The following is a 133,337-nucleotide window of genomic DNA, read 5'->3' as shown; positions in this document are numbered from 1 at the left end:
ACGTCATAAGCCATATGTAAGACGCCTCGAGCACAACTGCGGTTATGGACAACTTTCAGGCCTCCACCACTCCTACCTGACCTCGATGTCCACCCATACGAACTCTTCATAGTCGACCTTATTATTCCTCAAACGCATCATTGTTTACCATATCCACGCCGAACTCAATAACCACCACCTATGGAGGACAAGTACATTGGCGTGATACTCGCCCTGGCAGGCGCAGTAGCAAACGGTTTCGGGTTCATCATCATTAAAATGGTACGCCAAAACTATGCCTTTTCTTTTCGGTTCTCACTAACCTATTCTGGTACGTCTGTATACAGGGATTGACGAACGCGTCCGAGAGAGATGGGACGTACGCTGCTTCATCTGACGATTACGCGTACCTCAAGAACCCGACATGGTGGGTTGGCACCATCACCCGTGCGTTCGTTTCTGCTTGCTTATTCTGGGGAAGAAAAGTTAAGACGGTCTGGGATGGTTGTGGGTACTGCGTGTCGTTGAATCAGTGGTGTTGGCGGAATGTGAGTTGTTATTTTAGCACGTATGGTTGGGTTAGGTTGACCGTCTCTTGCCCGCCCTCTAGTCGTGAACTTTGCTGCATACGCTTTTGCGCCTCCCATTCTCGTAACGCCGTTAGGATCCCTCAGCGTTATCATCGGGTGAGTGCTAGACGGCGTATGCGCTGGGACGGTGTGACCCAACATCATGTCTTCCCCCCACTCTAAACGAGCGCTTACATCCACGCCGCTCCTCCCAACAGCGCCATCCTCGCTTCATACCTACTCAAAGAAGAGCTCGGTCATCTAGGACGTGTCGGATGTGCACTCTGCCTCCTAGGTGCGCTCACCATCGTCCTACATGCACCCGAAGACAAAGAAATCAACACTGTCGACGAGGTTCTGCGATATGCACTCCAACCAGGTCAGAGACGGTGTTCACCTCTTGGTTCCGCGCTATCGAGGACCCCTATTGACATCGTGTCTGACTGTTCACCCAGGCTTCATGACGTACTGCTTCTCTGTCCTCGTTTTCTCCCTCGTCATGGTCTACGGCGTGGCCCCACGCTACGGTCGGTCCAACCCGCTCATCTATATCTCCATATGTTCCCTCGTTGGCTCTGTATCGATCATGGCCATCAAAGGCTTCGGTATCGCTGTCAAACTCACCTTCGCGGGCAGCAACCAGTTCATATACCCCAGCACGTATGTTTTTGGAGTGACGGTGATAGGGTGTATCGCAGTTCAGATGAACTATTTTAATAAGGCGCTGGATACGTTCTCTGCTAACGTGTAGGTCCTCTTGATCAATTTCCATCTCCGTACTCTCACCGGAGTGACTATTATTGCAGAGTGAACCCGATGTACTCTGTCTGCTTCACGACGGCGACCGTCATCGCCTCCCTTCTTCTTTACCGAGGCTTCAACACCGACGACGTAACCAATATCGCCTCGCTCCTCACAGGCTTCGCAGTAACATTTATTGGGATACACGTTCTCGGACTGTCGCAAAAGCCAGGCAAGGGCACGAAACCGTCGCATGAAGAATATGCGCTCGTAGACCAGGATGCCCGGCATAGTGAGGGAAGTGGTGTGGATGACTTGGAGGCGCGTCGAGATAGCGGAGTATACACTGGGCATGGGGGAACGAGTGTGGATGAGGAGGGTATGGAGGTGACGAATATGGTGGCGCCGGTGAGAAGCTCGAGGGGGTAGCAAGTGCCAGGGTTGACTCAGGAATATCGTTTGTGAAGGGGTTGTTCGTGGCATACCTTGTATGACGAGAGATGATTTCAATCGTGCTCTCAAGCTTTACCTGTGAGTTTCGAATCACGACCTTTGTCAAGATCTTGGACTGACTGAAATCGTATGTGGGCCACAGAACATCATGACACCAATAGTGTAGTTCGTCTCAAATTTAACAGAACCATCGCGGTCGGGCAGCATGGCGTCTTGTACGAATATCATGAGCTGTTACACAAATATCGTGGTTCCGTATGTCCTCATTCCTCCGCTCACCTTTGTAGACGCTTGGAGCATCAAAATGCCACACTGACCCTGGTTCCAAAATCTCCTGAGCGACTATGGTGATATATCTTTCCGTTACGCTCGAAGGGACTACTCTCGCGCATGGATTTAACGAAGCATCTTAGTGCGAAGCTGTTGCGACCTTCGCCGATCTGAACAGTGTCGCAACCTTCCCTCCTACGGGGACGTTCTCCTTCGAGGCCGCACGGGTCAAACTAGAAACGATAGTCTATAACGGCTCGCATTTAAGGATGATATACGAGACGTACCTTTCCTGTGGTTTTGCACTCTTAACCGTCGTTTAACCGCTCCCCTTCTTGTCCGTCTTTCCCTTCCCACCCACCATGCCGCTACTTTTCTTCTTACTCCTCCTCCGAGGCGCTTGACCTTTGAGATGAGCAGGCCAGGGCCATGCCACAGGCTTCAGCCCAGCCGCTGCTTCCCTCTCCATCCTTTCTATCTGCTGAGCAACCGTCTCCAAGTATCCTTCGTTAGCGGGGGTCACTTTGTGGTCGTGAACATCGATGGACCTGTATACGTGTCCTTGACGCATCGGTGGGAACGGAAGAGGGAGGGGTGGAGGAGTTGGAAGGGCTGGGACGAGGGGTAGTGAGCGACGCTGCTTTTGTGGTGTGAGATTTGCCGACGACGTGGGAGGCTTGGGAGTTGATATGCATGGAACGGTGGCAGACGTCGCAGGTCCAAGCGCCTTGTTTCATGATGCGCAAAACGTAGGAGGGGTTAGATGAGCTCGTTGGAGTGTATATTGCTCAGGGGTATGAGCCAGTAGCGACTGGTTTATATACCGGCGGGTTGATGTGGCGAGGCCGGAGGACTACTCCCACGGACGGCGCAACGATGTCACACGTACTGTATTAGATTTAGTGAACTTCTGTAGCTACTAGCGTAGTATTAATAGAGTACATTAGTGCACGCGTAATGGTAAGGTAGGCAGGAGGGTCCAACCACGCCACAGTCATACACTGAACTCAGAGCTTCGCTTTCAACCTGTCCCCGGAGCCGTCATCTCCAGCACGACGAAGGAATCCCATCTTCTGCCAGTAGTCAACCCACCGCCTCACGTCCTCTCCATCCGTAGGTCTCTCCTTTGCCCGCCTCAGGCTCTCCGACCCTTTCTCCGCTTCTACAGACCGCACGATTGGGAGGTTGAAAGCACCTTGGTACGATTTCGTCATGCACATAAGGAAGAAAGAAGGCATTCGGACGGCAGGGTTGGCCTTCTTCATTTCTTTTGTAAGATCTTTCGACGTGCTGGATTCGAGTCGGCGGAACCACTCGGTTCGGGAGACGAGTTCGACATTGAGGAGTCTGGAAAGAGGGTGGAGGATGGAGGTGAATGGGATAGGGTGGCTGTGGACGATGTGGCAGACAGGGACGTTGGAGCCTATGAGGTCGATAATTGTGGATGCAGCAAGAGGCGCGGAGATCCATGCTGTCCACTGCCAAAGTTGTCTTTCGTGAGCAAAATACGCCAATACTTGAAATAGAAAGATGCACGTACTCGATCCTCCATTGGTAGACAACCAAGGTATTGGCTCGACTTTACCATGATAGGGAACCACTCATCCGTCTTCCAGTATCCGTTTATGCTACCGCTGATCTGTCCTATACGGGCTACGGTAGCGCGCAGAGCTGCCTTCTTCATGGCGTCTTTGATGATGCTTTCTACAACCCACTTCGAGCGGCGGTAGCCTTCACCAGAGACCCAAACAGGTGGTGCATCTTCAAGAAAGGTTTCAGGGATTGGTGAAGGGATGTCGAGGTCTGGAGTGCATAGAAGTACAGTGATGAGCGTCGAATTAAACCAAGAGGAGTTAAATTGCGCTCACCTTGGAGTAAAGCGAGCGACGAGCAGAAAAGGAAGTACGGTGGCTGAGATTGTGGCGACCTCAGAGCAATGTTGATGAGGTTCCGAATCCCATCGATCAAGTCCTCGAACTCCGAGAGAGGAGAGCGGAATTCAACACGCCAACCATTCACTATGATTGCAGTGACGGACTTAGAGATCTGTTTGGTATGATGAGCCCCTCAATCAGACCGTGGACGTTGAAATACCGAAAAAGTCAAAGTAAGCACACCTCATCAAACATGTCTCTGGTCAACCCCAAAGTAGCGTGTGAGGTCTTCCCTTCTAGTAAGACCAGCTTCTCACTCTCCGCCAACGAGGGATCCAGGCCCTGCAGGTGAAGCTCGTCCCTCTGCCTCTCCTGGCTAGTCCTCCCGTCGTCGTGATTACGATTCAGAGCGTAGACTTTGCGGACACAATGTCGTCTGAGAAGCTGAGAGAGTAGATTGGCTCCTATGCCGCCGCGGCTACCAACTAGAAGGACGGTGTCGAGTACCGCTGGTGATGGCTGTTGTGGCAAAAGTGGCTGATGGACTGGGAAGTCGGTAGTGTACTTCTCCGCTAGTGCGTTTGCGAAATCCTTGCTGCCGTTAACGCTTGAGGAAGGGGTCGGGGACGACATGCAGTAGAGACTGGCAAGTGATCTTCGGGATACGTAGCGAGCAGAAATGCAATCACATAGGTTGTAAGAGATGCACCTTTATATACTGCATAACCCGAGAACGTGAGTCACAACATTGCCCGAGTAGACTCGACACGGAGGACACAGCTTCCGACTATACATCGCCCTATACATCCTAACTCACTTAACCGTAAGCGTGCGGACCACCTTCGCCCCCGAGGCGCGCCCTATGGTCCTTGTACCGGCGCTAAGGCTGGTTAGACTTCAATGAGCGTTGGATTGGAACGTTGGAACGTCGGAAAGCCGACTGTCCTCGATAGGCAGACATACATACCAACACCATAGTCGGAGTATCACCTGTCATGTGGCATCGGTCTCAGACCCGTCCCGTTCCCAATCAGTCTGAGCATAGGTAGGTCCCACTTTGGAGGCGGAGAGGACCATTGAAACGAATGAAACAGCAGACACAGATCCTCGCCGAGTCGGATGCCTGGAGCGCCAGGAAATACGCTGGCATTGGATTGATACAAAACCTGGCCGCTAGGGGGTTCGTGTTCTTGAAGACATATGTAGAGTTCGCTTATAGTTGGTGGTGTCTAGTAGACACTGTAGAAGCGATATACGGCAGTGCCTGCAAGCTGTGCGGCTGTATCGTCTCGAGGGTCCAAACAGCATCTTGTATAGCATACTTTGAGCTGTGAGTAGCTCTGACTCCCTCTTCCCCTGGTCCGATGCACGACAGAAAAGGGGGATGACGGAGGATAACGGACGGGAAATAATGAGGTCAACGAAGAGCACGAGTAAGTAAGTTAGCAACGACACGTGGTCCTCTTGAGGTGGCACCTGTGTGGCGTTGGAACACGCCTTTGTCTCCCGCCGAAGTAGAAGTACGCAATTTCACAGGTGGGCTTGAAGCTGTCTCGGGCAGTTCATGCGGCTTGAGGAGAAATTTCGATCTAAATACATGTACATATGCCAAACAGACCACAAAGACAAGCCGAGTACCAAAAAGAACAACATATCTGCGGTTTGTTTTGGGTCATCCCGACTCTCCATGAATCTTTCTTTCCTCCTTCCTTCCTTCCTTCCTTCCTTCCAGTTAATAATAGGGCCTATGTACCTTCTTCTTCTTGCCCTTACTCTTGCAATTCCCCGTCTTCGGCTCATCGTCCTTTACATCTTCAAGTTTCCCAGCGTCGATATCCTCGATCGGCGATACTTTCACGATTCCTTCTTCAACATGCCCTTCTTCAACGTCAGTATCAGCTTCTGGACCGTCGGCGTGGCCATGGTGGAATCGCGGGGTGACGTACTGGAGAGTCGAACGAGGGATGAGGGACCTGACCTTCTTAGTTATCGCGGCCGTGTCCGGCAGCGAAGGCGAAGACGAAGAACGAGGTTTGATAACGGGTAGGGGTATACTCTGGCAATTTCCGTAATAGTTGGTCTGACAGGGAAGGGAGGTTTGCGTGTTATTGAAAGAGTAGTTGTGTGTGGTATTGCACGATTGGCAGCGAATGCTTTGAGTCATTTCAATAGGTTCAGCGGCGGAAGCGTTCGATCGAAGTTCCTCTCTAACACGGGCGATCGCAATGATGTCCTGTTTTTCGAGTCTGTCGCCCTCCTCGGGGGTGAGTGGCTCCTTCCGTTCGCACAGACCCGTGTAGCCAGGAAGGAGCCACTCTTCGAAGCGGTAGCGATGACCAAGGACAATCTTGTCGACATCGGAAGCGGACGGGGTGAAGTTCTTGATGGCGAGGTTTCGAATAGATGGAAAGTCCCACTCGGTGGCGAGATGAAGGACAGATGCCCAGGCCGCGGCGCTTTGGGCTGGATCGGAGGTGAACGAACTGGGAGTTGGCAAGTCGCATCAAGGAGCCATGAGAGTTCGTAAGATACAGTTAGGCTGGGTAGCGTTGACGTACGTGCGATACAGGACGTTCAAGAAGGCATCAAACTGGTCCTTCTCGACATCCTTTAAGATGATGGGATCCTTGGGGTCCGTGTGTCCGGCGAGAAATTTCTGAGCGAAGGTCGTGGAGTGAAGCTTGAACAGGAAGCGATGAAGGAAGTATGCGGTTCCTTCGACCTAGCCAAAGCGATGGTGATCAGAGACGGTAGCTGTGTAAAGGAAACCTGGATCCAGTGATAGAGGGCGTACCACGAATGTTACACTACCATCATCAAACCAAAATCGCTCATGCGGCGGGTACTCGGGCGCAGAGATTCCAGCATCATCTTCGCCAGAGCCGGGAGTGGTGAAGCCATCACGAGTAGGAAACTTAGACATGTCTATATCGACGGAGATGACTGAAGAGATAGCGGAGGCGATGTCTTCGAAGTCTGACTCGCTTGAGCCTGAGGGCTAAAGTGTGCAGCGTGTGCTGTCAGAACGGTAGACAAAATCCCGAGATAGGGACAGCTAGAGATGCTTACCATTCGACGAGGAGGACTCAGGCGGAGAGAAATCAGACGAGTCAGGGGAGGATGCCCTGTCGAAGTCGGCAGGCTTTATGTACCAGAGCAGAATTACAGTGGCGGCGTACATGCGTCCTAGGCGTGTCGAGTGTGAGAAACTCACAACCTGGGTACGGCATAGAAAAATATCAGAAGGTCCAATGTCACAGAACTTCGTCTCGATCGCACATTTTGAAGGAGACGCCCAAACCCTGGACCAATGTGAAGCAGCCCTCCTCGCCATTTTGAAAGTAGCACTTTCAGCTCGGAAGTCGCCTTGGGATCGAACACGTCCTCTTCTGCTCGTCCGAGCAAAGGGTCGGACGAAGGGGATTATCCATTGCAAGGCGTACGAGGAAGGTGCTCACCGTGTTCCAAAAGAGAAGCTCAAGAAAGCAGAGAGAAGAGAACAAGAAGGACAGCCGGTTGTCTAACGACATACCTAGCCAGATAGCACTCTGCCTCCCTGGTGGTAGGATGCGGCAATCTCGAGGTACTCATAACAGCGAACGAGCTCTGGGAGCGTTACGCATCAGTTTTCGCTCGCTGAAAAATGTAGGTACGCCAACAATATGCGGCTGTACCAGGCAAACACAATCGTTATGAGCCAACACCAAGCGCTGTTGCATCGGCAAAAAACATCAACAGCAAATGATACAAAATGAAACCAAAGAAAAGTTGACAACAGATACGAAACCGATGGGTGCGAAAGCGAGGAAGAACACGGGGTAAAAATGGCTCGAAGAGATCTTTCATATGAGCCGATAGGGGAAATAGATGTACAACAGACAGATGAATGAATGGCAGACGAGAGTAACCGAGAAGGCTATCATGCGAAAGACATTCACTGCGGGAGAGAAGAAGAACACAGATAGAAATACATGCATCCAGCGCGATGCGATCAAAGGCTTTGGTTAGTTGGAGTTTGCGGGCTTCAAACACGGCGGCTTATGCCAGCCTCACGAGAACTTGATGTGGTGCGAGCGGTGGCGGGTAGAGGCCCGAGAGGTGGCTGGTCCGGCTCGCGCTGTATACGTGGATCAAGAGAAAGTAGAGAGTAGACATGGAACCAAAGGAGTCGTATTGATGCATCATATGGTCAGAAGGAGTCAAGATTAAGAAATTCGGACAAAAGCATTCACCTCGAACTTGAACCGACAGATTGCATGACCACTCTTTCCTTTACCCAAATAAGCCTACAAAGAGAAGGACACCAACGACGTCAACCAGAAGAAACGGCCAACAACAGCGCGCCGCGATGATATATGTCGGACAGCAAGCAATGGGTCGACATCGAGGAAGACATACCTCTGTGACACGATACATCCCATCGTATCGGTATCCTTTGTTGATCGCGCGGACAAGACGAATGGATCGACCCGTTTCATAGGTGATCTACATGTCTCGTTAGCCAATGAAATTCTCAGAGAAGAGAGGATGAGGCGCAAGCTGTGGGACATGGTGCACAGGTACGGGTGACGGGAAATGACAGCAAGAGGGGCCTTGCAACAAAAGAGAACGAAGAACAATGTTGGGGACATACCCTGAGCTTGAGATTGTGTGGATGTTCGAAGGATTGGTCTTTGACCTGAGGACCGTCCATCTGCATGCAGAGTGAATAAATCGAGCCGAGAGGGCCGGGAGAGGCTATGGAATACGCACGTTCCATCCCTTCTTTCCGTCATCCTGCCTTCCGCCTGATAAGATCCCACCATGTCAACCTCGTATTGAAGACTTGATTATAACTACGTCAAAGACATACCAGCACCGGTGTACCACCTGCACCATAGAGCGACCGCCGATAACCCGTCAGCATCATACTATATTACACACCGACAACAAAACAGCAAAGAGGGAGGTGCAGATTGCATGAGGAGAGCGAGACACTCACACGACATCGCCCTGATCCACATCGTCCTCGTACTTCCCAGACAGAACTACCGACGTCGCACCTTTCATACTTCCTGCGATGCCGGCTGGATTGGCACGGTGGACACCGCTCTGTGCAAGTTCCTTCCTGGAGAATAACAACCCCAGCAAGGTGATCAGCTTGTGTCAGATTGCTACTCATCCCATCTCGACGTTCCCTCCCAGTTACGGAACCCGAATGCATGTCGGATATCGAGACAAAACGACGCACCTAGAGCGGAACATCGTCCCAACTGGAACTCTGGGTATGGGTCCAAGGCGATTATCGTCGTTCGGATCTTTCTCTAGGCTCTGGGGGCTATACAGTCTGGTGTTTCCTGCGAGCCGTTTTCTCCTACGAGAGCGACCCAATCGCAGAATCATGGTGAGCTCAGTTAGCTAAAGAGATCAAGCTTGAACGTACAATTCTTCCATTCCAGGCATGGTCAGTGGAGTGCAAGTTGGCTTTGGTGTTCACAAAATAGAGCAAGATGAGTGTCCAGGGTGAAGATGCGCATGGGCCAAGACGCGACTTTATACGCGTCGTGACTTATTGTTCTGTCACACAGAAGCGTGACAAAACGAGATGCATGGCAAGCTGAGTCCCAGAGGCATTATTTGAAGTCGCGACGGACGACGACGAGTGGGGGACAGACGACGGTCAACGGGAGGTTGATGGATGGCGGAGACGACGTTGAGGAGGCGCGCACTGCCGGCGGAGCGTTCTCTATGGCTGAGTCGAGCGATTGCCTTTTTGAGAGGGGTCTGGGACCTGGACCCCATCACTTCACGTGGCTGGCTAAGACTCACATCCTACAACGACTCACAGCGATTTCTCGTCTCTTCTCGTTTCCTTTGCTATCACTGCTCAGCTTCGGCATCCTGTCTCTTTGCTAGCGTGCCTTTCCATGTTGATCCCTAATAGTAAGATTTAGGCTATAACTTGCGACTCTCCCAGTTCCTCATTCAGTCTCTGGTATCTTCTGCTTCCATGGGTCCCGCGTCGATCTGCCACTCTGCTTGTCTGAACACAATATCGCGAGAAGAGTCTTCTTGAACTTTCTTAGTCTGAGCATTGTGACTCAGTAGTCAATGAAGCCCGGTTCTGCCACTTTCTGACTGCCCTGCTCATCTATCCGGTTCGCTTTCCCAACGCTTTCCTTGCATATCGTACTCAACTTCATACTCCAACCCTGAGGCTCAGACATAGAACCCTGACATATTCGTTCAGTTGAATGAAGTCCTTTAACCAGGCTGTTCTGAAAGCTTGACTCTGAAAACCCTGGGAAAGAGCAACGTTGGAGCAACGGCGAGCAGGGGTCCAGGAGCTGGAGGGTCTACGGACTGGACCGGCCCGAGTACACATGAAAAGGTGTGGCGTAGTGGCGTCACAATCGTTGGTGTCTATGTTCATCATCACGTACAGCAGCGATACCTCACATCTGGTTCTCGGTTCTCTCGTGTTCACTGTTGGTTCCCCGCGGTCCACTCTCGAGCGATAGGAGAGCTTGGTCTGACAGAAATCTAGCTTTCGGGCACTTCCCGTCATATGGAGTGGTCGACTCAACTGTCAGGGCGTGTCCGAAGAGCAATACATCGCGTTCAGCTCTCTGTGCGCTGGGACTGGTACTATTTCCTCATATAATTCCGAACGAGACGGTAGACTCTTTAATTACGACAGAACTGCCACACAACGAAACTCCCGCAACAGAGGCGGAATGGGCTGTCAGCCAACAATAAAATGTTTGCTGCCTCGCCAGTGATTGTACGAATCACCATCTCACTTCGACTTTTGAGCTACGGTCAACCGATGTCCTTACTCAATGCTTTATTTCATTTTACAGTCTGTTCACCCCGTCGCTTCGGCTTAACGATGTGAGCTAGGGACTTTCCTCTCCGCGGAGGTTGGTCCATATTTACTCGGATTCATCTACATAGCAGTTTGACCTTCGAAGTTTCTTATGGAGTTGTTGGAGAGAGACAAACAAGGCATAAACTCCACTCATTTCCTGCGACAAGAATGTTGTTGCTGCCACGACAAGGCCACTTCCTCTTCCAAGCTGAGCTCGGCGGTCCACCGTGCGCATTTGTAGGCAATTGCCCTATTGCACTGTGACTGTATACGTAGGTGCAAAACCTGTACATCAGTCATATCATCGTTTCGATGATGCGGCACGATGGATGAGCACGCCACATTTCAATCATGTAACGAACATCTTGATAGCAGCGCTCAGTATTTTCATCCTCAATGTTGTTCTTTCAGTAGCACATTCGTTGCAAGCTTTGCAATCAGTCTCACAGTGTCTTCCTGCTATGCGGAGTGTTTCCGAGCCTGTACTGCCTGGAAAGCTCAGACAATCAAATCTGTTTCTATACTTATGCTGATGGGCTTCGGCCACCGTCTGAAGAATATCAGCTACGGTCCTCTATGTGGCTACGTTGCTGATGTTACCTTCCACCTTTCATCTCTGGAACATGTAGAATATCAAGGTAACTTCAAAAGTCGTGGATGGACGCCCGTCATCGCAAAGATGTGATCAATGACCCTCTTTCATCCATCGTGGACGCACAGACTATGAATTGAACAAGAGCTGAGGCAGATTGGCTTTCGACCACCCCGCACCCACTTCCTGTATCCTCCTCCGTCCTCCAAGTCGCATCCGTTGCTTAAGGTGCTGGTCATGCCTAGTCCCATTCCTCTCGATAATACTTTAGGTGCTGTGTTCATTGGAATCATATTTTCCTCGATGTGTGTTGGCCTCTTGATTGATCAAGCGATTAGCCGCTAACCAAGTTACCCGTGCAGTGTGTTCGGGATTACATGTCTTCAGGCATATATCTATTATACACAACACTGTGATGACGACCGTTTCTTTCTGCAGTTACTAGTGAGTAGTCCTCTTGGATCTATGAACCCACTACCTGTATTAACACTGTGGTGAAATGTAGGTTGCAGTGTTGATGTAAGAATAGCCATGCTACAAAATAAAAGGTACTAATGAACATCGTTTGCAGGATACTAGATGCGATTCATCTCGCGTTACTTGTTGTCTTCTTTTATCACGTCACCGTTTCGAATTTCGGCGACCTCTCGGTTCTACAGCATACTACCTGGTGAGTGGCTTTTTCTACCTTCATTTCCAGATAATCCACCTGATTCTGTGCTGTGCAGGAGTATAACAGTACGTACGCACCTGCGTATTCACATCCGTGTCATCTGTTCCTCATTCTCCGATACAGTTTCAAATTCTGTTCGTCGTGAGTGGTTTATAGTACTCATATGTGGCGACTTCACATATTACATACTCATGCCTATCTACAGCATATAATTAGCACAATCATTCAATTGTGAGGTTTCCACGAGGGCATATATGTAGTGATCTACATCCAACCCTCCGCTGCGTAAGGTGTAAGCCCTACTGAGGGCAAGTTCAACTTTTGAAATTACTACATATATGCCCTACCCACGTCCATCACGATCTCCTCACATGCTTACCTGAAACCGTAGGTTCTTCGCCTGGAGGATATATCACAGTACGTTGCCCATCCATTTCAGTGTTATCATCCACTAAAAAACCGATTGGGATGCCATTTATAGTCAGCGAGAAGAAAAAGCCCATTCCTCTTGTCACCGTAAGGGACTACCATTCAGTGGTTTTTGTGTTCCTGGCTGAAATCTTGTCGAGCAGGCGGTCATAGCTATATCTCAAATTGGTATGTATCTCCGTCGTTTCCTTTAGAGGCTTATTGTACTTTAACATCTGTGTAGCATGTGCCATAGGTAAGTGTCTATCCTAAACATATCACGAGTTGAAATATGGCGACTTATATGTTCGGAATTGCAGTGTTCGTAGTCGCGATGTACGAAGTTGATCATAGCTTGAAGAGCACAGTAAACTAATCGCCTCACAATAGGTTGGATGAAGACACACTGGGCATGCCTGGCTCGAAGGCTGAAGAGGTTCGAGTCATTCGCTTACACAAGCTCCTGATCGCTTTATTTGGCTGAATTCAGATCTGGTCCCCCCTGGCTTTGGGGTTGAATACCATATGCGATATATTCATTGTATCGGCGATGGTATCCCACTTCCGAAAGACCAAAGACATGTTCTCCAGGTATAATCCTTGATTTTGATATCTTGAAGCTTGTGCTCATCATTCTGACTCGCATTGAAACACAGAACCCAAAAGGTCATAACTAGAATCATCACGTATGCCTTGAATACTTGTATGTGTATTTAAATATGTGGTGAACTTTGGATCGATTAATGACATATCGACAGGTCTTCTCAACACGTTAGCACCAAATTCTATCTCATTTCACGGCGTGGGCTCTGATATCCCCTCTTACACTCTAGATTCTTCGCCCTTACTGGTTTGATTGTGGTCAGTTGTGAAGCTGCCGTAGCTCGCGGAGACGAGCGTCCTTCACTGAAATGGCTCTTCATAGTATCTAAGTGCACGATCAACACTACTCTATACACCATTTTTCTTCATGTTATCACGAGGTATGCCCATGAAAGGTCATTCGAGTCCGTCCCCTATTGTATTCTGACGTTTTGCGGATTTACATAGTATATACTTGCTCATTCATTTCAACGTGCGTACCCGATTCAAACCGAGAACTTCAACGCTTTCTCTTCGCCCTTCTCACTACACACCGGCATACAGTCTCAATACCCGACAATCAATGCGCCAAGATCTGCAAGCTATAGAGTTATGGAACCCTTCCTCGACAATCGTTACAAAAGACACCCGTTCTCGTGCACGAAACCTTTCTGACCAACTTGAGGAAGGGAGAAGTCGTGTATAGCGTAAGCTTCGAGGGTTTTTGCTGGTAGAAGCCTTTGACCAAGTGGGCAATCCTATCTGTCTTAACGTATCCTCAACGCTGTTCTGACAGCGGTGCGTGGATTAGGTCCGTAGAACAAGACTCTTGCAGCAGAGGTCGCTTGGGCTTGACGATGTCAGTCAGGAGATTTCCTCACCGCGGGTTCGTCCATATTTACGCTGGTCCACAATACGCTTGCCTAGTGGTTTGCTCTTGAAAGTTTCTCGTGCGAGTGTTGGAGTCTACTGAGAACGTCATTGCTGCTACGGCAAGACCATCGTCTCTTACAAGTTGAGCTCGGCGGCCGTGTGCCGCTATATATCGCGCACAGTGTGCGTTCGTGGGCAAGTTGTTGTACTTTGGGAATATGGCCGGGCGCTCAACCTGCACATCAAACATGGCTTCTCCCAGATGATGCGGCGCGATGGATGCGTACGCTCCCATCCAATAAGATGTTTTCCTTGGTAGCAGTCCAGTCGGGATTTTCATTCTCTGTGCTGACGAATTCGTCTTCTAGGTGGCACATTCGTTGCAGGTTTTGCCACCAGTCTCAATGTCTTGCTGTTACTATGCAGAGTATTTCTGAGCATGTGTACTGCCTCGAAATCTCGGACAATCAAATCTATTTTTACACTTGTGATGATGGCGTTCGGCCGCCGTTTCTCATCCCCGGGACTATCAGCCACAGTCCATGCGGCTACGTTGCTGATCGTACGTCTCTTCTTGAATGCTTTTGGTCCATGTAGAGTAGCGAGGTCGCCTCAAAAGTCGTGAGTGAACGCCCGCCATCGCAAAGATGCGATCGATGACCCTCTTGTGTGTCATTAATCGTGGACCCACAGACTATGAATTGAATGAGAACTGAGGCAGACCGATCTTCGACCGCCCCGCACCCGCTTTCTCGATCTTTCACCGCCCTACGAGTCCCATTCATTGCTGAAGCTGCTGGCCATGCCCAGTCCCATTCCGCTCGATAATACTTTAGGTGCTGTGTTCATTGGAATTATACTGTCCTCGATGTATGTCGGCTTCTCCATTGACTACCCGATCAGTCGCTGCTAACCAAATCATCCTTGCAGTGTGTTTGGGATTACATGTCTTCAGACATATATGTATTATACACGACACTGTGATGACGACCGTTCTCTTCTGCGATTACTAGTGAGTACTCCTCAATCTGTCATTCCACTAGTATGAACATTGTGGTGAATTGTAGGTTGCGGTGTTGATGTAAGGACAACCATACCGCCAAATAAAAGTACTACTGAACATTGTTTGCAGGTTACTGGATGGGACTCATGTTATTCTAATCGTTGTTTTCTTTTATCACGTCACCGTCTCGAATTTTGGGGACTTTTCAGTTCTAGAGCGTAATACCTGGTGAGTGGCCTTTTTCTTTCTTCATTTCTGGGTTACTCACCTGATTCCTGTGCTGTGCAGGAGTATAACGGTACGAATACATTGCATATTTACTATCCGTGCTATCTGTTCCTTATCCTCCCATACAGGTTCAGGTTCTGTTCGTTGTGAGTGACTTATATTAGCTATATATAGCAGCTTCGCTCATCAGGTGCTCATCGCCATCTACAGCATATAACTAGTGCAATCATTCAACTGTGAGCTTCACATTCGGGATCACCACATATATGTCCTACCCTTGTCCGTCAAAATCTCTTCTTATGCTTACCTGAAACCGTAGTTTTTTCGCCTGGAGGATATATCACAGTACGTTGCCCATCCGTTTAGCGTGATTATGCAATGATAAACCGATAGGAACACCGTTTATAGTCTGGGAGAGGAGGAAACTCATTCCTCTTGTCACCGTGAGGGACTCCCATTCTGTAACTTGCGTGTTCCTGGCTGAGACTCAGTTGAGCAGGCAGTCATAGCTGTATCTCAGATTCGTGAGTAATAGCTCCGTCTGCTTATTCCTCGTTAGAGGCTTATCGAGCTACAACATCTATATAGCATGTGCCATATGTATGTTTTCATCCTCAACATAGTGTGACTCGATATGCGATGGCTTATGTCCTCAATATTGCAGTGTTCGTGGTTACAACGTACGAATTGACCATGACTTGAACGACACATTATAGAAGGGTGACCTACTTGTATCTCAACAGGTCTCGCGAGGATACACTTGCCACGTCTAACTCAAAAGCTGGAGAGGTTTGATCAATTTCTTGATCCAAATTGTCTACCTCATAATCACATTATTTGGCTAAACTCAGATATGGACCGCACTGGCTTTGGCATTGAATATCATATGCGATATCTTCATCGCATCGGCCATGGTGTTTCACTTTAAAAGGACCAAGACTACGTTCCCCAGGTATGATATTTGATTTTGCATCAATACCTCGGGGCCTGAGCTCATCCGTCTGTATCACAAACTCACCACAGGACTCAAAAGATCGTCGCTAGACTCATCACATATGCCTTGAATACATGTATGTGCATTTCCCTATGTCGTGACTTGTGGATCGATGACTAACATGGCGACAGGTCTACTCAACACGTCGGCACCCAATTTTCTCTGATCTCACGACGTGCTCTCTGACATTTATTCTTACATTCTAGATTCTTCGCCCTCACTGGCTTGGTCGTGGTCAGTTGTGAAGATGTAGCTCACAGACGAACTTTCTCCCACTGAAACCGTCTCTATATAGTACCTCAGTGCACGATCGACGCTGGCCTATGCGCCATTTTTCTTTATGCTACCACGAGGTTTGCCCGATAAAATATTCCTGTCCTATATCGTGTTCTGACGTTCTGTGGATTTACGTAGTATATACTTGCTCATTTATTTCAGCGTGCGTACCCGCTCTACACCGAAATACACAAGCCTTCAACTCGTCCTTCTCACTCTGCACCCACATAGTCTCAATTCGCGACAATCAATGCGGCAAGATCTGCAAGAGATAGAGCTTTCAAGCCCTTCCTCGCTATCGAACCCTTCCTCGACAATCGCTACAAAAGACATCCATTCTCGTGTGGAAAACCCCTCCAACCACTTGGAAGAAGGGAAAAGTTATGTGCGTATAGCGGAGGTTTCGAGAGCTACTACTGGTAGAAGCCTTTGAAGAAGTGAGAGATCATGTTTATGAACAATCTGTCGCCAACTACTTAGGCTCAACCGCTGCCAAGGGAAGTCAATGTCGTTTAAAAGACGAGAGCTGATTGGCCTCCATTCCTGAGATTACAACGAGGTATGAGATCTTTGACCCTCTGCTGAAGGTTTTCCTGGTCCATAGACAGCCATAATGTCGACTTAGCAAAGATCGTGGGTGATTTTGCCACAGGGATGCGACAACAAAAGCGGCAATCGATCGTCGTCTGCCGATGGCTCACGATGTACAGCAGACATGGAAGTGCTTGCATTCGAAGCACGGAAGATCGACTCGCCTGTCGGACGAGCTTGAAGAGCTGGTGTAAGCCGTAGAAGGAGATGAGCTCGAACTCGTGATGGTCGATTTCGATCGTAATGCCTCTCTCGCCCTCGTAATAATAATAACATGCTGTACTCCTAGTCTTTGCCCCTCCTCGAGGGTAAGGGTCTCATCCCGCTCCCAGACAGCGACGTATCCAGGAAGAAGCCATTCATTTACATAGCGCTTGTCAACGTCGGAAGAGCACTGCCACAGAGGCAGAATGGCCAGTTTGCGGATGGAAAAGAATGACCATTGAGTGGCCAGGTGAAGAACGACGGCCTAGTCGGTGGCGTTAAGGACAGGCTCGTGCGTGTAGTGGAAAACTATTCGGCAGCGACTTCAATAATTTCCTCGCACAAAAATTAGCTTAGCCTATACATATATGATCTCTCTCTAAACTAAATGAGAGGATACCGCCACACCATAGCCAGAAGTTATCTGGTACCTGAAACTGCACACACTGGCTACAAAGCTACCAGTCAACGCCGTAGCCCAGCATCGAGACTGATCACTGCTAAGGAGCAGCCCTCCAACTTGATCTAACCGGAGATCCGGTACACCAGCTTCGATCCAGTGATCTATCGGACAAGGCATAGCGTGATGGATGGATGAGCATGACATGCAAGCAAATTCAGCAAGATCATGCTCACCTTGCCAGCTTGGACGGCAGCAATACCATCCGGGACTCCGTGCAAGCCACCATCTCCAAGTACGACAGGATTGGCCTTGAATTTACCTTTCTCGAGCCAGTCACTCACGGCTTGGTAGCCCGCCTTCGCAGTCTCCATGTCCCTCGGAAGGGCCTACAAAGCAAGATTGATTCATTAAAAGTCGTAGACAAGCCGGTGAGAGCAGCAGCAGAGAAACACACCGGAATACTAGCTCCCAAGAACTCGTAGGGTTTGTTCCAGATGGTCTGGATACCAACCGAGTGATATTCCACATGAGGATCCAAACTGGACGGCGGGATGGGCAAGACCACAGCAGCCTTCTTGAAACCGCCCAGCTTGGCATTGAGGACGCTGCTGGCTATCGTGATGGTCGAGCCGAAAGACACAGCGTCGAACACGTAGTCAACACCTGCTGGTCCTGCCTCCCGTATGATTTGTTCCTGAACATCAGAGGCGTGGCGATCGACCACGGCACTCGCCCCAAGGGAGCTAACAACTTCAAAGTTCCCGCGGGATGCAGTGGCGATAACACGTAGACCAGATATCTTTGCCAACTGACAAACGTACATGCCAACCGACGCTGAGGAATCGAACAAAGAAGAGTCAGAATGGTTAAGAGAAATCTGGAGCACAGTTACTTACATGCGCCTCCGCAGACTAGGATAGTCTTCCCCAAAGGCGCTCTCTGAGGAAAGTCAAACAAGCGGGAAAGGCCAATGATAGCCGTAGTGGCGCCGACGGGGATAGCGGCGGCCTCCTCGTTGGGTATGTTAGCAGGAACTTTGATAAGTAAGTCGGAGCGCGTTATTAAATATTCTTGAAATGCAAAATGTGTCTTGTCAAAGGCGGCGTGCATCCACCCGGCGACCTGGGAAATGAAATAAAATGCGACTAGGTGAGCCCAAATTCCACCAAACAGTAAAGAGCTGAGGAAGACAGACCCGTTGACCGACTTCAACAGTATGTGTCCCAGGCCCGAGGGCGACTATCTCTCCTGCGTAGTCATTTCCCGAACCATTTCCAGGTTGTGCTCCACCGAAAACAATAATCTTCCCTGGGAAAAAAGCTGTCATGGTCGGCGTCGTTCGCACATTTGGGACAGATGTGAAGCTATGCACTCACAGTCGGTGGGGTTGACGGCCACTGCTCTGACCTTGATGAGAGCTTCGCCTGGACCTGGCTGGAGGACGGGGTGTCTCTCAACGACGAACGAGGGAGTCGAACCTTTGATGAAAACACCCAGCTGAGAAGACGGGATAGACATGTGTCAGGATATGAAAGGCCTAAGGTGAAAGTGCGTTTCCTGGTGCGGGGAAGGGAGGAGGAGAGCCTGAGGACGACTTGAACAGACGCAGACCCTGACCCAAGACTCGAAGATGTTCCTGCAATCATGAGTGGCATCGAGACTGGTCACAAGGAATGATACATGATGGCAAAAAGGGTGGTGGCATTCAACTGCGTGCGCATCAGACTTCGATGGAAATGAGTCAGTGCTTGCAAGAACCCTACGGCAGTATTGGGCCGGGACGTATAGCTATTCGCCAACTTGCGGGACAGCAAGTTCAGACCAAATATTGACAGTAATTTGACGACCGGATGGAATTGACGAGCGGGAGTGTTGAATGGGGTTGTGGACCATGGCGAAAGGATGTGTACTTTAGAGGGCTATGACTGTTCGGACGCTGCCCCAAAACGGATGAAGGTCTAAGCTTGCCCAATTGAGTTGACTTATCGCAAATTGCCGAACTTCCCAGGATGTCGCCAAAATGTCCAAGTCATCTACATCCTCCTCGGGGCTAGGATATCCAAGTCTGGTACACGAGCAAGAATTTTCGTCAACTGATGTGCCTACTGGTGAGTTTAACCCATTTGTGCTACTGTAGAGCAGGCGATGTGGGTCAGCGACAGTATCTCAGACCTCTGAAAGATACGGCGACCAACTGCTTGTCTCTGCTTGTACGGCATGACTCGTACGCGCTAACGCTATACATAACTTTGATCCATTTCGTGATACTTACAGAGGGAAAATGATGGTCCCTATTGAGCATCCGCGGATCTTTGGTTACACCGATAGTGGGTGGCACCTGGATGACGCGGCAGTACCGAGTTCCGCGTTGATAGCTGTATTTTTTCAGACACAGCTCACCTACAGACGGGCGAAGAAAAGATGTCCTGATAGGACTAATATCGAGTAACATGCGATAGGAGCCACTATCTCAGTCGAGTGCCTTAACGAGCGAAGAGAATCCCGCTCGTGCCAGTGAGGGTACACGTATGATAGCAGGTCAGAAGGCAGCTTTTGACCTTTACAGATACAGTGGACAATATAGCGCTGTACAAGAATTAGTACTCCTGGTTCTGAAAGGTACTGGGAATCAACAGTACGTCTGCGGAGAAAAACAAGGAACCTATCTGACTTCTTCCGTCTGAGGTAGGTCTCTGCAATGAAGGAGGCGTATCACGCCATACCTGTCGTGTATGTCCTGCTGTTCCTAGCGAGGCTACCTTCATGCCAATTTACACCAAATTTTCACTCGACCGCTATGATTCCTTCCTTCCGACTGTCACCGCGTTTTTTGTTACCGAAAATTTGTCGCGGCTCGAAAGAACTCACCACCACGGGTAATGCCCGCCATTTATCCGGTGTCACTGCAACACAACTGTAAATTGGACAAAACTAGACGAAAATATACAGGGGTAATTGCTGCATCGGTATAGAGGTGGGAAATCCGCATGGATTTGCCAAGTGTACACCGTTTTTGGGATTGTGAAGAGTTCAGAATCAGGCAAGGCGCTGGAAAAACGGCGACCGCGTTACCACCGTGTTGTTGGGCTCTGATTCAGCACGGCGGGTGGCTCTCCCCGATTATTTTATTCACATCTAACCGGCTTTCTGTGTTCCTCTTTCCACGCTCTAGTCTCGTATGTGGGACCATCTCAACTTCTGTATGATGCTGGACTTCAGGTATCGGTAGGCCAGATAGGAGCTCGGAGCTATCCGTTACGCTACCAAAGGCTAACCTTGGGCTAATCACATACCTCGCAAAAGACAAGGGATATCTCCTTCTGTTTCCTCTTCTCCAGACGTTGCTTTCTGATGTTCTACCCCTTTTGTCAGGCCCCTCGTAACAGCATACGGCTTGCTTACGCTATGATTGCGCTGGAAAATGTAGATCAAACGTGATGCTTCTCCCAGTATAGCAAATCTGGTCTCAGTGAGTATACAGCCCCCACCTTTAGGTTAAAAATTTCACTTTGTGCGTGGGGCCATATTGCGCCGTCCCATCCAGTAGAGTGGCCACATCCCGAGTGTTTCTCATCGAACAGCCCACTCGCAAAACGCATCTGCGACTGCTATCCGTGAACGTTTTTCTCAAAGTCCCCAAGTCCTCTCATTCTCATCCAACCTAACTTTTTAGGCTCTACTATGCTTACCCCTGAGCTGCAAGTCATTTGGACCTCGACGTCCACGAGGGCGGCTTTCGTTGTTTTTCTCGGCGTCGCCGCCTTCTCTGTGGTACGCTATGTTAACAGTCCGTGGCGCAAACTCCCTCCTGGACCTGCAGGGCTTCCGATTCTGGGCAACGTACTACAGATGGGTGGAAAGCAATGGCTTACATTCAGCAACTGGAGGGATAAATATGGTCGGTTGATAGTATCTCATAAATGCTCTGTCGTCTAAATATATTGCAGGGGACCTTATCTATCTCAACGTCGCCGGGCAGCCTCTGGTCGTCATCAGCTCGCAGAAGATTGTAGGAGACCTTCTGAACCGTCGCTCTAAGACATACTCCGACAGACCAAAGAATATTGTTCCCAACGAGCTTATGACGGGCGGAATGCTGATCACATTCACCCACTACAACGACGTGTACGGTACTTCTATCCTACTCACGACCTCTCACTCACGATGTCCACTTGTTTCAGTTGGCGCCGGCTGCGAAAAGCCGCTCATGAAGCATTAAATAAGGGTGTGGTACATAATTATCATGCGACGCAGGCGAGGGAAGCTGTCCTCTTAGCGCATGGCATCCTCTCCGACCCTAGGGAATGGGATGCACACCTTCGACGCACTGCAGTCTCTTCCATCATGTCTATGCTCTACGATACGGCGCCAATCGTCTCAGAGGAGGATCCCACTGTCAAACGCATCAACGAGTTTGTAGCTCGATTGACGAGGGCCGCTCTTCCCGGCGCGCACCTCGTAGAGTTCTTCCCGTGGATGATCCATATACCTAGCGGGTAAGATTCAATTTGGATTATATGATCTCATGCACAACTTGGCACAATTTTACCATCAGGCTCGCGAGGTGGAAGAGGCAGGCCCAGGAATGGTTCTTGCAAGACTCGCTCTTGTTCGAGGGTCTTTTCAAAGCCGTCCGCGATCGCGTAGTCAGTTTCATTGTTGGCCGAAATGTAGTTGGAGGCTCAATGACATTCTCTAGGACCAGGGAGATGAGAGGCCGAGCCTCTCTGCTAGTCTCATAAACAATGCTAGTCGACACGGACTCTCCGACAGGGAGAATGCATGGCTTGTCGGAACCATGTAGTGCGTTTTTCGTTTTTCCTTCTTATCTTCTCATCGTACGCAAACCGTATGCAAATACTCTCCCCTCATCAGCGGTGCCGCCACGGACACGAATGCGTCTGTCATGTCATGGTGGATATTTGCGATGGTTCTTCATCCTGAAGTTCAGAAGCGCGGGCAGGCGGAGATCGACGCTGTTGTGGGACGTGAAAGGTTGCCCACCTTTGCCGATCTTGATAAACTGCCGTACATTCATGGAATAGTTGAGCCCGCTCGCTTCTCTTTCCTTCGTATGCTAAATGTGCGTATGTTTAGGCTAGAGAGACTCTGCGTTGGCGGATGATTGTAAGTCGCATATCGATTAAAACTAAATAATGGCTCATCGTGCTGCTACGTTCAAATGATGGCTCATCGTGCTGCTACGTTCTAGGACCCCATCGGCATACCGCACCGCTCCACTGAGGTTCTGTTCTTACATTCAACGTCGTAGACTTTACGCTTCATATTGATGTTGTTTGTACAGGATGACTGGTATGAGGGCTACTTCATTCCTGCCGGCAGCGTGATCGTGGCGAACGTGTGGCATCTTAACCGGGATGAAAGAATCTACGGACCGGATGCCAAGGAGTTCAATCCTAGCCGCCATCTCGACGAGAACGGTGCACTTCGTTCCGGTGTCTTCGCGGAGACTGCTGATGAAGGCCACTTCACCTATGGGTTTGGCAGACGCATCTGCGTCGGGCGCCATGTTGCGAACGACTCCCTGCTGATTGAGATCGCGATGATGCTGTGGTCTATGAACATTGAACGTCCGACAGATGAGAATGGGAAGCCCGTCGATATGGATGTTGAGGGCTGCGTGGAGGATGGGTTATCTGTGTGAGTCGCATATGTTATCTTGCTCTCTGACCTGTCTCTGATGTGCGATGTTCGTCTTCAGTCGTCCGCTCCCTTTTGAATGCCGCATGACTCCCAGACACAGCCAAGTGGTGTGTTTGTTGGAACAAGCGACACAGTCCTGGTAATTAGTACTGCCACTGTTGAAGTAGGCCTGATTCTACATGACATCGGATCCAGTATCGAGCACTTAGAACCGTGGATACGGTCTTCTACAGACACTTCTGCCGCCTACTACTTACTGGACAAACAGACCATACTATAGCATTATGATGCTTGAGTGATGCTCTACAGTGTCATTGGTGAATGGATACTGCCTTGAATATGGGGTGCTTGATGATACGAGTAAACCTGGGACATAACACTGATTTTTGATAACGTTGAGAGTGCCTTGAAATGAAGTCTGCTGTTTAGCTGTAAGGTGAATCAGTACTTCAGTAGTGCTAAGGACTTGCGTAAATCCGATAGTGAGGACAAGGAAGGTACATACATCAGAACTGCAACCGGCAAGGGTGTGCGCATTCAGTGCTCGTTTGAGAGCTTTTTGCGGTTTGCAACGTCACCGATGCGGACAAAGAAGGGACTTTTATGCTTTCCAGAACACGGCCTCATGAGGCTGAAGTCTTACTGAGATTGCAAACTCTGACAATATTCTGACGGTATTTATTGAATTGTAGATGGAGAACGCAGAATCTCACAGTATTTTTCCATGAGCCCAATCTACTGACACATAATAACCGATAGTGCTCGATACTAAATAATAGCAATGCACGCATAATTTTCATCTCCTAATTCCTCTACGATCCAATTGTAACCACAACACTCGAGCTCTTGCACTGTGAAACACTTAACCAAAAAGCGCAGATGCAACGGTAGCTTGAATACTAGTTGGTAGTCTGACAAATCAAGGCAATTGCTTCCTCAGATCTCGGCTGAAAAACGCAGTCAAAGCGGGAAGGATGGCTTGAAAGATCGATCAGCACACTGCATTATCCATCCTCCACATCGGAGACACTCACTTTATTGTAGACCGGCGAATGCCAACTGAGATTGGCACTGGGTGACCAGCTTCGTCCTTCGCTGGTACAATCATATACACGGAAAGGATTGTGGCCATCGCTATCCAAACCGTGTCGAGAGCCATATTCTTTCCCGCACAAGACCTGAAATGTAGGATGAGTATCATGATGACCTAGGAGCAAGGTAAATCTTGAAGCACCTTCGTCCATACCCAAATACACCGTAATCGATTGGATCTGGTATGTCGTTTTCATTAAACCGGTCAGGGTTGAAGACCTCAGGCTGCGGATAGACGATCGGATCATGCATCAGAGCCCTAGATTAGACCGGATCTTCAGCACAAGAAGAGAAGCAATGAAATAAACTCGTCTAGCCATGTATTTCCGAGAACTGTGGCGTTGGCTGGAATTCGGAACCCGTTGTATATGTCTTCTTTCATGGCTCGATGAGGAATGGCTACATTGCACAGGAGATCCAGTTCAATATCTCCTTCATCATGACGTATTAGCAGCGGTAGTACTCACCGAAAGGGACTGTATGCGTAAAGCCTGAATGAGTGACATGATTGCGGTAGGAGAACGGAGACCTGCACTGACAGACGACGAACCACCTCAACACTTCACGCATCACGTTACTGAGGTATGGGAGATGCGTCTTGTCCTCAAAGGTAGGCAGCCGCTCGCCCTTGAGAACTGAGTCCAGCTCTATTTGCACGCGCTTCTGAACTTCTGGATGAAGTACCATGGCCAATATAAAACTTGTCAGCGTGGCAACGTTCTAACACGTATATCAGATCTTATACGTCAAGCTTGGAGCTTCGTGAAAGATCACCGTGTCACTACCTACGGCATCTTATTAGTAGGGCGTAGAGATTGGCTGGCCTTTTAATGCTCACCGGCAGCATACAGAACCGCTGCAATACTCTTGATCACATTTTTCTCGAGAGCATCTGATGAGTTGTTCATGCGGTCCTCGAGGCATGTACTGACGAAGCATGGGTTAGAAGAGCCTTTGGACTTTATCAAGATTTAGCAAAGATAGCATTTCACAACATCATGTAAGTAGACTCAACCTACGTGTTGGTCAACCACCACGTTGAAGAGTCCATTCACCACAGATTCTTGTAGGGTGCGCCAGGACCGAGCTGTTTTTTTGAAACCAGCACCAGGCACCCACTCCGGAACATACTTCACTAAATAAAATTGCATTATTATCAGAAATTGAAATTAGTGAACGAACGCTTACAGATCGGGAAGATGTCAACCAGAAATGTTCCAGGAACAGTAGCAGTCGAAGTAGTTTCAGATGCTTCTTTATTGACCAGCACGAAAGGGTCTGCCATCGCATTTTCGAAAGTGTATCCATATCTACATTATTGATTTAGTTGGTAGATTTCGAGAAGACATATTAAAAGACCTACACCCTCTGCATAATGATCCGGGCAGTGTAGCTGAAGACGATTATGAGTCAGTACACCAGCACGAAGGAAAGTCGCACTCACTGCTCCAGATGATCTAAATACTTGTACCGGTTAGTGTTTGATAGAAGTAGGCGTACAAGTTCTTGAGTAGCCGATACTTGAATCGCTTGATGCTCCGAGACATTAGTCTCGAAGTGATGATGGAACACGCGGCGGTGCTCCCTCCACCGAGAACTATATCGCATGAGCGCAAATGTCCAGTCCCAGCCCACACTGTGCATTATCATGGTGATTAGCCCACTCAAGCCCTTGAAGAAAGAGATTAAATTCGTACAGATCCACAAGCATAGGCATATCTGGTCTGTCTGAGTACGTCGCTCCACGTGAGACGAATAATTCCGTGATGGAACGCGGTGAGTTCAGTATAACAGTAGTGTGCCCGAGCGCCGTCAGGGAGATAATGTCGCTAGCTTGAGATACATGAGTGAACGGGCTCGACACTTTGAACATAATGTTATCGCACAGTATTCTTTAGCCCAATCTCGCGCTGTCACATAAAATGTATCTCCCTGGAAGTCGAGAATATTTCCGACAATAGGTAGACCTAGTGTGAAATTTAGCTCGCTGGGAGCTAGACGGAACTGAGCAGGATAGATACCTCGAGGACCAGGGGGTAAAGGAAGCGCTTTTCGCCTCTTGAGCCAGAGGATCAGAAGGAACATAGACATCAGAAGAGTTAGCAGTAGAAGAGACATGATTAGTTTGCGGATAGAGAGACGACTTCTGACGACTCCTGGTCTGTCTTAAGTTATTCATCGCTGTGATTAGAGGTTAGTCAGACCGTCAGGTACTCGACTCTATTCCCGGAAGATGCATGATGCCGTCGTAGTCAATGCGACCGGTCTACGGAGGTGATAGGTCTCAAGTCCATCACAAGGTGAGACCACAAAGACCTGCGCAGGCGAGAACAACTATGTGGGCAGATGCGTTAGCACGCACGTTCGGTATCTGACGCTCACAAGACTATGAGAGTCTGTGTGCAGGTCTACCCATATCAGAGACGTAATGATGCCGGTGCGCTAGCACCGTTCGTACGCATTGATTAACTTAGTCCCAGGTGGAGTTCAATGTGATATCGGACGAGTTGTCGGGTAGAGGACTTGGCATAAGTGCGACTCGCAGGGCAAACAGGATGCGCCAGTGAAGAGGCATATTCGTAAGACATTTACATCAGCGGAGCTTGGAACTATTTTCCGACAATTAGTATCGGTATATGGGACTGTCTCCCGCAAGTGCTTCTGTGGTATCAAGGACAGGCTGCAGTACGTCGAATATTGAGGCACGAATCCGTGTATTTGTCAAACCCGGCCTACTCGAGGCAATAAGCGACGTGCACTACTGCGAACTTCAGCATTATATCACATAGAAACAAAGCTTGAGATGCATATGATGAAAGTCAATCAAAAATTTATTCGTACGGAGAACATGAACAGGTAGTGAAAAGAAAGGCGGCATGAGAGTGAGTCATAACTAGCTAGTTAATAAGCAGAAAACGGTGCGAGAACAAGTGAAGTTGTTCGTCCATAGCGCTGACAAATTAGGGGCGAGCAATTCGGGGAGGCAGCAACGAAGCCTTTACAAGCAAAGAACCTCGAAATCACGATCAAATATTAGTTCCTTGACAATGTCTTTCGCACTTGCTACTCACAGGAAAGCGACATGTAACCATTATAATTGTCGTAAGAGTGTAGCTCTCTCCTGCTCTAAAAACGACGCAACTTCCTGAGATCTGGATGTGATCTTGACCTTGAACGGGATGGGGCGCCTGTAGAACTCACTGTCAGCTATCATTTGGAGCGAAGAGTACAAGTCTTTACTCACACAACAAGCCCGTCCTCGATGCATCCCGATAGATCGAACATAGGCTCAGTCCCGTCGATGTAGGGCTCGATTTTCAATGCCCATAGCATCATTGCCATATCAATGAAGAGCGAGTTGTTGGCAACATGGCGACCAACGCAGATTCTCCTTCCGAATCCATACGTAACATGACCTTCGTCCTTGGTGTCGACTGGCCCCACCCTTAGCTGTCCGTCATCGTCTAGGTGGCGTGCAGGATTGAAATGTGCCGCATCGGCACCATAGATATCGGGATCGCGATTGAGATGCCATACATTTGCGATGATGATAGATCCCGCGGGTATGAAATGCCCGTTGTACCAGTCATCCTGAGCAACACGATTATCAGATGCAACAAAAGGTAGAGAATATAGTAGTATCTCTGACGCACCTCCATGGAGTAATGAGGAAGTCCAACGGGGTCCTGAAGGCAACGCGTTAGGCATGTCCACACCACCAAACAGTATTGTACTTACCACAGGGCGCCATCGTAATGCCTCTTTGACCTGAGAGTGAGCACAACATCAGCTTGCAATTATATGGGATACGTTTTCTCGAACAGACCATGGCACATAGGTAAGGCAAGTTGTCAATATCGGCGAAAGCAGGTGGCCTGTCACGTCCGACGACTCTGTCCAACTCTGCCCTCGCCTTATCTTGAGTTTCCGGATAGGCAACCATGGCGAGCATCCACCAGGCCATCACCGCTGATGTCGTCTCGGCTCCAGCAGCACTAAAATCTATTAGCCACGTCGGAAGCGCAGAATGAATAAAATACGTACTACATGGTTCCAGCAAGCCATGCATTCTCCCTTTCACTGAGGTTGTTCCGGGTTGCATCTCGTACGAGAGTGTTTGCAAGACTTGGACGTTCGTCTCCCTGAGACTGTCAAAATACATGGTTAGCCGAAGGGAATGGGCTTGATCCAGAAAGACATACGATTCGCTCACGGACGCGACCGAATAGGCCTTCGAACATGGCCGAATCGGAGGTGTAATTTCTTTCGGCTTGAAGCTTCCACTTTGCGAACCTGGAGTACATGTACAGTCGCAGTGTAAACATAGCAAAAGGTAGAAAGACTCACTGGCTGGGAATGTGCTTCATCCACGGGAAAAACTCCACAAAATGCGCTCCAGGATAAGCCGCGCGTGTAAGGCGGGCAACAAAATCGTTGATTGCGACAACCGAGGAATCGTTTTCCGACGAAATAGGGGCCGCATCGTATACAACTGACATAATTCCAGAAGCGGCAGCGCGTCGGAGATGTGCATCCCAATTGTCCGGTCTGGTTATCATGTCAGCAGCGAGAATTATAGCCTCAGTTACCTGTGTGGCATGATATTTGTGTGCGACTTGTTTGTTGAGCCCTTCATGGGCGGCGCGCCTCATTCGACGCCAGCTATAATGGAAGAAATATCAGAAAATTACATCAAATATGGGGCGTATGCCTACATGTCACTGTAACGGGTGAACACCACCAGAAGGCCACCCGTCATAATTTCTGAGGCTACGATATTGCGAGGCCTGTCTGAATGGATGGTTGCCCTTCGGTCAAGAAGGTCCGCTGCAGCTTTCTGTGAGCCTACTACGATCAAAGGCTGGCCGGCCACATTGAGATATATTATGTCGCCTGGTATGCGTCGCTGTCAAGGTCAAAGGTACATCACTGTAGATGAATAGAATCTCACCGAACGTTTTCCTCATCTCGGTGAAGGCTAGCCACTGCTGGCTACGAAGTTGAAACATATTTCCAAATAGTGGAACTCCTTGTGGACCTGGTGGAAGGCATCGCCAAGGACTATGATAGTACTTTGTCATACGATAAAGAAGGGCACCCGCGATGAGCGACGCAGCGAAGACTCTCTGGGGTTGTTCAAGGGAAAGAATGAAAGATGCAATCTGGGTTAGCATCGTGAAGGGACTCAGTCGTGAGAGCAGCAAGTGAGAGTAGGACAAGCTGCAGCAGCTTGTTCTTATCAAAGGCGAAGAGACCTATCCACCCGAAGGTTCCGTAGATCGGGTTTCCCCATTAATTATTATCACTGTGATGTTTTTCGTCACTACCCGATGTGGTCAGCTTCTTTCCAGTTATTGCTCGAAAGCATGCACATAATTTGTTCCACGGGCACTTGGAGATATTTCTGAGGAAGTTCATGATACTCTATCATTCGCTATGTATTTGAAAGAGTAAAAGGAATTAACAAGCGTTCCGAACCGCTAATCAATGACATGCACGAACTAAAGTGTCCAATCGGAGGCATGAAAGCTCCAGGTCTTGCGTGTCTGCCAACAGAAAGGCCTTTCCCATGCATAACTGGTTGGTAAAGTTCTAGGTTGTTTAGTCAGGATAGTACGGTGGTGGATACAATGGTGCACATCCTTACCCCAATCAACGACAATGGAAGCCTAAGGAAAGAAGCTCATTAATATGGGGATAACGATGCCACGTAGAACACATGACAGAGCCGAGAACCCGGAAACTCCTAGCATTTGAAGCCGTAAACGGATTGAAATCGCGGACAACTCCAACGCGTTTCTGGAAAGGTACACCCAATTCTGAAGCCGACCTGCGAGGGCCATCAAGTGGTAGGATGGCCTCAGTACGACCAGATGTCATGTGCTGATAGGCACACCGTAGTTATACTACTATATACTTGAACGTCTGGCGTCATACAAAGGTTTGATCAACTGCGCCCACCGATATCTCGCTCTTGCGATCAAGGTAAGGAGATCCTGATTGCATGACATCTTACTTCTTTATACCCATGGTTGCTTCCCATCGCATTTGAGCCAAGGTCTAAACGCTAGAGTGGAGAGCGAATCATGATAGAAATACTAAGGCTAGGGAAAAGTCTTAAACCATCCCGCGGATTGCAACGACGCATCACATCGTCGCAGCGTGCTCGGATCAAGCGGGAATGCGGTAGTGCACAAAAACCGCTCGGAGTACAGAATATTTGGTCTGGGATGCGATTTTTGCCTGTATTGGGGGGTCGACACCCTTTCTCAGGGGCCTACCAATCGTTGCATTGAAGACGAGGTCGCGTCGACTTGACTTAAAGGCTTTCCATCAGCGGAGCCTTGGGAGTGTTGTTTCGGTCGAATTTTTTTTGTTTATGTAAGATCTTAAACGGCCACGGGAAGTCATCCAATGATGCCACGGAATATCTCTCCAGTTGAGGTGATGGCCCACTACTTCCCGATGGAAATCGGGCCTCTCTGACTACTTATTAATGATGGTATTTCTTTCCAAAACCCTCAAACCGATAGATGGGACGGTTTTATACTCTATTTGGTACCTTTCCGACATTGTTGACGAATAGTTCAAATGAAGTAATTTGCATTCAAATATCACAGGAGTAATTTCCGATCCAACCTCATTTTCGGCGAGGAATAGGTAGTGAGGTATGTTTGCCCACCTTATAGCTCCATTGGGATGGTCCATGCACTTGTTATCTGGCCTTTGATAGCGCAGAAGGTATCTCTTTTTGGGGGTGGGCTTTTTATTATGATTTTGCTTCAAGAAAGGGTATCATAATGGGAGAGGTGCCGTCAGGCATAAAGGTGCGACTTCGAGCCCCCATACTCCCCGCAAGCTACCAGCCATGGTTCGCTCTCCCGTTTCCGATAAGTTCTGCATACCGGACACGCTAGCCAGCTGGCCTTACCCTCGTATACTCAACCCCCACTATGCCGAGGAGAAAGCGGCGTCCGCTGCCTGGACGAAGGGCTTTGGCGCTTTTGGCCCGAAAGCGCAGGATGCGTTCGATCGTTGCGACTTTAGTATTTATTCATTTTTATTATCCTTCTCTGGTTAAGGTGTCGATTGCGCTGCTAACAGCGACTCAATCCCACTAGATTTGCTCGCCTGTTTGGCCTACCCGATCGCGACTCCAGGTACTTGAGGTTTGTATTGTGATTCTAAAAGGTCGACTCACCACAATGATTTTGACAGAGAGATGCCGCAGCGGCTGCGATCTGATGAACCTGTTCTTTGTGATCGACGAGCATTCAGACACACATGGCGAGGAGACAGTACGCAAGATGAAGGACGTAGTCATGGACGCCATCAGAAATCCCCACAAGCCCCGTCCAAATGACGAGTGGATTGGAGGCGAAATTGCACGACAGTTCGTCGAGACTTTATCTATGCTCAACAATGACTGACTGATTCCTTATTTTATCTATTTCTTTTACTTAGATTCTGGGAACGTGCAATGTGTTATGCTAGTGAGATCTCCCAGCGACGCTTCATCGACACCTTCGATGAATACTTGGAATCCGTCGTAGACCAGGCCGCAGACAGGGACAGTGCAAGGATCCGTGATATCGAGAGCTACATTAACATTCGTCGCAACACTATCGGAGCGAAGCCCTCGTTCGTCATCATGGAGCAAGGCATGGACATCCCGGACAACGTCTTCGAGAACGAGGTGTTTCAGAGACTTCGCATGGCCACGATAGACATGCTTTGCCTTGGAAATGTCAGTATCTATCCCTTAAATTTCATGTGACCCAGCTCTTGACTTTGCTATTTCCTCTAATACTCTTTGTCTTACTAGGACATCGTATCATACAACATTGAACAAGCTCGAGGTGATGACTCCCATAACATCGTGAGAATTGTCATGAACGAGCTCGATACCGATGTCCCTCGCGCTATGGATTGGGTAGCTCAGAGACATACGCAACTCGAGCGCGAGTTCTTCACCGCGCTGAGCGAGCTGCCCACTTGGGGAGAGCCGATCGATGGATGGGTGAAGGAGTATGTCTATGGTCTGGGGAACTGGGTGCGCGCTAACGACCAGTGGAGTTTCGAGAGCCAAAGGTATTTTGGAACCAAGGGCATGGAGATCATGAAGTCAAGGTGGCTTTCGGTTTTGCCCAAGGTCCGCCCTGCTGAGGTCGGTCCACAACTTGTTGACCAATCTCTCTTATGATGATACGTGATACTGTTCAGTGGTAAACATGTCCTTTCCTGACTATGCAATTTTGTCGAGCTGCTGTAATGTGGTCCATTTCCATTGTTGTTAGTCTGTCGCTGAGTTCTCATAACACACATGTTATTTCAAGTCACCGTATCATAGACTGCCTATATACAAAACCGCCAGGAATGCGATCGGATTTTTTTGGCGCAAAATCGATGCGCCCATTTCACAGTGGCTGAAGAGCCCATTGCCCGAACGATCTGCATCACCTGGTCTCATCAATGGCTTCAAACTTCTACACTGTCGGTTGTACAGTTTTCTATTGCTACTCCCGAATCATGACCTTGGGAAAACGTTCGAGGCATGAAGGTCTGTGCCATTAATGGATGGGATAAGACCGGCTTTTCTGATGGCGTGCTACTAAACGACAAGGATGGGCGAGTGGAGACCTGAGCACTCGTGAGAATACGAAGCTCGTTTACGCAGCGATGTCTAGTGTTTTGCACGACTAGGCGCAAACCCGTAGTTTGCGGGTTGAGATCTGACGGGTGTGAATACCCGTCGTATGACTCGCAAAGGGGAGGAATCAACGACATCTGCCAGTGCGGGCATGATAGGGGTGCAGCATTGATTAAGAATAGTCAACCACCGCTCTCCTACGCTGACTACACTAGGACATGAATAGCAATCATATCCCAAGATTTACCACAGAGGGCGGATTCAGGCCACAGATACGTTTTCTGAGAAAGGTTCAGCGTTTAGTAAGGCGCTGTATCGTCCGTAAAGATTACAAATGGCCTTCTGGTCTTTTTGTTGAAGGTGTATCAGACGCACGAGCGGGATTCTTTCCGCCCATCAACTCCAGATACTATCGTTGCTCTGAGACTCCTCTGGCGCGAGCAAAGTTTAATGGAGTAAGATGCTAGTTCTGCCGTCAAGCACGCCACTCAATGCGGAGAGTATTTTGGGACCAATAGCTGCATGAATAAGAGCCTTCCCAGTTTGTTATCTGAGCTCTAGCTTCGAAGCATGATGGAGTATATGCTCTGATTTGCTCCCCAAGACGCAGATTAGTTAGGGAATACACGGCCAGATTCCTTGAACACATTTTACAAGTTTCCGTGCTGTTCGGAAGGAGACATAAGCAACTTATTCATGGACCGAGCGACCACAAACCATCGCATAAAGCTCCACTGAGCTGTTAACTCCCCACCAGCCCGGCAAACCACAAGTAGATCAGAGTACCGGTAGCAGTTCGGGAAAGCTGAATGAGCTCTGAGCGAGGCTCAAACTCGGCCGATGGCTGCTACGTGCTCAAGCCCTTGCAATATGCGGACGAGTTTATCAGCAGGAGAGTGTGTCTATACCACTAGCAGCTGCAGGACACAAGTGAACTATGATTTTGGTAGCATCTGTCACGCAACTGAGGTAGTTCCTGAAGTGAGCTGACCCTCTCCTATCGCATCGTGGCTGGAGGATTCAGGGCTATCTTTCTTTAGCTTCGCAGTCAGCTGTGTCTGGGAGTGTTCAGCTGAGACCAAGCGAGTCGGTGATACATAGACATGCCAGTGGATTGCATAATTGGATACTATCCACTATCGGCGTGAGCAGAGATCCGAGAATATTTGATACCGGTCTTGACACTATTTTGTTTTTCATTACAAATGGGATCAAACTGATGTATAGCGTGAGCGCACACGAGTTGCGGCGCACAAGCAGTTATTCGCCGTATCTTTTAGTCTGACGTGATGTCACTGACCCACATCGCCATACGCTAGAACCGTAGTGTTACTACGACCTTAAGTTCGTTCCCATGCTCGCGTAACGTCCTTCCTAATCAAATTTAAACCTGTCCCCGTTCGAGGTTCGTCGACCTTGGAGGACAGAGGACGGTTACCCTCATTGGGTGGTTTTTTTGTCAAGAAACTTTCAGAGGGAGATATATATTCTGGGGTGGACGGTGGACAGTCCCCCAGGCAAGGTTCGGTTCGTCGACCCTGGTGAACCGAGGACGAGCTCAAGGGCGTAGAACTTCTACAGTAAAAGTAGTAACGTGGATGGTTTGAACTCACCAGCAAGCATATCAGTTGACAGAACCTGTGACCTGGACATCCCAGCTCCGAGGAGGATGTAAATGGAGGGCTACTCGGTGAGGTCCCTTGGACTTGAACTATCTTTGACGCCATCCTGAGATGTCCGGCAATTTGCGATAAGTCAACTCAATCGGGCAAACGTGGACCTTCATCCTCTTTGGGACGTCGTCCAAGCAGCCATAGCCCTGTAGAGTCTACACCCCCTTGCTGTGGTCCACACCCCGTATTCACAACAATGCCTCATGAATCTCGATCCCCATCAGCATTCTATCAATGATTGGTCTGATTGGGAACATTGGAATCCACAGTTTACTGTTCCCCAAGTTGGCCAACAGCTAGTACCGGTACGCACAATACTGCCGTACAGTACTTGCAAGCAATTACTCCTTTTTGTTGAAGTCTGATGCGTACAGGTCGGATACTGCTACTCTTTCGGTCATTACTCATACTTGATGAACCTAGTATCCGAATACCCTAAAATGATTAAGCACATCATGCGGTTGCGTCTATGCATCATTTCTTTCTGGAGTCTACTCAACGCCGCTGAGTATCTTTTATTGCCCCAGAATCCCACTTGTCCTAGTAGCGGCTTGAAGTCTTCCACCTTCGCTATCATGCAATATCTGGACTCTGTGCGCTGGATTCTCGCAACATTTCTACCGCTATTTAGACCCTACTCCATAACAAACCCATCCACATCTGTATCTTTTGCGGCAACTGAGTTCGACGTCATAATTGTAGGCGGAGGGACGGCAGGGCTCGTTGTAGCGAATAGGCTCTCAGCACCGAGATCGCTCGATACGACTCCATTACGCGTTGGAGTCATCGACGCCGGCTGGTCTGCATCGGAAGGCGACCCTCTCATCGACATTCCTTACGGCGCCAACATATTCTTAGGCAATTCATCGGCTTCGACAGTGGGAAACCCGAAGTACGATTGGATGTATCAGACTGTCCCACAGCCTGCATTGGACGGACGCATCATCGGTTACCCACGGTACGCACCTTTAATTGTTTCTTTCATCGACGTGCCATATATATCGCTTTGCTATCCCATAGTGGTAAAGTACTCGGTGGGTCCTCTGCACTGCATGCCATGGCCTGGCAACGCGGTTCCCGGACAGACTATGATGCGTGGGGAGCTTCGTTTGGGAACGGGGACGACTGGACTTTCGACGCTCTACTACCATTTTTCAAACGGTCCGAAAACTGGACGGCTTTGACGTCCGCCACAACTTCCGACACCTTATTAACAAAGCCAGCTGAATATGGGCAGCATGGCCCACTTTCCATCAGTTATAACAGCTACGTCTCCGGGGTTGATGACGCCCTCATGAAGTCCAGCGCCACTATGGGGTATCCGTTCAACGATGCGCCAGATTCTGGCATTATGAACTACCTCCCTCGGGCCGGTATACCCCGTACGCTAGACACTCAATCTGGGAAACGAGCTTATGCGGCAAGTGCCTACCTCAACGAAGAGGTGAAGATGCGGCCGAACCTGGTGATTCTGACAAACGCCACAGCTAGCGCCATTGTATTCGACGATACAGTCGACAGGGCCGGACTCATGGCTCGTGGTGTCCAGTACATCGTAGATGGAAAGACGTATACTGCCACTGCCACTCGTGAAATTATTTTATCTGCAGGTGCGTAGCATATCATGCTTTCTCACAATTGATGGACGACTGACCTCTGTGGACCAGGCTCGCTCAAAACACCTCAGCTGCTTGAGCTCTCTGGCATTGGGAACGCATCGCTTCTGAGAAGTCTTGACATCCCGGTCAAGCTGGATCTACCTGGGATCGGAGAGAACCTCATGGATCATCCCGTCAGTATCTCTGACTTCAAGGTAAAAGATCATGTTGAAACGTTGGGTAAGCTCTACAAATCATGGTATTGCGCGCTTTTTCTGACGCATGTCTTATAGACGGGCTTACCTTCAACGAAACCTACTTGGCGAAGCACAAACAGCTTTAGTAAGCTCCAAACATCCCTTTTTCAATTACTTCTGCTTACTTCTACTTCAGTTATGCCTCTCATACCGGTGCTTTCACGTACACTCCGTCAATCACTGGTGGGTGGCCTTGCAAGGACATCCTAACTAGCGAGAAGTATGCGAGAATGCGCTCGCAGTTAAATAGCGCTCTGTATCGAACGCCATTGACACCGCTTCAACGTGCTCAATACGATGTCATGAAGAAGGTGCTCCTTAGAGATGATGTTCCATGCTTTATGCCCGCTGTGGTGCCGCACGGGGCGATGGCGAGTCTACCACAGCCAAACACCAGCTATATTACCATCATTGGCTTCCAGTTAGTACGTCTGTCATTGCTTCACGATTCGGTAACCAGTCTACTTGCCAACATCTCCTATTATCTAGCACCAGTTCTCAAGAGGTACCGTGGTAAGCCGTTACTTTTTGCGTCTATTTCAATGCGTTTCTGATTCTCTGTTGCGTGTGCGTCCGATTAGCATATTAACAACTCGGACCCAATGTCGCCTCCCTTGATTAATAATGCGTTCCTGTCAATTCCTTGGGGTACGTCGCACGTCCTCTCGAACATAGTAACTATCTGACCACTACTTGAACCGTCGGAGTACAGACCTGGATCTCCAAGTCGAAGGCATGCGCTTCATCCGGAAGTGGGTGAGCGCTGAGCCTGTCGCGAGTCTCATCGACGAACTCGTTACTCCACCTGCAGAATTGGAGGATCCTGACGAGTGGGCTTCCTGGATCAAATCGACTGTCTGGGTAAGTCTTCGTTATTTCGTACTCAAATCTTGATACATACTGACAACCAAATCGACTCATTTAATCGTGATACAAGTCAATGGCACACCCGATGGGTATATTTCTCAGCGATTACATTACATCATAACAAACTCACCTGAAGATTGGCTTCGTCCTTCAGGTACCACTGCAATGGCATCCCGGGAGCTAGGAGGTAAGTCTTTATATTCTATCGACACGAGCATACGATGATTTGATTCCCTTACTACAGGCGTCGTCGACCCCAGGCTCAAGGTATATGGCACGCAGAATGTACGGATCATCGATGCGGGTGTCATCCCGATGACCGTCGGTGCTCCTATCCAGGCGGCGGTCTACGCCCTCGCAGAGAAGGTATGTTGTAAGATTGTGCAACATGCGAATTCTTGCTAATCTCCAATGCTCAGGGTTCGGAGATTATTCGACAGGATTTATTGGGGTTCGAAAAATCTCAAGGGGTAGAACAGATATCAAAGAGAACCGACGAGCTTTAAAGCAATCCAATGTTGATCTGCTTTCTCAGGCCTGACTCCAACCATGGGTGTTCAATGATCATGTCCATGAGTATGCGTGGGTAAATGAAATCGTCTTTAGTGCCCCACAATGCTGTTCAGGATGTCTTGTATTCTACCATCGCGACTCACCTCTCATATATTCAATTCAGACCTCCCTTTCGTTTTTGATGATGTGTGAGCTTATTCCTTTCAGTCAAAGAGAGCGAATAATGCATTATATCTATGCTATGCATATAACCTTGAAGCGTGTTTATGCGTGTCGTGCACCGGTATCAACTGACACTGTAATGTGCCACTTCACTATCTCGACTCGCATCTAGTAATACAGATAGCCTGTGTCTAAAAGTGCCAGCCACCAGTCAAGTCCATCGCGCGATGCGGATCATACTGTGCTCTAACGGCTCGTAGTACCTCCAAATTCTTTCCGTACATCTCCTCTATTGGTGTGCCGATGATAGGGAGGTTGGGGTACAAAGACGCGTCCGCCAGTACCTGTCCCTCGGCCTCTGCATCTGACTTTATCTTCGCAACCGTCTCCTGAAGTGCAAAATGGACCGCCGCATCCTCCTTTTCGTCGAACCACGCAAACGCAATATTGAGCGGGAAGTGCACCACGGAGCGGTCGGCGGGCCAGGCGGAGGGCTTTCCGTGGCTGTAGTAGTCAGGTAAAAAGATCTCGACGACGTAGTCAAAGAAATGCCCGGAGTGGTACTGCTCGAGGTAGCTACCCCAGAACTATATGAGAGATAGCAGTTCGGTTACGATAGGGAGAATGTCAGATAAATCGACCCGAGAGTCAAACAGGAGACCGATACCATGGTCTCGTTGCCGATCGCACTGAGGATGGAGGGCGTCCATCGCTGTATTGGCGCTACGTGTTGTATCCTATCCAGCAACCATATAGTCGCAATATGAGTGATTATAAAGCTGAGATATGATAGTGACACTAGATGCCCTTACCGCCGAGGTGTACGCCGAGGTTGACCAGCTCCGAGAAGAGCAGAGAAATGCATGGAAGAAACATGAACAACCGCGCCCGGAATGGCGAGCATCTCATCAAACAGGTATTGTGGCTGTTGAGGTCCGTTGTAAAACAATATGACGATAGTGGACATCTTGAATCTTCGTGAGCACAGGCTGTGTTCACGTGATCAGCAGAAAAAATCGGGACGTACCTGGCCTTCAGCATACTCGAAGATGATATTCACGGTTGCTTTTGGATCACTGACGGTAGCGGCATACTTTGCGATGACTGTAGTAGCCTGCTGGATGCTTGTTTCTGGGACAATGACTTCGCCGCCCTGAGAACCATGTAACACGATGAAAAAATGGCATTCACTAGTAGCAGTGTTGTGTTCACGTACCCAAATATTGCCTTGAGGGAATACCCTCAGCGTGAACTGAGTGACGATGCCCTGAAATTTGAAGTCATTAACGATGTTCCAGGATTGCAGGAACTAGTAATTTACGAAGTTATTCAAACCACCCTATTTATCCATCAGCACTGGTTCGCTCAAACAAAACTGTTGACAGACATACCTTTAACCCAAAGAAGAGATCGGGATGACTCTCGTCTGATGCGGTGTATACCGTGCCGTTAGGGAGAACGATGTCACAAGCTAACAAAGTGTCGATGGTCAAACCGCGCTCGTTGGTTATCCAAGATAGACCTGTAGATATAGGTATTGAGCAGCTGGGACCGCTCAGGTAAGCGAATATATACCTCCACCAAGGATGAACCCGGCGACCCCGACACCACCTCGGACACGTCCCCCAGCAACAGTATACCCCAGCGGGACGAGCAGATCATAAACATTGTCCCAGGTCAGACCGGCTCCAATCTCTATGGTCTGCAGGTTTGGATTGTATTTCAGACGGTCAAACTGAGACATGGATATATGCACTCCAGGCGTGGATGAAAACCCTGGATTGAGGGAGTGTCCTCCACCGGTAACCTATCAGGCTCATGTTGAGATTCGGGTACAAATCATCGTGTTTTTAGGATTCAACGTACCGCAAAAGGCGTCTTAGTCCAGTGCAGTAATTGGAGCTCCAAATCATTCAGAGCGAGGTTCGAAACACCTGATGTCAGTCATGACGGCACTCACTAGCTTTCCAAGGTCTTGCGTATTTCCAGGCCGTACAGAACAAGTCGCCACCTCTGAGCCTGACTTCGCCCAATGATAGATGTCCTCGTCAAATTCAGTTGACCCTTCGATATCGCATTTTCAGTGAAGGTCAGAATGTTCGAAATAAAGGAATCGAATACCTGGCCAGGCTACAAAGGCTGGAGATGATAATATTTGAGGAAGAACACTGCAAACATGCCTGATGTTGTCAAGCTCGCCGCCTTGACCCTTGTCGCCTCGGGGAGTCGACAATATAACCAGAGCATCCGGAGAGATATTAAATAACAGGCCCAGAATCGCGCTCAGAATAGCAAAGAATATGGAAAGATTATGCATGTTGTGCGGACGAGGACTGGCAGCGCTTGCTGACATCCCATGTTGAGAGAGCGGAGGCCTGGCTTATAACAAGGGCCTTCTCGTGATTATGGCTTTTTGCTGAAGCCAATACCGTGGCAGTGGCCGGCGACTATAAACTCCGCAAGATCTCCGAATGGGGACTGAGCTCGTTAAGGGGTGCCTCTCATGATGTAACTATTCACCACATTAGTCGATACTGTCACCCCGCGGGGCATGATGGGTCCCACACAAATAATTCCCGCTCTCGCGACATACTACTACAATTCGTAGTTCACGCCGAACTCCAATCGCTGATATCGGGGATGCATGGTAAGTACAAAAGCCTCAGCCGCCCGCTCTCTTATAACTCTGCATCAGAACTCGTTACTACTGGCTCCTATCAGAGAACATCATGTCCCTGAAACGCGTTCTAGGCGACAACTCGCTCCTCTCTTTACTTGGCACTACTGCAGTTGTTGTACTTCTTGGCTCTCTTGCTCGTCAGTACCGACGTAGTCCATGGCGTAAACTTCCACCGGGCCCCAAGGGTCTTCCTTTCCTAGGCAACCTCTTTCAACTCGGCAGCAAGCAATGGCTCTCATTCTCCGACATGAGAACTACCTTTGGTACGCATAAGCTTTATATGCATCCCACGATATACACCAACCTGTTTTTCAGGGGATCTCATCTACCTTGATGCGGCTGGTCAACCCATCGTCGTGATTAATTCTCAGAAAGTAGCGGCAGACCTGCTGGATCGCCATTCCTCTAAGACATCTGGAAGACCTCGATTGATAGTCGCAGAGGTTCTCACAGGAGGAAAGGTTCTCGTCTTTCTTTCCTATACAAAATTGTACGTTCCCATGACCTTAAAAGTACCCCCAAGCCTCTGAAATCCCATTTCTCAGATGGAAAAGAATTCGGAAGGCTACCCACGAAGGTTTTAACCGGACTATATCTAAAGGATATCGCCCGGTCCAGCATTTGGAAGCGATGCTGCTCTCCTCTGCTTTGATCTCTCGACCACAGTCGTGGAATGCACATTTTCGCCGCAACGCAGCTTCGTCGCTCATGGCAGTTGTGTACGGGACATCTCCAGTGACTACCGACAACGATTCTTCAGTAACCAGTGTTAACGACCACGTCAGCCGTTTGACCAGGGCCAATCTTCCTGGAGCTCACCTGGTCGAATTTATGCCATGGTTGCGCCATTTTCCCAGCAGGTAAGTCAGAACAATTTACTTCATTCAATGCAGAATAATCAACGCATCCTGCCCAGCATTTCAAAGTGGAAGAGAGTCTCTGAACAATGGTACGAGCATGACTCGAAGATGTTCGAAGACCTTCTTGGCTCAGTTCGTACTCGTATGGTGAATACTATCCTTGCTTCTTCTTCGATACTGCATAGAAACTAAGCATTACTGAAGGCCAAAGGAGACACACGATTAAACTTTTGCGTGCGCCTTTTTGAGGGAGAAGCGCAAAGCGGCTTGTCTGAGTCTGAGAAAGCTTGGACTGCTGGAACTATGTAGTACGTGAGCTCGCCTCGTATCTCCCCAACTCCACTCTCAACTTAACAATTTGTGACTAGCGCCGCCGGAGCGGAGACCACCTCTGCTGTTATGTCCTGGTTCTTGCTCGCCATGACCGCTTTCCGGGATGTCCAACGTCGAGCACAGACAGAGCTCGACACCGTCGTTGGTCGCTCTCGACCTCCGACCTTTGACGATTTCGACCACCTACCTTTTATACGCGCCATTCTCAAGGAAGTGCTTCGATGGCGTCCTGTTGATCCAGTCGGGCTCGCCCATTCTACCACCGAAGACGATTGGTATGGCGGCTTCTTTATTCCGTCCGGGACGATTATCATACCGAATGTATGGCAAATGAACCGCGATCCGAACGTCTACGGAAACGATGCTGCAAAATTCGATCCATCGCGGCACCTCGACGAACAGGGTAATTTGAAGGCTACTTCCGTCTACGCCAAGGATGAAGGACACGTCTCCTACGGTTTTGGTAGAAGGATCTGTGTTGGGAGACACGTCGCCAACAACTCGCTGTTCATCAACATGGCTATGGTTCTATGGGCGATGGACATCAGTGAGGGGACGGGAGGCAACATAGATGCCCTACCTTTAGGAGTCGATGCTTGCGTTGAAGATGGTATCGTTGTGTGAGTAATGTTTCATTGTTATAGATTTCTCATCTCGTCTAATGTTGTCTTCGTAGGCGTCCCGCCTCGTTCAACTGTCACATTCAGCCTCGTTTCGCGCAAGCACCAGTCTTACTGACTCACGCTCTGGAAGGGCTCTTAGTTAATTGATCATGTAAATGATACAATCATTAACATTGCAGTCTTCATGTAGGTGCTTGTGCTTCTACTATGAGTTGAATCTGTGTGAATGAATCTAGGGGGTACCTCCTTCTACTTCAGCGAAAAAACGTTCAGTGCCTTTTTAGTCCCTAAAAACAGTTTCGGATTTGCTGTTTAGTACTTCGAATTCATAGAGGAGTCGCAATCAACAACCAACTAGGCGTGAGCTGCATAGCCGCTTCAAGAGCCGCTATCTACGTGCTACCATATGGCCTCTTTATTCCGTAGAGAGGAATAGAGGTGCTGTCTCTTGTGCGATTATGCACAAATGATGTCCCTTTGCGCAGGTCCATCAGATCGCACTTTTTGTCAAACCGTCTAGGTAAGCCCAATAGCGATCTTAGCTCGCAAATAGTATACTCGGAGGCACTCGTGCTCGAAGGTCCACTTTCTAGAACACAAGATGCTATCTCCATCGGTCCGGACAATTAAACTTATGGTTTCACCGGGTGAGCCGAGGAACAATGTTCAGCTTTCGGGTCTAAATTCCAGGACTTCTGTAAGTGGTTCGCACTCATCTTTTTACCTACTAGTCGTACCAAAGTTCACACTCACGCCATGAGGTGGTCCATTGGTCTTCAATGTCCCGAAGGTCTTCAAGCTGGCGATTAAGTTTGATATTCTTACCATACCTGCCTTTTTGGAGTACCTTATGCCGCCGTCCTTCCTCCGGCTGGGTAGCTCCTGACGCTTGAGTTTAGTGGCGCGCATTGCAGCTGATCCTTGTGTAAAATATCCACCTCACTATCACTTCGAGGCGCGGCGGCCTTCGCTTGGAGACACAAATTGATGTCGATTCAAATAAGGTTTCACGTCACGTCTTTCTGATGCAATACCCGTTTTTCTGAGTTCAGTATACTTCCATCTCGTGAAGGGTCAACCGGTCAAGATCCACTCTGTGCTCCATTCGAAAAGGTACGCATTGCTTTTGATCGATTATGCGATGAGTGCGTGTCGGGATTCTCATTCTCACGACAATAATATCTCTCGGACAGAACCGTCGACTTCCTCCAGCAGGAATGGCCTGCGAGTTCACTATACAAGTACACGTACTCAGCGTGATACAGTCGAAGTAACTACCGCTGCTATAGCAAAATTGCGGTGTAACATCATGATTTCTTCGTCGTCTTCGTCTTTTCAAGCCGGGGTGTTTCTCCTGGTCAGTCTAGCTGCCTATTGTTATGTTCGCTACAGTCGCAGCCCGTGGCGTCAAGTACCTCCTGGCCCAAAAGGAGTCCCTTTACTAGGCAACATTGGAGACCTGGGTGCTCGCCAGTGGAAGAAGTTTAGTGACCTCCGAAGAGAATTTGGTACGCCCATGGTCTACTCTCGATGCACCAAACGCTACATGGATATATTGTTTTCCAGGTGATATAATATATCTAAACATTGTTGGGCAGCCTATCGTTGTTATCAATTCGGCAAAGATAGCGGCGGATCTCCTTGATCGTCGGGCCAGCATATATTCGGACAGACCTCCTAGCTATGTGGCCAGCGAGTTACTTTCAGGTGGCCTTGCGTTGGGCCTCAGTCGTTACAATGACGTGTACGTTGTTATTTTCTCTCTTTCACCTCTCTTCCTTGTGTTCCGGGCGTGGCTCAAGCAGTTGGCGCACTTCAGATGGAGAAAGTTACGCCGTGCGGGCATGGAGGGCCTCAGCAAAAGCTTTGTGGCGAACTACCACTCCAAGCAAACCATCGAAGCAATGTATCTTGCCCATGATATACTGCTAGACCCGTTGCGATGGGATGCTCATTGCCGTCGCTCGGTGGCATCTGTAACAATGTCCATAATTTATGGCAACCGCATTGCATCTGAAACAGATCCCGCCGTGAGGCAAATCAACGATCAAGCAGCGAGAGTGACAAGTGCGGCCTCTCCGGGCGCTCACCTTGTGCAATTCTTTCCTTGGATGCAGAAGATTCCCCGCTCGTGAGTCCACTCTGGAGACATGAACTCATAGTGCTTCCCTTCTGCTGACATATAACATGGACAGACTCGCGGGGTGGAAGCGGACTGCTCAAGACTGGCACGAATATGACTCCTCCGTGTTCCAGAATCTGCTAAACGAGATCGTCATTCGTGAGGTGGCGGCTGTCCGTTCTCTTTTTTATTGGGCATCTACTCACACGATAGTTCAGGCAAATGGGATGTCGCGTCCAAGCTACGCTCTCAGTCTTCTCGAAGGACCCACCTCTAGCAATCTCTCTGGGAGGGAGAAAGCTTGGCTAGCTGGAACGATGTTGTGCGTCCCGTTTTATTCTTCCATTCGTAGTACACTGCTTATTTCTGTCTCACTTTCGTACAAAGCGCCGCAGGGTCTGATACGACGTCTTCCATTCTGGCATGGTGGATTCTCGCGATGATCTCCTATCCACACACTCAGCAGCGTGCCCAGGAGGAACTCGACACCGTTGTCGGCCGCTCCCGTCTACCCTCATTTAGCGACTTCGGAGCCTTGCCCTACATCCGCTGCATGGTGACTGAATCGTTGCGATGGAGCTCTGCCTTTCCGATGGGCGCCCCTCACAGATGCATGCAGGATGACTGGTACGACGGGTACTTCATCCCAAAAGGAACCATGTTACTACCGAACGTCTGGGAGATGAACCACAATCCGGAGGTTTATGGTGCTGATGCAGCGCACTTCAATCCGGCCAGGTTTTTGGAGCATGGTACGGAGGCTAACGAAAAAAAAAGCGACACTCATTGGTCTTTCGGGTTCGGGAGAAGAGTTTGTATGGGAAGACATGCGGCCGAGAATACTCTATTCATCTTCATTGCCGTGGTATTGTGGTCGTCGACTATCGGACCCGCGGCCGATGATGAGGGCAAGGTCACCGTGCCCAGCCGTGAGGATGTAGACGAAGAGGGCTTGATCATGTATGTCTTCTCGTATTTCTTCCTCGACGTTCATAGGACTAAAGTACGGTATACCAGTCGTCCCAAACCGTTCAGATGCACTTTCCAGCCCAGATTCTCCGATGCCACAGCGATTCTTGACCAGGCTATCGAGGATGTAGGCTACTGAAGTGGTAAGACACGATGGCCCATATTTTTCACCTGTCGCTCTTTAACCATGCTTACCGTATTTTGGCTCAGATCTGATTAAACCACTTGCTGGCTTTGTGACGAGGACTGTGGCGGTGGCATGCTGAGCAAACTGATTTATAGTTCTCGCTAAGTGGTGTTCTGGGACATTGGCGATGCCCGAATCTTTGGTTGTTCAATCATACTACATGTCCAAGTTTTGTTTTGGATGAGCGAAGGTGGTCAATGACACTGTTACTTAGTCTGAAGGTTTCTCGTACTGTTGAGTTCGGTCGCACCAGAGTACTTGGCAGGAATCAAGTATTACTAGTATGTTGAAGCTATTTTTCTCCGTGAGACTCTATACTCAGGTCATCTGTGAAAAGAATTCTGGCATTGAATCCTTTGCATCGTCATATTCAGCGAATGCGGCAGTAAGTAGCTGTACATACACCTGCCTCCTCGACGTCGAGTAAGCGTGTGTCTATCATACGATAACATCCAGAGCAGTTGCAGGATTCCAATCCGAATATTCGTAGTTATCCAACTCGTCCCTTTCGCCTACTACACCTTTACCTAAGGCCCAAGCCAGGCGAATGTGGCTTAAAACGTCCCCTACGTTCTTTTCGACCGCCTCTCTAAGAGCATATACGGGAAGATAGTTGACTGCGAGCGAGTTTCCCATGCGTTCTTGATATCCGTTGACGATACTTTGCAGCGACTGTACGAAGTAACGAAAAAATGATAAGCCAACGTTAAGAAGGTGAGGACAAGTATTGCGTACAGTACGTTCACCTTCCACGCGGAACTCCCTGTTGATCAACTTCGACGGAGGAAGAGTAGTCAGGACGTGCGCTACAAATCGTGCGACATCGCCACGAGATGTGAACGAGATGAGTGCTCTCCCATCTCCGGGAATAATGACGCTCCCCGTGCGCAACATCAAGCCTGCATAAGGCCTTCAACAGGTTGAGCAGGTGCATTAAACTTCATGCAAAAACGAACTGAAGGCTGGAGAACAGAACCCAGACACTCACGACTCGTTGAAGAGCATGTCCGAGATCACGCCGGTATAGAATACGGTGGTACCGACGCTCCCGAGGACTGCTCTGAACTCCGAATCAGTGGGGATCCCAGTGCGTCCAGGGAGACCATATTGTGACGGGACAAATAACGTGACACCAGCAGGCTCGCAGGCAGAAGCCAGATTAATCTGTTCGGTAAATATTGCGGCGTATCCAAGCGTGGAGACGACGACGTCTACATTGGCTAACGCAGACTGGAGGGAAGGAACTGAGGCATAATCAACGACCACAACTCTTGGAGCTGCTTCTGTAGCCGTTGTCGCCGTACTGTTCTTGTCGGACCCCTACAGAAACATCTCCGGTTAGCAATGGCATGCATAATTCATAAAAATTTAGAACGAAATGTCGATGATGTCTCACCTTCGTCTCACGGGTCAAAATGACTATGTCGTCGACTTGGCCAGCAAGCTTCTGATTCATAAGCTCATTAACAATGGCTTTTCCAACATTCCCAGCCCCCGCAACTGCGAATCTTCTGTAAGTGGTCATGGCGATAATAGTGGGGCGAACGAAGAGCTTGGGTGAGGGTCCCCGGTTTTCTGGCAGTTAAGCAGCCATTTGGCACACTCTGTCATCGTATGTTCCCTGGAAGTATGTTGACATCCGATATCATTCCGCGGCGTAGATGATTGTTCAGCCATCCCGGGGAGTGAAGTGGGTCTTGATTTCTCCATTTGTTAATGCTCGTGCAAGAGGTCGCACTTCAAACCACGGTATCTATAAAAGCAACATAAGGCTACGCCTCGCCATTTACCGCCAAAAGCAGCCAAGGACCATGATATCTCAACCCATGCTATAATCATGTAACCAGGTGGACTGGTCCTTGATCCATTGGAGATGTGATCGGAACTCAAGGCGAAACCCTACACTTTGGTTCACAAGGCTCGGGCAAGATATCAGCCCTTTAAAGAATTCAGATGGTTTGCAGACCACACACACAAACGAGTTATAGGCTGAGAGAAAATCTCAACTACTCACGACCTTATCAACATGCCGTACGGTTGTGTCTAGACGCGGAGAATTCTAGTGGGATGGAGAAAATGCCATCGTGAGGGTACTCGGGATCGGAACGTAACGTTGACTTTGGACGCAAGCTAAGCCGGAAGCAGGATTATCGTTATGAATCGCATGCATTCATACACGGTTCTATAATTCTTCATTAGACCGAGATGGATGCAGTTTACCCTCTTCAACGCCATCACCAGCGTTCTCCGCAGGGATCGTCTCCTGGACGGCAAGTCTCGCCGCTTTGATGATATCTGCACCTCGCTCAGCCACGATATAAACGGGACCCATGGGGTGAGCTGCTATCTGAAAAGGCTGTCGAAGGGAGAATGTCTCAATGAGAGTAGGTATTCGAACTCGCAGTTTAGGGATGTACATACAAAAATACATGCATCAACGACGCGCAAGCCGTGCGTCCCTACCACAGTTAGGTCAGGATTGAGCACACCGTTGCCCGATCCCCAACCGGACATTCTCGCTGTGCCGACAGCATGATGTATTGTGCCTGTGTTTGCGCGGATATAATCTTCTAACTCGCTCTCAGAAGAGACGTCGGCCAGCCCTTGAGCCACAGCAAGGATGACAGTCAGTATCATGTTTGGTTGCGCCAACTGGTGAGTTGAGTGAAATGTGCGGGCGCACCACCAAAAGGTCTATGAACAAAGCTGGAGAGGGAAGGAGCCTCGAGAAACTCCTGGGAGGCTCGCACGGCCTCTTTCATGCATTGTATGTCAAAGTCGGAGTCGAGTAAGTTCAAGTCGATAGCGGGCTGCAACCACGGATCGGAAGAGACGATAGAGACAGAACCACCTTTGTTTAGCATTAGCCTTTTTATTCATTGTTTACACAGATGGGTCACTTACGCGATGCAGGTGATGCTACAATATTCGAGATTGTGAGGAAGCCTTGATTGCTGCTATGCTTGAGTTCGGCCGTGACGAATGTCGGCTAAACAAAGGTGAGATCTAATTCTACACCAGGCAAGGAGCGCAGCGGTTGACTCACGGTGAAGATCATCGCAAAATGAGGGCTCCTCGATCCAGCGCTCTGGTCCAAAGAAGAGTTGAGTGCAGAGGAGCGTAGCCAACCTGTCATGCTGGAGAACGAAAGACCCATAATTCCCTTTCTTGTCCGATGCCATTCGTCTAGCGCTTGTATTTGGAATGTATCGTTGTGGATAAACTGGTCTAAATCATTGCCTTCGTTCACAAGATATGGCTGTGTAAACAAAGGATGGTCTTGCAGATTTTTACCAACATGTTGGAGAGGAACGATGGGACGAATGTTCGCAGCTTTGAGTTGCGTAGCGTCGCCGATACCCGAGAGTTGCAATAGGTGCGGGGTAGATATTGCACCGCAACTGACGATAACCTCTAGTCGAGCGGTCAGGCTATACGTCGAAGCTGAAAAATTGTGAGATACTGGACTTTTGGGTAGAGATTCACACAATCTAGAGCTTACCATTGCGCTCCCTAGCAAACTGCACTGTACGAAACGAAGGAATATTGGCGATGTGCGCCGATGGTACAATCCGGAGAACTTGGGAGTTGAGTAAGATGTCGAGGTTATTGCCGCGAGCGAGAGCAGGTCGAATATATGAAGTAGTGACGCTTTCTCTGGTCCCATTCCTGATTGTCGCTTGGTTGAAGCCTAGCGTAACATTCAGTCGAGACAGCTGGAAAAAACAGCTGAAAAAGCTTCACATACCAACCCCGATGGGATTTCCATTATTCATATCGGTGTTAAAAGGAAACCGATCAGACAGTTCCTGCGTGGCTTTCCTTATAAGATCGTCAACACTTAGCGGATGATTTGGGAGGGAAATCGACAATGGGCCGCTCAAACCATGCGCAGACGGGAGGATTTGACCAGTAGTATCGTGCCCGTCTGTGGGAACGGTGAGAGCCTCAAGCTGTAGAAAGTCTCAGAGATTGTACCACCCGTGAGGATATACATTTGATCAGACGTACTTTACGCATATATGGTTCCAACTTGCTCCAGCTCCAGCCACTGTCGCCAGTTACTGCTGCCAGTCGATCATAGTCGTCGGCGGAACCACGGGTATAAGTCATGAGATCTTTTTTCCAGAGAAGAATTCCTTAGCTCTGGAATCGATCCGGTAATACGTATACTGGTGATAACTTACTGAGGGTCGTCGAGCCCCCGAGTACCTTCCCACGAACATAGTGCATACTCTTGTTATGGAGTCCCCTCTGCCTCGTGGTAGTGAAGTTCCAGTCGATGACGGAGTTACGAAGAGAGATTCCCATTAGAGGAACGGGGATTCTCTGCGAGATAGGATTTTCCGTGACATCGTCGCCTCCAGCTATCATATCGGCGGTGTTTCTGATGCATACCAGACTGCGAAGTAGTTACTTGAGCACGCACCTTCAACCACTAAAACATTGATCGATGAATCTTCGGCCAAGCGACTGGCAACAACTCCTCCAGCATTCCCGGCTATGTTCCATGGTTAGGGAGGTAATCTCAGAGGGGGAGACAATACTGACCGCCGACAATAATGTAATCATATACTTTCTCCTTGGGTAGCTGCGATGGATCGTATAAGATAGCGGCTAGACTCTGCAGCCCATTGAGAATCAGCAACGAAAATGCAACACGAAGAATTGGATAGAAAACTTTGTGATACATGACAGAGTATGAGAAGAGATGTTAGAGAAAGCAGTCCTGGTCTGAAAGCAGTAGAGTCACAATATAGCCCAAGCGAGTAATGGACCTGTCTCAAAATCCTCTTAACGGATCGCTAATCCGTGGATGGGGTTACAAAGTCTTCCAGATCAGATGAACCACAAGTGACCATGAGAATGGTCCAAGTGAATTGGCAAGCGGTCTCGTCTCGGTATGGCATGACACGGACGGCCGTAGGTGGGTCCATAGAGTGCGAATATGTCACTTACTAGGCATTGAGCGAGCTTGGAGCCTTGATCGGCGTATTGAGAGCAGTGATCGCTGCTTTGAGCTTGTCTAAATTACGATGCAGGTCCGCCGGTGCACGGGGAAGAGGTTCTAACGCTAGGATACAACGCAGGCGGTGCTCGGTGGATATCAACCTCCGAATGCAACCTCAGCTCAGTTCCAGGTTGCCTTGGACAATATAAGGGGATACGCACAAATAGTTGAGCGAGTGTCTTCCATAAGCTTTCCAGCACGACGGTATGACAAGAATGGCATGATAGCAGCGAAGGAACCCGTGGACGACGCGGGATCCTGGCACCACAAAGCCACCAATCTTGATAACGATAGGCTAGAATGATGCAAGACGCTATGAGATGTCTTAGCATGTTGGGCTGGTGGGGATTGAATGGGGAGAAGTAGGGGTGTGGCGAGATTGTGTGGCGCTCGGGAAGAAGCAAGGAAACAAGGAAACAAGTTTGATAGGCCGACTACGCTACAAACATAGCTCAGGTACAGGACCTTGCCGGGCCGGACGGATAAAGTAAGAGCAGCACAAGAAACCAATTCGAGTCACGTATGTATGGTAAGTACATTCGAAACAAGGATGACCGAAACAAATTCAGGGTGTAAAGGATTGTAAACGGAGGCGTAAGCAGGCCGCAGGCAGAGATCCGGCAGTTCCCTTAGTGGGACCGACGCCGGTACGGTGTGATATACCTATGTAGTACTTACCTGCCTCTCGCATCCTGTTCGGGACTCCTCGGCGTCACTGGCACTGTGGTGCTCTCGGCTTTGCATCTTCGCTCTACTTTTACGTGCCCTCAGTCATGGTTCATTCTGTCCGGTTCTCATGCGTATGGTCGAACAGTGATGGCATAGCAGCACAGCAAGTGAGCTAGTCATGGCCAGGTCTTAGCGTGGTACTAGACTTGGTTAGAGATTATCAAGAGCCCGAGACAACTGCAGCCTTTACCCGCCCACGCGCATCCAAGGGCTCTTCCCAGTAGGTTATTCAACTTATTCAGAGCCAAAAACGCACAAGTCTGGTGGCTTTACACAATGACCTGTTCTCAAGATGATAATGCATTTTAGACCTTAACCGCACTGCTCGTAATAGCTAATTTCAATGGACTGATGTTGCCCCTAAATCCTTCATGATTATAGAGGCAGCCTGACAGGCTTATACTCAGTCGAGCACGGCAGTATGATGGCGTGAAATTTACGCACATTCTCCGCAACCGCGTATACAGTTGGCTGCAAAGGTGCCCCGATAGTCAACGGTATGACGCTCGCGTCGACGACACGGACGTTCGCCAGACCGTATATCTTGAGGTCGGAACCAACAACGCCTGTATGCAAAACGTCCTTAGCAGAGCCGATACGTAGAGACAGAATACGTGTATAGTACAGACCACCCATTGCTTTTGGGGCCATAGGCATAGTACCTGTTTGTGGATGTCTTAGTCTCGGCAAGAAATTAGCACCAAAAAGCGAAGTGAGTACCGATGGGATGAGCGATAGACTATGTTTAGAATTAATAATCGAGCTTGAAAATATATACACATGAGAACGTACCCCGAGAGTGCTGAGAACAAAGCTCCGCCACTTGTCGTCAGTATCAACATTTGCCGGGGGAGTCACTGCGTCCGCGATGTAGCTAGCGGCGGGTTCCGTGTTGACCCATCGTCTGATGAACTGGGCTGCTGCTACTTGAACGTCCAGGTCTTGAGAATGATTGAGAAATCAATTAATGATATAAGAGAGAGAGAATCGTCAGCGTACCCCATGTAAAAGACAGGAATTTTGGATCGATTTGGGGAGGAACGCTAGAATTCGAAGTGCTGATATGCTGGATGAAATGACTGAGTCCAAGCGATCGGGAAGCGGAATGAGATCGCTGGACCTACAACAGAACCACGAGAAAATTCGTGCTGTTGCAAATTTTAGCTTTCATGTATACGTCCTGAAAATGTTGGACGTACCATTTGGAATACGGCGACAGTGATGTAGTTCTCGTCGTCTATAGGGATACTTGCCGCTCCGCCCCTGGGAAGAGCAATGGGAGTCACCCAGCCGACCTCGCCACTATCCAACATGTCCTTCAGCTTCGCATACTGAGCAAGCTGCAATGGCGTGAGATCTAGCGCTGCCAATTCCGCATCCAGCGAAGCGCGCATCCGTGCATACTGGTCCTCAGAGACGATATCTTTGACGGGCCAGGATCCAGTGACTCTGGTTGCATAGGTGAACGCTCCTTGCCCAGTACTGTTGCTGTGAATACTTATTTAGAAGCAGCCAGAGTTGAAATAAGGAGATCACACACTAAAGCGCTTGCTGCTCCTGCAGGTACGTTTGGTTCGTTCTTAACCAATCTACATCTGCCATGTTAGCATATACGCATTGGAAGATGTCAGCGCAGAAACTCACCAAGGCTAAACACTCCATCTTTAATCGTATAGTCCGTGGAAGTAAGAATGTGATCCATCAGGTTTTCCCCGACTTGAGGAAGGTTTAGAACTACTGGAATGCCAAGTGATTCCAGCAGTGTGGCGTTGCCCACTCCGGATAGTTCTAGCACCTGCGGCGACTTAAGAGTACCTGGGGAAATCGTCAGCAATTATTGAGAAGCATATCTGAGGCGTTTCACGTACCTGCGCATACAATGACCTCCTGTGTTGCATTCGCAACATATGTTTGGCCTCCAGCAACGAACTCGACCCCCGTTGCTCTCGCAGAATCGTTATTCACCACATCATCCCATATAATCCTGCTGACTGTGGCGTGCATGAGCACAGAAAGGTTCGGCCTCACGCGAATGTCAGCGCTATAGTACCCCGGTGCAGCGTAGCTGCGCTTTCCAGAGCTGATATCGACAGAGTTAGGAATGCCAGCGAGCGGGATGAACGAACTGTTACCACCGTCGGGGTTTGGATTCAGGGGAAAGCCCATATTGACACTTGCTTGGGCGAATGCACGATCAATCTCGGTGACAAAGTTATCGTAGCGGACGTCGATGGGGCCACCCTCTCCGTGAGCTGCTGCGAGTGCCGACAGTTGGCTTGCCGTAGTGTTAGGAGCGAGTGCATCACTTCCCGTGGCCGGGAAGGTCCAGTTTTCACTGCGCTTGAAGAAGGTCTCCAGCGCATCAAAGCTCCACCGTGGCCCGTTCTCGAAAGTTGTGCTCCACGAGTCGTATTCCTCGCGGGCGCCCCTCTGCCACGCCAGATTATTAATCGCTGATGAGCCGCCCAATACTTTCCCGCTGATTTAAATGCTCAGATCACGGCATTTTAGATACATAGGTCTTCACAACAACTCACCGCGGGTATGGGATTACTGTGCCATTTAGCAGCCCATCCTGGGGGATGCTGGAGAACGCCCAGTCGTACGCCGGATTCCCAATGGCCGAAGCGGATGGATCATTGATCAGGTAGCCAGGAGAGTACGGGACATCGATAAGAGGATCTCCGGTAGTGTTGTAGTGGCCTGCATCCACTACTCCAACGCGCAGAGACGTCGCAGAGAGCCTGTTGGCTAGAACTAAACCTGCAGTCCCTCCTCCCACGATAATGACATCGAAAGACGTGGACGAAAATGAGGCTGGATCAACCGAGTCCAACTGAGCGAGAGCGGAGAATGAGGAGGGTGCAATGAGCACCACAGTGGGCAGAAGCAGTTGTTTGCGAAAATGCATGGCTACGCTGTAAAGGCGTCTTTTCGACTATGTCTGTGATATATGTCCTGGCGAATCAAATGGCGGCTCGTGGGAAGAGGAACAATCGTGTGCATCAATGGCAACTATAGGTCCGGATAAACCCGTTTAAAATGGGCTGTTTCAGAACGACAGGCGCCCCGTAAGATTGATCAAAGTGCGCCAAATAAGACCATGGATGGGGAAGCATACTCCTGACCCCATACAGAGCAGCTTGCTACAGCCTTCGCAGCACGAAAAAAAGGCATTGCACCCCCTTGATGGGTAGTTTTCTGGCCAAAAGAGGACACCATCTCGAAAGCGCAGAGTCAGTGGCGTTGTTTGGCACGCGTGAAAATTCAGAGGGGTTTTGTAAGCCGCTGTACCAACTGCTGCCGACTTTCCAGTACATCTGTCTGAGACCTTCCTCATGTGCAAGCGGTGTCTTATCGAGCGGGATGCTCATTATGCCGTGAAGCATGCCGCATACACAGGACGCCGCCACATATATTGATCACAGTGCCTGAGTCCGTCCTATCGTTTCGTTCCAACCTGCTGTCCGTACTCTGCCTTCAAACGGCTCTGGAGTACATTCTCCGATTATAAACCCAAGACCAAGGATATCTAGACGATGTATCACAGCGTTTTTTGATTGAAAATAAATCCAAGACATTTCCATTATCTCGGGAGGATACCGAAGCGACTGAGACAAGAGCTGAGTCCATCATGCTAGCTTTCCGTAAGAATTTCTGCTGAGCTGTCAACTCCACGTCGGCCCTGCAGAACACAAATAGAGTACAATATCGGTCGCAGCTGTGCAAAGTAGCTCCGGTGCGAACCGAGCTGCCAGTGAACCTCAAGTCCTGCTAGCAGTAACCTATACGTACCCTTCCGAGGTGCGGACGAGTCCACTCACCTAAACGTGCGCCCGTACCGCGCTTGCGTGATGGATAGCCACGGGCCAACATCCCTCTTCTCATATTCTCCCAATCAGTCCCATAACACAGACAGTGGTTGCCCTGAGATCAGTGTCATGGGAAGCGAAGTATGTCCGTTGACTTCGGTATATCCAAGATTGAGATGCGAGCATGCTGACGTGAGAAAACACGGTTGGTCACAAGACGGTTTGCAATGAGTGTGAGTGAGGGGATGAGGAGAGGTCGAGGTTGTACTGGGCAAAGGACGCAGTACACAAACGGCCAGAGCTCGCGGGCGATTGACCAACTATGTGCAAAGCGCCCATGATAAATGCACGTGCTGCATTTGCATAGCGCCGGCGAGAGCCGGGGGCGCCGAGCGTGGCGGCAGTGGTCAACTATCCACGAGAGGGGGTTGTGTAGAACTTGAACTACATCTGCATAACACCGTCAGTTCCGACTTCGCTGTGAGCAAGTTCGAAGTGGATCAAAGCGAGTAGAGAAAACAATTTTCTTCGTGAGATCCTGCCAGACACACACGAGACCAAGAATACAAGCGGTTAACTTTGCCAAATAAAACTTGAAACAATAATGAAGGCTTAGCAAAGGCTGCAACTTGTCAAAATATGCAGTACTACAGTACTAGATATTGAGAACCAACTGCGACACATGTTGAATGTGCGATACGTATGTAACAGACGTAAGGTCATAACAATGCACTCTCCAAACGTGCCTATTCCGGGCGATAGATCAAAGCACAAAGCGGGCCACGCTTCACACTCTCTAACTTCCAACCCGTCCCTTCAGCAACCTTAATCCACTGACCAATTGTCCTCTCCTGAGCATTGCAGGAGTTCATCATCTATGGAGTATTATGTGTCATCGCACAAGTCATGCATCATAGATAGGAAAACATTACCCTCATGTCGGCGAAATATATGTGAGAGGATGCAGGCCCCAGCGAAGGAAGAAGGGGGTATGGGACGGGTGGGGACTCGCTCCCGGGAACATTCTTGATACTGTCATTGTCGGGTACAGTGCACGTATACGGAACAATCCATTCGAGCAAGATCACCCTCGTCGAAGGGCCAGCGGCTTGGCGAAGATGCTGCAAAATGCGTCGAGAGGGCACATCTGGCCAATCATGCAGCACAAACCGCAACAGGAAGACACGTGGCTCGTGGATTGGTTGAGGTTGGAAAAAGTCATGAGCTATAGCAATTAATTAGACGACAAATTTGACTTCGTTATGAAAACTGCTCACCCTCAAGCCGGACCAGTCCCTCTTTCAAGGCCAACGGATGCTCGGATTCCCAGAACTGTGCGAGGAGGGTGTTTTGGTTACCTACATTATAGAAAACATACGAACGGGAAGCATACCTTGAGACCCTGCTCGACGACGGGTGCACGGTCCTGTACCACATACTTAAGGTGAGGAAAAGCACGCGCCAACGGCAATGTGCAACTACCGATACCGCCGCCAACATCCACGACGACCTCGTTTTTCTCCAGTGAACCCCAGTCGAACGCTGGCGGACATAGTCAGTCGTGGCATTTTGGAGTGATACAGGTGGAAGCTCACCAGTTGTGACGACGTCCTTCGGGAACAAGAAGGTGCTAACGTTCATGGCGGCACCGAAGTTCTTGAGAAGTCTTTCATTGCCGGGACGTTCGATGTAGTCAAACCAATCACTCGGTTCGCCTACGCCACGAGAGAAGGGGGTTATCTTCGGATCAGTGGAGTAGGACGAGGCGGGGTCAAGTAGATATGACACTAATTCGACAGAGCCCCGAGACAGAGGATCGCATGCACTGACAATGGACTCAATGAAGAAACCAAGGAAAAGAAGGGTGTGATAGGCTTACGCATGAGACACGAAGGCTGCCATAGTTCCATCAGCGATATTCTCGAATTTATCAAGCGGACTGCAACATAGGGCATAGCTCGTCAGTCGAAGGAGATTCGCACACAGTCCGTAACGCACCGAGACCTGATCGCTTCATGAGGCTTGCCGGTGTCAAGCATAGCCGATATTCTGTTGTTGGCAAAAACATTGGGCCTGACTTCCTTGAAGATATGGCGTGCACACAAAAACCGTAGACAGCGACCTGTGAGATGTGTCAGCATCTTCGTTGGGTAACAGCAAGCAGCGCATGTACCTAGCTTGTCTTTGTCGACATCTATAAATTTACCGAAGTCGTCAATGTGAAGGCCCTATAGAGCGCATTTGACCACTTCAGATGAGCCCTGTGTTCACATCGTGGTATCCGGTGAGATCACAGATGGCCCACCTCTGGTTCAGATTCTCTAAGAAGCTCCGCAATTCCGGTCTCTACAGCGATCCTGAGGGCAGGAGTGACATGCATCTTTGATATATCAACAAACTCAGCAAGCATCCATAAACAGATAGATGAAGCAGCGTACTGCGTAAACCGTGTCCATGATAACATCCGACGGTTTGCGCAGCCTAGAGACGAAAAGAACTATGAGTGGTGAATGTAGTCACTGTGTAGAAGATACATTACATCTCGATGAGTTGAGCAGCAGCCGCAAGAACGATATTGATGGTTTCCGCGAGTTGGCGATCATCCTCGATGGCAGAGGGGCCCTTCGGGTCGTCGAGCGTGGGGAATGTTCGACCACGATCTGAGTACGTTTGGATGATGGTCTCAGTGCCTTTAGATACCAAAGAGGAGAGCGCAGCAAGCTCGTTGGCCATGTTACACTTGAATAGGGTTGTTGCCCAGCCAGAGATATTTTGAACACGGGAGCAGACTCAAAACCAAAAATCGTTCATGCTGGCCTATAAGTCAGTCGCTCGTCCCTCGATCACTTCCCAGTGGTGCACATGAGTCAGCCTGAGACTAAACCGATATTTTCTGACTTGTGTGGACCTGCATCAAAGTAGCAGTCTACTGTTCCTCAGCCTTGTGGGAGCCCAATAGTGAGCGTCCTTGAGCTTGAACCCAGGAGGGGTGAAAGGACTTGGACGGAAAGATCCTTCGAGAAGGCGTAAACTCCGTTGCACTCGCAGCGGGCCGCCGGCCGGGGTCAGCCGAAACGGCTACGTCTTAAGTCCGAGTCCACCGCTGAACCTAAAGTAGACTCTGAGTTGTCCCTTCGCTGCTGGATGGGGCTCTTGAGACCGGGCTCTAAATCAGTATACTATTTCAGTCACAACGGCATCAGTTGCAGCGGTTTAGTTTGAAATGATCAAATGAACCGCTGGACCAAAGTACTGTGGACCTGCGCTTTGACCAAGCTTTGGCGTCGTAAAGATCAAGGTCATCGAACGGCTACCACCCAATTAGTAGTGGAATATCCGCCGAACCATGTATTAGGGTATGTGAATCCCCTTCTAGTTGTGCATGCGATGATCGCATATCAGAAATGACATTGACGAGAGGTCCAGAGATATGGGCTTACCGGATGTGAACTTGGGGCCTTGAGCGGCTGAGGGATCTGTAAGCGTGCATCTCTCGTGAAGAGCCTACGTTACGGTGATACTCATGCCTAATTTGTTCACTATCACTCTGTTGTTCTTCGCGCGATGGTTAGAATAGATGCAATCCCGCGTCGCTCGGGCTGCAAGTGGGTCAGGCTGCGATGGCACACGACGCATGGGTCTGGAGGCGTTCACACCAACTTTCTCACTTTAAGGCTCGAGACTGGGGTACAAGATACCACTTAGTTCCTCTCTGCGACTCGCAAGTATATCTCTGCAACACCTTCAGCCATCGAACCATTCGACATGTCTCACGGTGTCGTTCTTGTTACTGGCATCACTGGGTACGTTGTGTGCTCCTGTGCTCATCCTTCGCCCCGGTCACTCATCGCTTTCTCGATGCTTGCCCAGCTTCATTGCTACCCACACCGCTAAAGCTTTTCTTGAAGCGGGGTACACGGTAAAGGGAACAGCTCGTTCCGCAGGCAAAGCCGAGGAATGGATCTCGCTCTTTCCCGCCTTCAAGTCAAAATTTCAGTACGCTGTCGTTGAAGACATGATAGCTCCCGGTGCTTTCGACGAGGCCATCAAGGGGTGCGATATTGTTGCCCACATTGCCTCCCCCGCTCATTGGAACCATACCGTGAGCCCGGTCATCCACGTTTCTCTCGCTTAGCATTATAATAACTAGTGATACAGGATAACGAGAAGGATATCCTCATTCCTGCCATCCAAGGAACCAGGAACCTCGTTGAGGCGACTAGGTTGGAGCCCAGGATCAAGCGAGTCGTCTTCACGTCCTCTTTCGCCTCCATTGTCGACCCGGCAGCTCCTCCTGACCACGTCCACAAGAGTGAGGACTGGAATCCTGTCACGTACGAGGAAGCCAAAGCCTCCTCTACACCGGCTTTTGTTTACCGCTCCTCTAAGCCACTTGCTGAGCGTGCATTCTGGGACTACATTAAGGAGGAAAAGCCGGCCTGGGAAGGATCTGCCATATGTCCCTGGTATATTTTTGTTCTTACATGGCCTGCTTACCGGTTGTTGATCGTCTCATCATACTTAGCGGTACTTTTGGGCCCCCCATCCACCCTTTGAAATCTATGTCGGCCCTAAACACGTCCATCCAGTACTTCTGGAACATGGCCAACGGGACCTTCAAGTCCGGCGTCCCGGCCGTCGGGTTCCCGGTATTCGTTGACGTACGTGACGTCGCCTTGGCTCATGTCCGGGCGGTTGAGCTCGACGCCGCAAAGGGTCAACGTTATCTCCTTATTGGCGGGACTTACGTGAGTGACTCAGTCGACCTTTACCTGACAAGGCAGTTAATGCAGATGCCTCAACGTCTTGATCTACATCCTCTAGAAACCCGAGCTCTTCGTCGACGTCATGGGGCGCACTCACCCGGAGCTGAAGGCTGACAAGCTGGCTGAGGTGGATGTCTCGAAGGTCAAGCTCGACACGTCGTTCAAGTACGATAATTCTAAAGCTCAAAAGGACCTCAACTTAACCTTCACCTCGCTCGACAAGATGGTGGCTGACACGTTGGATCGCTTGCTATTGTTGGAGAAAGAGTTGCCGAAGTAGAGGGCCAGGGTGAATAGAAGCCCAAAAAGGAACTCATAGTGGTGGTCGCGCAGCTTGGACGAACGTGACTGTAACTCGTGTACGGCGCTATCATCTGTTGTAAATTGTATTGCAAAATATTTTTCAGCTTTCCGTGTACCGCATGCACTGGATCCTCTCTGAACTCATGTACAGTCTTCGACAAGAATGTGAGAACATGGTCCCAACGAGGTCTTGACCGAGATGATTGTCCCGACTTGTCATACATGTGTGGAGGGCAAGGTGGCCCCGGCATCTCACATGCGCAAAAGAGTCATGCAGAATTTGGAATTTCTCTTGAACACCTCGATATACATGTTCCTCGTTTGTGCCTCTCTTTCACTCATCAACCGTTGTCTCCACGTAAATTCGCGCTAATAGTAAACGCTCTCGTGCTACGCCACTCCAGATATTGGTCCAAGTTCTGCCCACGGTATTCCTATCATTGCGTTGTTTTTACTGTCCTTGTTTTTTTCCCACAATGTCTGTCAGTAAAAACCACACTGACCGTACGAGCAATGCAAATATATCCACAAATGTTCGGGACGCCGACTGCTATGCCACAAACCCGGTAAACGATGTCATTTATGAGATTATGCATCTCGCCGAAGTAGAAACTTGTCGCTGAGTCGCCTGTGCTAATGGATGGATGGAGGAGAGGATGAGCAGACGAGGACCCGAAGGTTGGGACGTGCGTACATAAATGTATTGGCGGACAAGACGAGTAAATTGGCGCTCGTCGTAGATGGTGCAATGCTTCTTGCATCGTCGATGCAAGATTGGATGGATAGATACCGTGACTTTCGTCTCTCGTCGGTGCGTCTATTTTGTTTGTACCGTCCGGTCATCGTTGATTCTGATAGCGATTTCTCTATACGTGCACTTCATCAAGAGCACCTCAGAAAAACCTTGGGCAGAGCCCTCATGCATGAGTTAAAAAGGTACAAACACTAGAATGCCTGCCATCACGACATTCACGCATAGGTCATTCGAAACGCATCGGGGTCTGAGCTCAAACACATCAGGAACAGGAATACGGAAAAGAATAGACACCACGCACCACAGATGTCTTGAAAGTGACTAATTTCAACTGCTTCTTCATCCCGTATGCTCTATGCTCTATTTGACTTCCAGTAGATTTTTCTCTATGCAGAGAAATAAAGGGGAGCGGGAGAGGAAGCAGATGATATGGCGTCGCGTAAACAGACCTAGCACAGATACCATGAACGTAGTAATTGAAAGTAGAGAGAATGTACTTTCTTCGATGAGATCCGTGCGGTATCATGCATGGACGCACACAATGACACGACGAAGAGTATTTTGACGAGCGTTGTTGCGCGGGACATATATTGTTGAAAGCGGAGGTCGAGCTCTGCTTCGCGGAAGTGGCACTAGATCACACATGTCAGCAATAGAGTGTTTGTAAGCTGTAGAGACCAGGCGGAAAAGATGAAAAGTGGCATACGTGGGCTTTGAGAAAATCGACGCAGACGTCACCGTTCTCGACCATGTATAGGAAGTCTGTACGAAGGTAGCGAGTCGTCCGGATGGTTCAACGTCCTCGTCGCATGCTCCAATTATAGACAATATAACTTCTCTCAATTCGCATCCCGTAGTCCCGCCAGCCGATCATACGCTAACGTACGACATAAGCTCTCCGCACACAAGCGAAGCCAAAGCAGACGCGAACTGACTCTCTGCTCTAATGACCTCTGAAGCGCCTTCGAAAAACGCCCCTCTTCCTCTTCTACATCCCGCCATCCAAGCAACATCCAGCCAACCTCCGCATGTACCTCCTTGATCCTGATCACCAACATCTCACAAGCCACCACGCAATGTTCTCTACCACTCAAATGATCGCTCGAGTGCGGCTCTTGACTGTGCGCGACGGAACACTCGATGAGAGCGCGCCAGTGCGCAAGAATATTACTGGTTTTGGATGGGTGAGTTTCGGTGGGGGTGAGTACGAGTAAGTGATGTAAGATGTGGAGGCGGTAAGATCTGCGAAGCGAGCGAGCGGAGGTTGGAATGGATGTTGTTGAGGATCAGATATCGGGCGTTGAGGAACAGGATGATGGTTCAATCCCTAAGGAGTGGAGAAACCCTCGCATTGGATCCTTCAACTGTGAACTACCCGCCGTCTCCTGTTAGCTATAGCTCTAAGAGAGGGTGTGGGAAGTAAACGGACTTTAAACAGTAATGAGGGTCTGTTGAGCGCTGATTTCATACGCCCAATTTCCATATGTCTCCGAGTGACACTCTGCCATTCCTCAAGGGAGACGGATGGTTTACTTCTTGATCGTTATGGGGTATTGGGAGAGTGAGTGGTGGGCTTCGCCGGTCTGATAAACGTGTCTTCGTCGTTCTGTCAGGTTTTCTGTCCATATTGAATTTTCCAGTAATAGAGTACGACAAAGTAGCAATGAGATGTTGGTGTGGTGGTCTGAAGAGGTATAAGTTGCGGCTAGTAATAGCAGTGCGGTGAGGTTGAGCTCAAGGGGAATCCGACTAGACAATCTGCCCTTATCGCTGGGAGGGTCAGGACAGGACGAAGTTGTACCACAGAGAACAAGGTTCAATTTATTGAGAGGGAAGCTAGCAGGTAGAGATTCGGAGCTGCCAGTACGTACAAAGTACGTAGAGAACGAAAAAGAAAGCGGAAACGAGGCGTATTAGGAGGCGAGCGAGCGATCACCTAAGCGCTAATCTCATCAGGCGCGGGATGGCTCACGTGGCCAGCTTCTCTATTGTTGGGAGATCGAGCGCCGGTGGGCAATTGGTGGTTTTGCAGCCAAGAATTTCATCTTCCACGTTTCTGCGGGCGTCAGGTGTTGGAGTCTGAGTAGCATTTGAGCTGGTAAACGAGCACAGAATGTGGGACCTATGTTGACATCGACGAAAGTAGCGGAAGGCTGAGGCTCTGAGTGTCGTCAGACTGTATGAGAGCAAGAGGCCAGACGTCCCAAGATTAAAGTCGAGGACAGATATTATACGTATCGACTTGCGCATGGTCAAATTCAGCGGGCGGAGTGACGCTGAGGAGTTGGTTGCCAGCCATATAGCAGATGGTAAGTAGTTTCGTGTTGATTTCGTGAAGAGCAATGCGCATCGCATTTGTTTTTGGCTGCGCGGGAATTGCCATGATCGGTCCCATGGCACCGAGGTAGGGAAGGTGCCACCGTGGCGTTGAATTTGCTGTTTCGGTTTTTTCCCCCGCACAGGTTCTTCACTTGTCCGAGCCGATAGGGGAACTGCACGACAATCGAGGAAAGTCTGAAGAAGTCAATGCTCCTACAGGAATGCTTATTTATTTTCAACGGATGGACTGATTTATATGTAGGCACAAAACAAGCACATTCCTTCTGCGACGGATGGGATAAGCACGCTTTGAATAACGATCTACTCTACTGAACTAAACTACCTTGCCCCGCTGGTCCGGATTCCGATTCACAGGGCTGTACTCTCCTGAGGTATGCTGGAGTCCTTCCGACTACTCTCAATCTTCTCTTTCTCGTCCGCCCACCTCGGCCTGTCCAACCTAAACCCTGCACCTACCCTCGCATATGTAGCGCTCCCTAACATGGACACCGCTCTCAGCTTCGCTGGATCGATCCTCTCCCTGTCTGTCAACACATCCTTGCGCACATGTATGTACTTAACGTGTCCGAGGATTAGAGTGGTACTGATCGCACTGCACGTGGTAGAAGGAATATCGTATGCGGCGTAGAGGGTGCACTCCATCGAGAAGGCGGATTCGAGGATACGAGGAGGTTTGACGTAGATCTGGAGAGCAAAAACGGTCGTTGGAGCTATATGTGAGTATAACGGGCGCGGGGACACGGAAGATATAGGAGTGCAGCACTGGTACACAGTGCGTAAAAATGCACGAGAAATGATGGGTGGCGACATATCTGTATGGACTGCAAGTAGAAGTCCCATGCCTTACCATGCAACTGGGGCGACACCCCAAGAGAAGGAAAGTGGACGGATAAGTACTCACACTAGGCGCTCTTGTCAACCCGCTTAGTTCCCACTCATCTACACCGCTCGGCGCATCGAGAGATGTCGTAGTTGCATTCTCAATGAACGGTTCGCTTGCGATGTTCACAGTGAACTCTTTCAGAGCTTTGATGTTCGCTCCGGTGTCTTTGAGATGAGGAATGCCATCGGGCGTAATGTTCTGAACAGCGATGGAGATGATGGGTGGATTGGCAGTGACTTGGTTGAACCAACTATAACATCGCAAATGACGACAGGTTAAATGAGAAAATAAATGGGCTGAGGGGATGGCGCGTGCCTGTACGGAGCAAGGTTCGGGGTACCGTCTTCGCTGAGAGTCGAAACGAACGCGATTGGACGCGGCGAAATCGCGCCAATCATCAACTTATACAGCTTTCTATAATAAAGAAATACACGGTGAACATCTGAATCGTGTCACGATGATGGCGAGAGAAATATGATACACATACCTCGTGTCCGTTTTCGTAGTGTCGTACACCTGCCATCCTTCTTTCAAACCTTCGAGCCAGACTTTCCCGAGCTCAGTGCTCGAGACAGGATCGCCGTAGGTAAACGCCGGGTTTGGTGGGGTAGTATAGCTGAATTTGTACTCATGGTCGAAGGGAGGAAGCTGGGAGTCTGATGGCATGTCGAGGTCTGTTTGAGTCTATGCGAGACAGTAGGTTAGAGAAGGGAGATGTAGCAAGCCAGGCGAAAACATGCCACTTTTTATCAGGAACAATAGTCAGCATCCCCGAGGTCACTGAGTAATACTTTTGTGCGGGCGAACAGAGGGGGAGTGATGGTAGATAGTTCAACACAGCAAGGTGGCTTCCGTACTCGGGCTTCGGAATGGCCGACATTCTGAGATGTTGACTAATCCGAATTCTCTACGATTGAGAGCGTATCGTTTGGCGAGGTTCTAGAGGAAGATTCGGGGGAACCCATGTATCTGATTGTATGCAGGGCTGCATTCTACTGTGTCCTTTATGTATATCGAGTAAGCGGAACGGACCGAGAACCTGAGGTAGAGTCGCTGGCTGTCCCGCTTTCTGTTTATTACGCAAGGGGTAAGACTCTGATCGGAGTGGCCGATGTTGCACAACTCTCCAGCTCATGCGTAGCGCTTACAGACTGCTTAATAGATGCATCATCATCGCCGAATCGAGAGTGCGGCGGGCGCTGCAAAGCACCAAGCGTCAATGTTCGGGATAGTCACGAAACAGCGGCAGTTCTTCGAGAGTGGAGAGTGTTCGAATAAGCAGAAGAAGTATACCAGGCACAACAGCAATAAACATGTAGTGGTTTATACAGAAATTGGCGGTTTAGTTGCCTTGCAGACAAAAGCATAAGTGCGGTAGGAAAAGGGGGGCGGCTTCGGGGCGGCGTACGTTGGAGTTTTCTGTGGCTGAGTTTGAAAGTCGTCGGCAGTGTACGCGGCATATTGCGGGAGCCCTGTTGATTCAGAGCCACGGCGTTTAGCGAGTCAACTCAACGTCGTTACATGATCTTACCCAGTACACTTCTCTCAAAAGATCTGTCCCATAGCAGTCAAAGCTGAACTCGTACTATAAGACCTCCTGGAGCACGAAATCCACGACAGAAAGACGCTAATGATGAATGACGACCATACTTATCGTGGTTTGAAGCTCGGTCGGCCTCGGTTCTCCACAACGCCTCGAATCCGCATGCAGAAAAGGTTTGTAAATCACTGATCCCATTGAGCATGAAACAAGCACCACTTATCAAACGTATAAGTAGTGTCTGTCAGCTCTCCTATGTTCTCTCTATTTTCGATCCCCCTCCGACTCGAGCCCTCCCGGTATCCTGCCAGTATCGGAAACAATGACGTTCCCGAACATGTCTTTCAGCAGTGACTTGTGAGTTCTTTTGCTCATATCAGAGCTCTTAAATCATAGGCTAAACCGATATATGTTGTACAGCCAACACATCGTTGATGGGAAGCCGCGCGGATCGAAAACCACCAGGAATGTCATCAATCCCACCACCGAGGAGGTGCTCGCTACCGTCCCAGTTGCCGACCGGGAACTGTTAGACGAGACAGTTGTTGCAGCATCGTGTGCATTCCATGCATGGGCCTCCACGCCGATGGAGACTCGGCAGGCAGCCGTGACAGACCTGGGCAAGCTCGTGCTTGCAAACCTGAACGAATTCGCGGAGCTTCTCATCAAGGAGGTTGGGAAGAGTCGCGAACTTGCGTACGTGCTCAGATATTGTCATGAGGGTTTTGACCAACGATTGAATCCTATGTCTTTGACCTCGCAGGAATATCGAAACAAGCATATCTGGTGCTTGGCTACAAGGGGTTGCAGGCGCGTCGCTACCAGAAGAAGTTCTCTTCGAGGATGACAATCGCAAGGCTATCATTCGTTATGTGCCTTTCGGAGTGGTCAGCGACTTCGGCTATTCCGATATACAACTTTGAGGCACTGACCATATCTTTTATTGTCACAGTGCGCCGCCATAACGCCTTGGAAGTGGGTCACCCTCATTGTCTGTTGTACGTGGTGCTTCGTCTGACACCATCCAGTTTCCCAATTTCGCTGCTGGTATGGAAGATTGCTCCTGCTTTGGTCACTGGGAACTGCGTTATTGTCAAGCCATCGCCATTTGCTCCCCTCTGTGCCATGAAACTTGTAGAACTTGCCCAACAAGTCCTCCCACCTGGTGTTTTATCTGTTCTTTCTGGAGACGATGAACTGTGAGTACCGCTAAAGGTTTTCCACCTTCAACACGCACTGAACGTCTCATTGTTACGCAAGAGGCCCTTGGATATCGACCCATCCTGGTATCTCCCGTATATCTTTGACAGGCTCCGTCAATGCGGGCAAGTCCATCATGCAGAGCGCAGCATCCAATCTCTTGAGCCTTACCCTGGAGCTCGGAGGAAACGACGCGGCCTTGATCTTGCCAGATGTTGACCCCAAATCTCTCGCTCCGTAAGTCATCTTATATCCAGCCGCGACTCGCTCACGGTCTCAATCACGAGCACAGAAAACTGTTCTGGAGCTCGTTCTACAACACGGGCCAGATTTGCTGTGCGATAAAACGCGCCTATATTCACGAAGACGTCTACGAGGCCGTTCGAGACGAGCTGGTGGCTTTTGCCAAGACGGTCAAGATCGGAAATTGCTTGGACCCGGATGTCGGTATGGGCCCCGTTCAAAACCGCGTCCAGTTCGAAAAAGTCAAGTAAGTGGCGTCTTTTCTGAGGTCTCGTAGCCAAAGTGCATAAGGATACTGTGACTGACATGGACAAAAGATCCTTGATCGATGATTGTCGTGAACACGGTTATACTTTCGCATTGGGAGGGGACAGTATTCAGGGACCCGATGGAAAGGGTTATTTCTTGCCAATCAGTATCGTAGATTGTCCGCCGCAGGACTCGAGGATCGTCCAAAAAGAACGTGAGTGATCACATACGCTCTCTGCTTACACTAAGCTAAACACATTTTTGTTCACTAGAATTTGGCCCCATACTCCCTCTGCTGAAATGGAAAGACGAAGACGAAGTCATCAAACAAATCAGTACGTAGCTTCGGCCTATTCGGTTTCCAAACCGAAAAAGGTGCAATTCTCTCAATGCCCTTCACTATAACAGACGATAGCGCATATGGTTTGAGTGGCACTATATGGACCAACGACCTGGATCTCGCTCAGACCATAGCAAGGAAGTGGGAGACAGGTACAGGTCAGTGCAGTGTTTCCCTTTATCGAGGACGAACTCAACTGACGAGCTGGCTATTACGCCCAGTGTGGATCAACGAAGCACAAGCCTTTCATTGGGACCTTGTTCGTTCATATTCAAATGCTTTCTTCTTCGATGATATATTGACCTTATTATTGTTCTGTTTACAGCCTTTTGGAGGCTTCAAGGTGAGAGAGCCATACTTTTTCTCGGTGGTTTCCAGTATGCTAATTATACTGACCTTCTAGCACTCCGGTGTCGGTATCGAGCACGGACGCCAGGGACTAATCTCCTGGACAAACATTCAGACAATTACTCTGAACAAAGCCCGTACCTGAATATCCATGGACCGGATTACCGGAATGTAAGACTGCACCTCCACTCAGACGCACATTTGCATTCGCTCAGGCCACGATCGGAGGTGTAGATCTTGCAGATCGTTCCATTCTACGTTCGTTGGTTCTATCAAGTCCAAGCTGCTGTGCCACCACCTCTTTGTTTATCTCAGCAGCATGTAAAAATAAGCGTATTGACTAAGCCTAAGCAATTGACCCTTGTTACTCCAGCATTCTGGGCGAAACCGAGTGCGATGAGACGTCGTTTGACATGTTCTTGATGATATATAACGTCGTAACAGAGATATATTTCGGATTCGTTCAATGGCGAAATGCATCGAGGTTGTACTGGGAGGAGAGGCAAGCAAAACAAGAGGTCTTCGAAAAAACATACCATAAAAAGCCAGACTGGGAGGAATGCCGATGAGTACGAGCTGAGGATGTCCACGATCATCAAGCCTAGCGAAGAAATACCATCTAGATGGTGCATAAATAAGAGAAAGTGGACCGCGCCCATCAGATGATAGTTTCGTGAAGAGCGTCGCTGGGGGCGGCGAATTCGTTTTGACGCCTCCCCGGAACATGGTGCCACAGTGGCGCTATATTTTACAGTTTTTGTCTTCACCCTCGTTCTTTACTCATCGCTGCAGACGACGACACGATCGACGGTCAACCATCATAAATAGGTAAATCTATAAATGGTGGTTCCACTTGTGTTTCTGGCCATCTACCCCTGTGCTGTTACAAAATAGCAACAACAAAGCCCAAAATACCAGTCATGGTCCACGTCGTGCTTGTAGTCTAAGTTACGCTCGCCGATCCGACTTCATATCACTGCAGATCACTGCACTCTCAAACAGAGAGATATATCGCCAAATCTAGGTACGTGGCACATTGAACAAACGTGACGGAATGGGTGTCGTATGGAAGGAGAACTTCCATCAAAGCAAAGTACTGCGAGCTCGAGGGCCATGAGAGATGTGACAACGGCTGATTCAGAGTTAGAGTTGAGAGGCGATAGCGCAGGAATGATTAGGGTAAGGAAGGAGAGTAAATAATCTAGAACGCTGAGCAACAAGACACGGAGGGGTTTTCGACATTGAGCTCGACAGCGATCGAAAAAAGAGAGAAAATAAAATGCGTCCGAAGACATCCGCAAGTTTAAAGCGCCGCTCCGGAGAGACCGGCACGCTGAGGCATCCAACGGCTGCGCCACGAGGCTCCGCTCTTTCTGCAACGAGCGATTTGAATTTTGGTGTGGTCGTCGCGGGCAGTGCTGCTCAAGGTACCCCAGAACGGTCAAAACATACCCCCGCCTTTTCGCACTCCTCTTTGAACCTCTCTCACCCCCACGCTCTTTTCTTCCTTTCATCTCGACCACAAACACAAACAGCCACCCATCAATCACACAGCACACGGCCGAGTCTTCTTCGTCGTCGTTGTTCTTCGTAGCGACGAGGAGAAGTGAATAGGATCGACTAGGCGTTGCATGGGAACGGCCCTACGAGAGGAATCTTTCTTGAAGTAATTATATTCGTCATGGCTCTTAGTCTCCCCACCAGTACGTTCGTCTCTTTGTTGCTTGCACCGATTCGGGTGTACTCAATGTATGATGAACAGGTGCCAGCACCCCAACGTCTACGACGGCCGCTCCGTGAGTCTCTCATTCACCGCTGTTCTTCTGGACAGATCTCTTACAATTACCATTGTTCAGGACGACTGCTGCTGATCCCACGACTACGACATCCTCATCGACGACCACCCCCGCCACTTCCACAACACCCACCACTACCTCGACCACCCCCACCAGCACGACCCCCACCACAACCTCGACAACTCCCACCTCCACATCCACCACCACCTCCACTACCCCAACCGACACCTCGACCACACCCACAAGTACATCGGTGACCTCCACCTCCACCTCGGACACGAACACCCAGACCTCGACTACGAGTGCTGCGACCAGCTCGAGTACAAGCGCGACTTCTACCGCAAGTCCGACGCTTCTTACTTCGGTTGTAGAGTCAAGCTCGGGAGGAACGTTGGTCACGGTTACGAATGTAGTCACGGAGACGCCGACGGGTACAGGTCTTGCGGCGAGTTCGAGTGCGACATCGACTTCGAAGAGGTTCGTCTTCCCTTTCTTATCACCGCTCTATTGCATCCTGCTTTCCCTTTGTCCCTTCTTCATGCCCGACGTGGAGATCGTTCTATTCTCTTCGTGGGGAGGATGCGGAACCGTTCTGACGAGTGGCGATGCGATGCATCCCGTCGGCTCGGATTTAAGGGATTGTTTCAACGTCCCGTTTGACTGTTCGCATCCGACGATGTACCCCTCTCCATCTCCGACTGTGCCCAGTCATCACGATGAGCGATGAACAGTCGCTCTCATATCTTTATGATTGGGTGGCACTCGTTTTTTGGCCCTTCGAATACTTCCTAGTCGGGGTTCCGACATGTCCTGGCGTTTTCTTCATCTCCTCTGGTGTACCAGCGCCACGTCTGAGCTCTTCACAGCAAAAACCAGGTATCTTCCCATCGTCCCATCTCCATCTCCATCAGGGGTTGTGGTTAATTTCGGGCGTCTATTTATAATGATGTGCTGTTTATACATACGCACCACCCCTCGTTCTGTTCGCCTCCTCCTTTCCGCGTGCGTTGTCGTTTGCATGCACATGGTGTTGTGTGATGTTCACTGTGATTCACTCAGCGTGTGCGGAGTGCAGCACGTAACGGTGCAGCTGTGGTCGCGTAGAGGAACGCGAACGTGCACAGCACGCATGTCAGGTAACCGACGCAGGTCGCCAAGTTCTGACCGAGACGCCGGGAGAAGTGCTGGCAGACAGCAGGTTTCTTCATGGCACTCTGTGGAATGGACGATGTATGCGGGAACGAGTAAACGCGCGAGCGAGTGGTCGTCGAAAGAAAGGAGGAAGTGCGGACCGACCTTTTCGTTGAGGAGGATGGTTTTATACTTCTGCGCCGTAGCTCGGTTCAGCCGCGTGGTGTCGCGATCGCTGTCCTGTCTGATTGGCGGATCACAGCGACTTGATGCCCAGTTGTTGATTCTACAAAACGAACTTCATCGGAGTTCTAAATTACATTCGCGTCGTCCGACTATCCAGGACGCATATATTCACCTTTTCTTCGCATCTATGTTCCTCTATTCGCTTCCTCGGCGTACTAACCACCGTGATCCGCCCTCGATAGCTTCTTCCAGAACACCGGCGCCGTAGCCGGCACATTCACGGTCGTCGGCCTCGTCGGCCTCGCCTTCCTCATCTTCCTCCTCACCTCCTTCCTCCGACGCCGCCGTGCCCGAAAATTCGACCGCGAAATGGACGAAGCCGCGGCACACGCCGCCGCCACCTCCTTCGCGCCGAACTTCAACGGCGAAGACGACGACGATCTCGGACCCGGATACGGGGCCGGAGCGGCGGGCGGATTGGGGAGGAGGAGTACGAGTGGGAAGACGGGTGGGACGATGGGCAGCACGGGGACTACGGGTGGGACGGGCGGTATGGGAGCGTACTCGGACAATTCGCATGGAACGTACGGACAGCCGCCTATGCAGCCTTCTTCGACGTTCGACGTTGGAGGTGCCGGTGGCGGTGGACCAGCTGGGTATCATATCGGTCCGGGAGAAGTGTTCGATGCGTCGGCGTATGGTGCTGGAGCGGCGGGTGTTGGAGCTGCGATGGCGAGGAGTCGGAGTCAGAAGGCATTGCAGGGTGAGATGGGAGGTCCGGGAAGTGGTGGACATGATCCGTACCCCGCTTTTGCTGGAGGAGCGTACGAGATGAGAGAGGTAGGAAATGGAGCGGGCCATCACGGTGCTGGCGCAGGAGGCGGAGGGTACGCGGATTATGATATCCTCCAGGCGGCAGGCCTAGCTGGCGCGAGTGGCGATCCGTACGCGATCGCGCGCGGTCAATCCCTTCGGAACCAGAACAACAACCCCGCGCTCAGCAGAAACGGCTCGCAGTCTTCGATGAACGCTTTGGCAGGGGCGCCCCCACTCCCGAACCCGTACGCCCAACAGGCTCAATTCGATAATTACTACAACGGCGGCGCTGCGAACACGGTCGGCACAGGCCCACGGAACGCAGCTCCGGGACAAAATAGGATGAGCAGGCCGACGTCGTCGTATGTCTCCGGTGGCGACGGCGATGCCGACCCGTACGGCGGATATTCAGACTTTTCGCCTAGGCAGAGTGTGGTGATGCCGAACCCGCACCACGTTCTTGGTTCCGGTGCTGGTGTGGCGGGAGGAGCGAAGGAGGGGCAGTTGGTGAATCTGGATAGTAGTCCGGCGACGACGGAGAGTGGGGAGGATTATATGAAGGCGGGACATCATGGGCAGCAGCCACATGTGGTTGGTGAGGAGGATGAGGAGGACGAGGAGGAGGAGGAAGAAGAGGGAGGACATGGAGGTCGGGTTTTGAGGGTGCGTTATTTTCTACCTTGGCGTTACATTCGAGGATACTAATGATGGTATTTTCTTAGGTTGCTAACGCGGATTAGGTGGTTGCTCCGCCTGTATGGTGTGTGGCGTCAAGCAGTCTCGTCTCGCCACACATTTAAGACCCATCCGACCAGCCCTTCTTCTTGTCTGGCCCCGCCCCGTTGGCCTCCAGGTGCTCCGGCCGTCCATTCATTGCCTTCTTCTCGCAGTTCTCCTTTTTTTCGAACTTATTATTTGGACTGTACCCTTTTGCTCATTCCTGGCTCGTGGTGTCGGGGTATTGTAGAATCCACTTTCCGTGGAGCGCAACATTCAGGTCAGCCTCGCCTTGTATTGTACCCCATCTTTCCCGTTGCGTATGTCACGGGGACCTTTCACTCATTTTCGTCGTTCGTCTTCCCTGTTTTGTGATCCCTTGATCCGTTTTATTCCTTAAATGCTATCAAGTCTCTGCTCTTATCCTTACTCTTCCTACCAACCAGCCACTCTATTATTTCCTGACCACCACTTTCTGTCGAGCCATCGATCAGCCTGAGGGGTCTAACGTATCGGTATCCATGCCTAACTCAGTCCATCCCCACTCTCATCGTCGTTCTCGTTGAGGCTTGCATCTGACCGCCTTCTTTGATATTTGATTCCGAGCTTCCTTATTTCTTCCTCCTTATTCTCCGAGATCTCTCTGTCTTGTTTTAGCTGGACGATTCTCGTTCTTCCTTTCCTTTCTGCCCTGCTTGTACTCGAGCATACCGTATACGTACAGCGAGATTCCACGTCTCGAGCCCTCGTTACCCTCTTATCATGATCATCGCCAGTACCATCACTTTTCACCGTCTCTGTAGTGCTCATACGCGTACATACATGCAGTACATACGATACCTACGGTACGTCTTGGCTGGCTGGTTCTTGCATCTGGTACCGTGTCCATGACCATCCACTCGATAGATGCTATACGGTATACCCACCCCAATTGCCCGTCCGCCGCGCCCGCCCGTTGAGCTCTGTCTCGAGTCGCTCGACATAAGCAGACGTGGTTGGGGATTGTGACCCGATTTTTATCGACTGTATCTTGTCTTATGCGTAGTTCCTTAATTCATCCTTTTTTCCTCCTCGGATCTGGCGGCGTCGTGCAGTGCTTGTGGGCGTATGATGCTGAGTGTGTTGAGCAAAGAGCAGCGGTGGCGCGAAGAAAGCGTGGTCAAGAACTAAAGTGAAGTCCTTCTTGAGTCCTTCAGCCATGAAAGAGGCTCGGACCCAAATATCTGTTCGTGAACGAGCGGGAACGACTAAGTAGTATAGGTATTACATAAATTATATGATGATGCGCAAATGTAGGTAATAAATTATAGGTATGTGATGCGAAGTAGATTGACATCCTAATCACCCCCGACGCGGTCACACTTCTAACCCTCACACTCAACTCGTACGGAAAAATCAACCTCCCGTCTACCACATCCTCGATCTCCTCGCTTCCACATCCCTACTCATCCTCATCATCACCACATGACTCGTCAAACTACTCCACCCATTCCCCAGCAACACATCCGCCTTGACGCCAATGGCCATATCCACCGCCTGCGCCACGAAACTCTGCTCATCATCCAGCACCAGATCGCGACTGTGATGGATACTTTTCCAGGGTCCTAAGAGTTGACCGGAGAGAGGATCGACGTGCGATGAGGATGAAACGAGGAGCGCGGAGGTGAGGGAGGAGAGGAAGTCGGATTTGGCGTTGGTCATGATATATAGTTTGTCCAAATGAGGGAATTCGAGACGGATCTGGCGAACGCGGAGGACCATGCTCTCGATCGAGGGAAAACATCTTCTCTGGAACGTTGCTTTCCAATCCTCCCCGCCCGTCTCCAAGCCTGCTGGTGGTCGATGGAGTACCATGGACTTCATGTTCAAGTCGTCCTCCATCCCGCGCGTCGCCAGTTGTACCATGCCCTGCCAATCGGCGCCCTTAGATGCGAGGAGGGGACAATGAGTCTCGTAGTCTCCCCTACGGACGTGCAACACTAGGAGACCTTCGATGATATCGTATTGGGCGTCTTTCAGCTGTTGCATGGCGGATGAATCGGCGGCGAATACGTCGTCGCTACTCTTCGCCGAAGTGAATAGGCTGGAGTGTTCAGGAGGGTCCGAGGAAGGGTCCGATGGAGAAAAGAGGGTAGAGAGTGAGAAAGGTGGCGAAAGATGGGCGTAGGCAGGGGATGGAAGGAGCCCGAGGAGACGCTTGTTTGCTTCGAGGCCTAGGAGGACGAGTGGGGAAGAGGAGAATTGGGTGAGGATGGGGGACGATTTGAGCAAAGGCCTGAGCTAAAATGTAAGTAACGGTGCGATGAGGTGCTTCATCATGATCTGCATACCAAATGTCAAGCAATTTTTGCACGTCGAAGATCCTACAGAACGTAGAGTTCTATGAGTTGCATTGGTCCAGCAGAAATATGAAGGCAACGTACCAATATTCCCATATTGTCCTCTCCAAACCCCGTCTCGCCTTCCCTGTACTAACACACTTCGCCTCGATCCCTTCCAACTTCCTCACCCAAAACTCCAATATATCATCCAACCCGTATCTCTCGTCATGCCACATGAAACTTCCCTCATCAACATCCACATAATACACCTCCTCACCCATCTCGGCGCATACGTCTCGGAAGACCGTTTCCGAAATAGCTCGTGGCGGGTCTGGTGGCGTAGCAATCAAAGATGAGAGAAAGGGTGGTAGAGAGGATGTTGATGGGGTCATCATAGATGTAGATTCTGATGGAGAGAACGAAGGGTGTGAAAAAGGTGAGGGTTTTCCGACGATGGGACCGTCGATGAACACGGAGAGGGGAATTCTGGAGGGAATGGGTTTCATGTTGGCATAGTATACAGAGAAGGGGAGGGGTCCGTCGCGCCAGGTGTAGTCTGTGTAAACAAGACTGTATTCGTAGCGAAGAGTGTGATCCGCGTCAGTACTTGTATCACGGTCGGAAGCTGAGCAGAAAGAGCACCGAACGCAGCGCATGCGAAGGTTTTGGGATACAACAAAATGCACAAACGAAGAACGTACGATCTGTTGGCGGCATATGCTAGTAGAGCGTTCAAGATCTGCTCTTGAACTATGTTTCCCCAGCCCGCACCTGATGACCGCGGTCAAAGTCCACGACGTGTGAGCAATGCACTCCCACAGTGCTCACAGGTAGAAAAAGCACGCACCTATCAACCGCTTCTCTGGAAAGAAATATTTCACGTCACTCTTCCCGTGCTGGAGTCCAGCTCCAGACAGCTGTATTGTTCCAGGCCGTCTCAAATTCTCTGCGTCCCGATATCTTCTATAGGATGGCAGCTCAAGGATCCGGTACAGCAACGGGCCATAAAGCACTAGAACCACGACGACGACGAAAGAGACGAAAGAGAGAACGGCGAGAACAACGTTCCGTCGCGTACGTCTTGTTGCGAAACGCGTAGAGAGCAGTCGATACCATAGTGTGTTCGCCTTGGGATGTCCAGGAGGCCCGGGCTCCGGGCTCATAGTCAGCCGTTCATAGGTAGTTTGTCTAGACGAGCGCGTGAAGGAGAACATGTTGGCCTTGAAACTAGGCGAGTCCGTCGTCGTCGTCGACGACAAGAAGATTAGATGATCATGGTCTGCGGAGAAGTGGGCTGTGCTTTAGGACATCCGAATCGTGAGTAAATTGTTCAGGCCTGTACGTGATCGGGTCAAATTTAGATCTTGGCAATAGGCTTTGCTGCGGGCTGCGTACAAATAAGTCAAGAATTTGCGCACCCGATAGGTAACAAACATGAATATTTGAATTATAAGACCAAGTTTTAGCGACGTTTCGGGGAGGGAGTCGTTTTCAGTTGCTTTGACCATGAAAAGTCTGAAGGAAGCATCGCGAGGGCTGTGCTTACGTACAGGAGGCGGACTGGTAGGCACCGACGGCATCCAGGTAACCGGATCAGGCAGGCAGAGGCTTTCGATTCAAACAAAGACAAACAACAGGGGAGCGCCACGATTCGACACACAGGCCCGGGGGACTTACTTACTACGGTTCGTACTTTCGCATCCCCTAATCTATATACTGCCTCCGTCTTTCTTCTATCTCTACTTATCTTCCTCGCTGACTAGCAACATGTTTATGAGTCTCGTACCCTAACCTTGTTTGTGGTTCAACTTTGGACACCGCCGCTGACAGCTTTTCCGAGTCCGTTCAGTCTAGGTTCGCCTCCTCGATCAACGGGAAAGAACGGTCAATTCATGGGTGGTTATCTCTCCCATTTGGATACGAGAGTGCAAAATGACTCCTAATGCTAATGGAACCCGATTAAAGAAGTCGTACTTGGCTTTTGGGATAACTTTCCGATTGCCCTCAGGCTTGTAGTGCAGGCGTTGCAGGTGTCTTATTCCATGAAATCACAGAGCTCTGACCCTCTCTCTCCATTGTGATGTCAATCCCGACGATAAACTCTACCCAATTCGGCGCTTCTCAACGCTCGTCCGCTTTGCTCGATGTCCTTCGTATCTCGTCCTTTTTGAGTTCTTCAAGTTCTACGGTGCTACTAGTCACGGAACAGATGCACAATGCTACCCATAGTATCCATTGGGGTCGGATCTCTCACCATTTGCATCCCTTCATATTCTCCCTCGTGTTTCGTTTACGACTCCAAAAGCTCCCTCACCGCACGAACAAACACTTCGTTCTTCTCATGCTGGACGCCATGGTTGGCTCCCGGGACTACCACCAAACGAGAATTTGGTATACGCTCTGCAATGATCTTTGATTGGCCTAGATTCGGAGCTCCCGTATCAGCGTACTATCATGTCGCAAAGGAGATCCTGACAGGGGACTCACTGGGAGGGCATATCCAATCTTCCTCGCCGACGATCACCAAGGTCTTAGCCTTGACCTTGTGAAGCGTGTCTCTGTAATCAAAGTACTTCTCGCTTTCAGAGTAAAGATCATCTGGATAAAAGATGAATCAGTTGAAAATCATCTTGTGAACGTGACGGGACTGGAGCGTACTGTGCGTTTCGGCACGAAAGATTGTGTTCCGACTACTCTTTAGTGCACTATTTGCGTTATACGACTCCGAGTATAAAGGACCAAGGGCGAACATGATGAGTCGGAACTCTTCGTCGTCCTCGAATGCGGAGAAGACTTTCTGGATCATCTCTATCGAAGCGTTAGGTGCTCGATGGAGCCTTGCTCGAAACGTGTCCATGGCTTCTTCTTCATCTGTGTGATAGCGTCGATTTAGTCACGACGTCGTCTCTGCGACAGTAACAGGACATACGGTGATGTGACGGCGCTGTCCCTCGGAGAACAAGGTGGGAGACTTTATCCCGATAGGTGACGGCGTACTGGCAGTAAAGAACGTCTTATCAATCACTCCGTCCATGACTTACACAACACTCGATTGAAACTTACCTGTTGAGCTAGATAGCCGCCAAAACTTCCACCAGCTATGATCGCCTCTTCATCTCCGGCGAAATGTTTCCGGAACGCCTCGATGTCCTCCACTAATTTCGCAAACGTGTACGGTGGCGTACACGAACTCTTTCCATGACCTCGGAAGTCGAAGCCAAGGATTCGGTACTTGTCGGTGAGCGGCAGGTACGCTCTGAAGTCCGCAGGATGAGTACCTATGTATATTCAACTCCGTGTCAGAGGATGAGTTCAATGCCTGACTCGACTCAGGTAAGTTGATGACACTCTGTCATAATGCGTACCGAAACCGCGACCACCGTGGAGTAGGATTATGAGACGCCCATCAGGTGGGCCAGCGATGCTGTACTCAAACTCAGCACCATTCAGGGAGATGCGAGGCATGTTGTTCTTCGTCGCTGAGTTGTAGCAGAGGTCGAAGAAGAGAATCTCGATCGTTATCACTTATTCATCGCTGTCCTATCGAGATTTCAACATCCGTATTTGAAAAAAGAATGTGAACAAGGTATCATTATTGGTCGAGAGGCATCACACCTTTGTGATAGACTGCAACACTAAATCCAAAGTCAAACTAAATCACTATAGCGTACAGCGTACAAAGAGAAAGCCGATACTCTAACGAGAGACAATAAAAGGAAAGAAATAATCCGAATGCTAAGAACGTCCATCGAACACGATGCTAATGCGAATACTATTAACCTCCTGTCACATCGTCACCTCCGAGTCCTTCCCCGGCCGCCAACTCCGCTTCCTGCGTCTCGTTTCCATCGCCCTATTGGGTCTCTCTAACATAGATCCCTGATCCATATGACATGAAGTCGTGAGGCTACCCCGAACTACCCGTGTCCTCAACAACCCGTCGCCGCCGCAACCACTCAAACCTTCACGCTCGAAGCCGACCTATCAAACGAGCTGGCCTCCCCTCGGTACTGCCTCTCGTCGCTCCCTCGTGCTGAACCAGAGCCAGACCTATAGATTGGGAGGTTGAGTTGCTCTGTGGGTAGACAGGTGTCGGGCGTTGCCGGCGTCGCTGGGAGCATCCAAACGGGGTGTGTGAAGAGGAAAAGGTAGATCGTCATGGCCATCATGGATCCATCGTAGACGCCTGTGCGAGCAACACGAGAAAAAGAAGTCAGCAAGTGTCAACAAGTAAGAAGATTGATACCGCAGAAGGAGAGGAGGGAGAAAAACGTACTGAATGTCCACTCTGTACGCATGATCTTTCCATCGAAGCCTTGTGCGAGTTCGATTGTGCGGAAACCAGTCCTAGACAACCCGTATTCATCAGCTCTGATACCTGGAATTGGTCCAAACAAGGTCGAGAAGACATACCGTATCATCAAAAACTCAGTCCCGAGTCCCAATGCTGCCAACATGATCTTCATTCTCATCGACATCTTTGACCTCCGGCTGCCGCTGAGGCCGCTGAAGTCCTGGCGCGAAGCAATCGGCCAGTCCTTGAGGTAGCGGACAAACACTTCGAGAGCGATGACTGCGAAGATACAGAGGCAAACAAGGAAAGCGATAATTCCGGCGAGCATGAGTGTTGGTCCCAGACCCTGTTTGTGGCATGTTTCAGATGAGACGGATATTCAAGGCAGGTCCGAAGAGTGAAGGAATAGACGAAGATTTGGAGTGGTACATGGAGGACGCAGCCCACGAAGGAAGGTGATGCGGGGTACGGTGAAATACGCACAGTTATGTTTGAGAGATCTTTGCTAGCCGTTACGATTCCCACTCCAACGAGTTGAAGAAGGACAACAACCACGGTCTATACGACGAATAGAATGAGTACATATGCACATTGAGCTGAGAGAAAACGACGTACGAGTCCAAGGAAGATCCTCTTCACTATATGCACAAAGAAGAAATACGGTGAGTACGCGTTTAGAAGGAGCGTATTGCGCAAAGTCGTCTAAGTAGAAAGACTTACGAACGAGGAGGGAGAATCGACTGTACCGCTCCCCCAACTCAGGGACCACCAGGCACAATATAGCAGAGAGGTACATGAGCATATGTGTAGGTCCGATGTAGAGGGAAAATTCCCTATACATTCCATTCAGAGTAACGTTATTAGTGACACCGACGATACGAAAAAAGGGAACGAAGTGTAATGCAGGTGGATCGACGGGTGTCGACAACAGAAAGAGGAGCTCACTGCATAAGCCACGCCATCTTAGACGTTGGACTACCATTACTGATCAGTCTTCCTATCCATCCTATCATTTCGATCTCAGCGGGCACGATTATTGAAGGCCAGAGCCACCAGAGACGCGGCTTATGCAACAGGGAGATGGCCATATGTGCGACTAGAAGGAACCGATACTGTCAGCGTAGTGAAAATAAGGATATCATTGCAAGAAGAGACGTACTCATAGCGACGGCGAAAAGACCCACGAATATGATGCATATGGAGCGCGTGGGGGTGTAGCCGTAGAAGTCAATATCTGTAGAGGATGAACCTGTGGCGAGGGATAGTCAGTATGGGCCACATTGAACAAAAGACAATCTTATCGCTGTGAAATCTAGACTTACTCATGGCGTGGTACGGCTGGAGTCACTCGAACACGAAGGTGGAGATGAAGAGAAAGAGAAAAGGTAAAGTAGACTAAGGATGAGCAGACAGGAGGATGAGTTAGAAAATTTCGATGTTGACCTTGCAAAACCATCGCTTCCTATTTGTACCAGCATCGTCGCCCCCTCTACAAGAACAGAACCGTCGCCTCTCACCATCGTGCATGTCACTCAACCCTCCGTTTTTCACTGCCTCGTTATCCAACTCGGGCCATAAGCCTCCACTCGTCACTGTGTCGGTATATGAGAGCCCAGGATCTTCTTTTCGTGTATCGTCAGCAGCATTACGAAGCGCACTAGCCTACGGTGCAGTTACTCGCCGAGGGAAGAACGGATAGGATGGAAAAGGAAGGTGGTGGTTGAGGAGGTTCGCACCGCCACTCCTTCGATCGTGCCGCCACAGCTTTTTTTGGTGATCGCAGTTCGAAGGAGTTGCTTGGCTTCACGCTCAATGCCTAGGTTACACTCTACCTCTCCGTTCAAATGTGGGGACGTATATAATGTCGGAGGATGGACTCCAATGTCGGCGGATAGAGGCAACCAAAGCATTGAGCTGGGAGAAGCAGCTGACGTATAGATAGGCTTTCAGTCGAAAGATACCAAGTCGGGACGGTCGACTTTTCGGTGACTACGCAAACTAGATCGTATGGCATGAAGGAGCACAGAGATCAGTGACTTAGCAAAGCTATGCGTCTGGCTGCGATCTGCAGTATCAATGTGCGTGAAGAACATGCCGATATTATTAGAACGAGAGCTAGCCATGCCAAGGCCATGTCTTTTGAAAAACATTGACGAATCAGAGATCGCGATCGTCCAAGTCTTCCCACGCACTCTGACCGAGTGGCGGATCGAATACTCGCCACACTCCAGCAACGTTCCCTTTTCGGAATCGAAACGGCAATTTTCACAGTAAGAAGCAAGGAATGAAACCAAACGTGCCATACAATAAGGGTATAACGTACACATGCCGTCCGTATCAATGAGCTTTTTTGCACCAAGCATCCGAGTTCCAACCGTGTATGTATGCGTGGAAGCCCGTCCGTCCTCACAGCAAGAACATCCGCTTATACCTTCCTTGCTTCGACCACAAGCCCTCAGGAAGTTCATTAGATACTCACCTTCTTCTCCAAATCATCTTCGCTGCCAACTTCATACTGCTCCTCCACTGCATTCCCCTCGCCCGCTCCGGTCACCCCGTCCCCACCTCCTCCGAGTCTCCTTACTCTGGCCGCTCCTTGCACATCCGGATACGCGACCTCGACATCCCTCTCCTGCGTGATCCTGATGTGCATTGGAATACTCGTCGCTCCCCCGTCCAACGTCTCCGTGCCCAGACCGCTTCGTCCTCCCCGTCCTCCTCCTCCTCTTCCTCCGCGACGTGAAGAGACAGCACCGGGATTTGCGGAAAGATGGTGCGAGAAGGAGAGGGAATTGGTGTTTTGATTGGTTGGGTCGTTGTGGTGGATTGAGGACCAGCCGAGGTGGAACCGTATTTGAAGGATGATAAGACAGAAAACGATCCCCTGTGAGAGGAACGATGTCAGCTGATGCACATGTTTGACGTGGCTATTGTAGAGATAAAAGCAGATGAATTGGTAGGTGTGTGGAGGAAGAGAGGCTGGAGCACGCGATGGTCGAGCAGACTTCTGCACTGTGACAAAAACTCGGGGTAAGATAGGTGGTCCTCGACTACCGTAGAAGGCGTCAGTTTCGGAAAGTAAGACCTCCGCGAACCCCTGAGTGAGCGTACTTCTAAAGCGTACTACAACACCGACTCGATCCGTTTCGGACCGAGATGCACTCCATGTCCTTTGCCAAGCCGACGCGTGGCGTGTCTCGATCACGAAATAAAGCAAACCACGACGTTCTGGACACAAAAGAAACTCACCACCAAAGGCGTACAAATATCCAAGGCCGGATACTGGGCGTTGCTGTTTGCCAAATACGTGATCAGGAGCACCAGCACACCCGATGCGTACAAGGCGCCAGACTCGACGATCCCAACGAGAACAGGGACGAGTGATTGAGAGAAGATTTGGGTGCCAGAGGGCATTCGCCTGCGGAAGAAGATTCTGTAGACTATAGCGACTGAGAGTGATGAACGCAGAGGTCAGTCAATTGACGGTTCAGTCCCCGCGGGCGTAGGATGACAAAACGAGGAATGGTGAAGCATGTGTAGAGAATGGGATGATTGGCATGATGAAAGGAGGTTAAGGGACGGGGGCGCGGGGAAAGGGGCAGAAAATAGGAGGTGGAGGACATACGTGTGCAGAGAACGTTTGTAGCCATAGTCAGCGTGAAGAATGTTGTGATCCCGCCTCGGGCAGTGTCGAATACATTTGAACCGTCCCCTGCGATGCTGAAGGAGTGCACAACATAGATACCAGTACCTGTTCACGGATCAAGCAGAAAGGGCGAAATGCACGTGATTAGTTGTCGCCCCTGAAGTGATGTACAATGAGAAATAAGAGACGATATACGAGTTCGGATCGAACTTGTTGTACAGAGACGTGCAGGCACGGAAAGGGCATGACGGGAAGAGATGCGAGGGGAATTCGATCGTTATGACTGAGGAAATGTGGAAGTGCGTACCTAAGTTCGCCAAAATGAGCAATATGATTGGAACAGCAATCCATATGTTCTTCTGGTACACGACGTAACATCTCCAACCCTAACGAGGCCAGCAAGTGTCAATCAACCGTTCCACAGTAGCACAAAGAAGCACAGAAGAAATCATATATATGGTGCCTGTCATTCATCCAGAGAACAAAACCGACATCCCTCTGGCCAGTCGAAGATATCCATCACTTCCCCGATCCTCCCTTCATCTTCGTCCATCATGGATCGGAGGAAACCAGCAACAAGAACGAAAGAAAGTGGAAGAGAAGAAGAGGGAACGTACCACGACACTGTCGCCCAAAGTCGTCTGCACGACATACACCGCCGTCTTGACGACATGCAACGGATGTGAGATATCTGCGTAGTATTGCAGCGCACCACCAGCTTCCTTCTCGGCATAGTCGGCAAAGGCGCCCATGAGGCGAACAAAGTCGATTACTAGGTGCTGGTTTCGTAGCGTATGCGGTTGATGGCGAAATACTAGTCAGCCTCAGTGTACAGTAAAACGGAGGCCGAAACTAGATTGGGGATGGAAGAGGTAGGGAGGAAGGGTATCACGAGACACAGAAAGGGCTGAGGACGTACAGCTGTCGCAATGAATATCATGAACGTCGACACCGGGATAAGAATGAGCTGTTGTCTTCGTCCTGATGGTCCACGCTGTAAGAGGACAAGAACGGTCGCGAAGTAGAGGACGGCGAATATTCCTGCATAGTAGAACCGTGTGAGCGATGGCTCGAATTAGGATGACATCATTGAAACTAGTTCAACCACGGAAAACCAAGACTTCAACAACCATGGGCTGACGGGTCCTAAGGTTCGAAAAGGAGACCGCGATCGAGAAGGGGTAATAAAGAGTAAAGAAGGAAGAGGACGTCACGACACACACCGAAGAAAAACGTCTCCAGAAAGATGGCGAGCAGTTCCGCTTTGTCTAGTGGGATACCCATGTTGAGAGCTCTATCTTGCAAGCCTTGTGCGTTCGAACTCAAGCCTCAATGTGAGCACTCCAGAAGCTTCAATGTACAAAGAGCTTGGTGCCGGCGGTGGGGAAAGGCGGGGGGGCAGGAATGAACGGGAGGGGGGAATGATGGTGGAACGCGAAAGGTGTGTGGATCGGGCGTCGCAAAAGTACAATAGGCTGCTGTCGGGCACGGACAAAAGCGAAAGAGACCCGAAAAACTAGGGTAACCGTGGCCGGGAGATATATAAGGCAGGAATTTCGAACACGATGGAGAGGTGAAGGCGGTCGCGAATGGGCTACCGCTGTCGTCCCACGCGACCTTGCCGACCTGAGAAAACATATAAGCAAACAGACAATCCCCCATCCTTCCCTGCTTCTTGGTCTAGCCTGGCATATCCATACCCAAACAATCCATTCGGTAACCAACGCAGAGCCCTCGAAAGCCCTGGAGTGGCAGCAAATGCAGAGATGACTGGTGCTGCCCTTGTGACACCATGGCTTTGTCGTCAGGTTCTCGATGCGATAGCGATCGCAGCGAGAACGAATGGAATGACATCTCAGACAGCGTTTCAAGCTATCGAGTGCGACGAAGAACGATCATGTCCCGCCACTGGATGCCATGAGGTTCAAATTTCAATGTGGAGACCTGTGGAAACGCAGCACCATAACGCGTCGCCGTCGCTCCCCGTCCATTACCTCTTTTGGCTCTAGCTCGTCGCTTTTGCAAGAGCTAGAACAAAAACCAGATCAAAGTAGGGTATGATTTCTAAAATTGGTTGGACCTCGGAACGCACGAACTATGAAAAGGATGCGCCGATAGCTGTCGATAAAGTGTGAAATTTTCGAGAAAAAGTGATCGCGGGGGATGGCGTATACGACTCACTCAGAACTTTTTTCCTGGCTCCATCTGGTCGAGAATCCTCCACGCCCACGCGCCCCGAGAGAACGAAGCATGCGACCCATATGCAAGGCCTAACGTGAAAACCAGCCTTACCTAGATGGTCCATATCGCCTCCGTACCATGCCTCATCATTTTCCTAGTTATAATTTGCGTGGGTTATGAAGCCGTGGAAGAACTCTATATCCATCCGTAGACAGATAATAGTGTCAAAACCAGAGTTGACGTTGATCAAGACAAACTGCAGGTGGGGTGAACTTCAAGCGGACGACGGCGAAGGTCATGAAATCGAAAGTCGGGGTGCACCCCGGTGACGTGCGTGATGCCGTGCCGCGGCTTGCACTTCTCCTTTTTTGGGATCACCGATAGTGCCGCCACCCCGCCTTCCATCTCCGCAAAACAAGCGCCCGGATTTGAATCGTATGGACTTTCGCTTTGCTGCAAGCTTTTCTACCGGACAGTTCGAGATCTTGACGCATAAAGGTCGCCATTCCTCCGATATACTCGTATACGGTGCTGTTGATGTCGCAATGAGCGATTGTCATAGTTAGGACGTTATAATCAATTGGCAAGGTCCTAGTAGGCAAAATACTCGAATAGCTTAAAGTTACAACTTCAAAGCATGAAATAGAGGCAGCTCCGCCGGGTGATCGAATAATACATGTCAAAGCGATCTCGATTCACGACATATACTCTTTGGAAATGCGGCATCTTCCAGTAATGAAAAGACCGGCCAGGGACAACTGACGACAGAGCAGTCCATAAGTCAGGCTGTACTACGAGCTTGGATGTAGAAGGATGTACATTGATGAAGATCGAAGAACTAAAGGGACGACTCCTCCGGCTCGAACCTGCGAGCCAGTTAGCATTGTGGGGGCCGGGTCGGAAAGACCAGAGGTACGAACTGTTCTCGCGAGCTCACCAGGGGTAGCAGGAAATACAGTTGGACATACAGAGGAATGTGTGTTTGCGGTACACCAAGTATATGTCAGTGTCAACTTGACTGGAGACACATTTCGTTCCACACATTGTAACGCGCCTTTGAACACATCCAGCGAAGGCAACGAGCGAGAGGGAAGGGAGGACCTTCAGCGAGACCGAAAGTAACGCATGCAGGAGCAGTGTCCGAATCCGCGCTTGCTCTATTCACGAATTCGACATAGGACTGCTAGACAGCTGCTGAATAATCACGACTTGAGACTTACAAAGTGTCGACAATGCTTTGAAGGCAGAACGGGAGGCGAGTGGCCTGGGAGAGATCATATAGGTGGGTAGAGAAAGCCGGAAAGACAAGACTTTTGAGGGTGCGACCAATGAAGAAACAGAGTCCCGAGAGCATCGGCCCACGGAGCGCTCGGAGAGAATGGTGGGCGGAGTCGTTCGAGATGGAGGTAAAAAAAAAGGAGTTTGAAGGTTATGCGATAGAAAAGAATGCGAGGTGTCCAGCAGTGCGGCGCGGAGAATGTATGGTGGGCGTCTAATCTTTTCGAGTAAGGATCGCCTCAGACCTTAGCCTGGGGTGCTGCAAGGAGGTGAGGATGAGCTTATGCCGCTGAAGGAAACCAAGGTACCAGAGGCATCAAATGAAAGCTGAGAGTTTGTGACGGACGAATGGTTATTGCCATGACCCGGATGTAGCCACTCGGAGAAATAGCAAGAGGTAAAAAATGCAGGCGGCGAGTCTTGCACTCCGTATCGCCAGAGAGGTATCAAAAAGACTTATGACAATGGTCCATTTCGTGAAGTCGGACATGGGCGCTTAGGCAGTCCTGCAAGCTGCAGGATAATGCGGTAGATATGAGAGTGTCTAGATAGGATCGTGAGGGAAAGTTAAAGCTCTTACTTTGGCGCTATTTCGCTGGTATGGGGTCCTATACGAGCTTCCTGGGTAGCCGTTTGAGGGAAAGTGGCAACTCCGCTCCGTTCACGCGATTCCAAGGAATGCTGGGGCCCTTGAGGTTCTGCAACTGCCTCAGCGATGGTAGGCGTGTGGATTTAAAGTTGTGGATACTCCTTCTCGTGGAAGAGATATCAAAGGCGAGAGCAAGTGGCGAAAAGGAACGAGAGCCTGAGCTGCCGAGAACAAAGAACATGGGCACCAGCAGAGATTGCACCGCCCAGGACGCTCAGCAACTCTCCAAGGGGCATTCACCCTTACCCTTCTGCAAAACAGGCCTTTTTCAGGGGTTTTTGTGTAAGACCTAGGGTGGCGGACCGAACCTAGGTTTGGTACCCAAAACGTTTTGTACCGGGTTAGTTACCGGTTTGGAACCAGTAACTTACTGACCCCTCTGAGGAGGGTAGGTTAGGTACCCAAAGGTCACGTGTTGCCACAAGGTCACCACCTCACCAAGGCTTGTCAAATAAATTTCTGTCAAAGTAATTTGTGGGCCCAGGAAGATAGCACAACGTATATTGTGTTCTACCGCAGTTTGAAGCGAATTCACCTTTTTAGGAGGATTGGTGGCAGATATTATGGACATTGCCGAGCTCTGCCGGCACTTGGTCAGAATATCATGACAATATTTATCAAATGCTAGCCATGCAGGTATTGTCCATGTTGTGTGGGTAGTTTTAGTAATTCCAAGCATTTACAGCTCCGTCTTACAACAAAAATGAGCACAACACAAAGGGTAGGCACTCCCAGGCAAAGTCCACTAGTACTGTGGCGCCACACAACCATGCAGGGGACATCGCGCTGTGCGCGAGAAAATTTGGGCATAAAATCATATTTTGCTGCACGTGAGGTGACTTTCCGAGTACCTTACCTGGTAAGTTACCGCCCTCTCTGACCCGGCATGGTAAGTTACCTGGTACCTAACCGTCAGGGAGGTTTGGTCCGCCACCCTAGTAAGACCATCTGAGTAGCTAGCACGTTGTGGACGATGCACTTATTAATATGGTGGTTTGGTGTGGCGACATTTCTCAAAAAACTGCCAAGGCGTAGACTGTGGCCGGATTCTGATGACCCACGTGACTCATGCCGTTCGGCGGGGCATCGCCGTCAAGCAGATGTCGGCACCATCGTTGCTCTCCTCCTTTTCTATCTTCGTTCTTGTTCACGCCGGTTATATCTTGCTCATTCACTGCTGCCCAGAGGCAAACCCTGTCGACAAATATAATCATTCTCGAAAGTCATATCAATAATGTTCCCCTCACTTCGATTCATCTTACCTTACCTCCTCCTCCCGCTCGTCCATGCTTGTATGTCATTACTTTCCCATCCTTCTCTACAAGCTGTAGCGCAGTCTTGCTGATGTAGTGGCTTGGAAATCTCCGCAGACTTTGTCGTCAATTCGCCGGCAAAGGGCGATGAATGGATAAACGGCCAGACTTGGGGCGTATCATGGACGAAGGGCCTCCAAGACGACGTCGACGCCTTTGACATCGAGCTTTCCCGTATGAGCACAGATGGGATCATCTATGTTGCCAGCGCTGGTGCGTCGCGCTCACTTTCTCTCTGCTCTTTCCACTTACTCACTTTTTGTGTTCCACACTTCTCCTTCGTCACCACCCACCGCCATTCACACGACTCCACTCTCCCGCTCTATCCGTTCGATCCACTAGTCCCTGCACTTCTAGGCTCTTTCAATCTCGACATAACGGGCCTTCCAGCCGCAGACGACTACTATCTCCTCTTCATAAACTCAACGCACGGAGTCCTTTACGGCAACTCTTACGCCTTTTCCATCGTAGATTCCGCCACAAATGCTTCTACCCCCAAACTCGACTCATCCAAACCGACTGTCAGCGTTAGCGGTGGCCCGAATCCCACGGCAGTGTTTGCGACGACATTCCCGGCCAGTGCGAGTAGTGCGCTGGGTACTTATGTCATAGGGACGGGCGTGGTGGGGATGGTGGGCTTGGCGGTGGTGAGCATGATGGGCGGGGCTTGGGCGGTGTTGTGAGCAGACATTTCAGATGCATTACGCTGGATAGATGGACGGCGAGACGTTGGCGTATCAGACAGATGGTTACGAGAGGTGAGCAGACGGCTCTTTTGTGGCGGTGGGACACTGGATACGACACGATAAGGCCTTCCATATGTTCACGAGATCCTTGTTATACGTTCGTTTGGCCATTCGCACACCCCTCGTTTATACATTACTTTCTCCTTTCGCTGGGATTCTCGTCCGTGCATCGTTGTCACTGGTCGTGTTGTTATGGGTTGTACCATCCTTCCGTATCCTTTCTGCCTTTTTCTCTCCACGTACTTTACATACCTCAGCATAGCAATTTGCATGGACTATTTCCTCGCCGCCAGCACTGTCTCTTGCCAGCCCTCTCCAAGTATGCGAATGTCGCCGTGCCGTCTCACCCCACGATGGCTTCGATAGCTAAATATTGATCGGTTGATACGGCGAAGGGAAAGCTAATGAACATTTGACAATGTGGGAGTTGAACGTTGAACAATCATAACAACGTGGAGTTGAGCTTCAGATCTCGTTGCTCGCAGAGTCGTACTGGCTGGTACAGGCTGGTATCGTGGTACTTACTGCTTGCCGCCACAGTTTTTTACGCCACTCTCGGACCTCGCCGAGCGTTCCGGTTTTCTCCGGTTTTCTCCGATCGTGTTCGAGGATTTTCTCCCAACATTTCCCCGACCGCGAACTGTCTTCCAGCAATTGTGCCTGCCCTCCATCGTCGCAGAGTCTCCTATAATCTCGGTATACAGTTCGATAACCTCGAGCGGTGGATATGGACCTAGTAGTTCTCCCTACTCGAACCTATTTGACGGGTTCCCTCCTGCCATTCTCTGGTGCTCCTCTCATCTTTCTCTGACCTTGTTCTGCCCGCTCGGATAATGATGGTATCGGCATGTAAAGACGGCGGATTTGCCATTGCGACTCACATAATACAGGAAGGACTCAGCGAAGTGGCTGGCGAGTCTGCTTTGATCTTCCTCCATGAAGACAGCGTCAATCATGATGGCCGAAAATTCTCTGCCCGAGTCCAAATTGAGCCCCTGCTAGTCGACGCGTTTTCTGTTTTTGTGTTATGTGCATTTATTGCAATAGTTATAGCCGCTGCGCTCGAGAAGTGGGGGACATTGCTGGACAAGGTGCGTGATATCCGGGTTACATGTGATCTCTTCTTCGAGCACGGCTCTTGTCGTGTTGCGATTCCGGTCTTTGGGAGGGTGCACTTCCAGGGCATTTCGACCAGCTGAACGCACTGAAGTGCCTATTCCACAGATGTAGCCCATCCCTCAGGGGATATCACAGCGTCCTGAAATGACTTCGGCGCGAAATGAAACGTTGCAGTCGATTTCGTCCAATACACACATACTATCTTTTAGTGAGATCCTCGTCGCTCGTATTTCATGACGTCCTCGCCGTGCTTCGTAACTCTCAGAAAAGCGACGCAGCAGCGAAACTGACGGCTTCGTCTGACATGCCATTCGTAGGAGCACAGTGCATCTCCACGGAGAACGGTCCTCGACGGTCCTGAGCTCTTCAACGGCCACATTGTCGGTCGATAATTGGCCTCATTGTATTAGCAGACATTGCTTAAACCCTTTGATTGCCCGATGACGAAGACTCAAGGGTGTTCTTCGTGATCGATACGTATGGTTCAATCTCGTGCTTGGATGAGACTCGGAAGCCTAGACCTATAGACTCAAACGAAGGTGTTGGAAAACCTTTGACCTCCCTTCTTGTAATCACCAACCGTGGATAGGACTTCCAACTAATTTCTCGGTCATATACCATCATATATTGCTCAGCGATCAGTTGGACCGATCGTGATACACATTTGGCATGCAGGCGAGTACTTAATGTTTAACTTTACGATATTCAAGTGGCTGACGAAGGTATTGAACTACGTGCTTTGCCCAGATTCCGCATTTCTGTCGCGCGGGAAAGGAGGGGCGGCGGTAGAGGATGCCTTACTTTTATACCTCTGGATGGTCATGGCTGGCCTCGCCGAATCGACTGATCCGGTACAGCGAGTATCGCAGGCCAGCGGACCCGATCGTGAAGGTGATCGGCGTGGAACGAAACGCGGATGTAACCTCGAACACTACTCCAGCTCACATCCGCACATCTGATGTGACACCCGTCGTGGATGTTCCACATTCGATGATGGTATATACTCATCATCCTGTCATCGCCCCAGCGCAACTTTCTCATCATCTTGTCTTCTCTTCTGCGACTTTAGCTCTTCCTTATACGCACCTCACCCTCTTTGCTTTAATCATGGCCGACTCACCGCAGGTCCCGGAGCCCTCGTATTTCACGTCGCCCATGTGGAAGAGTCAAACGCGTTTCGATTCGCCAAACAACTCCGTTCCGGGCACTCCTGTCACCCCTGGTACCCCAGGTACACCGAACGAAGGCAGCTCGCTCCTACGAGAGAAGGCCTTCGAGCCGCGCGATCTCAAACGTTCATTGTTTAAGTTGAATAAACCTCCTCAAGTACGTTATTGTTACCCACGTATTCCCAATGTTCTACTCACGTCGGAGTAGCGAGACCCACGATCACCTTCACGGTCACACAATGGTCTCGATCAGCAGCCTACGTTGTCTGCAGAATCCAAGCGTTTTAAGGAAACCTCTGGATCTTTATGGGGCGCGCTCCGCCATCAAGAGACCTCTGTATCGACGTTGTCCATCCGCGGGTCGGATAGCCATTCGACGGCGGGCAGAGACATCGCTCCCACCTCCGTTCGAACCGAGCTCGAGCCAATCGAGGAGCCTTACGACTGGGGCCCTTCTACTGAGGACAAAATTCGCGGCGACAGCGTCTCTGGAACAGCTTCTTACCCATCCGGCAGCCGCTCGAATCTCAGTGCTGCCGCGCACTCCCAAGACCGTACTTCCGACTCCTTATATTCGTTGGATGACGACGTCGTCTTCGACGAGGACGGTGACGAGGTACCACAAGTACCACCGCTCTGGACAGAAGTCGACCCGCAGATCCCCACCGCTGTCCGGAATCCGTCGATGGTCACACTCCCGACAGGGACCGGTCCCACTACGCATCCGTGGATCGACGCACCTCCGTTTAATGTCATAGACCGCCCCACTCCCGTGATTCACAAGTTCCGAGCGACCTTCAAGATCACAGTATCCTTGGCAGTCGTCATATCTTTGGTCGTTGGGTACGCAGTCAAGTTGAAGATCGTCACTATTGGTTTCTGGTCCTTCGGAATGTATGGACTTCTTCTTTGCATCGGTGGGTACTCTATTCATTTCCATCTTGGATCATCTCATTGATGTCGATCTTCAGATTTCGCCGTTCAGGCAACGGTGGCTTCCATCAATCGTCGTCGGGTGAACAAAATATCGAAGACTTCCGATGTCGTCGCAGGAGTCGAAACGCTGAAGAGGCTCAAGGCTACCGGTGCGGATACCACAGAGCAGGTGGCTAGCATGCGACAGGTCTCCATAGCGGTGGTCGGGTACAGAGAGGACGAGGAGGCTTGGATCAAGGTCCGTCTCCACGCCATTCCTGTTGTGCCTGCGGCATATACTAACCGGCTATCGCGCAGTGTCTACAAAGTCTTCAAGCTCAGGATTATCCCATCAAACACATCATCGGTGTCGTGGACGGAAACGACGGTCCCGACTTGGATATGGCGACTGCATTTGGCAAAGCCTTTCCCGAAGACGAACGCCTCATTGTTCATCTTCCCGTCCTCCTCTCCGTCATGTACACCGAGAAGTATTGGGAGACGATCAAGGAGATGGGGTGCCGTACGCCCACACGCTGGGAGCTTTTCAAGATGTGGTTCACCCAGGCACCGCGCGAGGGGCAGGAGAAGGCTCACGTCGTCGCTTGGAATCACATCCTCGCGTACGTTCACGAGGCCGCAACAGCAGGGGGATGGGCTAACTGGAAAGGAATCTGCTTTTCGCAACCGCACGGACACAAACGCCACGCCATGTTCACCTCATTCGTCGTCGGCGCGTATGCACTCGGTACTAGGGATGCGATGCTTACTACGGACAGCGACACATACGTCCATCCTGATGCGGTCACCCATCTCCTCGCCCTTCTCATGAGCGATGTTAGAATGGCCGGCGTCACAGGAGATGTCCGTATCTGGAACAAAGACGATTCTTTCTTGGCCCTCATGTCGTCACTGCGGTATTGGTTCGCGTTCAAGTGAGTTATCGTTTCGCAGACAGTTTCACGGTGTTCTAATTCTCTTTTCTCAGTGTCGAGCGAGCTTGCCAGAGCGGTTTCCGTTGCGTCGGGTGTTTGTCTGGCCCCCTTGGGCTTTACAAGACTAGTGACCTCATTAGCGTCCTGGGCCCGTGGATTCTACAATCATTCCTTGGCAAGGAGACTACCTTCGGCGACGATCGCCATCTCACCAACCGCATCCTATCTCTCGGCCATTGGACCGGCTATTCGCATCTCGCCAAGTGCGAGAGCGATACGCCCGCTGGTTTCGTACGCTGGGTCAAACAACAGACACGCTGGTCCAAGAGCTTCTTCCGTGAGGCGTTTTGGTTCCCGAAGAGTTTTGCGTATGCCCAGTTCTGGCTCACCGTCGAGACGACCAAGCAGTTCATGTATCCCGTCATTCTGTCTGCTACCGTCTTGAAGCTGGTTTATCTCCCGAGAGACTGGATCTACCCCCTCCTCTGGTTGGGGACCATGTTCGGCGTCGCCCTCATCAAGAGCACTTACGGCGTTATCTGTATGCGCGATCCGACGTACTTTTTGTTCAGCATCTACGGGTTCATGGTAAGCTCGTTCATATCCTGTATCATTTTCCACGCTCACCACCCTCCAGTACTTCTTTGGTCTTCTGCCGTCGAAAATATTCGCAGGCTTGACCGTGGGAATCACGACATGGGGTACATCTGCACGCTCAAAAACCGAGTTCCAGCGTCCTGAGAGCCTCTATTCACGCACGACGCACATAGGACAGTGAGTACACCCCGCCAGCCATACACCCTCACGACCTGACTCGCGCATCGTAGTTTGGTCCTTTGGTATAGCTCCCTGGCCGTTGGCCTTGCGTACTTCCTTTCGTCGATCTTCCAGATCCGTGCAATCTGGTGCATATCGTTGCTCTGTTTCCCTCCCATCGTGCATCTCTACCAGGACGTGATCATCGGCGAAACTCGCTATGCCTTCTACCTGCTGAAGAAGTGGTACAAGAAACGCTCAGCTCATCGTACGACGGCCCCCGCCGTCGACCTCGAAAAAGCACAACTTGCAGGAAAATCTCGTGCAGGACACCGTGTCCGTTTCCGAATGCCGACTTTCAGACGGATGGCGCCTGCTCCAGCTGCCTCCTCGACCTCCGCGCCATCGTTGGAGTCGCCCTCCTCGCAACAATTAACGTCGCGGTCGACGTCTCCCTCGTCTATGTCCCATTCGTCGTCGTCGGCGCATGTCGATATCACAACTACGATCATTGAGGGTCTGGAGGTCCCTTCCGCTTTGGGACGTAGACGCTCTATCGCCGTGTGCACTGGCATAGATGAACATAATTCCATGGCTCCCAAGGACGTGATCGCGTGGAACGATACCTCGGGGGTAACTGGCAAGAATGTTTCGAATAGCGCCAGATCAACTGCGTCCTCTGTCAACTCTCTCAACCCACGCCGACCATCGATCTTCTCCAGCTCGAGCACCAATACGTTCATCTCATCGGCAGCATAATCGATATTCATCAAGCGACGCCCGTACGCGGCGGGATTGACTCATCTAGACAGAATGGGATATCTGCGCACGGGTTGGAGGCGACATTAACAAAACTTTTCATGAATCTCAGGACATTATCATCAATTATGTAGTATATCATGTATGAATCTTTCCTTGACCGCTATCATGAATGTATATGCATCTCTCACATGCAATGAAGAAAGATAGACTACCGCTAGAACGACATAGTAATATGCAGTATAGAGAAGTTTCGTGGGCCGCAAATACGTTATCTGACGATCTCCGCATACAAACTATCATCGATGACCTTCCCCTCCTCGAAGTGTTCGGCAAGCCGCGCAGATACAAGCATATGGGCGATATACTCTCGAGCATCTGAGCAACCGATGTCCCAAGACCACATGGTACAATGTGTCACAAACAATCGCGGCCAAATCTCTCTCCACGTCGATGCATCAAGGTCGAGCGAATTCGGGGGTTGGGTATTGAGGATTTTCTGCATCTTTTCATTTTCACCGTAAGCGAAAATATTCACCATTGTGCGGGCAGGATGACTAAGATCTGGGAAATCGAGGAGGTGCAGAATCCTACGGATCGCCTTAAGACCTTCCTGGCGTGTAGCTTGACAGTCGGGGGAGATGAAGGACTATGAAACGCCGGAACGGATAAGCATCAAGGAATGCGATGCATGGGCAGTATCGTACACTCACTTCGCTGTCTGTGCCCGGGAAACGAAAGACTTCACTATTCCTACCGCATCAGCAATGGAATCATATCTGTCCCTAGCTTCTAGGAGCGTTTGAAGACCCTCTTTCCTCAGATGCTCAACATCTTTGCGATCGCCGTAAACGGTACGGGCGGAGAGAAGAGCCTCAACACGGACATGACCCCACATCCATGATCACACAGTGGCTGGTGCACGCCATATGGGAATGTAGGATACGTCGCGTCCGCAAGCGTCATTCAAATCTGAGAAGAGCAAGATGATAGTTGAATGCAAGACTGCCACGGAGTACATTGTTTGGGCTGACCTTGCTCAAGCTCGATTGGCTCGCCTTTGAACCCCTCCGTCATGACCATAACGACATCGACATCGGAGTCTTTGTGGGCACGACCTCGTCCAACGGAACCAAATATTCCGGCCCAGACGATCTTACTTCGGTTTTCCTCCTTTTCCCACACGGGTTGAAGGCGAACGCGCATTTCTTCGAACGTTGGAATCGACGTTGAGCGTAGAGAAGAAGTGCTTTATCGCAAACATGGTTGAAGGCGCGATAACGCGGAGGATATGAGGATAAGTGATCTGGACGACGCCTGAGGTATCATGACTCGAGAAGAGAATTGCGGCTTATACGTCAAACAACTCCCGTCTGTTCAAAATACCGGCTATGTCCGATTGTTCTCACGTAAGCAATCCCAGGCCTTGGCGAATAGCAGTCAACTCTTGACCGTGACCCTCTGGTCAATCATCGCAGGTGGATGTATGATAGAGGGGGCAAGGAGGAGGAGGAACTTAAGAAAGGCCGAATAGAGGACGGTGACGTAGGTGCTTTCGGAAGTCCGAGCAACCAGGTCGGAGAAAGCGTCACTCGCCGTGTGGTCGGGTCCGGAACATGACAACGATCCGAGGCCTGAAAGGCTTCCGCTGATCGGATGTTCCCCGCCTTTTGCCCGCCTCCCAGCAACGTTCAAGAGGTCCTCCATCTGCAGAATGCGTTAAAGGACTCACGCCTTGGTATGCACAACCTTCCGATCCGGAGGCTGGCTAGAGTCTGGTTCAAATGTCTCGTCGATTCTCAAGGCGACGAACATCAGTCATTCGGTACCGCATCAGCAAACTGCGACTTCGATCGAGACGGCCAACTGAATTGAATCTGACGCGGATGTCAGCCCAGCATCTCAGTTTTCGTCCAAGATTGTTGGATGCGCAATGACCTCATCAATTCATCCCGCCTCCGAGCAAGCTGGGGATATAAAGGCCAAGCTCTCTACCCCTTCTTACACATCCACCGCTCAGACTTACCCCATTGCAATCAGCACTCTTACCCGTCACTTTTCCCGTTTACTACGAATCAATCATGTCCTCCAACGAGCCCAAGTGAGTCTTGTTACTTCGATTGCAAGATTCAGAGGCAACGAACGACGGCGGATAACTGAAGATGCCGTTCTTACCCCCGCTCTGCAGCAAGACCACCGGTCAGTACCACTCGCTGAAGGGGACCGTTGTTGAAGCCGTAAGTTTCTACTCCCTATTTTCACTTCACTACTCCGCTGCTTCCATTCCCCCACGCCCGTATGCGCCATCCAGCCCCTATTCCTTCGTCATCTCTGTCCTCCTTCTCACTGCCCCTGATCCCATCCCGCCGTCCGATCTCGTCTATCTCGTTTGACCATATATACCCCTTCTGAATGCACAATATCATATCTCTACCTTCTCCCTACTTCAAAATCCTGTACTGATTTCTCACCATTCCCCCACAGATCGGTAACGTGACTGGCGCCGAATCTTGGCAAACCTCCGGCAAGGAGGAGCATGCCGCAGGTGAAGCAGAATACAAGGCCGCCCAAGCCCAAGGTTATATGGAGGGAACTGCTGATAGAGTCGTGGGGAAGAAGGATGCGATCGTTGGCGCCGTCACGGGGGATAAGACGCAGCAGACTTCTGGTGAGCATAAATCCTTTGCTGTTGCGTCGTGGTTGGGTTGAGTGCGGGACTGAGATGATGGCTGGTGCTGATAATTTCCGGTGTGGTGTAGGCAATCTCCAGAATGATAAGGGCCAAGCAAAGCAGGAAGTCAACAAGAATGTTTGATGCGTAGAGCGTTCATAGGGGTCGACGGACTTCGAGATCGTCATCGTTACCTACGTCTGAAGTGACTTGTATAATGGAAGTGATTGTGAATGTTTGACAATCTTACCTGTTTATTACAATCCGAGCTACGAATATGAAGAAAGTGAAATCATTCGAGGAACTCGAAAACCAGGAACAATAGTGATTAAAAGAGACGGAGAAGGTTGGGATTGGGTTGGGAGAAGGGGCGATGAAGACCGGGAGGGGCGAACCTGAGAGATTGTTCAACCGCCAACTGATCCATCCTCCCCACACGTATCCATAATAATATGGTGGTTTTGTTTGACGGGATTTGATGAAGACACAGCCGACGAAGCAAGGAGGGAGAGGAAAGAGGAGCGGGTGTTCGTCGCCAGGGCCCTGGAACTATAAGTACATGCGTCGAACGCGCATTTCTCCGAATCGTCCAGACCCAGAAACTCGGCTTCGAGGTCGCACTCTGTTTGACCATGAGCTCAACAGTGGACATGGTGGTCGCATACCAGTCAAAGGGCCAGTTGCCATTCAAAGTCTTGTCCTTCCGCTACTAAACGTTCTATATCCAATGGTGAGATATGTGGTTTGCGTCCCTCACGTAAAGTCGACGATTCCGTTATTGCGGACGTAGTGGTTAACTGTTCACTGGTCACCTGGTACGTCCCGCTCTCTCCACAGCCGCTAGGAAGTATATATCACTGATTATACTCCACTATCACCATGTACGAAGTAATCTTGGCCGAGTATTATTAACAACACTCTCAACGCCCGTCTCTACGCTCGGAGCGCCCGAATCGAGGTTCGTGTACCTCAACATTCCGGCCGTCATAGAATTCTTCATCTCATCATCTCCCTGTACTCCCTCCCAGCTCATTCACGCATCCACGCATTCTCAAATGACACCATCCACGAACGAACCTCGAAAATAGAGTCCACGCCCACGCCACACCCGCGCTCATCAACATCTGCAAGGGCGTCGAGCGGGACACACCCATTTCTTACCTGGATCCTATCCTGGAGAGGTACTTGAAACTGTGCAGTCTTGCGAGGTTGTCTGTCCATCGTAATAGCGATGACAATGGAGGGAATGGAGGACGGGAATGGAGGAGGTGCGGATGGGACGAGCGGGAGGAGTTGATGCGCACGAGCAGATGATTAGGACGTTGGTTATAGTTGCAGATGCGAGTGAAAATACATTTGCGAAGGTGAACTTTCTTCCCTTCTTGGTGTCGTTGGGGTGTTTCGGATTAGGACTTGTGCTGACGTTGGCTTGGTTTACTCTTTTCTGTGGCGTGTGGTGAGGTAGACGCGTCGACTGTATTATTGATTTGTCGTCGATGAAGCATCACTCGAGCATCATGAGCCTGCTCCTGAACGTGCTCAGGAATACGAATACGACTGTGCCTGGGAATAGGAAGTTGAGGGTCAAGGCGATGGAATGTGCAGAGCTGATCGGTGCGTTGTATCTCTACCTGTTCCCACCGCATCGGAACGCTGATTTGATGTGTCTTGTCTATAGCGATCGCGGTGGGACGAGAAGTCCTCAGGTCAGACTCACAGTCTTTGTGTAGCAGATGATCTGAATGCACAGTGCGTTATTCTTCGTTTCCGCTGTCCTTCTCGTGACTGCTTTACGATTTCCCTGGTCTAGTTCCGTGCTTCAAGACAGACCAGTCGGCCCCTTCGACGCCACGCTATCACACTACCTCATAATGACGTGGGCGAATGTTTATCGAACTCTGGAACTATGGCGTTGGGGTCTAAGCCGTATCTTCCGATTATGCCGCAGCCCTAGAGGGCTACGAGCGTGAACGCAGATATTTCAATCCGTGGTTCGCCTATATCCCTTTGTCTTTTTGTCTTCTTCGTCATTTAGTTACGCGGTCAGGCTGGCTTATCTTTTCTTATGCGTTCGGTGCATGTAGAAGACGAAGATCCTATAGAAGACCGGAAGACGATCGCTATTGACGGGAAACAGGCTGTCGAACGCCCTTTCGCCGTCGACCGGAAGTGTCCTACAGGCGTTCGAGACGCTGGCGGCATATGTGTCCACGCTCGAGCTTGTGTTGCCGAGCGTGAAGTATTAATACACATGATTGGGATTAGAGCGGCTTGTGCAATGTACGTGCTCCCTTCGTCTCCTCGATACAGAGAATGCGAACGGGCTGTACTAACGGTATTCGGACGATAGAATCGTGCTCATGCTCATCTTACCCCGCGGAACTGCAACACGCTAAGGAACCAAACGGTCTCAAAGATCTACTCCCAACTCATCGCCTAATCGCCACTCAAACCGACGCTCCCTTCCTCCATCGCTATACAAATTCCTCTCCCACACGCTTCGCGTCCTCTCCCCCCCAGTATCTTCATTCCCCACTCTTGGACGCCACGCAGCACCAGCTTTCCAGCATGAGCGAGAGTAGAAAGCACCGTACGTCGAAGCTGGGTGGGTACGAGAACGGAGGAGGTGATGAGCAGGGTGCCTTGGATTTGGATGCGGAGAAGGGGGTTGCCGACTGTGGAGGAGATGGAGGATTTCACGTTGGAGGCTGTCGAGAGGTTGTTGGAGACGTTTGAGGAGCTTGGGGAGAGATACTTGGCTGGGGGTACAGGCGATTATGGTCGTGGTGGGAGCATGAGGAATATTGGGCAAATGTCACTCCTCAAAGCGCTAATTGGACGATGCGAAACAGAGGAGGAACGTGCGAGAGAAGTCAGCATGTGCGCCTTGCCCAATATAATCTGTGTCCTTCACATCGGCGTTCAGCGGGTAGTGCGGAGCCCGAACGCTCATGGAGGGAAAGTGGAAGAGGTCGTCGAACACAGTATCGCTTTTCTGACCCGAGGCGAGGGCAAACAAGCGAACGAGCTTCTTGGTAAAAGTTAGACTGCATGGTGATATATGGACTTGGGGAACTCCGGCCTATCCATTGGTCAGATGTTTCAAAATATGATCCTTTGTGGGAGGGGGAGATGAGATGGAGGATTTCTTTCGGGCTTGAGGGGAAACCCTGTCTTGAGTGAATTTGATGAGCGTCTATGCTTCAAGGTACGTCTATTCTCGGTCGGCCATCCTGCTTCGCTTACTCCGTTTGTTGCTCTGGCTCTCCCTAACTGAGAAGCGTTTTGTCCGAAAGTCTTCTTATCATATGCAACAAACAGTGGAATACCCACTATACGCACCTTATAAGCTCGTGCCGGTTTAGCGCACTTCGATTTGATTGGCGAACTCCTTTTCGTCTTTTGGTTCTCACAGACAATAGGCGAAATGGCTTTCGTCTTCTCTCGTCTCCTCCACTTCATAGTCAGCTCCTGCATAATTTCCGTTCTTGGTGCGTTGTATCAGAACCCGTCGCAAATACCTGCCAACACCTTGTATGACTACATTATCGTCGGAGGTACGACCTGAGACCATCCCTCTAGGCAATCGTTTGAGGTTTAATGTTATCGTTTGGGCATTGTACCTTGGGATGAGATAGGTGGTGCCGGTGGGGGAGTAATCGTCAATAGATTGACTGAGGAGCCGGAAGTGAGGGTTTTGCTCATTGAGGCTGGCTCTAGGTGCGTAAACCATCACTCATATGTTCCTCCCAGACATTCCATGGTATATTTGCAGCTCATATCAACGCTTCGATGTAGTGACTATACGAACTTGGACATCGAGGTCCCAGGGTTTGCGGCCACTCTCGCGGGATCTCAATTTGTATGCATATTTATATTGTTCACGCACTCAAGGCTTATCGCTCGGGCCATGATACTGTCCACAGGACTGGAACTTCACTACAGCATCTATGCCTGGTTACAATGATAGATCTATAGCATACGCCCGTGGGTTCGTCCTCGGCGGGTCTACGTCAATCAGTATGTTCCTCTTCTTTTCATCCGTAAACGGCATCAGCCCACCCAATAACGTTGTCCACCAGATTTCATGGCGTTCAATAGAGGATCAAGGGACGATTTCGATAGATATGCGACTTATACGGGGGACGATGGATGGTCTTGGGACGGATTGTACCCGTATATGTTGAAGGTGAGTATATCGAGTCATCGTAAGTTGGTTCCGGAAGAGGTATATCAATGGTAATTATCACATGCGGACGCAGCTGGAGACCTTGACACCCCCTGCCGATGGTCGCGACACTACTGGAGAAATCATACCCGCTGATCATGGCACTGACGGTACTTTGCTTCTCTTTTCTCTCAATCGATGCGTTAACTATATCATTACGCTTTGTACAGGTCCTGTCATGATAAGCCTCACTGGATATACCGAGGGTACAGACTCACTCGTTCTGAATGCGTCCGCTGACCTGTCTTCCGAGTTCCCGTATAACGAAGATGTCAATTCGGGAGACAGCATTGGCATCAGTATGTCTACGGCGCTATTTGCGACTTCACAACTTGCTCATTAAAAATCTTACAGGCTGGGCGCAGTGGGATGTATGCGTTCTTTACATTTCTATGGCTTCAGATGAGAGTAGTAAACGAATATATCTTGTAGATCGCTGATGGCGCCCGCGATGGATCAGCAAGGGCATACATTGAGCCTGCGCTCAATCGCTCCAACCTCGACGTCCTTGTGAACACCTCAGTAGCAAAGCTGATTCGAATCGGAACGGACAATGATCTCCCTATATTTCGTGGAGTACAGTTTGCACAGAACAACTCTGGTACGGTACAGTTTGATTTCTCGTAACCAGAACTTTGGGATGTGGATGACAGAGCTGATATTCGTGACTAGGTTCGGTGTACTTTATGAATGCGAGTCGCGAGGTCATTCTTTCCGCAGGCCCAATCAAGACGCCTCATATTCGTAAGACGCATGTTTTCACTTTCGCTGTGGCCCTTTTTATCATAATACTACCAGTCATGCTCTCGGGCATTGGCGACCCCTCTGTCCTATCTGTGGTCGGCATTGACACAATTGTGGAGCTTCCGGATGTCGGCCAAAACTTACAGGTACGTTCCTCCCACAACGCATACACATGGAAAATTTCTCCTTATCTGCTCTTTTCCACGATTGGTCAATTGATCATGATACCGGCGATTATCAGGACCATCCACTGCTTGCAATAAACTGGGAAGTGACCTCTAACGACACAGTCCTCGATAATCTCACTCAGAACAGGACCTTTGCTGCCGAACAGCTCGCACTATGGCAGACTAACAGGACTGGATATCTCGTCAACTCTGCGGGAAGTCAGTGGGGATGGCTGAGGGTTCCGGCGAACGAAACGAGTGTTTACGGAGGTGGAAGTACTAAGGATCCAAGCTCGGGACCTACGGCAGCAAATTACTAGTTCATCTTTGTGGTATGCTGATGTCTGAGAGATCTGAATATTCGCGGATATAAGTATGCGGAAGATACCGACTGATGGTCTCTTTAGGATGGATTCCTTAACTTCAATGACGCTGCACCAACGAGCGGACACTATTTCAGCATGCTCGTAAATCTTGTCTCGCCCGCCTCTCGTGTGTCCTCCATTTTATCCTACTGCGGCCTCTCTGTGCTGACGCCTTCCCACATGGGCCAACTAAACATACAGGCGGCAATATTACTCTGACATCCGCCGATCCCTTCGCGCATCCTCTCATCTCCGCCAACTTGATCTCACCCGAAGAACCACTCGACATCCACGCCCTCGTCTACGCAGTTAAGGCAGCTCGTCGATACGTATCAACCCGAGCCTTTGACGGCTATATCATTGAGGAGGTTGGATCGAGTCTGAACGCGACCACGGACGAGGAGATTGAGCAGTGGATCCGAAATACTGCTCAGACGGTGAATCACGTCTCCTGCACAGTACCTATGGGTAGGAATGGGAGTGCGAATGGTATAGGCGATGGTGCACTGGAAGTTGATCTGAGAGTGAAAGGTACGGTTGGGCTGAGGGTTGTTGACGCTTCCGTCTTCGTGAGTCAACTTTATCCCTCAAATTTTCGCGCTCCTTATCTTTTCATGGATGGGAATCGCAGCCTTATATTCCTGCAGCCCACACAATGGGTCCGACCTTCATAATCGCGGAGCGTGCAGCGGACTTACTCAAGGCTGCCGATAGTCGTTACAGCAGTGATTATAGCTCCGACTCGTGGTTTCAAGGTGTATCCTCCTGAGCGATTGATATGGAATCTTGACACCGAAACCGTTTGGAAACCGTAACATATGTACCTCTTTGGTTTTGTCGTTCCTATTTTCCTTCGGATAGGGAAGCCTGTCGTAGCCAGTTTTAGCTATTTGACTTCGACGCGAGGGCTGTGAGCAAGCATGGCATATGGCCGCGTTCTCAAGGTGCGATATATTAGTCGAAGACTGAGGCACGTATCATAAATATAAGGGTAATGTATTTTATGTGGCACCGAAAGATATATCAGAGATCCATCGCATCATCAAAGTCATCTCTTGACAAGAGGCGAGCATTCAGAACCTTCCCCAGATGCGTCGCTTGATACCCCATCCCTTTCCTTCTGAGACCGAAAAGCCTCTTCAACAACAGTATCGGACTCTCCTCAAACAAACATACGGCTGCCATTTCCCCGTTTCTTACGCTCACTGGTACAAAGCGATCTCCACCCATCACTCCAACGCCTTCGTTTCCACTCGAAGGAGGCTGTGGGTGTCGGACTGTTGGAGGGCTGCCCTTGGTGGGATAAATCGGGTCAGAATGAGGGTTGAAATGAGTGACAGGCGAAGGAGGTGCTGGAGTAGCGGGAGGTGTAGGATGTGGCGTAGGGTTCACGACGACTACGCGGGGAAAGAGACTCGATGTGGATATAGAGTTCGATCCGGAGGGAGGTGTGGATGGAGCATGCGGAGATTGCGCAGGTTGTGAGAGTAGCATGCCCGGAAGGGGGGATACGACGACGCAGGTGGAATCGGGTCGTGGCGGTATTGGGGACGCGTCACAGGAAGGCCTGGGCTGGTGAATAGGCCCGACCAGCTTATTGTCCGGGAGCATATCGACGATGATGCGGCCGACGGATGAGCTGGACTTAGAACGGATACTCGATGGACGGTAGCTCGATGCGGGAGAGACTGAGAGTCGATGGTCGATCTCGGAGAATGACGCGCCGGCGCGTCCATTCGGCGATGAAGGCGAGGGGACACGCTGGGCGGAGGTAGAGGTGAGGTATGGACCTGGCAAAGAGCACAATGAACAGGGGAACCGAGGAAAGATACAGAATGAATGGTACTCACCATCGTAGTAACGGGCCTCGTCCTGCTGAGATATGGGAGAGGGCGGTGTCTCGAGCCCGTTCACGCTATGGTCGATAGGTTCGGGGGACAGACTCCGGGACGATGGCAGTGAAGAACGATACTGAGAGACTTCGCGATACCAGAGGCGCCAGGAGATGTTCTCCAGACGTTCGCCTTCATGCAAGGACTCTTTGCATTTCGTAAAGACTTTTCGAGCGATTTGGATGAGTATCACATGGAAATAAAATCAAAGAAGACGAAGAAGGACTCACTATGCCAAAGTCCGGAAAGCGCTTCACCTCCGTCAAGGTCTTTCACGACATCAACCGCGACAGAGAGCACGGGCGAGGGGAACGATACGAGAATCGAACCCAATACCAGGTTGTGGCGGTAGAATTACAGCGACGAAACGCGAAAAAAAGAGGATCGAAAAAAAAGCAGATCCCGACGAGTAGGGTGCCGCAGAGGGCTCGAGAGTCCGTCGTCGGTGGTCGATGAGACGCGAGCCGTTGGATGCTTCACAGAACGCTCGAGAAAGGGATTTGAAGAAATCCAGTGCTCGCGACGTTGATGGTCGTAGTCGCCGTTGTTGACGTCGAGCAAAAGGCGGGCGGTCGGCAACGGTTTGGAATCCTGTTGACGGTTCGAGCACGAGCGACGAAAGCCCAGCCCACGCCAGCCCCCTGACTTCCGGCCCGCGATCACCGACCCAATCCGACCTTACGCCGATCCTCGGCCATCCCCGGTCATTCACCCTCCGCATTATCCCCAACCTGTCAATTAAATTTAAAGCACTCCAAGCACTCGACGTTCTCTTTGTTCTCCACACCCCCACGTCGCTTGTTAGCCCAGACACTGCTGTAGCGCCTGTCGTCGTGGACTTTGACCACCTGATCGTTCCCCATCGCTCGGAACTGCATCAACTTGCCCTCCGCCCTTCATGGGGAAGAACCGGCTAGGGTTCCGTGAATAATTCCCGGGGCGAGTCTCACCCATGTTATTAACAACCGGGGTCCGAGCCTCTTTATTAACACATTTTTTACAGTGTTAATAACAATGTGAAATTCCGAGTTAATAACCTGTGATTAAAAGCTTTATTAGCATGTTAATAAAAGAAGGCTTGCGAAAATCTCGAAGGATGGTAAAGTAGAGTGGAAGAACGCACGAGATTTGTTTCGCGACCTCTCCTTAACCTGACCTGGCCTTCACATACTGTACTTTTTCGACCGTAGGTTCGTGGGAAGATTACGTCAGACGTGACCTTCGCCAGACCACGGTTCGTTTGGTTGGGCCACGCGTGACGAACCAATGAAATTGTTCGCGGAAGGATCCAAAAATTGATTTTTGGGCGATTTTGGCGCAAATCGGTCACGATTTGCTGTTCGTGGGCCCGCGCATATGCGTGACCATCGGGGCAAATATGTTCGCCGGCGCACCCTCCGTGATGCGTGACGAACCTACGGTCGAAAAAGTACAGTAAACTCGACTTCCCCTACTGTAGTTTTTCGACCAAGTGTTCGTGGGAGAATTATGTCAGCCGTGACCACCGCTGGGCCACGGTTCGTTCGGGCGGGCCACGCGTGACGAACAAGCGGAATTGTTCGCATTAGGGCCCAGAAATTGAATTTTGGGTGATTTTCAGTGCAAATTTGTCACGATTTTCTGTTCGTGAACCCGTGCGTATGCGTGACCCCGGGACCAAAACTGTTCGTCGACGCCCCCTGCGTGATGCGTGACGAACACTTGGTCGAAAAACTACAGTAACCTACCCTCCACGCACCCTAAGCATCCCCTAACCTACTCGCAACCTCACAACCTCGACATCCCCCCAACCATACCCTAGTACACTTTCCGCTTTAAAGTCACTACCTGCGAGTGCACAACATTGGAGAAATGAGAAGCACAAGAGAAGCAAGTCCTCGGAGTTGCTTCGGAGGGTAGAGTAAGTAGGTAAGGATAAGGTCAGGTTATGTCAAAGTCGAGGTTATGTGGAGGTTAGATCAGGATAAGAGGTTACGTCAAGGTTAGACCAAGTTAAGCCGAGATTGGGGGAAAAGGGCCGTCGTGAATCACATCTGGGCCTTTCATCGAGGTTCAGACACTTCACTGCACCCTACTCACATCAGCATTATGTGCTGGACATTCTCACATTTATTAACACGACCGTAAACCCACGGCCAGAGAGCTTTGTTAATAACATGTTATTAACATGTTATTAACACCGATTTATTCACGAGTTAGTAATTGGGCCTTTTTTCACGGTACCCTAACTTAGAACCCGTCAACGAGCTCGGTCACGCGCCCTCTCTCTCGCACAGTTGTCACCGCTCATGATCCAAACTTGGGTGCACGTTTCAGGCATCGATATTCCGTCTCCCACTGTTTCAGCCGCAATAATTCGTGGCAATATTTCTTCGCGTTCGCACTCCAGTGGATGACTTCCCGTAGACAAAAAGATATGTTTATTCGACGCGAGCACCGCTCGGCATCGCTCGGAGATGAAGACGGCAGCCAACTGCAGCCAACCATTGAGCTGCGATCTTCATTTCGGAGCGTTGCCGAGCAGCGATCGCGTTGAATCAATCCCGAATAAACATATATTTTCCCTACGGGAAGTCATCCAGTCTTTTCTTGTTCTCTTTTCGGGACGTACTCCATCTTCTCAGTCTTCGAATGAACTTCTCACTGTGCACGAAGAATCCCCGGACCCTGTACCTCTCTGATCCGGTAAGTATTGCACTAAGCGAACAGCCCGGATCGACTGCGATCTCTTCGACCCTCCACAGTCGGAGGCTTTAGCTTTAGCTGTCGAGTCCCATGGTCGACGGAACTGTTGACGGCCGTTGCAGAGCCCACTCTCATCCAACTTTTCGACCTCCGAGACCATCTGACCCCACAGCTCCGAACACATCCGGCTTCTCTGCTTCCGTTGGGCCTTTGCCCTCTTTCTCTATTTTCCCCGCTTTTTCGTGGAAATCTCGGGTTGTGTCTCCATCCGAGCCCCTTGTCGCAGCGTCTCTTTGTTCCAAATCCGTATGCGCCCTTTTGCGCGTTCTCGCTTCTGATTGGCTAGCATTGAACACCAACCACCCGCTGACCCGCCACGGACGTTTCGATCTCTGTATTCATTCGACTAGCTTACAACGTTCACAAACGTTTGAAAGCTGCAGTCTATATGCACAAAGACTTTTGCTACATGGGTTTACGAACGAGACGACTCGTAACGCCACAGCATCCAGGTGGATTGCGTGGCCAATGACTGGAAACCGCATTCTGCATCACCGGGTGTCACCATGCCCATTACTATAATACATCGTCCCTTATGCAATCCTCACGAATATGAAGCTTAACTTTTTTTCAGCACCTGCTGACTAGCGTTACTCCTCGGACACGCAGGCGCTCCTCCTAGCTTTAGGAATGCGGAGATGGCCGGTGTCGGGCGTTGCGTGAAGGTGATGTTATGGATGCATATGATGGCACGGTCTGGGGCACCGGCGATCCTTTTCTTGTCATCTTGTAGGCTTTGCCGAGGTCAGTTGACGGTCGTCAGAGTCGAGTGGGGTCTTTGTTTGACCTCACTCCCGTCCTTCATTAGAGGTTTTATGAAGCGAGTGTACAGGAGACTCTCGATGATGGAGCTCCACCGAGATTCGATGATGGTTTGCGTCATGCCACCAAAAGGAGCTCTGCTCTCTCGATGATGTGGAGCATCGTCGAGAGGTCATTGAGACTTTCATAAAACCTCTATTTCCACTGCTATGTTAACCTAAGCCCAAAGCACTCGGCCCGCGTGAGAAATCCCCTGCATGACGGAAAAGCGAAGTTGCCGATACACTCTGAAGCCGCTCAGGAAAGGCATGGATTGACGTTTGCGTATATACAGCATTCAGTACTTCTGGGAGTAACTACCGGTCGCCGTTCCCCCAAGTACCTCTCACTTTGGTTGGTTTGGTCATCGTACGCAGCTGAATCTTTGGGTTGGTGCCCACTCCACAGCCTCTGTTCATCACGGAAATAAATCTCTCATTGTTGATTACCTCTGGTGAGCATGAATGTGAACGAGTGTGAGAAATGCACGAAAACACTCACTTTCCATTTTTAATCAGCTCAGCGGCACTAGAAGCAAAGGAACAGTCAACATCGACGCACTATTCTCGAGATTGTCTAGCCGAGGCTTGCCCATGACGATGGAGTCAGCGGTCTACCCACACTGTGAGAATTTCCCCTTCGTCCATATCAGTCCGTCAGAGTTCAAGTCACCGATGACTAATGCGCCTTGCATGTAGATCCCCTCCCCGAAGTTGTCCAATCTCTCCAAATCTGTTGGATATCATCCGCACAGAGCGCAGCAACTATAGTGCGTTTATATAGCGTTATATGAATCCACATCCACGCTGATAGTATGCGTAATTCTAACCTTTACCCCAAGGCTGCGCTGTTTGCTGCTATCGACGTGTCACTGCTGGTGTTTTTCAAAAGTGTCAGCAGCGAGCAGTACCCCGGAAATATCTGCATCTTCTTAATGTATCTCAGTCTCCTGCTCAGCTGCTTCTCGGCCATCAGCGCACTCGACCTTGTCACAGAATTAGGACTTCTTCCTTTTGATTCATCTATCCGCCGCATGGATCGTACACCAACTACGAACCAGTATGGACGCCGCTCCCAAGGAACACCCGTGAAGCTACTGAACCGATATGGCACCAGTTCATCCCTCAAGTGGCTAATTGCATACTGTAGGTTCTGTTTCGTCTGCTCCAGGGGACATTATGTGATTGGTTGATTTTATCACTGAGTTGTACTTTGTCCCAGGGTACACGACAACGATCAGTAGTATGCTGTGTCCTCTGGTGGCTGTAATTATATACATGGCCAAAAACGAGACAGCATGGATGACCGTAATGGTATGTATTATATCTATGCTTGGCATTGTTCCACTGCTACTGTTTTGGACGAGACAACTGTATCATTGGAGAGGACTCGCGACTCTTGGAGATGCAGCGTCAATTTTGCGGTCGAATGAGTTGTCCCAATAGTAGAGGTAACTCTGCTCTCTATTTAAAGTGTAGCACAACGATTCAGTGAATGTAGAAACTATCGCAGTGGCAGTAGACCAAGCAGAAGAAATGCAGCCGGAGAGGTCCTTCACTCAGTGTGGAGCTCAGAGCTCTTCGCTTGTACTTGGATCTCATGACCACGATATCCCGAGGGAGTTGTACGTTACGGTGTGCATGTGAAGAGTCTTATCCTCGTGCCAAGCCGCAGTCATTCATCTGCATAAATAGTACCCGCCTTTAATCTGCCTATCGATCTGCCATGGGCATTATGGTACGTACTGTGTGCGCCTCGCAGACCGAAACCGGTATTGCGAGCGCAATACCGTGCCCACCAGCGTCGATGAGGGGTCGACGAGATGCCCTACGTATGAGGAGTGTCCCACGGCAAAAAAAAACCGCACGCGGAGAGAAAGAAATCGGCGGCAGGGGCGAAGAGGTAAGTGAGTGACCTCGCCCACCGAAAAACTCGAATTCCGGACGCGAAACGCGTCCGGAAGCCCCAAGCTCAGCGGGGACACTCTATTTGGAAAGTAAGGAGTGCCCTCCACCGAAAAAACAAAGGTGAAATAATAATAATAATAAAAAAGCGCACCATGTCACCCCAGGCGGATCATCGTGTCCTCTCAACCACAACAGCTGCTGCCACATCTCTGGATCGGTGATCGTCGACTCATAGGTCCACTCTTTTTGCATCCTTGGTAATGTGCTAGACCATGGAGGACTTGCTTAGTTCTCTTTTCATGCTCTCTACGGGGAAGATGTTGATGGCAGAGTGCGGTGACTGTCGCTGACTTTCAATTGACTTCAAGCTGTTCACGACGTCTGTTGATAAAACTCTACCCCTGTATATCTCGTATCTTGAAAAGCTCTCCACTTGGGTCACCTATGATGCAGACAATTGATACTTCTCGTGGCAGTGATATGCACTCGACCTCTTACCCTATTGCCCGAACAATCCTAACGCGAAATATGCAGAGTAGCTCTCACTCTGCTCCCAACGGCTGTTCTTGTGCTGTCTTTCGATGGAGGCCGTGTTTTTCCTCATGGATCAATGGATCATGACCCCCTCGGATAAAAGAAGAGTCGCTCAGATGGCCAAGCCGTAGCGATGCGTCCGTACATTACCTTGCGTCATGACATTCGTTTACGACGGTGTCAAATGTTTCGATGTTGATGTCAACGGTGTTCAGAGATGTCTGCCGTTAGGGTGGAAGCACATACGTTCCACGATACCTGATTAGGATACCGTGGTGTGTTATGTCTATCTTGTTGGAGAGAACGGGGTACGATCCCAAATCAAAACGTGGACTTCATGGTGCGTTTTACCTCGTCTACTACTCTTCCGCTCTTAAGCTTTCTGTCTCTCTCTCTCCCCTCGTTCCTATCTTTTATCCTCAACGGCCGTCGACCCCTCTTCTCATGTCGCATTCCTGCTTTTCAGCCCATGCTGATACTACGCTGACTTACGGGCGTCATCTGCTCGGCTCCTGCCGCCGCTTCCCTAGTGCTTCGCTCACGATGGTGCAGCTTTGGAATGTCATGGACCTTTTTTTCGTCTCACCCGTGATCTGTTTCGCATGCGACATTCACTGCCATTGTGTCTGATCCAATTTTCCCCTCTCAGATGACTTCCTTGCCAGCTATCTTTACATCTCGGTGAGAGCTCCCATTCATCCGCGAGTTTTTCAGGTCTCTCATCTTACGACATCATGAGCTGCGTAGTCTCACACGAAAATAGCGCCACCAAAAGCTGTCATTATGTGCGCCTTTGAGGCCCAAACACTGTCGACTCGGACGTTACCTGCCGCACACCAGCGTCCCTTTCGCAAAGATCCTGACGCCGAAAAAGCTGCGAAAGCCAAAGCGAAGATCGACCTTCTTGCCTTCGGAGCAATTATGCATCTCTCCTAATCTCTCTCGCAGTAGCTCTTAGCGTCTGGGCGAAATGTAATTCTACTGTAAGCTTTTATTCTGGTAGGTTCTCGTTATGTACACAACGGACTCCTACGGTGTATGTTGCGCTACGCTTTTCTTTCTGCATTTCAACCAGATAACTCCTGAATTCACGTACGGGACTCGGAGCATCGACTTCAGACTTCTGAATCTGCGAACCGCTGACAACAAGATCTCGAGAAGTTCAATTTGAAGGGTGCTGCATTGGACCTTGCTCTTCCGTCAAAGTGATTTCCAACGCGGCGACAAGCCACTCCCGCCCTTGCTAAGTACTTTTGCGTGGTAGGCGCTGTGGAGACGGTTGTGGACCTGTTTTCAATCGGATCAACTGTCTACCTTCTTTGTCCCCGCGCTCACTTTGCACACTTTGTGAAGCTGTAGACCATGGAAGCTGAATCGCTCTTGTTCTCATGGCTCATGCCAATAGTAAAACGCATACTCGAACATCGAATCCGAGAGCTATGATTCCACAACTTCAGAGGTGCTATCTCTGTGTTAAGCTCACCCCTTGCACGTTCCTCTATGTTTGTCCCACTCCGATACCACGTTCCCGCTCGACATAAGTACCACATTCCCGCTCGACATCTTCTCTTCTTCGTTGACACTATGCATCGGTGCTTGTGACTATGCCGGTGCTTGCCATTCATCATGTCTGATAGAGAACGAGGGCACGATCTCGAGAAAGTTCGTGGTGTCGCAGCTTCTGTGTTGGCGCCGGCACCGCTCATCCCTAGTTTTGGCACAAACATACATGAATGGTCTTCCGAAAAACAGCGTTGTCTTTGTCCAATGCTCATTTACGAGGAAAGCCAGTGGGAAGCTGCTCTACCCCATCTGCATGTTTGGCATACTTCTTGCCCTGTCGCCGTTCGGAAATCAATGTCTTTGTGCACACACAGCGTGTATCTATATCATGAATGGAAGGGTGAGCACCAATCCGTGCTTTCATCACTCACACTGGCGATATAAACACATCGGAAAAACCTACATATATGTCCCGTTAAAGATGACTCCGGTCGGAATGCGCTCCAGGCTCGACAGTCAGCTATACTGATAGAGGACATTGCGTACTGCGAAAAACCTCTACCAACTCCGTGGTGAAGAGCGTATGAACTTTCTCCGAGCCACCGTGCGTGGTACCATCCGATCGTACCCTCTATAGATGATTCAGGTGAGCAGATTTTCCACAATTCCTCCGAAGTTCTAAAATATAGATGCTGCGCTAATGTACTGGCTATTCGAGGTTTCACGTTGACGAGATTCCACGATAGTCCTTGACAGTTTTTTTTGAAGCCAATTTATTGTCCATCAGTTATTTCCCACCGATGTAGGCAGTTTTGGCTACCATAAGTAGCTTTAAGTTGATGACTGATGTGCGAGACCGCTGTGAGTCCTTGAGGTATGTATATTTAAAATTGCGGAGAACCTGGTTCGTACCTCGATCGGTGTTAGGGGCACACTGATCACGAACGCCACCTACGATTACAAGTGCGGGATACTAGTACTGTTCTTACGCCAATTTTCATCCACGGCACCAATCACCTTATCTTTCCCTCCGACCATATGCCGGCGAAGCGCGATACAGAACTTAAACTATGTTCTCGGATAGCGCCTTTACGGGAAAGAACTAGACGTACGAAAGAGCGTCTACGGTGAATTCTGTGCACGCTATGATCAGCCCCGAGCCTTTGATATTGAAGACGGTTGCCATGACCCAGAAACTATTACGGATAACTTTACGTGCCGATGCACTGAGTAATGCACAGTGTGGCGCCCACCTTCCCAACAATAGAACTTATGGAACGTCGCGGTCATCTGAACGTTTGGATGATACTGAGCGTCCTGGAGTTAGTTTGTATATATATATGCGTACCTCGGCTGATACCAGTAGCCATCTTGCATCTCTTCCTCACTGCCTGAAGCACAATATTCTTGCCTCTCGCTCTCGCAAGGGATCTCATCAAATGTGAGTGTTAAAATATCTTTATCGACGATATTTTCTACAATTCTGCCTGACTTTCACCTTCATCCCTACTTTCAAGGGATGACGTTAGCTCATCTGACCATCCCGGTGCTGCGACCGAAGCAGGTGCCCGAGGGTCAAAAACTCCAGACGTGTGCGTGGCGTAGTCCTTACCGTTCCGATGTCGACTGAGTTTGATCATATAGGGGAAAACGGCCACTCTCTGCTTTAATCATCGGAATCGATAAATATCAGTCAAACAGCATTGTTGACTTGGACGGCGCCGTTAGCGACGCTCAAAAAATCAACAGCTTTTTCAGCACTTATCCAGGTCTACCTTTTTCGAAGCCCGACATCACATACTTGGAGGGCAAAGACGCTACTCGAAAGAATATTCTCGACGCCCTGACGGCTTTACAATTTAAATCCTCAATCCATCACGGAGATCCAATCGTCATTTACTTTGCAGGTCATGGATCGTCTGGACCAGAAAACGAGCTAGAGCCTGCGAGGGGAGATAGTAAGAAGGTCATCGAATTCATTGTTCCTTATGACTGTGACGAATATACGGCGGGTATACCGGATCGGACGATCGGGAGACTCTTGAGTCTCCTAGCTCATGAAAAGGGTGATAATATCGTCAGTTTCCCCCTAATTTTCTAATGAAACCTGAGACTGACTTATGTATTCGTTTAGACCGTGATTCTGGATTGTTGTCACTCTGCCTCCGCGACGCGGTCCCTGAATGGCCTACGCAGTCGTCATACCGCACTCCCTACACGCGCTATTCCAAGCAACCTCGACCTCGAACTATTTCATGAGTTGCCCAGATCCGTCCACGCTCGGGATGCGATGGCCATGCCTCATTTGTTTGTGCATGCGGGACTTCACTCTCACATCTTGCTTGCTGCCTGCGGCATACATCAGCAAGACCGCATCTGGCTAAACCTAACTATTTCGGTCTATTCGGTCTACCGGGAGACACAAATAGATCATTTGATGGTATCTATTCTCGTCTATTTTCTTTGGACCTGCCTTCTGGGAGGCATGAAATAGAGCGCAATAGAGCGCAATAGAGCGCAAATAGATCCCCTCAGTTCTCTCATAGAGCATCGGATAGAGAACAATAGCCTTGATTCTCACTAAACGGCTTCAATGGTAAAATGTATTTTTATTGCTGAAACAAAGCAGCTGAGTGTACTATACATGAAACGGGACCGGTACATTGCAAAAGACAAAATTATTGTAGCGTTCAACCCGACCCACCACGGTCATCCAGTAAGCACGATCCCAATTGTTGCCTAGCGCTAGAAGTTCGTGAATTTGAAAGACTTAGAGTCAGATACGTACATAGCTATTCACCCCGATCCGTCAGCCGCACCGTCAAGTCACTTCGCCATTGTTGAAGTAAGTGGTAAGAGGTGAAAGCGCCGTGGTGGATGGAGAGGTCGACGACTCTAATAGAGCATCGAGGTGAGCAGGAAAAGTGTCAGAGAGAATGAGGGAGGTGCGTGCCTTTAGGGTTTGAGTGGCATCATGTTCCGTGCAGGAGAGGCTAGACGAGGAGATGAAGAGAGATTAGTCATGGTTGAGAGAACAAAGACGGATAAACAGAACATATGAAGAACGTACATATGTACCGACTATGACTCGCAACAGGGCTGCCATTCGCGGTTGCTGCCCGAAGATGTTACACAAAAGAAAAGAAAAGAACGTACATATCAATCAATAGCCGAATCAGATCTAAAAACGTCACCTCGTCCCAGCTGTGCACGCTGCCGATCACCTCCTATCGCTCCTGATTGCCTTCCTCGACAACTTCTACCGGTGCCGTGGACGACGTCGAGCGCGCTATCGGCGCTTTGACTATAGTGGGGTCAGGGGCAGAGGTCGTAGTCGAAAGAAATCGTCGAGCCCAAGAACCACTCGACCGAGGGTGATCGTTCAAAGCCATGTACGGCGGCCCTGCATTGGTGTCTGCACCGATGCGGTCAGGGAGTGACAACCAGCATCGGCATGCCTTTCGGCCTTGGGGCTATCAATGTTGCTCACACATCTGAATAGCATGCGAGCCGTGAGTTGAAAGGCGTACCACACTATGGTCACGGGGCAAGGTGAGGACAAGAGAGCTGAATGAAGATGGGAAACGAAATCATATTAGTGATAGCGAGAATGAATATTGAAAGAAGGGCTATAGTACCTAGAAAAACCTGTTGTGAACGGCGTTAGTGCGGAGTAATGAACCTCAACATAATGGTACATCAATATTAGTACCATGGAGGCTGTGAGTTACCATTCGTACGATCCTCTGACGCACGGGCGAGAGACTGACTACATAGGACATTATGGGTGATACTCACGTCGAAACCTGTCGAAACACGAGTTGGCTACCTACAATCATGACCCTGCATCGCCGCATGCACAAAGCATCGACCGGCCTGTGCCAACAGATTCCCCCGGCTAGTGAATATGCAAAAGAATGAGAAGTAGATAAAAGAACATACACGACGCCCGAAGTGCAAGGAACAGACGTGGCGGGTGACCACTGTGGTAGCAACCTGTTTCTAGACACGGAAGAAGAGGACGGTATGAAGTGTTCAAACGTTCACGGGCAAAGTGAAGGGCGAAGGAGCGAGTTGGGGGAAAGAAAGTGGAGAAGCCGGTGCCAGGCGCGCCGTCAAACGGAATCAACGGGGTCACGTGTTGGTTTAGGGCGGGCTCGGCTTGCTTGGGGCAGGCGCCAGGGATGGTTCGACGTTCGTCTCGCCCATTCATTTTTCTTACCGTCACCGACCATCTTCAAGTTTGAACTTCTGCTGCATGTTCGTCATTGCACGGACAACATCGACTCCCTTTTGACTCAACTCCTTTACCCGGTGACTCTGAGCATCGGCACCTTCTGGCGTGGCGACACGCACCTCGGAGATAGCGATCTTTGCGAGCACAAGGACGATGGGACGGTCGTCGATGAGGAAGCGTTAATCCGTATACATAGGGATACATACGGGGTAATGGGTCGGCTGTGAGCTCGGTCAAACTCGCTAGGTCTTCTGCTGCACCACCGTCGCATTATACCCTTCGCTCGGAACATCTTGCTACTCCCGAGTCAGTGCTTTCCCAACGGAATCGTAGTACGACTGTATATGTACTGGTTAGTCTTTGTAGAACATCGCTCTGTGCAGGTATCGGGTGGTAGGTATACTTTGAGCTCTGATTAGTAGAAATGAAGAAACCTTCAACGAGGATCACATCTCTCAAGTACCCTCTCGTGTCCTTTCTATGTTTGTGTGCTGCACGGTATCGTTCGTCTTGTAGTTCTTGTAAATACTCGTAATTAAATAAGGAGGGCTGCATCTGTATAAGTAACCCACCCATTATGATTACTATGATTCTCGTGAAGGTGAGGCGACCTTTTTGCTCTTCCTAGCTCTACCAGAGCTACTGAAGTACGATGTATCTATAGCGCACAACGCGACTAGACCGAAAAGAAGGCATAGACCGGAATAGACCGAAAAGCTAGGTTTAGGCAGATGCTGTCTTGCTGATGTAGACGAAGACGCAAACGAAGCGAATGGTTCCGGAGTCTTTACGAGTGCTCTACTACAGACGCTCAAGCAGGTTATTGGACAGAATTTGAGTTACAGGCAGTTGATGGCGAGGATTCCTGACTTGAAAGGGTGAATTTACATTATTTAGGCCTTAATTATTACTCTTCTGACTCCTCATTTTTTTTTTCCTTTTTCATGCATTATTCTTCGGCAGGCAAAACCCACAGTGCCAGGGATTACGAACAATGCTTGATCGCAGAATATTCTCCACGGAGACGGCCCCGATTGTGGAACTTGTGAGAGCCCTTGGAGGCGAGTCCACCGTAATCGTTCGGAGTTCATCCGACAAGCATGGCTTCGAGGCTAGTCCTTCCGTTCGCGCAGATACGGCCCGGGGACAGCTGTTGACCACCAATGACGCACCTGCACTACGCATCCATATCGACTTGGAGAAAGGCCTCGAAAGCATCGTCGAACCGCTCAGAAGGAAATTTGAAACAGACGGGTTCTGCATCAATGCTCTTAGTTTCATGAAGCCGAAGCCTGGAGATGCACGACTCAAAGTATCGATGGACAAAAATGTCGCCGTCTTCGATGATTTGACCATCCTCCCAACAATCACCGCCTCTCTGACTTCTTCTCCCGGAATGGAAGAATTCAAACGCCTACCTTTCACCACACAGCCGGATTTTGATCATCTCTCTCCTATCCTGTTCGCCGCCATCCATTGGTACTACCATCTCCTACGAAAGCCAGCACAACATGCATTGACCGGGACCGGCGAAATCACCGTCGAATTCACAGAGCTCGAGCAGGTGTTCGATGCCAGAGGTAGGCCAAAAGACCTCAAGCCATTTCCATACGATCTCATCTCGACAACCTCCGGAGGCCAAGGCGTAGTCGACATTTTGATAGACTCGGAGAAGTTATACGGACAGAAAATCAAGAATGCATCTGATCTCGACATACATCCACATCTCTTCTACTTCAGCAATAGTGATTTCAGCATCAGTACGATCCTTCACTTGGAGACAATCTACAGTAATGACGAATTCTGACTATTTTCTTTCTATACCTTTGCGTAGCCTCAGCTTATCTTCCGTCCATCCCTACCGCAAATGGAACGCCTGACCCGCTCCTTTCCCAGAATTCTTTGCCTATTGGTTACGGCACGGGGGGTGCTTCTCCATACACCTATGACCTGCTCGAGGGACAAAATATTGACCGAGGCTTTTATAAATTGTTCATAACAACGAAGTACGTCGACCTCTCGTGTATCACACAAAATTCGGCTTTCGAAAGGAGAGCTGGGCGGGCGCACCAGGGGGTCCCGAACTGGAAAGAGAGGTTTCAGAAGTTGGTGTGGGACGAGATTACTCTTACGATTGTGCAGCGTCGATCTTGATTCTGGCAGGGAAGTGATACTGGAGAATAGTCATGAGAAGATACGAAGTTTTTCGAAAGGTGAATGTGGTATCAATACACCGTTATACCAGGCGCTGGGTGCTTTGTACAAGATATGATGTTGATATGCTCGGCCACTCGTATCGTCCGTTTTTGATACAATGCATGTTATCATTACTCTGATACGGCGTACTCTCGCATGGCTTAAAGTAGAGATGTTAATGTCGTGGAGTAGATGCAGAGAACAGATTATTGAGTGTCTACCACGCAGAGTCCTTCGTAAAGTCAGTTGCAGCTGGAAGATTAATTAGGTACGAAGGATGGTCAAGGGTTACTGCGAAGAAAAATATCGATAAAATGCAGCAAGCTACCTCGATGCTTGCAGATAGTCCTGGAACAATTAGTTCTCTATGAGTGCTGAGACAAATACAAGTAAGGGACATAGTGGCGGTCTTGGCCCTCGACCACTTCTGGAATGGTCGACCATTGCTAGCATTAAAACACACGTCATATATACGGTCCGCGGAACGTGAGTCCCTTCAAACATGGGCTAAAATGTCTACTGTTTAGCAGAATTGAACCTCCTCTGCACCACAGCAACGGTGACCTCGTCACAAACATTGCAACTAAGCATCTCCACTCTTTTCCTTTCATCGTCCTGTTTTAGCTCCGGAAAAGGATATCCTTGTGAAATCCAGGCCATGTCGAACCATGTTGTCGTTAAGAATAGCTTAAGATACCCTACATCGATGTCCTTTCCGTCTGGGAGAAAATAGCTATAGGGCACTGCGTCGTCCGAGCCATAGCCTACTCCCAGAGCAGGACTGTCTGCGGATAGGGGGGCATTCGCGATATTTCTTGAGTTGGAGTTCGGCACAAGATAGCATGGGACTGAAACAGTCGGTAATGCGGTATCCGAGTAGGGGGAGAGAAACGGTATCAGAGAAAGGTTCTGGACTATGGCGTAGCGAGAAAATGTAAACAAAAACAGGACGTACCAACGCTAAAATCACCACTTCCAAAGTAGAACAGGTAGGGATAGAGCGCATGAGGATGAGAACTTCTGATAGTCTGCCCATACAACTTGCTACTGTCCACCACCAAATCGACTACATTTCCAAGTTGGGGACCAGTCGATACAAGGTTCGGCCCCGAAGGAACGAGATGGTCCGGCATCTCCATGTCATCATACACGACTGCGAGCTCCGTAAAATCAATCGTCACCTTACCGTCGTCGCACAATATGTGCTTCGAAGGTTGACATCGGAGGTGACAATACCACCGTACGGCCGCCAGGATTACTGGAGAGAGAAAATCGATATCGGGCCTGGCAGTGAAGGGGAGCCTGGTCGGAAGTACTGAACTGCTGGGTAGGGAGTTATGGTCGAGAGGGTGTGTTGTGAAGTGGTCAAATACAGCGACGCCGTTCACCACGGATATTTGAAGACGAGCATCTAGTGGTTCCGTGGAGTCCTTTGGTGCAGCAGATACAAGTGTATTGGTATCAAAACCATCTGCGATGAGCCTGTCCATGAGAGGTTGGACCACATTGCCTAGCTGGTGGTCAACTTCGATGCTGATCCGGACAATATACTCTCTGCTCGTGGGCAGAGATGTCGCGGCTGATAATGTAGCGTTATCACGGACTATAGGCAGTGTGGGTCGCCGAAGAATAACAAATGACGAAAGGAAATTTGCATTTTCATCGCTAGGAGTTCCCGCCGATTCCGTGGTGAAAAGAAGTCGGTCGCGATGATTGCCCTCGCATCGTGGGCTCTGCCTACAAGCAATTTACTAAGATCAGTTTCAATGCACGAAACCTGCACGCGCGGGTCACGTCAATTAATATCACTGGGACGTACGATGGAAGAATAGCGAGCTTCTTCACGAGCTCCTCGCAACTAACGCGCTCACTTGCCGCAGACTCGAGAACCTTCAGTAAAGCACGTGTGAAAACACCTCTTCCATTCACTTCATACGCAGATTCGTCCCCTCCGCAAGCGGAAAGAAAAACATGCGAGGTTTGATGGCTAGACATGGAGCGGTCGTGTGAGGGCGGTCTTGGTGACACATGGGCGTCAATGTCCGAGAACATGAAGGAAGTCTGGAGCTCCACGAAGCGTGTGCGAAGACTAGGCATGTTTTCAGCATGGCGAGGATCGGGTTTCGAATGAGAGCAGTCCGCTATAAGTGTCTGAAAGACATAGCAATCTATGAGTATCCGACTAACAGTGCAATATAAATCAAACTAGTCACAATATTATCACCCTTGATATTAGCTAGATCGTCCAAATAAGCCACTATCGTTCGATCCGATATCGCGCTGACGGTCTCGTCGCAGTCATGAGGAACGAAGGTTTTAATTTTCTCCGGGCCGTGACCATCTCTGGAGGGCGAGCTACTTCGAAGTCTTGGAGCAGCAAATGAGGACCCATAACCAGCAAAGTATATCAGTATGGGATCATCGCGCTGAATACGCTCGTTCGTTTTCAAACTCTGAAGCTCGCGGATGATGGTGGCTTTGGTCGCCTGCTCATTTAAGAGGACTGCTGTATGGAACGCAGAGAAATGCAGTTGCGCATAACTAGATATGGAGCTGCAAACGGCTAAGGCATCCGCGACGGCTCCAGTCAGGTTGGGGATCTGATCGGACCGATATGAGTCAATGCCGACTATCAAGGCGAACATATGTCTTTGTCTGTGGCTGAAATTAGCGTTAAACGATGTATATCCGGACATCCCGTGGACTTTTACCTTCCTCTATCCTGATTAATATGAGTATGTTCAGCTCTCAGCGTCATGCGGTACATGATCACAAAACAAACCTGTTGAGGGGCGTCTCGAGGTCGAGAATGTCTTCGTGTAAGTGATAAGAGCGCGAGAATAATAAGACAGGGTGACACGCATAATGTCATCAAGGCGAAATTCTCTCGAGAAAACAGCATCAGTACCCACACTTCATTCCCCAAAAGAACGAATAAGTTAGACAGGATCAAACACCCGATGTACATATACGCACACTGGCGAGCCATCAAGTGAGACAGAGTTTCTTCAGTCATGGGCTTTGAGTTGGAAGAAGCAGACAGTTTGAATGGACTCGCTCGTAGGTGCCATACTTTATACACCCTCGACTGATTTCAGCCGTAAACGCGCTCCACGTCCTTCCACGTGATGGCATCAAAAATTGGGCGCTAGTATTCTCCATGTTTAGTTATGGTCAAAAACGGAGCACCTCAGACTGAGAGGACGACCTGCTTTCCTTCATCTTAGCAACCTCGCTACAAGTGGCACGAAGTTCACGAGTAAGTAATCGAAGACATGCAGCTGCCGCATTCCTTGTCTTGCTGTATAGGCACTGCCTGAAGTTTTCCCCGTATCTCATTGAGAACTAGGTGATCGAGTAGGTCACTGAACCCCTCCGCCAAAACGGCACGCTATGGAAGTATAGCAGGGGGGTGCACTTGATCATGTACAGAAATTTTCAGTACAAGTAGAGTTCGGCAGGACATAGGGCATAAGACAGTCGTAATATCTGTATGCCGAAATAAGTCGAGAGGACACGCTGCTAATGCACACCACTTCGTCGCGATTGTGATGCGCTTGGGATTCGATAGGAGAACACGACGTGTTATGCACCAAAGCTGCCGGGAACAATGCAACGTTGCTTAACAAAACAGCCACGAAACGCACTGCGGCACTTCTTCACGTTTTGCAAACCAACGCTGCAACGTTGTTGGCCCGTCCTAAGTTAAGTTCGGGTGGCTGCTGCATCTCCGGATATCTGTTCATTAGGTCTCTCATCGCATCGACGTAAACTGGCGCCGTCAATGAAAAAGTGGACTCACAGATCAATATATCACTGTTCAGGTTCATCATGGCATTACCTATTTTGATGCAAGCTTGTTAGAAGCGCCGACATCAAGCCCAAAAGAGTGACGTTTGTGCGTTTTGCCCAAAGGAACTCATGTTTCGAAGACATAAGACACTTTGCTCATTGAGCCTGCAGAACTTCGCCGGCCATCGGTCACCTCCCCAGTGCCACAGGCTAGCATAGTCACGGCCAGTGTATGACCACTACACGGCCCTCGAAGTAACAGCGAGGCCCGAAGGACTTATAACAGAGGAGACCATGGCCTTGGCGGGGGCAAGCAAGCAGGACCTCGCTGAATCAGAGTGATACGACAACGAAAGGATTCTGCAAAGAGACGTAAAGTAACGAATGCGACGATGCTCAGCCTTGTGGTCGACAAGGAAGCCGCAACTCAGTCACGTTGTTACCGTGGACGCTGTGCCACAATGGTGAAGTCGTTTCACCCTGGGAAGTGGGTGCGGTTCTTTCTCTGCTTGCCCAATGAATCCAATCGGCCAGAGGAATCGTCTCCCTCTATTCGTGAACGAGAGGTTCGGGTCTGGCCGCCCACATCTAGGGTCGTCGCTCCCAACGGGTTTCACTCCCTATTCTAGCGTCAGTCGTGACAACCATCCGAGCCCTCACGTCCCTCTGGTCATCGCCAGTCTTTCCTCTAGATTCTGGCATGTTTCAGAGAGCTGGAAACGCTGGACACGTGCCGATAACGTTATGAAAAAAAAATGATAAATAAATAAGGCAAGCGGCGGACTGACCAAAAGAGATGTCGTCCATAGGACGGGCGAAGCGCTCTACATATATAGATCGAGTGAGAGATATTGTGAGAACGTCGGAAAGTGTCAAGACTTCACTGTATACGGGCCGCGTTACTCTGGAAACGTATATGGGAGTATTGTTCTTAGGGAGCATCGAGGATGTAGCATCGAGTGGCGTAAAAGCTACTTTTCGGTAGCTTTTTCCCCGCCAGAAAATGTGGCATTTCGTGCTTTCGCTTTTCCCACGCTTCCCCAAAACGACGTGGCTTGCTTTCCGCTGCTTCGTTTCCTTTCTCCCTCCACACCCTCATGCATCTCTTTCATCCTCGCTGCTGCTGCTGCGGTCACCGCCTTCGCCTTCACCTCCTCCTTCACTGTCATTGCCTTGCTCGCCCCTCCACTGTCGCGACCTCCGGCGCTGTCTGCCAGCGTTTGTGTTCTCCCACGCAGCCATTATGGCGTCATGTTGCTGTCGCGTACAGCGACATGACGTCATTGTGAGTCCTCCGCGTACGCTTGAGCTCTTCGACTGCCGTTACACTCTAGCTCTGTTGACGTTCTTCAGGTCGATTTCCTTTTGGCTCAGTCCTTGTCTCTGCCCTGTCCAATTGCTCGGACATAACTAGTGTCGGCTTGTTTCAGATCTTTCTTGAATGCACGAATTAAGTATATATGTGTCTATTCGGGACGTGCCAAGCCCGACTCCACCTGGCGGCTTCCTGCTACGAAAGTCTTGCTCGCTGGTCTGTCGTTGATCAGTCAAGCATACTTTTGACCTTGCGATCAAGCTCTCGCTTCTTAAAGGTATGCTTTGAGTCTCTTGGGTGGGTCTCCGGAGCCTTGAGCCCCGAAACACGCAAGTGTGAGGCAGACATTGGATGTACAGTAGTCTGTCCTTTTAGTACTTCAATATAATGCACTTTCTTTTGAGGACAAGCAGCTCGTACATGAGCCGGAGGACGTGCATGATGCATTGAGGAGAAGTGCTGTATGCACGAGCCAATCACTCGGGTCTGAATGTCGCCGCTACGTCGGGTGGCTTGGCAAACATGGTTGGGTATTCTCCTTGGAGGTGTCGTCGCATGCTGACACTACGAACAAAAGAAGTATGCTGTATCAAAGAGTAAGTCGTGCAATGATACTTATTAACTTCGCTTTCTGTGCATAATGCTAACTTCGAGTCCGCAACACTAGCTTTGACATCACGAATCTAGCTTTTATGTGACAGAAGTAACTTTTCGGTCCCCTTGTGTTGCTTTTTCTTTGCTAACCGTACTTTTTCTCTATTTCGTGTAGAGGTACCTTGTCCTGAGTCTAGCAGGCCATAAAGCACGACGTACAAAGTCATCCAAGCATTCTCGAGAACGCCCCGGCTCTACCCCGCAATCCTGTTTTGCTTCCGTTGACAGTGCCACATGCTGGGATCGCAGGGGCAATGGCTCTCCCTTGTGAAGTTTTTCAAGAGCAACGTCCACGATCTCACAGCTCTCGACCTTCTACTCTCTTATTCAAGATCACATACTATGTTCCGGCGCTTCCTGGAGCATATTGGTGTCGCCTCTCAACAGCAGATCGCCGAAATTGGAGAGTCGTTGTCTGACGTCAAAGAGACTTTAAATCTCCTTGTTGACGTCCAAAATCCAGGTACGTCCCGCAGTCTCCATCTGATGTCTAAGCTCTCATGTTAATTCTTATCAAAGGAGTGCGATCACAACCCCAAAATCCGACCGCCGCCGTCAATAACCCACAACCTCAACCCGCCGCTTTGCTGCCTGGTCCTGAGCTCGCAACAAATGGGGCCATTATGCCAACACCCTCCAGTGCCATCGTATCTAACTCTCGGTACCTAACTTTTTTCTAATTCTCTTCAGTTATACCGTCTATTTGACTCAGATCTAACATCTTGTTTCCTTCTTCGCCACCTCTCTTCTGTCTATCCATGATCACTCACTCCGCACTTTCACTATCCCACCTTACAAAACATAGCATTGCGCCGCCATGGCCAGGTACCCATCCTCCGCAACCAGCCGCTCAAATGTACCCAGCCATCGCCACACTCCCAGCTCAGCAGTACATGATCGTTCCAGCTGGCCCAATGCCTCCCGCCACATCTCAGCCCACCGATCTCACTCACCAGCCCGTGCCACTTTCCAGCGCAGCTCCTTCGCACTCTACTCAACCTCAATCATCGGATCCTTTGGCGGCTGCCCATTTGCCGAACGTTGTGATGGGGCCCGGGGTCATAACAAACGACCGTAGGTACTTCAACTCGATTCGCAACACGTATACGATCTTAAACGAGCATCTCTAGTTCTCGTTTGGCCCGATGGATATCAGTTCCGGGAGATCCTCGTTGACGATGTCTTTGACGAGTGGAAGCTCACTTTCTGGCAGTGGCGTTCTAACGGCAATCATCCATTTGAAGGCCAGATAGTTGGTGTCCGAAGGTGCTTGGGCGTTCTCATCTGCTCGGACTCTGTGCCTGTCAACGGAGTCGTTGTGAAAGGTTGTGGGAAACTCACACGTCCCGCCACTCAGAAGGCATCTCGTACTGCACAGGGTACTGAGCAATGCTCTCAGGCCGGCTGTTCTTCAATAACGCACATATTGGTTCAATGTGGAGCTCGGTCATATCACTTCCCCCAGTTCGAACGTGATGGGAAGCTCTGGCTGCTGTGGAAGCATAGCGAGATTGGACACGGTCATCCACGCCCGCCCGCTCCTAAGACCAAGCTCTCTCTTGCACAGAATAACGCACTGGATCGGCAGGTCGCACTTCGTCCCGACGCCACAGCTTTTCAGTATCGAGTCGGGCAAGCTGGCCGAGGGTCGGTTCCCCTCAGCAACATCAGTCCCGTTCTAGCGAATCCTCGCGTCGCCCGTGCTCAGGTGGCCAAATCAAAGAGTCGTTTAGGCTTGGAAGCAACGGGTTCACGTCGAAATGACACCGATATATTCGGTGGAATAGCGGCATTCGAAACCAATCATGGAGATGTACTCATCGACTCGCACCTTCACCGTCCGCAGTACATCACCTTCCAGACGCCGTTCATGAAGAAGATTCTGAAGGAGTACGTCGAACGATGGAGTGTTGAGCGGGAGGAGGGAGGGCCTGAGTCTGGACGACGTGGTGGTGTTACGGACGTGGACCACAGTTACTTCCTTGTGGGAAACGTCCTAGCAACCTGTGTGTTTTCACCGGTACTTCGAGCCTGGGTTCCTGTCCTGTATTCGTGGATCAACGGGCTGGACGCAGATCACCTCCGCCCTCACTTTCGCCATCTCTTTCGCCAGATTTACGAATTTTCCGGAAACCGCTGGAATCCCGAACTGTTCACCCAGGTACGCTTGATGTTCACTCATCTTAGGAGGAAGAGCTACTTACTCTCATGTTCTTCCTTGTTCGTTCCGATAGGTAATGGACTTTTCGACAGCCCAGCGTCGAGCATTTATCGACGAGTATGTCGCGCTACGCTTTGAATCTACGAAGGGCTTGGCCCAGATGTCTGCCGAGACTCAGCAATTGCAGCGAGACCAATTCACGGAGGAGGCGACAGAGTTTCTTGTCGGCTGTTCTGTGCACTTCCAGCGCTCTGTGATGCGCTTGAAAAGTAACGGTGCACTTGTACCCCAGGATCGTGTTCCGATTTTTGAGCGGCTTATTCGTGTGCTGCTCTCGGATACCACAACACTTGATCAGTTCGATGCTGCTGTTCTCGAGCTTCGGGAGGGTTTCCCTTCGGTCTCGAGATGGTTAGACTGGTGGCTCCAACCGTTAAACGCGTCCATGATCTTCCCGGTCAAGTCTACTGTTGCTCCATCTACACGTCAGGACGTTCCACGAACATCCAATCCGGTCGAAGCGAAGCACTCTCTGCTTCATCGAGCCTCTGGAACCGAGAAGGGATTGATTGCTGGACTAGAGGGAATGCTTCTGTATGTTCGAGAGATTGAAGCATTATATGAAGCAATCAAGAGTACGTTCTACCTTCTCCATCCACTCTTACTTGTAGCTGATATACTCAATAACTTAAATATGTTCTACTAATCAGCCGGTGATGCAGCTGCACCATCTCTTGAATCGAACTTACGCTCTCTACGCCGAAGACCTTGGGACCCGAACGATGGAAGAGCACCAGATACCGCCGCTATGTTAGCAAATGTGGTGCCCCAAACAAGCAACGGTGATTCTTTCGATACCAAGTCTACATACATGATCCTTACTTTCCTTCTAGATACTCCCAATGTTGCTACTCGTCGATCTCGTCGGAAGGATACATCAGTTGTTCAGCAACCGCCTGGAGACCCCTCATCTCAAGCTCATTCTCCTTCGACCACCATACCGATAATAGGTCTCAAGGATCGAGAACTAGTTGGCTATCGTTGGCGTGCTCCGAACTCGTGTTTCTGGGACTGTCCCCTCGAGATTTTGTACCGGTGCTATCGCACCATGTCACCAACAGTACGGTCAAAGCTAGTCACTGATCTCTCAGCTGCACCTCCGAAAAAGGCTCGTTCGAAGTCGCCTCTTCAAAGACTTATAACCCATTTCGAGGAGAGAGACAAGTGGGTCGCTGGGCGTACGAAGACATACAAGTCCGAGCCGAAGGGCCTGCAGATCCTCAGCACTGCTCAGCTCACATTTCGAGACATCATCGAAAAGGACTGGGATATCGGAGATCTCGTACGGAAGAATCCCGAGGACGCTAATTCTGCTGTCCGCTACGGTAGTGCAGACAGTGTTTTGGCAAAGTTAGTTTCGGTGAGCTCATTTGTATTTATGTGAGATTTGAACGTTCCAGACTGATTAATATTTTATCTCAGGACGGTGTTCCTACTGCGGTCTCCCAGCACTTCGGAATGCAGCATCATCTTCTCTATTCCTGTTCTGCTGGCCATCAATTTGAGTTCCCTGCCTCATCACCACAACCACGATTCAGGTTCATCCTTGAAGACATTGACGCTTGTCGAAGCCGTTCTACGAATGGCCGCGTTTCGTATCAAGATTTCTTCAGGGCCCTTATTCCACGCACTCCTGAGGGTCCTTCATGGGGTACTACTGTTCTACATCAGCAATCTCCGATCGCTTGCCAGAGCAACCACTGCGACGAGGATATGACACTCCAATCGGTTCGCACTTCCTGGCCTGCCATACTCCAAATAGGCCCGCCGGAAGACGCAGCTGCCGACAGGGCTCGGTCCGAAGTCAGGACCATGCTCGCCTTCTCCGTAGCGCATTCCAACAATCGCTCGACCGTTCAATACGAACTCGTCGGAAGTATTCGCCATCACGACACCTCAGACGATGACGGAACGGCTGCCAATCATTATACTTGCCGTTTTCTCCAAAAAGCGCGCGTATATTCCTACAACGGCATGGTGCACTCTGGCCAGCTTCAGGAAATAGGCCCGGCATCATCAATGCTCGACGTGGATCCGCTGGTGACGACATGGATGTATGTTCGTACTTCGGACACTTCGGTAAGTGCTCATCTACCCATGTTCTAGCGTACTAACTCTCCTACTTCTTGTACTGCATCACGGGACTAACATAATTTTTGCTTCAGACTACCAATCAGACTGTCACTCAAATCGCCGCGAACTATGTACCAAAGCTGCCACGCACGTATGACCAAGGTGATCCCAGCGTTCAGATTGATTTGACTGATCCGTCATCCGAATCAGTACCGTCAGGCAACGTCGCCCAAACGTCTACCCCTGCGGTACTACTTTCTTCATCGTACACAAACACAAATATCCCCCGCCCGTCCAACGACCACGCAGAATCCACAGGCACTCCAGGCGCTACGACTACTCAGCCTGTGGCAAAACTTGCAGCACCATCAAGCTACGCTCACGGCTCTCTCGTTTATTCATACTCATCTGATTCTTCGTCTTCATGCTTGCGTTCCTCATCACCTCCAACGCCTATTCTGACACACCAGCATCCCCTTCCCTCGTCACAACCCTTGCCAAGACACAATTCTGCCATGGAATCTTCGTCGGGGTCAGAGTTAGGGCAAGATGACTTGCTGCCTTCGTCACAAGAGGTTGATATTTTCATGCTCGCCACGGTAGACGCCATGAAACGGAAAGAACGGGGTGAACAACCTATATTCGATCTCGATCCCTTGCTCCAGCAAATCGATTGTGTTGGGTGTGGTGAGAAGGAAGACAGGAATGTGCTCGGGGTGGAGGACACAGACACGATTCAATGCACTCGTTGCAATCTGTGGTCACACATAGCCTGTATCGAGACGCAATTTGGCAACTTGCCTACTGGCTCTAATGAGCGCTGGATATGTAATAGATGTAGGGGAGCACGGATATGGGATGTTTCCTTGTAAGCCTATACTAGAAGTTTTGGTTAACGGTTAACGGGCTAGCAGCTGATCTCATTATTCGGATCATATAGCATTGGGCGGATCGTTTTTCTTCGCCTCCGCAATTCCAACGACCCTCGTCTTTTCCCCGCCAAAATCAAGTCTGCCATTAAGGGTGTGGCTACACTCGAGTGGCAACTTGGTCTCATCGACTGGGCAAGCGGACGAAGAGTCAAGAAGCCAACTTCACCAGGCTTTTCTTGTCCTGTTCAAGAGTGCGTGCAAGCATGGTCCTCAGTCCGGATCGATGCACGAAATTTAAAGGTCAGTCAAGACATCTATTACTTCTATGCTGACTGATATGCTCATATTTTTCTGTCAAATCTCACCAGTTCGTGAAGATCATTCTCCCACTTTGCTTCGCCGAAGACGCTACAGAGAGAGGCTACGACAACGCCGTCGTAACCGACGCATTAGCGAATGCAGCAAGGGCAGTGATAGACGCGATACGAGGTACTTCACACCCCGTTATGAATCTTTGGAACTTCGGCGAGTGGCGTTTTACGATCTTGGAAGATGAATATGGGAATATCCTCGAGAAAAAGCCGGTTCTTCCTAAATTTATCACACCAAATCGTTTCCTATCCTTCTATCCATCGGTTCCTATCCTTCTCGGCGACCAGGCATTAACTCAAGACACCATGACCGCCATAGAAATGTACACCGGTAGCCTGCCACCATCCCCGGATATATCCAAGGAGGACATGCGCGACCGTGTACATGGCCCAGGGTACCTCCTCCTCCTACTTGTCATCCTGCGCACGTACCTACACCGTAAGCCCCGAGATGACGACCACATCTGGCATTTATGGAGACAGGAGAGGATAGTTAGGACTTGGACATCATTCGAGGTAACGCTTGCTGCATCAAGAGGGCAGTCACAGATGGATTTGGAGAGTGACGGGGGTATCAGGTTCCTCACGACGAAAGGGGAACAAGGCGTTACATACGTTGATGGATCCCTTCCTACAGGAACCGATCTGGTACACATCGTTACCAAGGGCACCACTCCACACATCTGGCCAAACGGTGTCAGTGCTGGTTTGACTGGTGAGCCGCTCGTGTTCGAGGTGAAGGCAGTTGGGCCACCACCAAAGCCCCGTCCTCTGAAGAAGAAGCCTGTGGTACGGTTTGAGAATGCAGAGGGTAGTACATCTGGCGGTAATCCTCAGGATTTGCCTCAAGAGCCTGTGCAAGAAGAACAGTCTGGTCTTCGGAGGTCTCGGAGGAATCGGGGGTAACAAGTAGTCGACATCTGGACATTGGCTGGACATGGCGTGTAGTCTACTATAGAAAGTGGTGCAGATGTCGCACGGTGCTTGTACACATAATCTGTAGTATGCAATGCTTAATTTCAGTATTACTTCAAGTATTGCTATGTTTCTCTATGAACTACTATAGAAGACGCGGAGTGCACAAGGAGAAGGTAATTTAGACAGAGAGCAATAAGACGGCTCGAGCAGAGTGGCACAAGAAGGAAGCGCGGGAACACTGGCTGAAGACGCTAAAGAGGGAAGATGACGGTATAAAATAATAATAAAGGATCCCCATCAGTTCTAAAATAAATTTTGATAGAAAACATAAGGACCAAGAACACATACACAAGTTTTTGGAATATCTGTGTGGGTCTGTTGTCCAGGAGCAATTTTAGGGAGCAGGTTAGAGGCAAGGGAAGTCTTCCCGCGAAGTGCCGAGAGTCCATGTGGCGGACCTGGAATATCGCACTGAGATATCTCTAGGCCGGCCCGATTAGCCGATAGCCCACCGGTGGGCTGAGCTGCTGTGGCACTTTTGACACACTCTCATTCTTTCAGTCTCTTACGCTCTCATTCTCGCTCATTATAGCTTTCGGTTGGCACATGCTGCTTTTTCTGGGAGACGTGACTTCAGGGTTGCTAAAGTTACTTTGAGATGACATTTCTCGCTTTGGCTAGAGGCAAACCTAGCTTTTTGAGAGAATTCGGTGCTTTTGGATACTTTGGGCTCTTATATGACCTTGATGATGCATCTTAAACTCAAAGAACCCTTTCTGGGCTGTAGAACAATGGTAAACAGTGAGATCTCGCCGGTGTGCAGCTTAGCTGCAGAAAACACGATTGCTGTCGGACTCTAGATGACTAGATCAAAGATCGCATGACATTGGTATAACGATCACTTCTGCTCATGAATACTTATACACTCCGTGACACTTGAATCAGTAGACATTGTATCGAGTATCCAATCCAGCGTAGACTGATTAATTTTGCAACAAGTCGGTTGTTCAAAAAATATGTGATAGAGCTCGCATGTCGCCCTACGACCCGATCACAGTCACCAACAGCATGATTGGCCTCTAAACATCGACAATATTGAACATTGCCTCCCTATATTGAAGGAGAAGTTTAGGATGGCCTGATTTAAGTCTTGGAGAGTGCCCGAAGCTCAAGTGGCGAAGGTGGAGGTATAAACTCGGTGCCTCAGGCAGCTTATCACAATTCTCCATTGGTCTGAGAGCTGAGAGGACCTCACAACAACTAAGACCAGTCACATGACAAGAGAGGATTCGAGCAACGTTGTTTACACTGAGAAGCGGCAAAAAGTAAGAGGGTAACCCATACTTGCTTTTTGTGGCGAAGCTAGCTTTAAAAGCTAGCTTCGCCACAAAAGCTAGGAAAAGCTTACTTTGGAGGGAAAAAGTTACAAAAAAAGTTACTTTCGTACTAACCTGTAGCATCGAGTGGCGAAGAACACGACCGGGTAATGAAGGTCTCGTCGCGGCCACGTAGGACCCGTCGCATCCGCAACGCAGCGGTATCTCTTCATACATACTTGATTGCACCGAAATGAAAGCCGCCAACAAAAGCAGGAGGAAGAGTAAAGTAAGCGAAACACGACTGACCATGCATTTTGAGGCTAACATTGACATAGCCCGATGTCTGCCTATTACCCGACTTCGTTCTAAGTTACACGATCCTTAATCCGTCGTCACACTAACACTCTAGTTTGATCCTTCGGTGTCGTCACACCGCGTGCAATAGGTGGAGGGAGGCGATTACGATGGGGGGAGACGTATCAAGTCCGAGTTAGAGGATTGTTGAGCGCGATAGAGCTGTGGTAAGGCTGAGATTAAGAAGAGGGGATATCGATAGAGTTGAAAGCTCACATTCCGGTGGAGACTGCGGAGTCGACGAAGCAAGAGGAGCAGACAGAGAAAGCGTGATGTATCGCACCGGGTATGCTCATAGGGGGAGCGGGGAGTATAGTACCTGCTTCAAACTTACGATGAAGAGAAGTACTGATATGTCAAGAGGGCCGATGTCGACAGTGAAGAGCATCCGCTAGTGAAG

The 133,337-nt window shown here is 50.0% G+C and overlaps 38 protein-coding genes across 38 annotated transcripts; 18 read left to right on the top strand and 20 right to left on the bottom strand.

Moving 5' to 3' along the window:
- Positions 1-180: 180 nt before the first annotated feature.
- On the top strand, positions 181-1,718 carry STEHIDRAFT_133911 (DUF803-domain-containing protein; the record flags this gene model as incomplete). Its single annotated transcript, XM_007308326.1, has 6 exons — positions 181-261; positions 327-426; positions 590-665; positions 767-927; positions 1,004-1,295; positions 1,355-1,718. 6 exons carry the CDS (start codon positions 181-183, stop codon positions 1,716-1,718), a joined length of 1,074 nt encoding a protein of 357 aa, XP_007308388.1.
- A 613-nt stretch (positions 1,719-2,331) lies between these two features.
- Positions 2,332-2,749, bottom strand: STEHIDRAFT_160790 (uncharacterized protein; the record flags this gene model as incomplete). The annotated part of the gene is made up of 2 exons (XM_007308325.1): positions 2,332-2,534; positions 2,569-2,749. 2 exons carry the CDS (start codon positions 2,747-2,749, stop codon positions 2,332-2,334), a joined length of 384 nt encoding a protein of 127 aa, XP_007308387.1.
- Positions 2,750-3,019: 270 nt separating this feature from the next.
- On the bottom strand, positions 3,020-4,519 carry STEHIDRAFT_114188 (uncharacterized protein; the record flags this gene model as incomplete). The annotated part of the gene is made up of 4 exons (XM_007308324.1): positions 3,020-3,490; positions 3,553-3,815; positions 3,881-4,058; positions 4,130-4,519. The coding sequence occupies 4 exons, from the start codon at positions 4,517-4,519 to the stop codon at positions 3,020-3,022; spliced, it is 1,302 nt and encodes a 433-aa protein (XP_007308386.1).
- A 999-nt stretch (positions 4,520-5,518) lies between these two features.
- STEHIDRAFT_102727 (uncharacterized protein) lies at positions 5,519-6,963 on the bottom strand. Its single transcript, XM_007308323.1, has 4 exons — positions 6,956-6,963; positions 6,681-6,884; positions 6,445-6,608; positions 5,519-6,369 (listed from the first exon to the last, which is right to left on the bottom strand). Exons 1-4 carry the CDS (start codon positions 6,956-6,958, stop codon positions 5,619-5,621), a joined length of 1,122 nt encoding a protein of 373 aa, XP_007308385.1. The 5' UTR covers positions 6,959-6,963; the 3' UTR covers positions 5,519-5,618.
- A 781-nt stretch (positions 6,964-7,744) lies between these two features.
- STEHIDRAFT_149411 (uncharacterized protein) lies at positions 7,745-9,534 on the bottom strand. The gene is made up of 9 exons (XM_007308322.1): positions 9,309-9,534; positions 9,117-9,239; positions 8,868-8,993; positions 8,739-8,755; positions 8,639-8,673; positions 8,520-8,579; positions 8,285-8,371; positions 8,119-8,172; positions 7,745-8,003 (listed from the first exon to the last, which is right to left on the bottom strand). Exons 1-9 carry the CDS (start codon positions 9,326-9,328, stop codon positions 7,911-7,913), a joined length of 615 nt encoding a protein of 204 aa, XP_007308384.1. The 5' UTR covers positions 9,329-9,534; the 3' UTR covers positions 7,745-7,910.
- Positions 9,535-11,565: 2,031 nt separating this feature from the next.
- On the top strand, positions 11,566-16,483 carry STEHIDRAFT_114186 (uncharacterized protein; the record flags this gene model as incomplete). The annotated part of the gene is made up of 38 exons (XM_007308321.1): positions 11,566-11,633; positions 11,691-11,772; positions 11,834-11,847; positions 11,900-11,998; positions 12,057-12,066; positions 12,125-12,142; positions 12,207-12,232; positions 12,393-12,418; positions 12,483-12,517; positions 12,574-12,598; positions 12,654-12,665; positions 12,730-12,745; positions 12,800-12,845; positions 12,900-13,000; positions 13,066-13,112; positions 13,168-13,180; positions 13,243-13,392; positions 13,460-13,484; positions 13,636-13,698; positions 13,788-13,789; positions 13,811-13,877; positions 13,919-14,047; positions 14,291-14,426; positions 14,701-14,734; positions 14,795-14,876; positions 14,932-14,945; positions 14,997-15,095; positions 15,156-15,165; positions 15,224-15,241; positions 15,306-15,331; positions 15,415-15,440; positions 15,504-15,538; positions 15,655-15,695; positions 15,719-15,775; positions 15,839-15,884; positions 15,947-16,047; positions 16,296-16,323; positions 16,385-16,483. The coding sequence occupies 38 exons, from the start codon at positions 11,566-11,568 to the stop codon at positions 16,481-16,483; spliced, it is 1,926 nt and encodes a 641-aa protein (XP_007308383.1).
- A 1,202-nt stretch (positions 16,484-17,685) lies between these two features.
- On the bottom strand, positions 17,686-19,081 carry STEHIDRAFT_160787 (GroES-like protein; the record flags this gene model as incomplete). Its single annotated transcript, XM_007308320.1, has 6 exons — positions 17,686-17,724; positions 17,797-17,949; positions 18,018-18,397; positions 18,460-18,685; positions 18,759-18,871; positions 18,940-19,081. The coding sequence occupies 6 exons, from the start codon at positions 19,079-19,081 to the stop codon at positions 17,686-17,688; spliced, it is 1,053 nt and encodes a 350-aa protein (XP_007308382.1).
- A 2,235-nt stretch (positions 19,082-21,316) lies between these two features.
- On the top strand, positions 21,317-21,847 carry STEHIDRAFT_35249 (cytochrome P450; the record flags this gene model as incomplete). Its single annotated transcript, XM_007308241.1, has 3 exons — positions 21,317-21,461; positions 21,511-21,688; positions 21,745-21,847. Coding segments are annotated over 3 exons (426 nt in total), but the record flags the coding sequence as incomplete, so codon positions are not given.
- A 66-nt stretch (positions 21,848-21,913) lies between these two features.
- Positions 21,914-23,228, top strand: STEHIDRAFT_64943 (cytochrome P450; the record flags this gene model as incomplete). The annotated part of the gene is made up of 7 exons (XM_007308276.1): positions 21,914-22,059; positions 22,119-22,209; positions 22,263-22,366; positions 22,439-22,607; positions 22,661-22,690; positions 22,776-22,808; positions 22,869-23,228. 7 exons carry the CDS (start codon positions 21,914-21,916, stop codon positions 23,226-23,228), a joined length of 933 nt encoding a protein of 310 aa, XP_007308338.1.
- An 898-nt stretch (positions 23,229-24,126) lies between these two features.
- Positions 24,127-24,577, bottom strand: STEHIDRAFT_65104 (cytochrome P450; the record flags this gene model as incomplete). The annotated part of the gene is made up of 3 exons (XM_007308290.1): positions 24,127-24,205; positions 24,262-24,405; positions 24,462-24,577. Coding segments are annotated over 3 exons (339 nt in total), but the record flags the coding sequence as incomplete, so codon positions are not given.
- Positions 24,578-24,596: 19 nt separating this feature from the next.
- STEHIDRAFT_64597 (cytochrome P450) lies at positions 24,597-29,400 on the bottom strand (the record flags this gene model as incomplete). Its single annotated transcript, XM_007308248.1, has 8 exons — positions 24,597-24,718; positions 28,054-28,087; positions 28,146-28,314; positions 28,364-28,467; positions 28,522-28,612; positions 28,667-28,981; positions 29,035-29,212; positions 29,271-29,400. 8 exons carry the CDS (start codon positions 29,398-29,400, stop codon positions 24,597-24,599), a joined length of 1,143 nt encoding a protein of 380 aa, XP_007308310.1.
- Positions 29,401-31,187: 1,787 nt separating this feature from the next.
- On the top strand, positions 31,188-32,522 carry STEHIDRAFT_64702 (terpenoid synthase; the record flags this gene model as incomplete). The annotated part of the gene is made up of 4 exons (XM_007308256.1): positions 31,188-31,365; positions 31,538-31,712; positions 31,784-32,066; positions 32,145-32,522. The coding sequence occupies 4 exons, from the start codon at positions 31,188-31,190 to the stop codon at positions 32,520-32,522; spliced, it is 1,014 nt and encodes a 337-aa protein (XP_007308318.1).
- A 2,323-nt stretch (positions 32,523-34,845) lies between these two features.
- Positions 34,846-37,870, top strand: STEHIDRAFT_114180 (uncharacterized protein; the record flags this gene model as incomplete). The annotated part of the gene is made up of 13 exons (XM_007308319.1): positions 34,846-34,947; positions 35,017-35,600; positions 35,663-36,252; positions 36,310-36,480; positions 36,534-36,582; positions 36,634-36,922; positions 36,987-37,010; positions 37,079-37,145; positions 37,210-37,358; positions 37,435-37,453; positions 37,519-37,551; positions 37,609-37,730; positions 37,784-37,870. The coding sequence occupies 13 exons, from the start codon at positions 34,846-34,848 to the stop codon at positions 37,868-37,870; spliced, it is 2,286 nt and encodes a 761-aa protein (XP_007308381.1).
- Positions 37,871-38,230: 360 nt separating this feature from the next.
- Positions 38,231-40,110, bottom strand: STEHIDRAFT_64813 (FAD-binding domain-containing protein; the record flags this gene model as incomplete). Its single annotated transcript, XM_007308266.1, has 9 exons — positions 38,231-38,626; positions 38,707-38,776; positions 38,852-39,006; positions 39,067-39,192; positions 39,256-39,306; positions 39,431-39,561; positions 39,615-39,846; positions 39,906-39,941; positions 40,000-40,110. Coding segments are annotated over 9 exons (1,308 nt in total), but the record flags the coding sequence as incomplete, so codon positions are not given.
- A 658-nt stretch (positions 40,111-40,768) lies between these two features.
- Positions 40,769-45,765, top strand: STEHIDRAFT_65055 (cytochrome P450; the record flags this gene model as incomplete). Its single annotated transcript, XM_007308287.1, has 6 exons — positions 40,769-40,982; positions 44,102-44,279; positions 44,355-44,666; positions 44,731-44,821; positions 44,876-44,979; positions 45,045-45,765. The coding sequence occupies 6 exons, from the start codon at positions 40,769-40,771 to the stop codon at positions 45,763-45,765; spliced, it is 1,620 nt and encodes a 539-aa protein (XP_007308349.1).
- A 486-nt stretch (positions 45,766-46,251) lies between these two features.
- Positions 46,252-47,338, bottom strand: STEHIDRAFT_133901 (NAD-P-binding protein; the record flags this gene model as incomplete). The annotated part of the gene is made up of 4 exons (XM_007308318.1): positions 46,252-46,485; positions 46,549-46,723; positions 46,802-47,133; positions 47,210-47,338. The coding sequence occupies 4 exons, from the start codon at positions 47,336-47,338 to the stop codon at positions 46,252-46,254; spliced, it is 870 nt and encodes a 289-aa protein (XP_007308380.1).
- A 657-nt stretch (positions 47,339-47,995) lies between these two features.
- STEHIDRAFT_160778 (uncharacterized protein) lies at positions 47,996-54,464 on the bottom strand (the record flags this gene model as incomplete). Its single annotated transcript, XM_007308317.1, has 21 exons — positions 47,996-48,169; positions 48,235-48,416; positions 48,497-48,664; positions 48,718-48,802; positions 48,860-49,257; positions 49,316-49,504; positions 49,562-49,766; positions 49,825-49,931; positions 50,001-50,180; positions 50,243-50,314; positions 50,365-50,437; positions 51,998-52,215; positions 52,274-52,292; positions 52,346-52,494; positions 52,553-52,619; positions 52,678-52,701; positions 52,753-53,041; positions 53,094-53,142; positions 53,198-53,368; positions 53,422-54,032; positions 54,091-54,464. 21 exons carry the CDS (start codon positions 54,462-54,464, stop codon positions 47,996-47,998), a joined length of 3,804 nt encoding a protein of 1,267 aa, XP_007308379.1.
- A 1,647-nt stretch (positions 54,465-56,111) lies between these two features.
- Positions 56,112-58,098, bottom strand: STEHIDRAFT_160777 (S-adenosyl-L-methionine-dependent methyltransferase; the record flags this gene model as incomplete). Its single annotated transcript, XM_007308316.1, has 11 exons — positions 56,112-56,240; positions 56,298-56,590; positions 56,643-56,697; positions 56,759-56,907; positions 56,961-57,190; positions 57,245-57,304; positions 57,364-57,487; positions 57,539-57,593; positions 57,671-57,745; positions 57,804-57,846; positions 57,905-58,098. 11 exons carry the CDS (start codon positions 58,096-58,098, stop codon positions 56,112-56,114), a joined length of 1,407 nt encoding a protein of 468 aa, XP_007308378.1.
- Positions 58,099-59,130: 1,032 nt separating this feature from the next.
- Positions 59,131-60,411, top strand: STEHIDRAFT_114175 (NAD-P-binding protein; the record flags this gene model as incomplete). The annotated part of the gene is made up of 5 exons (XM_007308315.1): positions 59,131-59,168; positions 59,236-59,467; positions 59,524-59,831; positions 59,891-60,113; positions 60,190-60,411. 5 exons carry the CDS (start codon positions 59,131-59,133, stop codon positions 60,409-60,411), a joined length of 1,023 nt encoding a protein of 340 aa, XP_007308377.1.
- A 3,465-nt stretch (positions 60,412-63,876) lies between these two features.
- Positions 63,877-65,077, bottom strand: STEHIDRAFT_114174 (uncharacterized protein; the record flags this gene model as incomplete). Its single annotated transcript, XM_007308314.1, has 4 exons — positions 63,877-64,212; positions 64,430-64,661; positions 64,733-64,825; positions 64,899-65,077. 4 exons carry the CDS (start codon positions 65,075-65,077, stop codon positions 63,877-63,879), a joined length of 840 nt encoding a protein of 279 aa, XP_007308376.1.
- Positions 65,078-66,288: 1,211 nt separating this feature from the next.
- STEHIDRAFT_160774 (NAD-dependent succinate aldehyde dehydrogenase) lies at positions 66,289-68,476 on the top strand (the record flags this gene model as incomplete). Its single annotated transcript, XM_007308313.1, has 13 exons — positions 66,289-66,308; positions 66,372-66,647; positions 66,715-66,838; positions 66,904-66,926; positions 66,980-67,150; positions 67,212-67,388; positions 67,444-67,641; positions 67,712-67,857; positions 67,916-67,978; positions 68,052-68,141; positions 68,205-68,242; positions 68,309-68,326; positions 68,387-68,476. 13 exons carry the CDS (start codon positions 66,289-66,291, stop codon positions 68,474-68,476), a joined length of 1,434 nt encoding a protein of 477 aa, XP_007308375.1.
- A 1,660-nt stretch (positions 68,477-70,136) lies between these two features.
- Positions 70,137-71,153, bottom strand: STEHIDRAFT_114172 (uncharacterized protein; the record flags this gene model as incomplete). Its single annotated transcript, XM_007308312.1, has 2 exons — positions 70,137-70,631; positions 71,097-71,153. 2 exons carry the CDS (start codon positions 71,151-71,153, stop codon positions 70,137-70,139), a joined length of 552 nt encoding a protein of 183 aa, XP_007308374.1.
- Positions 71,154-71,813: 660 nt separating this feature from the next.
- STEHIDRAFT_114171 (uncharacterized protein) lies at positions 71,814-73,000 on the top strand (the record flags this gene model as incomplete). Its single annotated transcript, XM_007308311.1, has 2 exons — positions 71,814-72,923; positions 72,983-73,000. 2 exons carry the CDS (start codon positions 71,814-71,816, stop codon positions 72,998-73,000), a joined length of 1,128 nt encoding a protein of 375 aa, XP_007308373.1.
- A 1,384-nt stretch (positions 73,001-74,384) lies between these two features.
- On the bottom strand, positions 74,385-75,804 carry STEHIDRAFT_160772 (uncharacterized protein; the record flags this gene model as incomplete). Its single annotated transcript, XM_007308310.1, has 3 exons — positions 74,385-75,252; positions 75,308-75,340; positions 75,401-75,804. The coding sequence occupies 3 exons, from the start codon at positions 75,802-75,804 to the stop codon at positions 74,385-74,387; spliced, it is 1,305 nt and encodes a 434-aa protein (XP_007308372.1).
- Positions 75,805-77,588: 1,784 nt separating this feature from the next.
- STEHIDRAFT_64607 (prolyl aminopeptidase) lies at positions 77,589-78,763 on the bottom strand (the record flags this gene model as incomplete). Its single annotated transcript, XM_007308250.1, has 6 exons — positions 77,589-77,719; positions 77,786-77,896; positions 77,957-78,169; positions 78,228-78,294; positions 78,362-78,576; positions 78,664-78,763. The coding sequence occupies 6 exons, from the start codon at positions 78,761-78,763 to the stop codon at positions 77,589-77,591; spliced, it is 837 nt and encodes a 278-aa protein (XP_007308312.1).
- Positions 78,764-79,254: 491 nt separating this feature from the next.
- Positions 79,255-84,606, bottom strand: STEHIDRAFT_171218 (uncharacterized protein; the record flags this gene model as incomplete). The annotated part of the gene is made up of 15 exons (XM_007308309.1): positions 84,462-84,606; positions 84,158-84,279; positions 83,856-84,017; positions 83,546-83,624; positions 83,218-83,343; positions 82,842-83,041; positions 82,072-82,476; positions 80,915-80,930; positions 80,752-80,841; positions 80,538-80,688; positions 80,313-80,425; positions 80,208-80,230; positions 80,076-80,150; positions 79,575-79,938; positions 79,255-79,484 (listed from the first exon to the last, which is right to left on the bottom strand). Exons 1-15 carry the CDS (start codon positions 84,520-84,522, stop codon positions 79,255-79,257), a joined length of 2,217 nt encoding a protein of 738 aa, XP_007308371.1. The 5' UTR covers positions 84,523-84,606.
- Positions 84,607-88,477: 3,871 nt separating this feature from the next.
- Positions 88,478-89,741, top strand: STEHIDRAFT_124417 (uncharacterized protein). Its single transcript, XM_007308308.1, has 3 exons — positions 88,478-88,638; positions 88,717-88,872; positions 89,002-89,741. The coding sequence occupies exons 1-3, from the start codon at positions 88,581-88,583 to the stop codon at positions 89,340-89,342; spliced, it is 555 nt and encodes a 184-aa protein (XP_007308370.1). The 5' UTR covers positions 88,478-88,580; the 3' UTR covers positions 89,343-89,741.
- Positions 89,742-93,370: 3,629 nt separating this feature from the next.
- On the top strand, positions 93,371-94,321 carry STEHIDRAFT_64713 (uncharacterized protein; the record flags this gene model as incomplete). The annotated part of the gene is made up of 3 exons (XM_007308259.1): positions 93,371-93,543; positions 93,597-94,131; positions 94,181-94,321. The coding sequence occupies 3 exons, from the start codon at positions 93,371-93,373 to the stop codon at positions 94,319-94,321; spliced, it is 849 nt and encodes a 282-aa protein (XP_007308321.1).
- A 1,008-nt stretch (positions 94,322-95,329) lies between these two features.
- STEHIDRAFT_65204 (uncharacterized protein) lies at positions 95,330-95,629 on the bottom strand (the record flags this gene model as incomplete). The annotated part of the gene is made up of 1 exon (XM_007308294.1): positions 95,330-95,629. A coding segment is annotated over one exon (300 nt), but the record flags the coding sequence as incomplete, so codon positions are not given.
- A 1,510-nt stretch (positions 95,630-97,139) lies between these two features.
- STEHIDRAFT_114166 (uncharacterized protein) lies at positions 97,140-97,873 on the top strand (the record flags this gene model as incomplete). Its single annotated transcript, XM_007308307.1, has 4 exons — positions 97,140-97,159; positions 97,247-97,295; positions 97,543-97,726; positions 97,818-97,873. 4 exons carry the CDS (start codon positions 97,140-97,142, stop codon positions 97,871-97,873), a joined length of 309 nt encoding a protein of 102 aa, XP_007308369.1.
- Positions 97,874-98,809: 936 nt separating this feature from the next.
- Positions 98,810-99,189, top strand: STEHIDRAFT_64995 (uncharacterized protein; the record flags this gene model as incomplete). The annotated part of the gene is made up of 2 exons (XM_007308283.1): positions 98,810-98,944; positions 98,995-99,189. Coding segments are annotated over 2 exons (330 nt in total), but the record flags the coding sequence as incomplete, so codon positions are not given.
- Positions 99,190-99,679: 490 nt separating this feature from the next.
- On the bottom strand, positions 99,680-99,982 carry STEHIDRAFT_133891 (uncharacterized protein; the record flags this gene model as incomplete). The annotated part of the gene is made up of 2 exons (XM_007308306.1): positions 99,680-99,734; positions 99,819-99,982. The coding sequence occupies 2 exons, from the start codon at positions 99,980-99,982 to the stop codon at positions 99,680-99,682; spliced, it is 219 nt and encodes a 72-aa protein (XP_007308368.1).
- A 1,174-nt stretch (positions 99,983-101,156) lies between these two features.
- On the top strand, positions 101,157-104,812 carry STEHIDRAFT_133890 (alcohol oxidase; the record flags this gene model as incomplete). The annotated part of the gene is made up of 16 exons (XM_007308305.1): positions 101,157-101,286; positions 101,368-101,449; positions 101,528-101,591; positions 101,656-101,749; positions 101,812-101,918; positions 101,992-102,067; positions 102,128-102,256; positions 102,312-102,328; positions 102,390-102,558; positions 102,630-102,701; positions 102,756-102,847; positions 102,943-103,187; positions 103,314-103,360; positions 103,435-103,802; positions 103,865-103,958; positions 104,574-104,812. The coding sequence occupies 16 exons, from the start codon at positions 101,157-101,159 to the stop codon at positions 104,810-104,812; spliced, it is 2,025 nt and encodes a 674-aa protein (XP_007308367.1).
- Positions 104,813-105,213: 401 nt separating this feature from the next.
- STEHIDRAFT_40937 (DUF1752-domain-containing protein) lies at positions 105,214-105,443 on the bottom strand (the record flags this gene model as incomplete). The annotated part of the gene is made up of 2 exons (XM_007308246.1): positions 105,214-105,290; positions 105,356-105,443. Coding segments are annotated over 2 exons (165 nt in total), but the record flags the coding sequence as incomplete, so codon positions are not given.
- A 4,042-nt stretch (positions 105,444-109,485) lies between these two features.
- STEHIDRAFT_114163 (uncharacterized protein) lies at positions 109,486-110,317 on the top strand (the record flags this gene model as incomplete). The annotated part of the gene is made up of 3 exons (XM_007308304.1): positions 109,486-109,816; positions 109,893-109,984; positions 110,150-110,317. The coding sequence occupies 3 exons, from the start codon at positions 109,486-109,488 to the stop codon at positions 110,315-110,317; spliced, it is 591 nt and encodes a 196-aa protein (XP_007308366.1).
- A 3,817-nt stretch (positions 110,318-114,134) lies between these two features.
- STEHIDRAFT_133888 (uncharacterized protein) lies at positions 114,135-119,006 on the top strand (the record flags this gene model as incomplete). The annotated part of the gene is made up of 7 exons (XM_007308303.1): positions 114,135-114,205; positions 114,260-114,692; positions 114,750-115,013; positions 115,926-115,929; positions 117,604-117,730; positions 117,816-118,612; positions 118,687-119,006. 7 exons carry the CDS (start codon positions 114,135-114,137, stop codon positions 119,004-119,006), a joined length of 2,016 nt encoding a protein of 671 aa, XP_007308365.1.
- A 558-nt stretch (positions 119,007-119,564) lies between these two features.
- STEHIDRAFT_160761 (uncharacterized protein) lies at positions 119,565-121,693 on the bottom strand (the record flags this gene model as incomplete). Its single annotated transcript, XM_007308302.1, has 4 exons — positions 119,565-119,962; positions 120,004-120,785; positions 120,868-121,199; positions 121,262-121,693. 4 exons carry the CDS (start codon positions 121,691-121,693, stop codon positions 119,565-119,567), a joined length of 1,944 nt encoding a protein of 647 aa, XP_007308364.1.
- A 3,458-nt stretch (positions 121,694-125,151) lies between these two features.
- On the top strand, positions 125,152-131,252 carry STEHIDRAFT_160760 (uncharacterized protein; the record flags this gene model as incomplete). The annotated part of the gene is made up of 10 exons (XM_007308301.1): positions 125,152-125,272; positions 125,329-125,470; positions 125,615-125,883; positions 125,940-126,970; positions 127,044-127,605; positions 127,681-128,390; positions 128,453-129,109; positions 129,196-129,971; positions 130,044-130,275; positions 130,344-131,252. 10 exons carry the CDS (start codon positions 125,152-125,154, stop codon positions 131,250-131,252), a joined length of 5,409 nt encoding a protein of 1,802 aa, XP_007308363.1.
- Between the last annotated feature and the right edge of the window lie 2,085 nt (positions 131,253-133,337).

Source organism: Stereum hirsutum, assembly GCF_000264905.1.
Source record: "Stereum hirsutum FP-91666 SS1 unplaced genomic scaffold STEHIscaffold_15, whole genome shotgun sequence".
In the NCBI taxonomy this organism is placed as follows: domain Eukaryota; kingdom Fungi; phylum Basidiomycota; class Agaricomycetes; order Russulales; family Stereaceae; genus Stereum; species Stereum hirsutum.
This window is presented reverse-complemented; position numbering and strand designations above follow the sequence as displayed.

What these genes read in the sequence shown, in the direction of transcription:
- STEHIDRAFT_149411 (XM_007308322.1), bottom strand. Translation starts at nt 9,328, where the DNA reads ATGCCTGGAATGGAAGAATT. An exon ending in ATGCCTGGAATGGAAGAATT is followed by an intron (nt 9,240 to 9,308) that starts GTACGTTCAAGC and finishes TCGCTCTCGTAG; the next exon opens with GAGAAAACGGCTCGCAGGAA. An exon ending in GGGACGATGTTCCGCTCTAG is followed by an intron (nt 8,994 to 9,116) that starts GTGCGTCGTTTT and finishes GTTATTCTCCAG; the next exon opens with GAAGGAACTTGCACAGAGCG.
- STEHIDRAFT_102727 (XM_007308323.1), bottom strand. An exon ending in ATGGTAGTGTAACATTCGTG is followed by an intron (nt 6,609 to 6,680) that starts GTACGCCCTCTA and finishes CGCTTTGGCTAG; the next exon opens with GTCGAAGGAACCGCATACTT. An exon ending in TTGAACGTCCTGTATCGCAC is followed by an intron (nt 6,370 to 6,444) that starts GTACGTCAACGC and finishes GCCAACTCCCAG; the next exon opens with TTCGTTCACCTCCGATCCAG.
- STEHIDRAFT_124417 (XM_007308308.1), top strand. Translation starts at nt 88,581, where the DNA reads ATGTTCCCCTCACTTCGATTCATCTTACCTTACCTCCTCCTCCCGCTC. An exon ending in CCTCCCGCTCGTCCATGCTT is followed by an intron (nt 88,639 to 88,716) that starts GTATGTCATTAC and finishes AAATCTCCGCAG; the next exon opens with ACTTTGTCGTCAATTCGCCG. An exon ending in CATCTATGTTGCCAGCGCTG is followed by an intron (nt 88,873 to 89,001) that starts GTGCGTCGCGCT and finishes TCGATCCACTAG; the next exon opens with TCCCTGCACTTCTAGGCTCT.